A 144,179-nucleotide genomic window follows, 5' to 3' on the forward strand; every position below is an offset into this window, starting at 1 on the left:
ATCTTTCCACACATTCAAACACCTAGTGGGACATGGATAAGTGATGTGAAACAATGTCAGGTCCCTTTAGTGCTTCATCCTCCTTTTCATTTTTCTGAGTAGCACATAGTTTTAACTATATTCCAGCTCCTGCCAGGCATATTGTCTTACTTTCCTCTGGAATGATGCTCTGGGATACAAACAGGACCATGGTACTTATGCCTACTTCATGCACTTCACCCATTATTATACAGAATGTTGAAGGAAGGCATTGCCCCATCACTGTACTGTGGATTTCACTTATTATTCCCTCCAATTCAATGTCAACTTCTGCCACAAGAAGCCTTTCTGTATTCTATTCTGTTTGGGTACTTTGTAAAATACTATTTATTTGAACACAACCAGCTACATTCAAAGGGTAGCAGTAAATAAAAAGATTGACTTTAGTATGGGCTACTTTTAACTCAATCTTAACAGAAATAAAACCCAACATCATTCAAGGAAATCTGAGTGCATTCCGACAAAGAGGATTTTGCTGCTTGGATGTGTTTGTCTAGAAGCTACATGCACTTAGCAGGGTTTTAAAGGCACAACTTCCATAATCTCCTAAGAGTCCCTTACACCCCTCCACCCCCCCCCCCCCCAATGTGTTTCGCTACTTGTAGTGGGGCTGCCACACATTAAATTGGAATAAAAGGCGATCAAGAAAGCTGAAAACTCTCATGCCAGTGTCAAAGAAATGGAATCTCTCATTTCCATTCCACACTTTTGGTCACTCCCTTCACTGAATCCACAAAACTCAAGTTCCACACCCCAATCCAGTATTAGTGTTTCTCTAAGTCTTTGATAATCAGTTATGTTGGTGTGCTGACCAGGATTTGTTATAAAACTCCTCTTAGAGAACAACCAGTGATTAACCAAGTTTGAATGCAACTTCTTTGATTTGTACCCTTGGCCCCTATTTGCAAAGCCAAGAATTAACCATGTTTTTTTTTCGTAATAGTGCTCTCAACCAGTTTTAACTTCTTCAAACATTTGTGTTCATGCTCCCTTGCTCTACCTGTTGTTTCACCCCCTCAAATGAAAATCTTTGGTAGATTGTGCCAGACCTAAGGAATTCTCAATAAATTTCAGAGTCAACTTTATGGTATCTTAGGAGTAGCCTGACATAAAGAGTAAGAGCAGTAATAAATATATTATTACAATATCTTACTCTTTTCATTAAAGTTTTAGCTGCTGTGCTTTATACATAGATATCAAAATCGAACCATACACATTGGGTTGGACTGTGCTCGCCAGAGACAGATGCTTCCTTAGAGAATAGTTGTGTATCTGCCCCACACACTCCTGCTCAACACAGGACTCCAACAGTGAGGCAATGACATTCTGAGCTAGGAGTCAGGATGAATTTTGTACATTTCCTGTCAACTTTGTGCCAAACATAAAGAAACATGGACCCATTAATTTGCATTGTGTCTTTGACCTTGAGCAAAAGGATAAGTGCAGTGAAGTGATTTATTTATATTTATTTATTTAACTTTATCTCATTGATTTTTTTGGGTGCTTAATGACCATGTAGTCTCCTTCATAACTCTCCATCTTCTTCTTCTTTGGAAATCTCGTGAGGTTGAGGATGACTTGCTTCTATTCCAGTTTTGAGGATTGCAAGGCATCCTTGTGCTTAAACATGAAGAGGCTATTTGCAAGCTAGCTATCACATGGCTGGGTGAAGCAAGTTCTTTGTCCAATTTGAGAAGGTTCAAGATGAACACAGACAGTGCTCTGCTGCACAGACTTAGTGCATGAACACACATGATCACATCCACTTGCACTCTGAACCCCTGTCTACACACACACATATGCATGCACAAACATATGTGCATCCACATATATACACACACACACACTTACAAATTTGTCCAAAACCAGCTGCTTCTTGCATACTCTTATCTTGATGGCCCATTCCCTCAATCTCCCCATCACATCTCCTCTTTCTCAGCCCCCCCATTTCTCTGTTCCTCTCTCTCTCAGCTTTCCCCTTCTGTCTTGATTTCTGTTTTCCAATTCCCTACTCCCTACTTTTTAGGGCTTTAGAAAAGGTAGATTAAGAAATGAGGCAGAATACAAAGAAAAATACAGAGAATGTATTTATATTCTAACAGCTTAGAGTAGAGGAGTGAGAATTTGACTATGGAGCAAGTGGAGCTAATATCACCAGTTTAGCTGCAGTCTTAGCACTGACAAATTCTAACAGGGAGATGGATTTTTTGACCCAACGATTTCTCCATACAAGTATTTTAGTCAAAATGAGTGAGCTTTTGAGGATGAGTTTAATATTGCTTATTTATTTCAATGAGATTTCCTACAGCCTTCTGATACAGGCTGGACAAATTTAAGACACGGTCATCATTCCCTAATTTCCATTCCATCCTTCGTTCAAAAATGATCCCCTGATCAACATGCTTATTACAAAAACACAGAAATGATAATCTTTAGTTAAATCAAGCCTGTAGAACATTTTTGTAGAGATGCAATAATGGAAAAGGAAGCAATTACAAAATCACAAATAAATGATTAAAGATTAAGCATATATGTAAGTTGCTATTTTAAAAGTTCAGAGGTAATTATGGAATTGAGCAGGACTGTATGCTAACCTATTGTATTACAATGTCCTCAAACTCTTCTCCACTTTGTTAGTAAGCAAAAGACTGCAAGTGCAATTCAGTTCTGATGAAGGAAACACAAACTCTTTTTCTCCTTCCATGGACGCTGCTTGTACTTTCAGCATTTTAGGCTTGGCTTTTTTTAATTACATTTATTTCAATTAAGGGGCACATATACCTTATTAGAATAAACACAGTATAACACAGAACATACATCAAGATTAGGAGAGTTATAAACATTGTTGTACTTTCCAGCTTATATCAAATTCTATCTCAGAATAAACATTTAGGTAATTAATTCCTGTGCACCAATGTCGAGTTCCGTTCAAAAGTTTCTTTGCTGTGTTTCCTTTCTAGATCATTGTTCAAGGTCACTTTCACATTGATATGATGCAAAACAAATGAGCAGCTTCTCATAACCAGTTCGATTCTGCCTCTATCTACAAACACAGGCATATTGAAAGTTTTCAGTTAAATAGTGAATAAGTTGCAATTGACCTTAGATACTAAGACCATTTTGCACTGGTAATTTGAATTTCTTGCTCCAGTTCTAGATTAATCTTCCAAATTCATTTTGGTAATCATGTTTCCTTTACTAGTATGTTAATTATGCATTTTGTAATCAGGTGACAGTATTTGTGATGGCAAGAAGTTGTCCATAAATTTGAATGGCAGAACTGAAGATACACAAAGGTGAAATTGTGACAACAGACAATTGGGTCCATTTCATTGCTTTTCCAGAGTAGAGTGCCAGAGAACAACTAATGCCGAGCATGGCTTCTCAGCCTATAGAGGGGTTTAGACATTATTAATAAGTTCATTTGTGGCTTTGATATAACTGAACCAAAAGTTACATTTTCAACTTTTACCTTATTTGTCGATGTAAAATGAAGGCTGGGCGGACACCCATGTCAATATTAGGAGTTCTGCCATGGAAACATCTCACTTATTCAATAGAGGAGACTAAGGACTTAAATTTTGAAATTCTCTCTCTTAATTGAAGAATAGGGGGAAGTTTAGTATACAAGGTTAGTTAAGGTGTTACAAGCAAAATATCCCCTCAATCCATATTGCAACCATCCAAAAAAAATTTTTTTTGAAGAAATTGCCTTTATTTTGTCATGTATTAATGCATTAGGAACTACCTGTCCTAATCTGGTCCTGTAAATGTTAACTCTCTTACTCGGGAGAGTTGCCACAGTTTTTTGGAAGAATCTGTACAATTGTTAAAACATAGATTTGTGTTGTGCACACTGCCCAATACCTTCAAACCATTTTTTTAATCACCACTTAAGGGTTCCATTCCCATAATGGTAAAGGAACTCTTCTTCTACAAATAGGTAGATGGATAGAATATTCAGTCTGTATAGACCCAAGTTAGTGAGAGCTTTCGGCTATCTCCCTGAACTCAGGCTCTGGAAAGGAAAGTGAGAATAGCCTAATCCTTTGCTTTGGTCACAATTGCCCAGATATTTATTGAGCAATGAGTGATGAAATTTCCAACAGGAAACAAGATTGTCAAACTATCACATTCTGCTTCTCAGTCCAAGAAGAAATTCCTCATAAGTAAATTCTTCTTCCTATGTCCATCCATCAAAGTCACAAATCTTTCCATGGATGGGTACAATCCCATGGAGTTGGCCTCAGCAAGATCCCAAACTGTGTATGAGCCATCCTCAGGTAGTGGGAGGACCTAGATTTTCTACTCACCACAGTGGCAGCTACCTAAATAACCTGGATCAACACTTCGACGTGACTTGGAGCCTTGCATGCTTCAAGGACGCAACAGGTGATGCTACCTCAGGACTGCCCAAGTTGGAATGGCTGTTGTTGAGATTGATCCAACCCCAGATCCTGAATGGATAGCCTTGCGTCTGCCCCTCCTGGACCATGTCCTACAAAACAACAGTGGCAGATAGGTGGTGCTATCCTAGCAAAGATGCAAATGCTGTCAAGATTCTTTGGGTGAGACAGCCTGTGATAAATCCACAGCTATTGTTCCACGCTGGGTCTCTATATACAGACAGAATGTTCAAACTCCACACAAGCATAATTAGCGCTGTAATAACTTAATGCAAGTGCAGAGTAACTCATTGCATGGCTGTCCCTCATTTTGCGTTTGCAACCTCCTAGATGACGCTAATTTAGACACTGACTTTACTTCTCATTTTCCCAATAAGGTGCACGTAAGGAAATATGCAATTCGGGCTTCCCTGAGATAAACTGCAGTGAGTTCTAGTTGAGGTTTTGAATCTTATTTGTATTGAAATTGTGCAGGTGGTACAAGTAAGCTTTGATGTATTTGCATTTCTTTTGAGTTGACGAAAAGCAGTCAGCCTTATTGCAGCTGTCATAATATGCTCACTTTGGACAAAGTACTGCTGTCATCAGGCCTTGGCACTGATCGTTTTTTGTGAGTTAGGACAGATTAGTATATCATTTATGCAGAGGTCGAAGAATAGGGGTAATAATACATTTCCTTGGGGAAGACAGCACTGGGCTACTGTAAGATGCCAAATAGTTGCTAAATTAATCAGGGATGACTTGAAATTTTCATTGTCTTCCTGCTGTAATCAGCACTGAGGGAGCCAAGTGTGCAGATATTGGTCCGTTATCAGGTGGGTAAAGTTCATTAATCTTCCACATGTCTGACAAACTTTAGCAAAGTCAGGTGAGTACACAGTGTTCTTCTGGGTGTGATATAGAGAAGTCAAGAAGCCAGGTGCTGCTGTTTGTTTTGTCCCCTGCTTGCTCTCTTCAATTCAGATTCACTGGTGTAATGTGCCACCATGATGGAGGGAATCTTACTCACAGAAAGAATGTGAAACCTTGACCACCACATCCAAACTTCCTTGGCTTTATAAAGAAGCAACAAACGTTGATGTGTTTTGCTTTCAACATCAGGCTCTTGATATTGTTGAAGTCTTTTTGGTGCCAGGGCTCAAAAAATCCTCTTGCATCATCATAGTTCAAGCTTAATCATCATTCACCCATACAAGTGTATACAGCTAAATGAAATATCATTCCTCTGAGGTCAAGGTGTAAAACACAGTACATACAGTCTCACACAGCACATGTAATTATGATCCAGTGCATACAGTCTCAAAATAATATTTGCACAAGTCTTAATGTAAGGAGGCATGGGATCCAAGGAGACCTTGCTTTGTGGATCCAGAATTGGCTTGCCCACAGAAAGCAAAGGGAGGTTGCAGATGGCTCATATTCTGCATGGAGGTCGGTGACCAGTGGTGTTCTGCAGGGATCGGTTCTCGGATCCCTCCTCTTTGTGATTTTTATATGTGACCTGGATGAAGTAGAAGGGTGGGTTAGTAAGATTGCCGATGACACAAAGATTGTGTGTATTGTGGATAGTTTGGAGGGTTGGCAGTGGTTACAGTGGGACATTGATAGGATGCAGAGCTGGGTTGAGAAATGGCAGATGGAGTTAAACCCAGATAAGTGTGAAGTGGTTCATTATGGAAGGCCAAATTTGAAGGTAGAATATAATATTAATGGTAAGACTTGGCAGTGAGGAGGATCAGAGAGATCTTGGAGTCCCTGTCTATAGGACACTCAAAGCTGCTGTGCAGGTTGACAGTGTTGTTAAGAAGGTGTATAGTGTATTGAATTAATCAACTATGGGGTAGAGTTCAAGAGTCGTCAGGTAATGTTACAGTTATATAAGACCTTGGTTAGACCCCAATTGGAATACTGTGTTCAGTTCTAGTCACCTCATTACAGGAGTGATGTAGATACTATAGAAAGAGTGCAGAGGAGATTTACAACGGTGTTCCCTGGATTGGAGAGAGTGCTTTATGAAAATAGGTTGAGGGAACTTGGCCTTTTCTCCTTGGAGCGATGGGGGATGAGAGGTGACCTGATAGAGGTGTATAAAATGATGAGAGGCATTGATCGTGTTGAGGCTTTTCCCAGGGCTGGAATGGCTAACATGAGGGGGCATAGTTTTAAAGTGATTGGAAGTAACAGAGGGGATGTCAGGGATAAGCTTGTCCACACAGAGTGGTGAGTGCCTGGAATGCACTGCCAGTGAAGGTGGTAGAGGTGGATACAATAGGGTCTTTTAAGAGACTCTTAGATAGGCACTTGGAGCTCAGAAAAATAGAGGGCTATGCAGTAGGGAAATTCTAGGCAGTTTCTAGAATAGGTTACATGATCAGCACAACATTGTGGGCTGAAGGGCCTGAAATGTGCTGTAGATTTCTATGTTCTATGTTTCTAAGTTGCTATGGCATGGACTGAAAATTGATGGTGCATGGGATGTTGTCATTGAGCCACTTTTCTGCAAGAACAAGCTGCAGCAGTTCCTCATCCTGCACTGGGTCAACCACAGATGAAGGAAACACACACAAAATGCTGGAGGAACTCAGCAGGCCAGGCAGCATTAATGGAAAAGAGTATAGTCGACGTTTCAGCCCAAAACATCAACTGTACTCTTTTCCATTAATGATGTCTTGCTTGCTGAGTTCCTCCAGCATTCTGTGTGTGTGGCTCCGATTTCCAGCATCTGTAGATTTTCTCTTGTTTGTCACAGATGAAGGCAACCCAACTTGTCTTCCAGGGAGTGAACACTGGAGAGCAGCACTGACAGGAGAGCCAGCTGCAGTGGCCGTCCCCCAACCGTGCACGGATTCCAGTGTGCCTGCCACAGCTCTGTTCTCTCCCACACCATCTCCAGTGCTACCTCCCTGGGTGACTGCAACAGGAAATGCCATGACATGAAGGCCTGGTCTCCGCAGCAACCTGAGGCCACAGCTCGTCTGCCATTAATCTCACCAAATAACTAATGGACGGGACTTACAGTATTTTGTATTGCCAATATCCAACAGTGTCCTCCCAGGAGTACCATGGAGCAGTACAGACACCAAGTTCTTATCTCTTGGACTCTGCACCACACTTCCTGTGGCCATCACTATGCTGGTGCTTTGTGGCATCAGCCGGGGTATGAGAGATGAGATGAGAGAGTGAAGTTTCCAGTTCCCCACGAGACAGCCATCAGTAGAATGTAGCAGCTGAAATGCGCCAGGCAATGCAGACTGCCTGAGGATTAATGAGTCATTGCAAATTCCCTGGAACTTGACTTCCCTGCTTGTGCCTGTGATGTTACTGGATCAAAAAATTCCTGACCTAATTTCACCTGGGAATGCTGCAAACAAGTGATAATTGATTTCACCAATGTCCTGCATATGGTAACACATAAATATATCAGTTGCATTTCTGCAGATTGTACTAATTTTATAGCTTGACTAGGTTTGGGTGATTTATGTCCACATAAAAATGTTGTATGATTCGATGGATTTACCTATTCCCTGTTTCTTAAGATGTGGAACAGTCAGTGCCAGGAGCAGTGATGTATCTAATTATGGCAGGTATGGCATGTGCCCTGGGCACCACTTGAAGGGGGGCGCTATTAAGCTGTTTCTATTAAAGTCAGACAGGCCATCCTCGAATAGTGAAAAAAGAATTTTCTTCGGATCTATGATCTGTCTTTGATTATCGTGGGTGAGAAGCACTAGGGTGGCCTTATTTCAGAGCATTGTGTAAGAAGATCATGAAACGTTTCTCCACGAAGAAGAAGGAAAGTGGAGCTGAAGGATGGAAGAGATGGAAGTTGGAGGTGGAGGAAGACAAGAAGTCAAGCAATTTCTTAATGCCCGTCTTTGAAAAGCCCAGAACATGAAGTTTGACATGTTCCATGGAGTCGCCTGCACCTGCTACAAGTTTGTTAGAATCCGAAGGTGGATCAAGTAGAAATGTATCACAAGCCGAGGAGGAAATCAAGTCAGATAAATCCGAGTATGACGAGATTAAGAAAGAGGCTGCCACGAAGAACGTGGACATGACAGGAGGGGAAGACTATGGTGTGGTGGTGATATTGAGTTTATTGACGAGATTGAACCTGACGAAACTGAACCTAGTGAACTGGATGGTGTCAAAGAGCCTCGAACTGTCATACCAGAAATGATTGAACAGCATGACATTGGACTTCTGAAGTTCAATAACCACTCAATGAACAAAATTTGGTTCAAGAGGAAATTAGGAAATGGTCCTGGTGACGAAGTGAGTTGCTAATGGCTGGTCTACTCCCCTTCTAAAAAGTCTGCTTTTTGTATTTGTTTTCTTCTCTATTCCCAGTCAGACCATCAATCCTCATTGGAGCAGAAAAGTGGATTCAACCAGTAGAAAGCACCTGAAAGGATTAGTGTTCATGAAAATGCCAAGAATCATCAGGAATGCATCACACAGTGGAAAAAAATGGAAAGAAATTTATCTGGAAATAGAGGAGTTACTGACACAGTATTTCAGTCACAGATTAAGAAGGAAAAGCAGAAGTGGCATGATATCTTGACGAGAATCCTTCACTGCATAAAATTCCTTGCAACTCAGAACCTGGCTTTGTGAGGACACAGGGAGTCACTTCAGCTAGACAGTGACTCCAATGTGGGGAATTTCCTTGGCTTACTGAAACTACTGGCCCTACTACTGCTACTACCATTACTACTACTACTACTACTACTACTACTGCTACTACCATTACTACTACTACTACTACTACTGCTACTAGTAGTACTACTACTGAAATTACTGACCCTGTCATAAGAGAACACCTCACTCATTTGGAAGGTCATCCTGGATCCACGTCTTATCTTTCACCAGATGTCCAGAACGAATTCATCCACATGATGGCATCCAATGTTCACCAGAGTTCACTGAGAAGCATTCATAAAGCCAAGTACTATGGTCTCATGTTTGACTCAACTACTGATCAGGCACACAGTGAGCAGATATCAGAAGTAGTGAGGTATGTGGAAGTTGATTTTGAGAGGAAAACTGTCTGTGTTAGAAAACCCTTCCTTGGTTTTATCCAGATAAGCCAGAAGGATACTGAGAGCTTGGTTGAAGCTCTCAGCTAGAGAAGGACGAAATGGAGCTACAAGATGGTTGATCACAGTGCTATGACAACGGTGCTGTGATGGCTGGACACAGATATTCATCAAAGAATTAATGAGAAAAACAACCTGGCAGTGTTTGTGAATTGCGACAATCATTCACTCAACTTGGTGGGTGTACATGCAGCCAAGCAGGATACAATGATTGTCACTTTTTTTTGAACCTTCAAAGCTCTCTCGTTCAACACAGAACTGGGAAAAACTCAAAAACGCCGTGCCTGTGCTTGTTAAGTCGGAGTCCAAAACCAGGTGGAGTGCAAGGACAGAAACAGTGAAACCCATCAACAAGTACCTTGAGGAGATACTTCAAGTTCTCCAGGACATGATAGACAATGAAAACGAGACCAGTGAAACAAGAAGTGATGCACAACAGCTGTACAACCACACGTTGAGTTACAATTTTCAGATTTTGCTAGGATTTTGGAACAAAGTACTCATTCACATTGACCATATTCAACAGAAGCTGCATTATCCTAGCATGAACTTCCATGATGCTGCCCTGGATTTGAAAGCCCTCCAAGATCATTTTTATGATGAAAGAGAGGTGTTGATCAGTGAGTCACTCGAAGAAGGAGTCGGTGTCTGTCAAGAATGGAATATTGAAGTTGAAAGACGTCAGAGACGAAAGAAACAAATGGCTGATGAGAACTCAAGAGACACTGGGTTAACAGCTAAGGAGGAAATGGAAAGAGTCATGAAGGGAACACTCGACCGCCTTCACAGAGAAATGGATGAAAGGTTTACTCGTTTGCACGACACCGACGCCAAGTTTGGGTTCCTTCTCAATGTCGAGGGACTGTGTTACGGCGCTGACAGTAACGACCTAAAGAAGAAGTGCGAAAATTTGGGCAAATTGTACAGCTCTGATGTTGATGGACAGCAGCTATATGAAGAAAATTTGGATTGCAGAATGTTGCTATCAAGGTGGATCAACATGAAAATATCAAGACCTGAAGAGCTTCTTGAATTTATTGTTCAATATGGAGATGAGAGCATTTGCTCCAATTTTCGCATTGCTATTCAAGTAATGCTAACCATCGCAGTTTCCATCGCCAGCTCTGAGAGATCATTCAGCAAATTGAAAACTAATACTTTTGTATCTGAGCACCTCCATGGGTCAAGGCAGATTGTGATCTTGCTCTGCTGAGAGTAGAAAGAGAAGAAACTGAAAAAAACAGACTTCGATCATGTCATAGACAAATTTGCATCAGTGAAAGCAAGGAAGGTAGAGTTATAATTTTCATGTAGTGCCATAATTTGTTAATTGAAAGATTTACGACCTTGACTTGTATTTTTGAGCTGATGTTATGGTAAAGTTATCTAAAAGATGGGTATCAGATGTTTGGATGGGCACAATTTCAGTGCTTGCCATAGGTGCTATTTTCTATTATATGCCCCTGGCCAAGTGGGAGAGGAGGAGGAGAATTTATAGCAAGTTGAGGAGAGTCAGGTGGCATATTTCAGCCAATGCATTTGATGGATGATAGAGGGTACTAATAGCTACAAGTTCCGAGAGTCCCGGTCTAGCGAACATTCTTGTAATTCCACTATATTTTATCAAGATGGAAACTCTTTGCTTTGATCCATTTTTAAAATAAAACATTAATACATCAGGTTAGCATGCATCGCTCAAAGTCAGTTTCTGGTCTTTCCAGGTGATAACTGAAGGAATATTTCTCCAGGCCAGAATTTGTGGGTCAAGAAGTATTTTTATACAGCTGCAAACAATGGAAACCTAACACTCTGACATTGAGTAAACACTTATGTGCATACTCTTAGGTAATTCCCAATATGTTCTCTTCCTTTCTTCTTAAAATCCTACATGGTGAAATCTCAGTGGCATCAGCAAAGACAAGGGCAGATCACTGTTCAAACAGCTGAGATGCTCTTGACCTACATCTTATGCCTTTTGAAGCCCATGAGACCCCTTCACCTGTGCCAGAGTAATCCATGCATTAGACGGGATGTCAGGATTTAACTGAATGAAGGGCAGTGTGTGAGGAGGACAGTGGTGATATCATTCCTGCTGTCAATATGCTGCTCAGCAGTTTGCTGCTGGTCAGCTAGACGCTGGAGTTAGATATTTGTCTTTCTATATTACGACCATAAGATCATAAGATACAGGAGCAGAATTACACCATTTGGCCCATCAAGTCTGCTCCACCATTTCATCATGGCTGATCCATTTTTCCTCTCAGCAAACTCCTACCTTCCCCATTCCGCCCCCCACCACTGTATCCCTTCATGCTGTTACCAGTCAAGAATCTTTCAACTGCTGCCTTATATATACGTGCAGATTTGGCCTCCACAGCTGCCTGTGGTAATGAAATCCACATATTCACCACTCTCTGGCTAGGGAAATTCCTCCTCATCTCCATTCTAAAAGGACACCATTCTATTCCAAGGCTGTGTCCTCTGGAATAGACTCTTCCTCCATAGGAAACATCCTCTCCATTTCCACTCCATCAAGACCTTTTACTATTCAATAGGTTCAATGAGGAAACCCTTCATTCTTCTAAATTCCAGTGAATACAGGCCCAGAGCCATCAGGCGCTCCTTAAATGACAAGCCATTCAAATCTGGAATTGTTTTTGTGAACCTCCTTTGAATCCTCTTCAGGTTCAGCACATCCTTTCTAAGATAAGGGGCCCAGAGCTGCTCATAATACTCCAAGTGAGGCCTGACCTGTGCATTATAGAGTCTCAGCATTACAGCCTTGCCTTTATTTTCTAATCCTCTGAAAATGAATATTAACATTGCCTTTACCTTCCTCATCATGGACTCACCTGCAAATTAATCTTTAGGGAGTCCTGCACATGGATTCCCAAGTCCCTTTATGCTTTAGGTTTTTCTATTTTCTCTCCTTTTAGAAAATAGTCAGCTCTATTATTTCTTCTACCAAAATGCAGTGACCATACACTTCCTGATACTGCATTCAATCAGCCACTTCTTTGCCCATTCCCCTAGTCTGTCTAAGTCCTTCTGTAGCCTCTCTACTTCCTCGAAAATACCTGCACCTCAAAACCATACTGTCTACGGGCTATTTTATCATGTAGCTCCAAGTACCCCGAAACCACATCCTTAACAATCGACTCCAACATCTTCCCAACCACCGAGGTCAGACTAACTGGCCTATAGTTTCCTTCCTTCTGCCTCTCTTCCTTCTCCAAGAGTGGAGTGACGTTTGAAATTTTCCAGTTCTTAGGAACCATTCCAAAATCTAGTGCTCCTTGAAAGATCATTACTAACGCCTTCATAATCTCTTCAGCCACCACATTCAAAAGCCTAGGGTGTATACCATCTGATCCAAGTGACATCTCTTTTCAGACCTTTCAGTTTCCTAAGAACCTTCTCTCGAGTAATAGTAACTTCACACATGTTGTGACTCCCGACACCTGGCACTTCCACCATGCTGCTAGAGTCTTCCTCAGTGAAGTCTGATGCAAAATACTTCCTCAATCCATCCACCATTTCCTTGTTCCCCATTGCTACCTCTCCAGCATCGTTTTCTCACAGTCCATTATCCACTCTCACCTCTCTTTTATACTTTATGCATTTGGAGAAACTTTTAATATGCTTTTTAATATTATTAGCTAGCTTACTTTCATATTCCATCTTTATCTTCTTAATGACTTCTTTTAGTTACCTTCTGTTTGTTATTAAAAGCTTCCCAATTCTCTAACATCCCACTGATTTTTGCTCAATTATATGCCCTCTCTTTGGCTTTTATGCTGGCTTTGACTTCTCTTGTTTAGAATACTTCTTCCTCTTTAGGATGTATGTATCCTGTGCCTTCCAAATGGCTTCCAGAAATTCCAGCATTGCTGCTCTGTCATCATCCCTGCCGGTGCTCTTTTCCAATCATTTCCGGCCAACTCCTCTCTCATGCCTCTGTGATTCACTTTACTCCACTGTAATACTGATACATCTGGCTTTAGCTTTTCCTCCTCAAATTTCAGGGTTAATTCGATCATATTATGATCACTTTTCCCTCAGGGTTCTTTTACCTTAAGCTCCTAATCAATTGAGTTTCATTGCACAATTCCCAATCCAGAGTAGCTGAACCCCTAGTCAGCTCAAACGTGAGCTGCTCTAAAAAGCCATCTCATAGGCATTCTAGAAATTCCCCTTCCGGGAATCTAGCGCCAACCTGATTTACCTGCATAAATGGCATGCACTTGTATTTTCTGTCCATTTAGAAAATAGTCAACCCTCTCATTGCTTCTGCCAAAGTGCATGACCATACAGTTCTGAACACTGTATTCCATCTGATTGTTGTGTTGCTGCCTCTGTTTCTATGGATGAAGAATTCATTATAAATGACTGTGACACCCCGCCAGGCTCTGATGTCTGACAGCAACTTGCAAATTCCTTGCTTCTCTTTACAAACAACCCAGGAGTGGGACAGGGTGTGACACTTGCCTCCAGCCAAGCATACATTGGTAGGGTCTGTGGATGAGTCAGTGTCACCATCCCTCTGCATGTTTTGTGCAATTGTAAATGCCCTGGAGTTGAATTAAGATCAATGGGTGGCAGAAGTCTTATTACATTCCTGTTATTCTGTGTTCCCAAGACTGTGGATGGGGAATTAAGATCAGATGAAACAACGGTAAAAAAAAGTCATCTGTGATCCATTTCAGTCAGAAGTATACACAGTGGATCCCAATTAATTGGGACACATTGGTGCCAGTACATTTTGGCTCAATTATGCAGCTGCCCCAATTTGCTGAAATTTCATGGGAACAGTTAAAAAGGTATAAAAAAGACAAATTAACATTAAACTGAGTAACACAATTTGTATTTTAATGAAATACATATTAAATTGGAAAACTACCAAAACTAAAACAGTTCTATAAAGCTTTGTATTTGTTTCTAATAGTTATTGACAGGAATCTTCATTTAGTGTATGCTGATGTGTTCTTTCGATTGACTGTAAATGAACAAAATGAGCACAGACACCTAGTGGACTCCCTTCAAACAGTGCTTTCAATAACTGCAACCTCCAAATTTTCATTTTAATTGTAACTTTCAAGATTATGTGTCCCTTTAAATTCATCATAGTTCCTATCTTGTTGAAGTAGTGGAATAGATTCATTTTCTTTCCTGGCCGTTTCTATTATCTCCAAGTCTGGATGCTTGAAACTGCATTGAGCAAAGCAGTTCTGAATTGTCTAACTGTTTATTTCTTGCCAGTTATCAATGACAAAAATCATTGCTTTTTAAACACAAGCACATGAAACAAGCACTATTTAAAAACTGTTCGATCTAAACATGCTGTAGCTTCTAATGGCCACACAAGTGCACATGACTGAGACTACTTAGAACACTTTTGCAGCAATCTCCTACCCCAATTAAGTGGCATGGCGCCCCCAACAAACTAAGGGAATCCCCAGCAATTTTATCAATTACTTCTTAGTTCTTTAAGAGTTGTCCCAAATAAGCATCTGCCCTGATTAACCAGTGGCCCAATTAACTGGAATCCATTGTATTTTTGAAATTACTTTTGATACCATTGCCCACAGCTTCTCCCATCATAGGTAGTTTATGTTTGTTAGAGCTAAGTTATTTGTGCAGTGGCAATCATAGTTTTACATTCTCTTGGCTAAAGCAGAAAATGAAAGACCAATCATTCCATTGCTCTAACAGATCATACATTACATTGCACTCAAATATGCCAGAAACTATTATTACTCTACTTTAGGATTTTATATGGCTGCAAGTTACAAATTCTACAATGTTCTTCCAGTATCTTTGTGTGTGGGCTACTTTTTCATTGCAGTGACTAGGAATTCAAACCCAAGATTATTATGCCTGCAAGTTTCAGTCATATTTTAAATGTTCTGCATTTTTCTGTCAACTGAGTGCAGATTGAGTTTACGAATAAGGATGAACATCTCAATTGGATTGATGTTTATCCGAGGGAATTGAGAAACTAATTCATTAAAATTAAAATAAACTGCTGGAAGAATTCAGGAGGTCAAGCAGCATCTGTGGTGACAAAAAAGATGTGTTGACATTTTGGGTCAAGTCAATTTTGGCATCAGAAATCTCTTGTATCTCCTTAAAACATAACCATGAAACACATTAAACACAAGAATTGTTCCTTTCTGGAGGATGCATTACATGCGTTGACAATATCAGAATTTTCCATATTTTATCCAATGTGTAATAAAATCAGATCTTTTTGTTCTAATGGCATGTATTCCAGAATGTAGACCACAGCAAAATATTGCGGATTATCTCAGTCTTTTCCATGTGTCTCACTTGAGTTCCAGAGAACCACTCCATTGTTGTGAAGTTTAAAGGTATATTTATTTCACTCGCTTTATAATTATAAATTATAATCTTTGTAATAAAGTATAAATAAGTTATAATTACTTCATAACTGAATATTACTGAATTCAATGAGCTTCTGTAGTCACAGCTACTAAACAGTCTCGATGCTGATGAAAAATCTGGATTATTAATTCATTATAGTGCTGATCAGCATAGATAGTTTGGTCAGATATTCATCACTACACAGGATACTTTCCATGCTCATTGATCAGAAGAAGATAGCAACAGCAAACTATGTGACCAAAGGTGATGCTCTTCAGGCAGTTCACAAAGCTACTTCTTTAATTTCTTCTTTCAAAGATAATTCTGCTACTATTGAAAGATGTGATTTACATTTTGATGGTGTGCTTTTGGGCTGATTGAGTGATCAGTCTCTTTGATGTCTCCGAGAGAGATCGATGAGGTTTTGAGTGGAGTGATCAATTCCATTTCTTGTAGATCTCACTGATTAAAACATTGAGCAAATTTGAAATCAATCAGGATGAGAGTGGAAGGCGAGCGAGCAGGTGTTCAGCACCGTCTCCCTCCATTTGACTAGTCTTGATTGCTGCTGCTGGAGGAAGGTGCCTGCATTTGATAGGTCTCTCTCCCTCTCCTTTGATGCTGCCAGGGGTTGGTACCCGAGTCTTAGTTCTTGGGCAAGGTTAAATTGACACTGTTTGCACACTGGAATCTGTAGATTATGATATGATGTCTTTCTAGTTTCTGGTTACTGCTTTTTAATTGCTATTCTGTAAAATTTTGATTGGGGTGGACTAGCTCTGTAGTCAGCAGTAAATTGAACTAAAAGGGATATTCCTAGACTGAATGACTCTGTAGTCTGATGTTTTATATTCTGTATTTTTCACTTATTTTTTGCTGTTTGCGCAATTTGTTCTTTTTTGTGCATTGGGTGCTTGATGTTTTCTTTGAACAGGTTCTATGTTTTTTTTGTTTTGTGGCTGTCTGTGAGAAGACAAATCTCAGAGTTGTATACTGCATACATACTTTGATAATAAATGTACTTTGAACCTTGAACCTTGGACTAATTGTGGATTGGCCATATAACATTGGTAATGGAAGAGTATACTGCGTGATAAGGGAAATATGTATATAAATATTTCAGAAAACGTTAGTTGAAATTTAAGGATTGTTTGCTATTTAGGCTTAAGTCCACATTTAAATGAAATTGTCGGATTCAGAGTGAACAATGCTATAACCTATCTTCAGCAAGTGCTGGAAGATAGGGATAATAAAGATAGGTGATCACACATTCTTCCAGAAGATTGTGTGTAGCGCCAGATTCCAGCATTTCCAGTCCCTTGCATCTCTGGTACAGATGGCCACTATTGACTCAGTCAGTCAAAGAGTCTGTTTCCTTGCTGTATTACTCTAATATTTGTAAAAACAGAACAGCTGGACTGTGTTTGCAACCCCTCGATGTTTTACCAATACTCTGCGCCATTCTTAACTTAGCATCACATTGCGAATATTTCTGCAGACCCAAGATACAAATAAACAAAGGAATTTACCAGGAATACAAAATAATAGAGCACCAATAAGTTCCTCATTGATATTAAACTGAAAAATTGTCAGTGCTATTTTCTCTTGAAAGTATCATTTTAGGTCTTACTAAAATTTTTGAATAAGTTTTAAAAAAACATTGTGTATTGCTTAAATAACAGTGTTGTCAGGACCGCTCCTGCTGTTTCAGAAATAGATAGCATCACTAAAATTCTCTAGTTGAATTTCCCACAGTTGCTGGCATGTAGTGACGTAGCTGTAGTAATCCATCAGCTACTAAAGGCATGTATGCACCACTCTAGGTCCCACCTCCCAGATACTTCTATTTCCTATATAATTGCTTCAGCTGTGGACAGGAAATGCTATCCCAGGTTTACTGACAGGGATCCCCCGAGGCTTGTGCATTATATCCACTGCAGCTGGGAAATGTTATGCACAGATGTCATGCAAACCCACCAGAGCTACGTGCAGGTGATAATAGCAGAAGTAGCGAAGCAGCAACACACACTATACCGTTGACCAAGTATGACAAAAATAATCCTCACAGTTTAAGACTTCTCCATTCCATTTTCAGCTCTCATCCTTGTAGCTATTCAGACACAGTCCACAACTTCCCTTACTATACAATCAGTTTAAAACAGTTTGCTTTTACCTCCTTTCTCGCCTCTCTTATCCTTTTCCTGTTTCTCTCCCTTGCTGTGTCCATGCTGCTCAGTCTGTCTCTATCTGCTCTTCTCCCTAACCCTACTGCTCTGCTTGTGCCTTTTCTCCTTTCTCACTTTGTCTGTCTGTCTGTCTCTCTCTTCCTTTCTCTGTCTCTCTGCCTCTCTCCCCTTATGCCCTCCTTGCATTCTTCACTACTTTGACTCTCTCTCCTGGTACAACACACTCACTCCTGCATTCTTCAGTAGCTGTCACTTCAGTCATTCCTCTACTTCCACACTCCCTTGACGAAGCCACAAAATGACCAAGAAAGATGCAATGTTAATATTAATTAGCCAGCTTCCACAATTGTTATCTATTAGAGGTTAATAAGAGGCCTAGATCGAATGGATAACCAAAGATTTTTCTCCCAGGGCAGAAATTACTAATATGAGGGAGCATAAATTAAGGTGAATGGAGGAAAATAAAGGGGGAATGTCAGGGGTAAGTTTTTTTTCCCCACAGAGAATGGTGAGTGCATGGACACACTGCTGAGAGTGGTGGTAGTGGCAGATACATTAGGAGCATTTAAAAACTCTTAGGCACAGGAATGAAAGAGAAATGGAGGGCTTTGGGCAGGGTTAGATCAGGGGTTCCCAATCTTTTTATACCATGGACCCTTACCATTAACTGAGGGGTCTATAGACCCCAGGTTGGGAACCCCTGGGTTAGACTTACCTTACAGTAAGTTAAAAGGTCAGCCCAAATCGTAGGCCAAAGCCTACCATTACATTATACTGTGCTGTAATGGTCCATGTTCTTTGGCACTCCAAACTGGAGGTAGTTCACCTCATCTCTGTAGAGGAGAAGATCTGGACCTAATGAAAGTTGAACAAGTAACCACTACGTTAAGCACAGTTTACCCAAGATTAACAGGGTATGATTTAATTTTACCTAAGCATAACTTCACTAATTGTTGTTGGGGCTTTCACTTAAGACCATAAGATATAGGAGCAGAAGCAGGCCATTCGGCCCATCGAGTCTATTCTGCCATTCAATCATGAGCAGATCCAACTCTTCCAGTCATCCCCACTGCCCTGCCTTCTCCTCATACCCTTTGATGCCCTGGCTAATCAAGAACCTATCTATCTCTGCCTTAAATCCACCCAATGACTTGGCCTCCACAGCCACTCGTGACAACAAATTCCACAGATTTACCACCCTCTGACTAAAGTAATGTTTCCGCATCTCTGTCTTAAATGGACGTCCTTGAATCCTGAAGTCATGCCCTCTTGTCCTAGAATCTCCTACCATGGGAAATAACTTTGCCATATCTAATCTGTTCAGGCCTTTTAACATTAAGAATGTTTCAATGAGGTCCCCCTACATTCTCCTGAACACTAGGGATCACAGCTCACGAGCTGCCAGATGTTCCTCATACAGTAACCCTTTCATTACTGGGATAATTCTCGTGAATCTTCTCTGAACCCTCTCCATTGTCAGTATATTCTATCGAAAATAAGGAGCCCAAAACTGCACACAATATTCCAAGTGCTGTCTCATAAGTGCTTTATAGAACCTCAACATCACAGCCCTGCTGTTATACTCTATACCTCTAGAAATGAATGCCAAAATTGCATTCGCTTTCTTCACCACCGACTCAACCTGGAGGTTAACCTTTACGGTATCCTGCACGAGGACTGCCAAGTCCCTTTGCACCTCTGCATTTTGAATTCTCTCCCCATCTAAATAATAGTCTGCCCATTTATTTCTTCCACCAAAGTGCATGACCATACACTTTCCAACATTTCATTTAATTTGTCACTTCTTTGCCTATTCCCCTAAACTATCTAAGTCTCTCTGCAAGCTCTCTGTTTCCTCAACACTACCCTCTCCTCCACCTATCTTTTTTAGCTATCAAATTTAGCCACAAATCCATGAATCCCAAAGTCCAAATCATTGACATACATCATAAAAAAGCAGTGGTCCCAACACCGACCCCTGTGGAACTCCACTGGTAACTGGCAGCCAGCCAAGATAGGATCCCTTTAATCCCATTCTCTGTTTCTGCCGATCAGCCAATGCTCACCCATACTAGAAACACCCCTGTAATTCCATGGGCTCTTATCTTGCAAAGCAGCCTCATGTGCGGTACCTTGTCAAAGGCCTTCTGAAAATCCAAGTACGCCACGTCTACGGCATCTCCTTTGTCCACCCTGCTTGTAATTTCCTCAAAAAACTGCAGTAGGTTAGTCAGGCAGGATTTTCCTTTGGCCTTTCTTGTCATGTGCCTCCAGATATTCTGTATTCTGTAATCTCATCCCTAACAATCGATTCCAACAACTTCCCAACCACTGATGTTAGACTAACAGGTCTATAGTTTCCTTTCTGCTGCCTCCCACCCTTCTTAAATAGTGGAGTAACATTTGCAATTTTCCCGTCATCTGGTACAATGACAGAATCTATTGGTTCTTGAAGGATCATTTTTAATGCCTCCACAATCTTTACCCACCTTCAGACTATTAAGCTTCCTGAGCACCTTCTCAGTTGTAATTTTCACTGCACATACTTAACTTCCCTGACACTCTTGCATGTCCAGTACACTACAGATATCTTCCACTGTGAAAGCTGATGCAAGATACGCATTCAATTCCTCTGCCATCTCTGGGTCTCTCATTACAATATCTCCAGCATGATTTTCTATTGGTCCTATATCTACCCTTAATTCTCTTTTACCCTTTATATACATAGAAAAAAGCTTTTAGTATCTTCTTTGATATCAATTGCCAGCTTCCTTTCATAATTCATCTCTTCCTTCTTAATGATCTTTTTAGTTTTCTTCAGCAAGTTTTTAAAAAGCTTCCCAATCCTCTATCTTCCCACTAACATTGGCTTCCTTGTATGCCCTCTCTTTTGTTTTTACTTTGGCTCTGACTTCACTTGTCAGCCACGGTAATGCCCTTCTTCTATTTGAAAATTTCTTCTTATTCAGAATATATCTGCTTTCACTTGCTTCATTTTTCACAGAAACTCCAGCCATTGTTGCTCTGCTGTCCTTCCTGCTTGTGTCCCTTTCCATTCAACCTTGGCCGGTTCCCCTCTCATACCACTGGAATTTCCTTTGTTCCACTGAAATACCAACACATTGGAATTTAGTTTCTTCTTCTCAAATTTCAAAGTGAACTCGATCATATTGTGATCATTGTTCCCTGAGGGTTCCTTAACCTTAAGCTCTCTTATCAATTCTGGAGCATTGCACAACACCCAATCCAGCACAGCCGATCTCCTACTGGGCTCAACAACAAGCTGTTCTAAAAAGCCATCCCTGAGACATTCTACAAATTCTCTCTCTTGTGGTTCAGTACAGGCCTGGTTTTCCTGATCCACTTTCATGTTAAAATCCCCAACGATTATCATGACATTGCCCTTCTGATATGCTTTTTCTATCTCCTGCTGTAATTTGTAATCCACATCCTGGCTTCTGTTTGGAGGCCTGTATACAACTGCCATTAGGGTCCTTTCATCCTTGTCATTTCTTAACTCAACCCATAGAAACTCTACACCTTCCAATCCTGGGTAATCCCTTTCTAATGATTTAATATTATTTCTTATATACAGGGCCACACCACCCGCTCTGCCTACTAACCTATCTTTCCGATACACTGTATATCCTTCCAGGGACTGCACCTACAGCAAAAAGGATTCATTTCTAATAATTCTCAATTAATGGTGACTTGTTGCATCCACTTTCAATTATGTCAGACAATTCTGAGAAACTGCCCTCTGCATGGGAGCAGCAATAAAATTTACAAATGGCTTCAAATTTTGCCTAAAAGGTAGGTCACATAAACTTACACTTGCCAAAATTTAGCTTCAGAATGGAGTTTACAGGTGTGTGTTTGGGGTGGTGGTGGTTAAGTAGAAGGTGAAGAATTAGGGAATTGAAGAGGGAACATTGAGAAGGAAGGAGAAGATAGAATGGAATGGAGCATGTTGTTAGGGGTTGCCTGAGCAGGATGGAAAGGGCAGCACAGAGCAGCGAAAGGAAATTAATTAAAGGAGGCACAAGTATTTAGGAGAATCTAAAGTACAGAAGAGGTAATGAGTTAGGCAGATTCAGATGAAACATGATAGCCTCCAACTTTCTCCATGACCGTCTTTCAAATAATCAACAACTCAATAACGTCCCCAGCCACCTCAGCTTGTACTCCCATTTCCATTCCTTGTACTCTCATTTGCTTTCCAGAACTGGTTCTGAAAATGTCTTCTGTTTATCTGACTATGGATGACCTGGGATATCAGAAAGATCCAGGAGGAACAGAGTATGTGTGGAGATTGAATGAGATGTTATGAGAATATGACTTGCATGGAGTACAAGGGATGTCCGTAAGGTAAGATTGAGTGGAGTTTGGTAATTCTGGGCAACATCCCTTCATGCAGTCGTTCCAAAATTCCCATGACACTCTCAACTGAGATCTTTTCCATGTGCTGTGATCCCCAACTCTTTCAAGATGGCAGGGCCAAGCTCTTGCATACTAAGGAAAGCATCATTCATGGCCACATTCAGCAAGTAAAGCTAGTCTCCTGCCAATCTGATTCACTCAATGTTATGCCAACAACTGACTGCAGGTACTGGATTCAACAGAGGCTCTGTGATCAGGCAACATCCCAGCTGTCTTACTGAAGACCTATGTTCCAGAACTAGCTAGGCCTCTCGCCAAGCTCTTCAGTTCAGTTGCAACACTGGCATCTACATGGCAATGTGGAAGCTTGCCCAAGTATGTTCTGTTTACAAGAGCAGGACAAATCCAATGTGGATAATCACCGTCTAATTAGGCTACTCTCAGTCATCACAATGTGATGGAATGTGTTGTTGACTGTGTTTGCTGGCAGCACTTAGCTCACCAAGAACTTGCTTGCTGATGACTGCCCTTTGCACCTCAGCAGTGTTTGACTAAGTGTGGCATCGGAAATTAACTGGAGTGAATGGCCATCAAATGTTAAACTCCCTGGCACTTGGAATAAGTCTTTTCACAAAGGTTGAAAACCGTTGTGGTTGTCAGAGGTCAATTATCTCAACCCTGGGATATCACTGCAGGAGTTCTTTGGGACAGAGTCATAGGTGGGACCATCTTTAGCTGCTGTGACCACCTGGTCAGATGTGGGATGTTCATTATTCCACTCCACATGCAACTCTTCAGTAAATGAGGCAATGCATGCCTGCTTCCATTAGGACCTAGACAATATTCAAGCATGGGCTAGTAAGTGGCAAAAGTGTCAGGCAATCATCATCTCCTAAGAGACAGAGTTGAAAATCAGTGGTATTACCAATGCCAATTTCCTCAGAGGTCACCAGATACCCAACCAGACCAGCATATAAATCCTGCTGCTGTAAGTTAGAAGCTGGGTGTCCAGTGATTCAACATCTGATATCCTCTGGCCCTCTCACCATTTACAAGGCACTAGTATGTTGGAATATTCTCCATTTACCTGAAAGTGTGGCATGGCAAAAACTTTTAAGTTGCCCAATGCCATCCAAAATATTCATTGGCATCTCCTCAACCACCCTAAATATTCATTCCCTTCACCATGACTGCTGAAATGAACTCTTCTGGCCTGCATGGGGGGCCAGAGAGCATTTGGAGCCAAGGTATTTAGAACAGTTGAATTGGTTAATTGTTGTTTAATGAGAATTGTTAATTGTTAGAGTGTCTTGTGTTTTTTTCAAGTGACTTGCACTTTGTAATGTGGTCTCTAGGTGCTTTCTGTTTAAACTTGTTAAGTTTATTTTAATAGGTTTGGGGATTCCATGTTACTTGTATTATTTAAGTAGATGCCCAATTAGTGCTAATCGCAGGGTCCTAGTTCTGAGAGTATGAAGTCCCGCAGTGTTGTTCATTCTGTTGGAAAGTACAGCTCATGGTCAAGCAGCATGGGTCACCTGACCTGTATATTATGCCGATATCTTCTCTCTCTTAAAGCTCCAATATCCCAGTACTGTTACTCTTAAGAACTTCAGTAAGGTCCTTATTCAGATCCCACACATAAAATCATCTCCATTCCCTATTCCAGCTCAGTCCTCTCATTTGTAACCGTTACCCAGTAATCTATTCCAAACATATCCTGTTCACTATCCCTTGACCTCCAAAGGTCAGATCCTTGTGTGCTGAAACATATGTCTTTCTTGTCTCAATTTCTCTAAAATTCCTACACAATCTGAAAAATACACACACATTTCCACTCACAATTTTCTCAGACTTATTTTCACTTATATTTTACTTCACCCCTTCTTCTGCCCACTTCTCTTCCATCAGCACTCACCATCAAAATTCCAATAGCTTCTGTCTGATCACTGGTGACTCAGCATGACCATTTGCTGATCTGTTGCTTAATGTAAATGCTCCAGTTATTGATTATCCCATAACCTTTTTCTTCCTAAATGACCCAGACCCTCTCTAATTTTTTCTTTGAAATTCTTTTCATAAATATTTTGAAGGTCCCTGTCATTTAATTTGAATGTTCCTTCTCTTCACTGATTATACATAAAAACTGGCAGCACCATTTTTAACTTCTCCGTTCTTTTGGGTTACTTCTTCCACAAACATTATTTCTTAATTTTATCACTTAATGACACTCATAATTTCAACTTCCTGTCATTGAAGAAACATACCACATTCCTGATTTGTTTTAAATACAGTTGTATATGATGCTAAGCTGCCGTGGACTTTCAACAATTGAGAAAAAAAAGCATTGATGAAATATAGAAGGATGAGAATGGACAGCTGGACAGACATGTAGCAGGTAATATTTTATGTGAAGAAACACAAAGCACTAAGATTGCTGAGGATAATAAACAGATAAGAGAGATCATTGGGCAAGGAAAAAGAACAGGTGAGAGATGTGGGCAAATTGTTTGAAGAAACAACAATGTAAATATGTTCTAGGGTGGATATACAGATAGCTGTCCAATTCAGCATGTTATTCTAAGGATAAAGTCCTGGTTTATAGAGCAATTAATTTATTGTTATTATATGATGATAAAGAATCGCAGTGCGAGGTTACAATGAAGGATTACTAACTCGGCTAATCTGGGAAGCAATGTCACAGCAGCTGAACAAGAAAGCTCACCAGCATATATCGTGAAAGTTGTTAACTTCGTGCTAGCAGTATAATGCAAAACATGATAAATATAGAAAAGAATCAAATCAATTAAATATATATATATATACACACACATACACGTATATATATCAAATATTTAAATTCAAAATAGTGCAAAAACAGAAAAAAAGGTGAGGTAGTGTTCATGGGTTCAATGTCCATGTAGAAATCAGATGGCAAAGGGGAAGAAGCTGTTCCTGAATCACTGTGAAGAGATCCTTTTGAAGTTTTCAAGACCTAAAAGGACATAGTCAAAACAAACTTTAGTGTGAATCAAGGGCACTTCTCAATTTCTTATAAACTACTTTCTAACTCTTTGGAACCTGTGCCTCATCTAACCAAAGCACCTCCTCCCTCCAATAGTGTAATTTATAACTCAATGCAATCTGTCACGTGTAAAGTTTTCCAATGAAATCTCAAACTTATTAATATTTTGAATGAAAATGGGTAGAGGGTCAACATATTGACAAAAGTGCTGAAATTTACATCCTTACATTTTTACTCAAGCAAGCCCTGTTTTTAGCATGGAAAGGCAGGAGTACATTATTTCTCATAACAAGGAATTGTTGCACTCTTCTGATGGAGATAGTATTAGCATTGTGCTTCCTATTTCAGGACAGAATGTCCCTGGAAAGTACACTGTTGTCAGCTTGAAGGCTGCCAACACCGTTTGTATGTAGAATCTACTTGAGGAACAAGTGTTCAGTTTGTGATATGTAGAAATAGTGGTCTTATCTTGGTTTTCAGGTCAGAGGTCAAAACTGGCCATGTGTCATCTATTGCCATGCCTAAGTGATATCAGATGTTCTTACAGCAGTCACCAAGAGTGAATGAGAAGATCTGTGCACAGAATGCACCTGCTGACTCCTGCATCCTAGCTCCTTGCCTAAACCATACTGTGTCTCCTATGTCCCACCAGGGTGGATCCATTAGTAAGAATCCTCAAAGTGCACAATACCACTCAACTGCAGCTCAGTCAGTTTTTACATTCTGAATTCAGGAACCATGTGGTTAAATTGGAAAACTGGGCTTTTTACTCTGCTCTTCACCTGAGAAAGGTGAACAGAATTATAGAGCATTTCGCCTTGCATGTGCTGTTGAGAAATTACTAGAATGTGTAATTAAACACTGTGACTGAACACCTTGAAATTTTTCAAGAGTAGCTCATGTCTGACAAATCTGAATTATTTGGAAAGGTGATTAAACTATAAGAGTGCACAAATGTCTATGGATGTTATTTACAAGGACTTTCAGAAGCTTGATAATATCTCTGGAAAAAAAACTATCAGCTAAGGTTGGAGTTCATGAAATTGAAGACAAAATATTGACCTGGCTAGGAAATTCATTCACAGCTTGAGACAGTGAGTACAGATAATGGGCAAGTGCTCAAATTGGCAGGAGGTGACTGGTGCTGTCCTACAAGGAATGATACTGGGACCACGTCCATTCATCATATTTATGAATAACTTAGATGACAAGATATCTATGTATTCAATTGTGCCACTGATATAAAGATAGATGGGATTGTAAGCAGGGTAAATGAGAGCATTACATTACAAATGACTATCAATAGAACAAACAAATAGAAGTTTTAATCCCTGGAATTTAGAAGATTAAAGAGAACAGGCTCAGAAACTAAACGTCTTTCTATTTTCCTCTGAATTAAATCTGTTTGTTTATATATTTTTTCTGCTAAAATGTTTACATAGAAACATAGAAAACCCACAGCACAATACAGGCCCTTCGGCCCACAAAGTTGTGTCGAACATGTTCGTAACTTAGAAATTACTAGACTTCCCCATAGCCCTCTACTTTCTTTTTTCAATATTAATTCTTGTTCATTTTAAAGCATTTATAAGTCCTTCCTTCTGATTATTCTAATAAACCCCAGTCTACAAACAATGATTCTATTGTTCTACATAAATAGTCTGCTTAAACCTTTAAGTTAGTGATATGAGAGAAATATTTTTCAATAAGTACATTTAATATCAGAAATGTATGCAATATTCATCCTAAAATTCTTTGTCTTCGCAAACATCCACAAAAACAGAGGAGTGCCCCAAAGAATGAATGACATTTAAATGTTAGAACCCCAAAGCTCCTCCCCAGCTCCTCCCTCCCATGTACAAGCAGCAGCAAAGCAATGACCCCCCCACCAGCAAAAAAACATCATCACCCTCCATCAAGCACTCATGCGTGCAGCAAAGCATCAATAAAGACTCAGACTTGCAGTACCCCAAAGACTACTTGTTCACCCGATAATTTGACACACCACAGGCTCGCTCTCTCCCTAATAAGGGAAAAGGAGGTGTCCCCGTTTCACAGTGAGAGGGGAGACATAACAAACATCGCTGATTTCCGATGTTAAAAGTCTGCTGTGTTGCTTTTTCCGAGCTTTGCGCCCAGAGAGTCAGCCACAGACAGGCGCAGATCTCTGGAAACACAATGCATGGCGGCTAATCTGCTGCTTCCAATTCTCCATGTTCTCCTGCGACGCCTCAGTTAGTAGCACCAGCCCAGAATCAGCATGTCTCCAGAGCTATGTAAATCGGGCACCCTGAAGGAACGCTAGCCTTCCAGGCTACGTCCTTGGGATATCAAAAAGCGGCCGGTTGTGAGGCCCTGAGAGCGGGTCCCATTCCCGCTAAGAACCAAACTCAGAGTGTAACTCCAGGTCAGGGTCTTCAAAAGAACCTTGAAATGGAAAAATGGAGATATCAAAGGTAGAAATAGAACTGTCTGTGAAGATGCAAGCAAAGAAGTCACTGTTTAGTTATCTATTTTCATTGTTTATTTAATCAAAATTATTTTGAGCAATACTTTCAGAAATTATTTCAACATATTATTGTGAAACTACCTCAGTTCTAGGAGTATTGAATACAAAAAAAATTTAGTGAAATATTTAAATCCTAAATTTAGTTGAACATGAGCCGACAATAGATTTATGCAAGAAACTCCTACCTCATGATAAATCAACCATGATGTAATGGTAGAGCAGACTTGATGGGCCAAATAGCCTAGTTCTACTCCTATGTGTACTGGTCTTATGCTCTGCCACCAGCAGTGATGTTCCATTGGGTTTGGCAAGGGATGGAATCCCCCTTCTGTGTGAAAGCACACGCACCAAGGTGCTCACTCAATTTCCTCCACCGCTGCAGTGCTAGCACAGGAATTTAGGCTGCATCAGTTTTCAGCTGGACCGAGTGGCTCAGTGGTGGAACTAGTACAGCTGCTGCTTCACAGCTGGAGTGACCCAGGTTCCATTCTGACTTCTAATGCTTTTGGTGTGGAGTTTGCATGTTCTCTTTCTGGCCATGTGAATTATCTCTGGATGCTCTAGTTTCCTCCACATCCCAAAGATAAGTGTGTGGGTAAGTTAATTGGCTACTGGGATTGACCCAAGTGTATAGTTAAGTACTAGAATCTGGAGGAAGTCAATTGAAATATGGGGAGAATAGTTTACAGTGACATTAGTGGGGCAGGGGGCACATGGGATTGCTCCGTGGCCTTTATGGGCTTGAGGCCTGAAATAGCCTCCATCTAAGCCATAAGAGAATGTGAAAGTGCATTGAGGGAAATCTTTGGGTGGACAGGGCCTACCATAGGAAGATGAAATGGAGAGGCAGCATCAAGGGAAAAGGCAGCATCAGTGTAAACTGTGTTCAGGGAAGGGAAGAAGAAAGCAAAAACATTGAGATACCTTGAAATGAGGTCAGAAGGCATAGGAGCAGAATGAGGCAACTCGGCTCACCAAGTGTGTTCCATCATTCCATCATTATTATACCTCTCAACCCCTTTCTTCTGCTTTCTCCCCAGAACCTTTGATGCCCTTAGTAATCAAGAATCTTAGTAATCTTCTTTAATTATACCCAGCTGTCTGCGGGAATGAATTCAAAGTTCAAAGTTCATTTATTATCATAGTATGCAACCTTGAGATTCGTCTCCTTGCAGGCAGCCACAAAACAAAGAAACCCAACTGAACCCATAAAAGAAAGAAGGCTATCAAATATCTAACGTGCAGAGAGAGAAAAAGAAACAGATTGTGGAAACAATAAAATTAAGCAAATAGACTTCAGAACAAAATAGAGTTAATAGACATGAAGCCCTGAGCAGGCCACAGCCTCAGTTCAGTACACAGCCAAGCAACAACCACAGAGCAGCCCAACCCTCACCTCTTGTCCTGACACTTTGCCTTTCAATTCATCTGGCCTGGGTTTAAATCATCCAAACATCGGGTCGTTCCTTTCACTAGACTAGGATCCAGGCCCTATTGCATCATTACGCTCTGGGCCTGGACCCTGCTGTCACGTTTTGGCCTGTACCCAATCTTTCCAAATTGGCCTGGTGCTTAGATTGGTCTAAGTTTGCTCTGAGTTTGGGTGGATGGGCCTTGAATCTGCCTCTCCACCGCTGGAACTTTGCTCCGTTCCACTCACCCTGACTTTGTCTTGAACATGCCTCAACCTTACCTCAACTTTGCCTCGCACCCACACACTTCAACCCTCGACTCAGCCTTACCTTCATTCACCTCTCCATTGTTTGTGGTGATCTTTTACCACAATTTACAAGAAAAACTGTTATTATTAAAATATTTTGTTGTATTCTTTATTTTGTTTGCTGTCGGTAAGTAGTTGCTGAGAATTCCACTGCTTCACCATGCTCTGGTGAACCTCCTTTGAACTTTCTCCAATGTAAGCACATGCTTTCATAGATACAGGGCCCAAAACTGCTCACAGTACTCTCAATGCAGTCTGATTAATGCCCTATAAAACCTCAAAATTACATCCTTGCTTTTATATTCTAGGCCTTTTCAAAGTAAATATATTATCAAAATACATATATGTCACTATATACAACCCTGAGATTCATTTTCTTGTGGGAATACTCAAGAAAATTTTCTCCCTGTTTAGAAAATAATCTATGCTTTTATTCCTTCTACCAAAGTTTATGACTGTACACTTCCCTATACTGTTTTCTATCTGCCATAACTTTGTCCATTCTCCAAATCTGTCGAAGTCCTTCTAAACACTGCCTGCCCCTCCACCTATCTTTGTATTATTTACAAACTTGGTGACGAAGCCATCCGATCGATCATCCAGATCATATAATGCAAAAAGAAGCATTCCCACTGTGGAACAGCACTAGTCACCAGAAAAAAAGACAAAGGATTGGTTGATAGCTGGAAGGATATTGGATGGTGGGACCTCAAGAGATGGGGCATAGGGTGGTCAAACACATGATAATGCTGGGATAAATAAGATTTTTTAAATCATAACTGAGGATCCGAATTACCTTGGTACAGCAGAGAAATGCAAAAAAATGGGGATTTTAAAAGGGGATATTATTCATGGAAAATTGATGCTCCAAATTCTCCAGCAGCAGACTGGGTAAGCCTTTCTCCTTTTTGTCTCAATTCTACATCCAGCCTTAGATACATAAATGCATGTTGGCAAGTCATGTTGATGTTACTTTGCACATCCAATGGCCTCTGCGCAGTATACTCATGGAGAACCCAGGACAAATCTTAAAGAGTCAATAACAGTGCACAAAAGACCAAATCTCATTTGATACTATTTTATTTAGATCCCATTGCTCACATAACCCAGAAACTACCTTCATTATACAGAACAGTCTGTCAACCTTGCCACTCTTACTAAAGTAAAGTGTGTAATTGAAAGTGTAACAACCAGGATCTTTCTTTAATGTTAACACTGTGGCAAATCTGCTTTTCTTTATTGTGCAGCAAAACAATCAAGAATACTAGAGCAAACAGTTATCTGGAGATTACAGTTCAAACTTGCTTACAGGTCCACAGGCTGCTCTCTGAAACCCACTGATGGAATTGATCTTGATTGAGTGATGTTAGGACACTCAGCCTACAGTTAACATTAAATATTCCAGTGAAGTTTAATATACTCCCAGTATATTAAAGAGCAAATGTGCCTTGAAGTGACAATTAATATAAAACAATCATTCTAACCTTCAAACTTAAAAATTGTGGAATTGAAGCCCAACCAGGAGCCCGGGCTGAACGCTGAGGGGCACTCCCTGCTAAAAGCTCGGAACGCTGCCTTCATGTCCATGAAAGAACAGCTCTCAGAGCAACCAGGCGAAATCTCATCTGGGGCATCAAGAGGGCAAAGACCACTTATGCACAAAAAAATTCAGGAACACCTGTCTGATAACGATCCCTGGCATTTGTGGCTGGGCCAGACAACATACCAGGGGATGTGCACACCAGCTCACTGACGTCTTCACGAGCATCTTCAACACTTCACTCATCCAGGTTGATGTCCCCACACACTTCAAATCGGTCACCATCATTCCTGTACCAATGAACTCTACCCCTTCAGCACTAAATGACGACCAACTGGTGGCGCCGACGCTGATCACCATGAAGTGCTTTGAACAGCTGATAATGGCACAGATCAAAAACTCCATTCTTGGCAAATTGGACACTCACTAATATGCTTACGGACAGAACTATTCTACGACAGATGCCATGGTATCTGTCATGTACCTGGCCCTGGTGCCAGGCAAACAACCTCTTCCTTAATGTTAACAAGACAAAGGAAATGGTTTTTCACTTCAGGAGAAATCACACCACTCACATCCCCTCCCTTTACATCAGCAGCACAGAAGTGGAAACTGCAAGCAGTTTCAAACTCCTGGAAGCGCAGATCACACACGACCTCCCATTGTCATGGTCTGGTCCGTGAAGTCCGCATTCTGGGTCACGGTCCGGTCTGTGGACTCCAGCCTCCGGGTCTTCCGGCGTTCCCTTGTCTCATGTGGGCTTAATCGTAGGCACCTGATTCTCATCTTGGGGCCGGGAATATAAGTGGCCCTGGGTTCAAGGCTAGTGGCTGGTTCATCTTGTCAGTATCATGTCCTTGCCTCTATGTGGGTTTGTCCCTTTGGTATCCTGTCCTTGCCTCCATGGGCTAAGTCAGGCCATCCTTGCTATTACCCTATGGTTGGATCTTGTCCCTCCTGGTCCTTGCCTCTGTTGGGTAAGTCAGGCCGTCATTGCTGTTAACCTGAGGCTGAACTGTTCCCTTCCTTCCCTCTGCAACCTACGCCTGGAGCCCTGCCCTGCCCCGCCTTGCCTCCACCTGGAGCCTCGCCCCGTCTTGCCTCTGCCTGGAGTCTCGCCCTGTTTGAAACTGCCTCTCCATGTCTGTGCCTTCGCTAGGTAGGTCTGGTTGTTTTGCCGCTACCGAGCGTTGGGAACTGTCTCGTCGTGTTCAAGTGTTCTGTGTGATGAGTCCCGGCCCTACGTCCTGTACCCAAGAGGGGTCTCGGCTCGGTTTTCCATGTTCCTGTCTCTCCCTTGACTCTGTGTTCTGTGTTCCCGTTCTCTCTTGACCAGGGCTCTGTGTTCTCATCTTGTCAATGTGCCTCGCCCAGCCCAGGAGTACCTTGCCCAGCCTGGTGCTGGGGTTCCCTCATCCTGTGCTGGGGTTGCCTTGTCCTGTCCAGGAGACTCACGTCCAGTCCTGTGCCTCTCCTCATCCTGTAGCCACGTCTTGTCCTCGCCTGGTTCTGGAGTCCGAGCCCGAGACAAGACCCAGGTTCTGGGTCCTCGTCCAGTCTCTGGCTCGGAGTCCAAGCCCAGGCTCCTAGTTCCCAGTTCCATGTCCTGGTTCTGCTCAGCAAGTCCTAGCTCAGGCCCAAAATCCTTGTCTTGTCCAGGACCTTGTCATGTCCAGTGTCCTTTCTCCCTCGTTTCCCTTGCTTCCTTCTCTTGCCTAGTCTGGTTCCTGGTAGTTCAGTGTCTGTGTCTTGCATTGCCATCCATATGACACTCATGGTCCCAGAACACATCTTAAACTGTCAAGAAAGCTCACCAGCACCTCTACTTTCCGAGAAGGCTGAAGGGAGCTGGACTTTGCACATGCATATTCACATCATTCTGAAAATGTGCAGTAGAGAGCATTCTAACAAGCTGTGTCACTGCTTAGTGTTTCAACTGCACTGCAGCAGGCATGAAGGCTGTACAGAAAGGCTCAAAACTAGACACCATATCACTGGCAAGGGCATCTATACAGAAAGGTGCCGGAAAAGGGCCAGTAATATCATGAAGGATCCCACCCACCCTGCTTATGGACAGCCTGCCCCACTCTCATCAGGGAGGAGGCTATGTAGCATCCAGTACAGGACCACCAGACTCAAAAACTTTTGCCAAGCAGTGAGGCTGATCAGCACTAACTCCACCCCTACTTTATTATTTCCCATCAGTCACTTAGTGTCACTTTATGGACATACAATCAATCTATGTATACCAGATATCTTATATATTTATATTGTGTATTTTATTATTATTTGTTCTCTATTGTTGGTGTTTTTTTGGTTCTACATCAGATCTTTCGTATCAACTATTTTGTTCTCCTTACACTTGTGTACAGGAAATTACATTAAACAATTTTGAATCTTGAATGTATTTCTTCAAACAGTAAATTGTGTTGGATATTTCCACTTTGACACAGGTTTGGTAGTTTAGTGACTGTTTAGGAACAATGGATATGCCTGTAAAGCTCAGCATAGCCTGTGGGACAACCAAAGCTACTTCACAACCAGATATCATTCACCACTTCAGGCGTCCTTAACAGATCTGAAGGTACGGTTTAATAACCAGCATCTAGAAAGATGGGGATCATATCCAGGGGAGACCCGATCTGGAGCATTCAGGCTGATGAATATGGGGAGAGGGAAGAGACTGGCCCAGACAAATGAGCAGAAACAACAGACCCTTTCTGACATAGATAACTGTGATGCCCTCAACATTGCATGCTTCACCTGGACTTTTTGTCCACATATCTGAAATATAACTATAACTATAACTATAAATATAACTAAATATAAATCTGCTTGTCCCCATGGCATTCTTGTCAATAAATCAAGAAAGTTGTCTGGAAACAGCATGCCTTGCAATCAGTTTTCTGTGTCCTTCCACATATCTTGATTACACAAAGTTAAAGGACCTTGACAGACATTAGCTACAAGTCTACAAGAAAGTGTTGCCAGCAAATAACATTTGACCCTAATTACAATTAGTGTAACTTAACACTCTAACATTGCGATTCCTTGCACAAAAACAAATCTGCTCTTTCTTCCTTAATCTCCCATAACTTCAGCAAAGTCAGAGCGTTTTGCTCAGATATGAGTTCTGACACTGAGGTGACTTTATTCATGAAAGCCCCCTCAGATTTTTTTGCTGAGTGGAGGCTCATTAACAAATTGCTACCCAGCAGAATTTTAAGATCTAATTCAGTCCAGCCTTTGATTCATGAAAGCACACTAATCAGAACGGAGTTGCCATTCTTTTAATTGTGAATAGATCACTCATTCTATTTTTTGCCACAAACATAATTATCTCAACCTGGATAGGCAGCTCTTTGTTAATTAATATAGTCAAACCGAGGTATTTTGGGAAACATATTTCTCCTTAAATAAGCAAGCAAGAAATCTAAAGTAAAGACAACTTTTGTACTGTTGGCAAATCTTTTATATTAATTACTTTTGGACTAACATAACATTCCATCAGCACCACTAACTGATGGTAAAACAAGCCTTTCGACTATGACTGAGGATGAGGAAACCTGTTCTCTCGGTAGCTGATGTCTGTGCACGTTTTCAAAGTGGAACTGCAGTGCAGTGGTCTGGGATAAAATTTAGTTCCCCCTCTCCACCCCACATAGGGTGAGGCCTGCGCGGTCTTTGTCCTGTGCCATACACTAGGTGGTGCAGTTACCAAGAGAGCACTCGGGGAACTCAAATCCTGGCATTTTCGTCTGTGGTTCATTACAAAAACATATGGGATATTTTGTTTTAAAAAGGATAGAAACTATAACTGAAATAGTTTGCCGTAGTGAAGTGACAAGGTTAACTTTCTTTCACAAAAAGTGACAATTCATAGTTAAGTATACCCGTTCAGGGCAGCAACCGAAGCGAAAGAACAATGACACTGAATCGGAATCGCAAAGCGTAGGTATTTGTCTCGTGGAGAGAACGCTACATACCTCAACGTCTACTTTCTTTAAAGCAAAGAGATATATCAGTTACCTGTTAATATTTTACAGGTGTAGTTAGGAATTAGTAACTTATCAATAAATGTTTCAGTAATGTCATGGTGTTGATGTTGAGACGGTGTAAGAGTTGTTATAGATAACGTTAAACGACAGCATAAAACGCCTGTGAAAAGCAGCAATAAAAAAAAAACAGGTGTAATTTGGGAGAGTCCAGATATTGAGATAAAGGGATTGTTTTTATTCTACCAGTTTTCATATGCATACAGAATTTTATTGATTAAGGTGAGATTGAAAGAAAACTTCCCGGGAGCAAATGACTGAATTCTCACATTTCCTCAGAAACTGAAGAGACGTTTTAAACCCACGTCTCTGAACTGGAGATAAGCGCCAGAGACAATTGTGGTAAACTGCCGCCTGGCACAGTCCCCTACATTGTACACGCTGACCACGTTCCCACGGAGCGAGGTCTCGATTTCTCCGCTCTGCTGAAGTAATGGGGGCCGATGAAATCTTCTTTGTGAGCTCCCCCCCCCCCCAACAGCACATACACACACACACACACGCACACTTATCGTGATCTGACGCGTTACTGTAATTCGTGCAGTAGTCTAAACAGTTAATTTGGAAATACAGTTAAGACAACCTAACGAGATGGGAAGATTTTGATTTACAGGAAAGGCAGCCATGGAAAGGGGCACAAGTCAGCCTGGAGTTTGACATTATAAACAAAGTGGAGGGGATGTGGAGCTGAGTCCTCGTCGGCAGTGTCACTCATATGGACGAGTGCAGCCAGTGAGGGTGAGGGTGAGGTTGAGGGTGTGCTCTGGTGAATTGGGGACGGGGAAAGGTTTCTCTCCCGCCTGGAGTCCGACGTGATTCTTCCTCGTTGTTGAGGAACGTCAACTTCACGTCATCGCAGGGGATGGTGAGGGGCTGAGCTATTTTAAATGCTGTGATTGTAGAGTCCCTGCCCATCTGTCTGTGTCTATGTGGGAGAGAGAGAGGGAGCGGAGGTGCGGAGCCGGGCTGCGAGATTTAACAGGCGGGGGCTGATCAGGGAAATGCGAGGTGGTCCGCTGGCTGATCAGAAAAAGACTCGACTTGGCCCTAGTCGTTCCTGAGGAGGGAGGAGATCGCCCCCGACCCAAGATGACTCTTGTACCGGAGGAAAACATCGACGAGTCGGTGGCGTTGGCCGCGCTTTCTCAGGGTAACTGCGACCCTGAGCTGTTGGGGCAAGAATGCTGCGAGAGGGCGCTCATCAACATCTCAGGGCTGAGGTTTGAGACGCAGCTACGGACCCTCGCCCAGTTCCCCGACACCTTGCTGGGCGACCCGCGAAAGAGGATGCGCTACTTCGACCCTCTTCGAAATGAATATTTCTTCGACAGGAATCGCCCCAGCTTCGACGCCATCCTCTACTTCTACCAGTCGGGAGGGAGGCTGAGAAGACCCGCTAACGTGCCCGTCGACATTTTCATGGAGGAGATTAAATTCTACGAGATGGGTGAGGAGGCCATCGAAAATTTCCGAGAGGAGGAAGGTTTTATCAAAGAAGAAGAACGCATTTTGCCCACCAACGAGTATCAGCGGCAAGTTTGGCTTCTGTTCGAATACCCGGAGAGTTCGGGGTCCGCCAAGGGGATTGCCATAGTCTCCGTCCTTGTCATTCTCATCTCCATCATTATTTTCTGCCTGGAGACCCTGCCTGAATTCCGAGAAGATGCCCGCCTGGAACCGAGGAGAATCGTTGTCAATGGTACTGACACCTTGGGGGCGAACATGTTCACCGACCCTTTCTTCATCATCGAGACTCTCTGCATTGTTTGGTTTTCTTTCGAACTGTTGGTGAGATTTTTCTCTTGCCCCAGTAAATCCACCTTCTCCAAGAATATCATGAACATTATTGACATTGTAGCTATCATCCCGTACTTCATCACCCTGTTTACCGAGTTAGTATATCATCAAAGCAACGGGCAACAGACGATGTCCTTGGCAATCCTCAGGGTCATCCGCCTGGTTCGAGTGTTCCGAATCTTCAAGCTGTCTAGGCACTCCAAGGGGCTTCAGATTTTGGGGAAAACCCTGCAAGCCAGTCTGAGGGAGCTGGGTCTGCTCATGTTCTTCCTCTTCATCGGGGTCATCCTCTTCTCCAGCGCCGTCTACTTCGCCGAGACGGACGACCCGGACTCCAGCTTCTCCAGCATCCCGGACGCGTTCTGGTGGGCAGTAGTTACCATGACGACGGTGGGTTATGGAGACATGCATCCCGTCACCATCGGAGGCAAGATTGTGGGATCCCTGTGCGCCATCGCCGGCGTGCTGACCATCGCGCTGCCCGTGCCCGTCATTGTGTCCAACTTCAACTACTTCTACCACCGGGAGAACGAGCACGAAGACCAGGCTGAGTACATGCACATTAGCAGCGGGCAGCAGGCACATTCCCTCGGCCAACTCAAGGTCAGCAACCAGTCCCTCAACAAAAGCGAGGCGGAGGATAACGTGGACGCACTGATCATGGACCATCAGTACCAGGACTACACTCCTATCAAACAGAGACCGTCAGACAATCAAACCAGGAAAATATTCACTGATGTATGATCAAAGGCAGGAGACAGCGGGGGGAACGGGGGCTAAATACTTACTGAGAAACTCTCCATCCAGTGCTTTAAGTCACGTTAAAAAGAAACATTTTCTGACGTTCAGTCTCAACAACACATGGAAGACTGAAAAAATGTACAAATACATTTGTGGCAGAATTAGATCTAGGAGGAGGGACGCATCAGATTGCTCAACAGATTTTTTTTAGCTTTGCAATCAAAATGTTAAATTTTCGACATTTTCTGCAGTTTAGTCAACGAGACCACCATTTGTTTTGCTTTTGTTTTGATAATTCCGTCATTCTAGTTTACAGTTTAGTCTTCAAAGCACACTAGTTAAATTAAAGAAAAGAAACAAGTATGTGTATATGTATATATATGTGTGTGTATATACATATATGTGTATATATACATTTTTAATCAGTCCAGCATTTCGTGGGTTTGGGGATCCAGACAGGGACTGTGTATTTCCATGGAGATGGGAATTCAGATCCCACGCCCTCCCTCCACCACCTCAGCGGGAAAATGTCTGACCTGAATGGGGAGAAAACAAAGCTACAGGATTTTCAAATCAGTAAGAAAATGTTTGCACAGAAAGCGGAGTGGGCGGAAGGGAGGAATTAACCAGCAATCAAACATCGAGAGAGTGTGAGAGAGAGAGAGTGAGAGGAGAGAGAGAGGAACAAAATAATGCGAAGATTGCAAATCGAAGAACAGCTGTTGCTGTAATGCCAGAAATGAATATCCAAACAGTATCGACTCTACCATAAAACTGACACTAATTATTCTGCTGTTCGGTCAAAGCAATTTCCGATATGATACACTGGATATATTTGATGTGCCATTGTCCTGCTTCTCTCGAGGTGGGGGAGGATTAAGCAAAAACCCTTTCCTCAATCATCGACGTAGTGTATTATTTTTAATATCATTTGTGATGAGAGGGCGGTCGATACCTTAAACAATTACGGCTGTTGATTGCATTCGTGCCATTATTTTGTTCCACTTTATGATTCCAGTTGCTACCCAGCCCTACCCCTCCTAACGTGAACATCTTGAAGTGCCTGCTTGAGAAAGAGACAAAACAAGGGACACGTGTGAGAGCAGGCTGAGGCGGTCTGGCTGCAGCAACGCGCTGCTGACGGCGGCGATGCGCCGACGAACCAGCACCTCCCCGTGGGACAATCTCGTCAGCGTCGTCGGTTGTCACGGCAACATTCTGGCCCGCTCTCTCGCCCGACGGCCGGAGGTGACACGCCTCGCTCAAAAAGTAAAGCATCTTTATAGAATGACTTAATTACTGCTTTATTTGCATCGACATTCTACAAAGCCCCCCAAACTCGCTGCCTTGTGGAGATATTGTTTCGCTGCAAACATTAGATCTAATTCTCTGTACCAGTGCCCGGCTCAGCCGTGCTACAATTTACCCCAACTCCATGGAATTTGTTTTTACCAGCAGAAATGTGGGTTGAAGTGGCCAAAGCAAACGTGAGTGACTAGTCACCATTTTCAGCTGTAAAGTGTCCTGTACAGTTGTTAGAGATGATTTTCAATTTTGACTTTAAACCCAGATCAGGATCCTTATTCCCAAATTCTTCCCCCACGACAGCGAACAGCCGCACGACCTGGAACTGTGGCCAGCGGATTTCAGTCAAACTCCTGATCGAAGGATTAATGTGAAATTGAGTGAAGTCAGCCTGGTGCTTGGAGTTAGGTCGCTTCCTGGTCTTTGAGATGCCGCTCTCGTCGCATGGAAATCCCAAATCAAAAAGAGTGCAAATTCTCACTGGAGTTAGTAACTCAAGTCCCTCGGGTAAAGGACGAATGACTTTTCTTCGGTTATTTGAAGACTTGTGCACACACAATGGGGAACTTGAAGCAATTGCCGAAATTCCTTTGCGGGACTCTCACTGATCACCGGACATGACCCAGTGGGACACTTGACCCGCTTGGAATTGCCAAGTCCGTTATGCAGGCCTCGCGGGTCCGAAGGCGAGGACTAACGTAGCCAAATCTCCTTGCAGGCCACACAGAGAACATGCAAGGTTTACCACCAAGATTCACAAAATAGACAGGAATGTTTACGACATCAAAATTGCCAGTTTGTGACGGCACGGTGTGAAAGGTGAGTGTTATCGTTAATGGTTATAATTACAATGGAAGTATCACTTGTTTCTTTACACATCGAGATTTATATAATTATAGATCATCAACCTCACTCAGTATGCAATTTCGCCACAAGGAAATATATTTGGCATTTCTGCGTGCTGTTACATTACGAGATTTTGTTGGCACAGCGTAGCGTTTGTTTAAATTTTGCTTATATATTTTTCTACAATTTTTTTTGAAAGGTAGCGTTTCTAAACGTTCCAAATCCTTGAAATGTGACCAAACCGAGATTTTTCTCTTACCAATGCGAGATGGAATCAGGGCAACGAGCAACACCCGACTGTGGTTGTAAATTTTGGAGTGCTTTTATAGGGGATGATGGATAACCTTTTGTCCTTTGAGGGATGTAAATGTCAAGCATTCCCCGCCTGCAGTTATGCCCGCTGACAACATTGCTAACAATACCCGATCTATGTATATATGTGACTGCTCAAATAGATGGAGAAGATTCCATTGCACGATGAGAAGAAAAACTGGGAGTCCTCCTATCCTTCGCATCATTCCTTAACCAACCCACGCACACAAAAAAGATCAGTATCCTGTTCTACATAATTGCCATGAGGAATTCAGCAAGCCAGGCAGCATCTGTGGAGAGGAATTAAGTTTACTCCCCTCCATAGATGCTGCCTGACACACTGAGTTCCTAGCATTTTTCTGTGTCACTGGAGATTCCAGCATCTGTGGAATCTCCTGTGTCTACATAATTGCCAGCCAATTTGCCCATGTAAAGGGTGTATAGATTTTTGCAAGAAATCCATTGATTTTGAAACATAGTGAATTCTGAGGATGTGAATATGTGCTATACTATATATGTGCAATTTATTTTCTTGTCATACTTTTTGGTAACTTCAATATGTAGGCATTGCAGTTACAGTTGCTCAGATATCACTGCCCTGATAGGTGGAGCATATTCTAATATTTGGATGAAGGCTTTACAGAATCATTGCAGTGTCGAAAGGGATCATTCAACCCATCAATTCTGTTTTTCACTTGCCAGTGAACTTTATTTTTTTCTCCCTGTTTCTTATCCAATTTATTTTTAAAAGTAGCAATCGAGAATGATGCCATAACTCTTCTGTAATTCTGAATGCTAATGTTAATATATGCAGACAGCTCAACGAGGCTATTATATAAGCAGGTTAACCATTCTGGTAACTTGGAACTTGTGAGAGATGAGTGGAGGCTTTAAAAACTTCTGACACAGAGTCTATCATTGAAATCCTAGAAAATTAGTTGAATGTGTAGCATTAATTTTCTACCTGGTTTATGTTTTGAAAATGCTGGAATTAGTTAATCAAATGATAGACTAAGCATGTTCTCAAGGTTTAAACTCTTGTTACATCCTGTGCAAAGGAGCAATTATTTAGGTTAAAATGTCACCCTTGCAGACATTTTAGAAGTACAGGAGAACAGTAGAATTAGGGCATTATGTTGTATTATTGCTGGTTCACCTAGAGGAGTCAGTATAAGCAAGGAATTTGATGTTGCTGCTGTTTTACAGGTAAAATGGGATCTCTGTGGCTGAATAAGTTGCGGTAACATATTTTTGCATTGTTTTTGCATTTAAATGAGAAAAAAGGAATGATCTCTCTGAATGGTGAAAGGATTCAATTTAAGTATAAAAGCATAAAGCAAAATTGTCAAATTTCTCATCCATCTTTAGAACAGCATTTGCAGATTACAAGAATGCTATTTTGGAAAATAAATTCTTATTATAAGAACTGTCATTCGCAGAATATGTATTTGGGGTAGCAAGATGCCATTGGTACGGTGAGGCCAGGAGTACTTAATATTGACAGTGACAGAGAGTTCCTATGTGTATTATGTGTTAGGAATTCATAAGGACTAAAAATATAATCAATTTTAATAGGCATAGTCTACACATAGCTTATTAGCAAACTGCTTCACTATGCATGTCATAATATGGCCTTCTTTATGGTTGGTGTAAAAGTATCTGGTGAAAAACAGCTTTGGTTTCTAGTCAATCAAATTTTCTCTCATCCTGTCTCTTAAGAACAGGTGCACTTTGAGCACCTTGCCATGAAACATTGTGGATCAGCCAGTAAAACATGCATTCGTGGGCATTATTTTGAAGGAGAAAGTTCCAGATTTCCACCAAATTTTATGTAATTAAAGATTTCCTCACATTACTTCAAATTATTGCCCGTTGTTCAGATATCTTCCCGCCAGTGGTGATAGTTGTCTCCATCTCCCTTGTGAACTCCATTAATCATCTCAAGCACTTTAATTCATTTTTCAAAAATCAAGGGAATATAGTGAGAAATGTAATAATAATTCAACAGAGTAAAATTAATTCACTATCTCTTGCCCGAAGGATTTCTTTTCAGAGTTTACTTTCAATGATTTTGGTAATTATTTAAGATGCTGGGCAGCGCAAATATTTCACGTGCTGTCAGAGTCAGGGAGTTTAGTGTGATGCAACATTTCATCTCTTCTTTGATTTGGAATAGTATTTTCTGTTAAAGAAACTCATTCACAAAAACCTCACAAAATTTAAGGTAAAAGCTTCTGAAATCAGTCATAGATGTCCTTCAATATTGATGCATAAATCACAAATGAATATATTAATGTAGTGTACCAAAATTAACCATAGAAATGAGTTTAGATCTTGTATATTGAAAGTATAAGTTGTTAAAATACAATTGTGGTGCAATTAGAATAAATATTTCTAGTTCATTATATCTTAGAATGATACAGAGTAGAAAGAGTCTTTTAATTCACTCATATACTGGCTAGTTCTTTTGGTAAATGTTTTGATTAATCCAACTTTTCTTGGGCAAGCAATTAGGTAAATTCATCATTGGGTAATGCCTCTATTCCCTTTTGAAAGGACTGTTGAACCAGCTTCTACCTCCCATTCAAGCAACACATTTCATATTGCAAATAAATGTTTTGTAATGCAACCATTGGATCTTTTGCCAGTCATTTAAAATCTGTATCTTCTGATCACTAACATTTCCACCATTAGGATAGTTTCTCCTAATTTTATCCACTAAAATCATACAAAGTTTTGAATGCCATAGTGCAATTTTCTTTTGACCTGATGAGAAACTCAAGTTCTCTCGTCAATTCACAAAAATGAAGGTCTCCATCATTGATGTCATTTTCGCATGCCCTGCTGCCTCTCCAAAGCCTGTCAGCATTCCAATTTTGTGTTTATGAGCACAACTGAAGACAATATTCAAAAGGAGCCTAACCAAGGTTTTACAAACCCTTCCATAGTTTCCTTGTTTTTTTATGTAGTACTTCCATTCATCAAGCCTCTCTCAAATGCACTTGTAGATTTAGAGTCTTGTATGCATTCAATCTCAGGAGTTTCTTTTCCAACAACTTTAAAACTGTCTTTCAGTCTTTTAGATAGAACACACTGTAGCCACAATGCACCAATAGCAAGGGAACTAATCATGCAGATTATCATCCAAAGTATTATACGGAGGCAATTCAGTAATTATTGCGGAGTTGTATAATGGCATTTTCTTGCGTCTTCCAGTATTGCAATGGAGGACTGACTGAAATAATATGTGCACCATGAAGACAGGCTTTTCAAGATCTTTGCTGACATTATGGTAACTGACTAGAAGTACCATAAGCAGTTTATGATAAATAAAGAACCTGTTAAGTTTCAGTACAGTCAGAGGAAATTCAAAAATAACAACAGGATGTGCTGAATGATCAAAGCAGGTCAAGTAGCTAATGTTGAACAGAAACAAGAGTTAATGTTTCAGGCCAAGGACCTTTCTCTCTCTAGAGAATTAGATTTTTAGATCTCCTTCCTCTAATCCCACTTATCTATCCTGTAAATTTTCTTTAGATAGGATATCTAAAGAATCTAACTGGTAAAATATACCAGTTACAAAATTCTACTGCAGTGCTTATTATTTGAATGCTGAGGCTGCTGAGCTGAGGGGTTGGGGGGTGGGGGGGGGGAAACAGATCCAATGTGGTGAACTTAACCTGCATGTGGATATTTACAAATTGCACCAGCTGTGATATTGATAAATGTGTCAAAATGCAGACAGCTCATAGTGGCTGCAAGTGTGCAGGGAAGAATGATCATGACTCCAAGCAGTAGACAATGTTGATCTGAAATCAGTTGTGCCAAATTCAATCTCAATGGTTTGATCAAAACCCTCTTTAACATTGCGCAGGAGGAACACACATTCAATATCCAAATTCCATTCCTGGTGGTACTTAACAGGATCATCATTGACATCCAATTTAATTGCAAATTGAGTTCATTTGGTTAGTTCTATATTCTACTTGAGTTTTGAAGTTTTCTACGGATCTTTAAAGTTTCCAAATCTATGGAGAAAAATGTGCTGTAGATTTGGAATATTTCTTAGAATAAAGTCTACCGCAAAGTGTACAGTATGTTGTTTTCTGTAGATGTTGTTCCGGGAAATGAATGCTTCTGGAAGCATTCTCCTCAAAGTACACCATAACTGGCAGAGTAGACAGTAGACATGAAGAACAGAACAAATTGCAAGAAGAGGAGCGAAAAAGGATGGAAAGATACAGATTAAGAAAGTATAGCCATGCAGCAAAGTGTGTGACACCTTTGTAATTCATTCGGGGCATACGTATATACCCTTACTTCAGGCACAACTAAATTCAGATCAGTGAGGATCTCATTCCCGATAGCCATCAAGCTTAATCTGTTCACGATGTTTTATGGATTTGGATTCTTCCAAGTTGAACATTGAGATACTGCAGTGTCTCATAATTTGCCATCAATTGTTAGAAAATGGAGGTCACTGATCCTTTCTGTTGAAGGAAAGTGAAATACACTATCTTTAATTTCTTCTTGCCTGAGAGTATTGGGCAGAAGGAGCACGTGGCTCTGTGAGAATTGCAGACTTCTTCATTGTGTGGGATACTCTTAGCTGCATGCATAGATTTTTGTGAGTCTTGCATTTAAACCCTAAGATGTATTTCAGCTGGAGGGGGTTACATTCCAGAATGTACCTCTGATGTTTGACCGTAAATCCACATTGTGCTCAGTATTCTGGCAGCAGCCATGAAATGCCTTCCACTGATCCATCTTCAGTAAGGGCTGGGAGGAGGATGCAGAGATACTTGAAGGGATGCCTACTGTTTACCTGAATGGCATATGGAATTTAATGGAGACAAATGTGAAGTTGTCCACTTTGGTATAAAGAAAGACAATAGTGATTTTTAAATGGAGGATGATTGAAAGGTTCAGAGAGACTTGTATGTCCTTAAATGCAAAGCACTGAAAATTGCTATGCAAGGACAGCAAGCAATTTGGAAAATTAAATATAAGTTGTTCTTTATTGTAAGGGGATTTGAATACAGGAGTAAAGGTGTCTTACTGCAACTGTATAGAACCCTGGTGAGATCACATCTGGAACATTGTGTACATATCTGGTCTCTGTACCTAAAGATGGAGGTATTTGCAATACAGAGTGCAATGAAGCTTCATCAGATTAATTCCCAGGAAAATGAGCTTATCATTTGAAGACATGGTAAGTAGATATATTTTCTGGATCTTAGAAAAGTGAAGTATAATCTTACTAAAATGTACAATATTCTTACAGGTTTGATAGGGTGGAAGTGGAGATAATGTTTCCCTTTGAAAGGGTTTCTGGAGCCAAGGGATTAATCTCAAAATAATGGGTCACCCATTCAGAATTGCAGGAGAAGAGGTTTTTCTTCCAAAGGGTAAGCAATTTCTTTGGAATTCTCCACTAAAGGTTGCTTTGGAGGCTGAGTTACCAAGCTTAATGAAGGCAGAGATTAATAGATATTTGACAGATGGGCTAACAAAGGATATAGAGGTGGTGCAAAAGAGTGATTCCGAGGTAGAAGGTCAGCCATAATCTTACCGAACAGTAGAGCTGGTTTCAGGGGGTGAAAGCCCCTCTTCTTATGAGCTACCACTACAAACTATATATAGGTTGCTGTGTGGTGATAAGGACAGTTTTATGATAATATGGTTCCTCACTGTATTAAGAATGGTGTAGACAGATTAACCCACTGCTTATCTGCTGGAGAGCATGGGCTCTAAGACTTGTAAGGGACCTGCAACATGCTGAGTTTCTGACAGGCTTGTCAATGCACTAAAAATTACAGTATGCGCACTGATCAGTCACCTTTTGAAGGATGCCACATTGAATCTTTATGAGTGCTTTGCAGCAGCAATATTCTGCGACCTTTTCTTCTGGGGAGCTGGCACCCCACTGTTCACAATGGCTGCATGTGCCTCAGGCCTGATAACTCTTCATGTGTAGGTCCCATGTCTAATAAATAAATATGGTGTTGGTCGGGCCTAGTTTTGTATAAGATATTGGTGAGGCCTAATTTGGAGTATTATGTGCATTTCTGGTCACCTACCTACTAGAAAGATATCACTAAGATTGGAAGAATACTGATAAAATTTAACAAGAATGTTGCCAGGACTTGAAGACCTGAGTTATAGGGAAAGATCGAATAAGTTACAACTTTATTCCCCAGAGCGTAGGAGAATGAGGGGAGATTTGATAGAGGTATAGATAGTGTATACATAAGGGTATAGATGGAGTAAATACAAGCAGTCTTTTTTAACTGATTTTGGGTGAGGCTAGAACTAGAGGTCATTGGCTAAGGGTGAAAGCTGAAATGTTAAAGCGCAACATGAGAGGAAATGTGTTCTTTCAGAGGGTGGTGAGAGTGTGAAATGAACTGCCATTGGAAATGGGGGATGTGGGTTCGATTTCAACATTTAAGAGAACCTCTGATAAGTACATGGAAGGGAGGGGTTATAGAGGGCAATGGTCCGGGTGCAGGTGAATTGGACAAGGCAGAATGAACTAGATGTGCTGTAGAGCTCTATGGCATTACACAGTATTCAAGGTCTCAGGCTCTGGGCTGGGGAGGTGGGAGAGTAAAATTGAATGATTGTAGGTCTTCTTTACTCTCCTCTAGCTCTTGTTCCACTGCCCAATCAGCTGCAGTTCCAAGGTATAAGAATTAGAACAGCAACATTGGAAGTGTGGCAATATGTAGCTTCCAGATGATAAGAGACTGTGGAATGAAAGGAGGATAGGGATGTGAGAAAATAATAGTAATCACAGTTTCTCTGGTTTCAGCTGCACTCTTGACAATAATGTCTGTTCATTTTCGGTCATTACTGTCTTTTTCTACAACACCATGCAAATAGCTTAGGCACACACATATACATATGTGTATATATATATATATATATATACACACACACACACACACACATATACATATGTATATATGTATATGGCTAGGTAGCTATATATAGCTAGGGTGTCTCAGACTTTTACCTAGTACTTTTTTGTATTGCACTGTTCTGCTGCCTCAGAAATACAAATTTCATGACATACGTGAGTGATGATAAACCTCATTCTGATATGGGTCTCTATTGTGGTCTACAGGGAGAGGGGAGTCATGGTTGGGAAAAGGGGAAACGGAGGGGAGGGGGTGGTGTGGGAAGCACCAGAGAGCCATTCTGTTGTGATCAATAAAACAATTGTTTGGAATCAAATGACCTTGTCTCAGGGTTGGGCATGTCTGCACCACTGCCACTTCCCACTCCTGGCACTCTTTCTCTGCCACCGGCCCCACACCCCTCCCATGGTGATCCGCCCTTGCCATTCCCAACATCCTTTACTCCCACCAGATTTATAAATTTGCTCTCTGCTCCACATTGACAAATACAGTACTGCACAAAAGTCTTAGGCACCTTATCTATCTATCCATATATACACCCAAGACTTTGGCACAATACTGTATAGGAATAAGCTGATGTATTCTTCCCTGTCCTCTGTTGGCTAGCTACTGCTGCATGTGATAATGCACCACCTGTCATGCAAGAGGGAGGTAAGAGTGTGATTATGAACTATGTGTGTATACAGGTAATTTGCCCATCATGGTTAATAGTTGGTGTTATGTATACTGTAAATTTTAGTATAAGCTAAGGATGGCTATCTAGCGGCACTGTCAAGTTCAATGAAGGTCTGGTGAAGTAGCTGTATGATATGTTTGTAACCTGGTAAATAATGGTTGTCAGTAGGTGAGTGAGCAGAGTGCAGTGTTTGGGACTAATGATGTTGAAGGGATACCGCAGTTGAGAATTCATACTCAGTGATCTTGACCACATGTATAATGATGGAGAACCTTTTGAGGTCCTGTATCTGGGCCCTTGTAGTTTAGATGCTACAGCTATCTATATATACTTTTCTATTTAATGCTTAAACATAGAAAGTAGAACAGTACAGCACAAGAACCTTTGTCTGCACTGACCATGATGCCAATTTACCTAATCCCATCTGCCTACACACAGCTCCTCTACTGCTTATACATTCACATATCGACTGAATTGTCTCTTAAACGTTGCTATCAAACCTGCTTTTACCGACCACCACCCTCAGCCCTGGCAGTGCATTCCAGGCACCTATCACTCTCTGTGTAAATCAAAAACTTGCCTCGTATATTTTCTTTAAACTTTCCTCTTAAATTAAACCTACCTTCTCTAGTACTTGACATTTCCATCCTGAGATAAATTCTTAATTATCTAAATTATACATACCTCTCAATAGTTCTGTAAACTTGAGTCAGGTTACCACCCCCCCCCCCCCCCCACCCCCGCTCTCACCCTCCAATGCTGCAGAGAAAGCAGAACAAGCTCGTTCTACCTCGATTTATAAGTAATTCACTCCAGTGCAGGCAGCATCCTGGTGGACTTCTACAAGAAAGCCTTCATATGCTTCCTATTGTGTGGAAACCAGAACTGCCTAGAGCACTCCAAATCAAAATTCAACACAGAAGCAGCATTATATTTGGCATTATATATTCAATACCCCAAATGATGAAGGAAGGTACTCTTTCTTTACCTCTCTATCCACTTGGCTTGAAACTTTCAGGAAGTTCTGGGCTTTTACCCCAGGATCGTTTTGTATATCAGTGGTCATATAGGTCCTGCCATTTACTGTATACTTGCCTCTTGCTTTTCACCTCCCCAAAAGCATCATCTCACACTTTCTGACATTAAACTCCATCTGCTGTTTCTTCAGCCAAATTTCCAAAAGGTATACATCGTGCCCTTTAACAAGCCTCCGCACTATCCACAACTCCAGTAATTTTTATATCGTCTGCAAACTTGCTAGTGAGAACACCTACATTTCATGTTTGGAGGATCCTTCTGGAGAAACAGAATTGGTCTCCTGTACCAAACCTTCAGAATACTTGCTTGCTATTTTTAGCCATTCCTGAAAGTCTCGCAGGTCAGAATGAGTTCAAGAATGCCTTTCTCATCCTGTGAAGTTACATTGTACATCCTTTTATAAACTGCAGGCTGAAAATAATGTAGTGCAAGCCTCTCTTGAAATTGGGCCCACTCTCTGGCGAGAATTGAATGAACACCGTGGTTAGTGTTGACAGAAGGCAGCAATCATATATACAAGCAGACAGCACAGAGCAAGTTTGCTACCAGCATCAGAAATGAGGCACAGATTATTCACTCATAATGATCTCTCTGGCTGTTTTGATGCCACACTTCTTAGCCCCCATGACACTGTGATGACCATCTGGATGATAGAATCATACTTTAGTTTTTCTTGTTATTGCAAAGCTGTTCGTAATCTATAATCAGAAAGTATGCTTGAATAAAGTAGAGGGAAATTATTGAGTGACGGGACACTACCATTTTAAAACATATTTATGTTAAGTTTCAAATATAACAAAAACACTGATGCAACAGTTTGAAATATGGATGTAATGTGCTCAAAAAACAGACAACCATTACCGCCATCACTAACTTCAATTCCCGCCACTGCCTGTAGGAATTTGTACGTTCTCCCGTGACAGTGAGGGTTTCCTCTGGGTGCTCCAGTTTCCTCCCACAGTCCAGAAACGTATCGCTTGGTAGGTTAATTGGTGACTGCAACATGTCCCTTGATTAGGCTAGGGTTCAATTGGAGAGACGCTGGGCTGCATGGCTTGAAAGGCTGGTAGGGCCTTCTCTGCACTGTATTTCAATAAATTAATGAATCTACCAAACACCTCTCAAACATGCCCTTAATAAACTTCAACCTCTAGGCTTATACCAACCTATAACTGATCAAATACCAGCTAACAACTATCTCAGGCTGTACTCCAATACCAGCTGACAGCAATGGCAGGCCTTGCTCTAATTCCACGTGCCATCTATCTTACACCATTTTCTACTGCCAGTCACCACCAACACCAATTAAAATCCATCTCTCACTACCATTACAAAAAATGTATTCTATATTGAATGGTGAAATGAAAGACAGATTTTGCATTTTGTTATTTGTTCCTAGTTAGATAATGAAGAAAAGACAATAGCTGCACGGATATAACTATTGTACCATAAAATTTGTGTGAACTATTTTGTAATTTGTAACAATAATGTGTATTCTTACATGTTAGAGTTTAAATTATTTTGTTGGGTATAATTAAATAATAAAGTTAGTAATTTGAGTAAAAGATTGTATTTATGGCAGTAAGACAGAATTAGATCACTGCAAATGAAAGACTGCTTAATTGTTCTTTCTTAGCTCAGATACCCGGTCTATTCATAATTAATCTATACAGGTATAATGTATTTAAATACTGTTTCTATGGAGTGCTTTATTCCTGTGACACCAGCGCTGAATGCTGAGTGAAAGCAAATCTTCATGAAAGCTGAATGCAGCCGTTCTACTTGAAGAGGGCAGCACTGGTCCAGGGACAAGTCCTTAGATGCTTCTCCCTCAGGCTTCTTTATATAATGAACCCATTCAGTCTCCAGTGTCTGTATTGATTCCAGTATAATAGTGATGTATACCAAACCTCTTACTGCTCAGCCTATGTAAACACTTTCTGCACAAACTTGAAAATGTTTGAATTGTAGGTACTCAAGCTGTGAGGTAGTTAGGCCTGGTTAAGGTGAAGACTGTGCAGATATTTTCACATAGCTATGAGATATGACTTCGCATTAATTTGAGCATTCTTAAAGCATGAAATGAATTCTTGTGGAATTAAGCCAATTTCATAAATTAATTTCATAAAGTAACAATAAATATTAACAAATGACAATATTACTTTCGTAGACAAGACATAGATACTTATAATAAAGAAATTAGATTATAAGATGACTGAACTTTACTGCTACAATAACAGATTTATGAAGTGGACTGTGAACTGAGAAGGTGCAGGAAGGTGCAAATGAGATGGCTGAAAGCTCTCCCAGGGTAATTGCAATATTGGATGGAAGGGGTGGCTATACATACTGGTCCATATTTGATAGATCAGAAGGCAGGACTGTGACAAAGAACTGGAATTTGTTAAGAAGCCAAGGGAGAATTTGCCAATTCAAGGAAGATTTTAAATTCATTGTGCAAGGATAGTGGGGAAAGCATGATGTTGATCAACTCTGCCATGGAAGGTCCCAAGCCTGGTTGCAAAAGGAGGTGGCTTGGGTATGGGGAAAGCAACCTCATCCCGTAAAAACCCAGAACTACAGAAACACCAACAGAAGCTCCAAGGACCTCTTGCCTGGGAGAGGATGGATCTTCAAAGATAGACTGCACCTGGGGACAACTTGAAGGACTGGCCCTGAACAGAGGACTCTGGCAAGCTGCTGTCAGTGGCCAGTGTCCCAATAGAGGTAATCAGCTTAAGAAGAAGAATGATGTTGAACAGTGAAATCAAGGGTGATGGATAAGCAACATGCAGGTGGGAAAGAGATGCATATAGCAGCACCTTGAGTCAGAACCAAAGTAGATTTATCATCAAAGTATGTATATGTTGCCTTATGTTATACTACCTTGAGATTCATTTTCATGCAGACATTTACAGCAAAATAAAAACAACACAATTTATGAAAAGCTATATATAAACAAAGTCTGACAATATACAAAAGATGACAAATGGTGAAAATAAAAATCATAAATAATGCTGAAAATGTGAGTTATAGAGTCCTTGAAAGTGAGTCAGAATGTTGCAGAATCAGTTCAGAGTTGAGTTGAGTGAAGCAGTCCATACCAGTTCAGGATCCTGATGGTCATAGGGTAATAACTGTTCCTGAGCATGATGGCATGGGACCTGAAGCTCTTATACCTCCTACTCAGTGGTTGTAGTGAAAAGAGAACATGGCCTGGATGGTGGAGGTCTTTGATGTTGATACTGCTTTCTTGTGGTAGTGCTCCTTGTAAATGTGCTCAATGGTAGAGGTTTGCCTCTGATAGACTGGCCTGTATTTACCACATTCTGTAGACTTTTTTCTTTTTGACCAATGGTGCTTCCAATGTTTGTGTATGGCTAGAGCAGTTTGGAAAACTGAGTCTGAAATTAATGGTTAAAGAATTAGATTTAGAAGTAAAACAGAAATGCTTTTACATTAAATTATGCAGGATTTCCTGTAATCAAATTACCTGAGACAGTGCATGCACAAAAAATTAGAGGATGTGCAATCTCTATTTGTAATTTTGTTTGCATTTCTTTCTTAAGCCTCAAATTATTATATGGCTAGTATAATAATAGTGAAGTCTTTCTATAAAACTGAATGTAGTTCATAGTAATTAGCTTAAATAATATTCTATTTTTTAGAATTTGTGCCCTCTGGCCCTAGACTCCCCCATGATAGGAAGCATCCTCTTCATGTTCACTCTATCATGCCATTTAATATTCAATAAGTTTCAATGAGATTCCCTCCCCCCCCCCCCCCCACATTCTTCTAAACCCCAGTGAGTACAGATCTGGAGCTCAATTGCTGTTCATATGTTAAAACTTACATTCTTGGGATCACTCCTGTGAACTTCCTCTGGATCTTCTCCAATGCCAGTACATTCTTTCTTAGATAAAGAGCCCCAAATTTGCAATAAAACCTCAGCATTATATCCTTGTTTTTGTATTCTAGTCCTTTTGAATAGAATGCGAACGTGCATTTGCTTTCCTCAACACTGACTCAACCTGAAAGGTAATCTTTAGAAAATCCTGCATGAGGACTCCCAAGTCTCTTTACATCTCTGATTTCTGAATTTTCTCTTTTCAGAAAATAGTCCTTACAACAAAGTGCATAACCATACACTTCCCTACACTATATTGCATCTGCCACTTTGTTGCCCATCCACCTCATCTAAGTCTTTCTGCAAACTTCCTGCTCCCTCAAAACTACCTGCCTGTCCAACTACCTTTGTATCATCTGTAAACTTGGTGTACTAGGTATGATCTGTGCATCTAATACTGAAGGTATTAGAAAGGAAAAGGTTGTCAGGGGTTGGAGAAAGAAATTGAAAATAGCCGTGCATCTACAAGTAATGAGCTTGTGTTACAAGGTCATTAGAAATAGGAACAGGAATAGACCTATTGATCCCTTTCTGTCATTCTGTAAGATCATGGTTGCTTTGTTTTTAGCCTTAACAACACTTCCCTACTGCCTTTTTATGCTCAATGTCCTTGGAATTCAAGTGTCTGTCAGTCTCCATTGGATATGTTAAGTAACTCTACAACCACTACCCTCAGGAAAGGAGTATTCTAAAGGGTCAAAGGGAAGAAATTCCCTCTTGGTTCCCCCTAATACTAGGTTTTCACTCAGCAAGATAATTATTTCAGCCTCTACAATATCAATCTCCCTCAGAATCTCAAATGTTCTAATGATCATCTCTCCTCCCTCTAAACTCCATTTAGTATAGAACCAACCTGTACAATATCATTTGTCAAGCTAACTCTAGTTGATTTCTCTGCGCAGCTTCCAATAAGAGATGACCTTCATTTTCTATGAAATAATGAAATTTGTCAGGATGCTGGAGCAGGGATCCAATCACAGACCCAGTACCATCCACACTGTGATATTAATTAAGTAACAAATCTTGAGGTACAAACAAAGTCAGCACCAAAGTTCAGGCAGAGATAAAAACATCCAGAGAAATCCGAAAACCACAATCAGGAAACAGGTAAAATCAATATTCAGACAGACAGAGTACAGATACAAATGCTGGAAAAACTCAGACCAGCACCGTCTGTCAACAAACAGGTGAAAACACAGGACTAAAATACACTGAGCAATAAACAGAGAGGCAGATGAGAGGTGGAGCACAATGAGATGCAGATGGCAGCAATACAGGTAATAATGAGAAACAGATGAGTGATGGAGTACTCAGTAATACAGGGGCTGGAGTAGAGCAGGAGCAGGAACAAGAGCACATGGGAATACAAAACCACAGACTGACGGCTAGGGAGAAAACACACAAAAAGACAAAGTTCAACTGGAGGTACTGACAGAAATTTTAACTGTATTTACTGTGTGTCTCACCAGTACCCTGTACCCTCGTTCATCCTCCATACCTCTTGCATTAATGTCTGATATTCCATTAGCCTTCCTCGTTACTTGCTGTACTGGAATGTTAACTTCTTGTATATCATGCTAGGATCACCACAACCCTTTGCACTGCAACATTTTGTTTCTCATTCTGTCTTCCAAAGTGGATAATAATCTAATTTCCCCACATTACACTCTATTTGTCAAGTTCCGCCACATTCCATTTACCATTATTCTCTTGCATCCCATTATGCCTCCCTCATAGCTTGCTAATCTGTCGATCTCTGAATCATCAGTAAATTTATTTGTAGAACTGTTGGTGCCTTCATCGTTTCTACATTGTTATTGATCACTATACATAGTGACTTATATATCCAGATTCTATGTTTTATTTTGGTCAGTTTAACCTTCATCCATGTAAATACAGTCAATGGCCACTTCACCAGGTATAGGAGGAACTTAATAAAGTTCCCACTGAGTGTATTTCTGTACATTCATGGTCCTCTGCTGCTGTAGCTGATCCACTTCAAGGGTTGGCATGTTGTGGATTTGAAGGTGTTTTTCTGCATACCACTGTTATTACACGTGATTCTTTGAGTTACTGTCACCTTCTTGTCAGCTTGAACCATTCTCCTCTGACCTCTCTCATTAACAATGCATTTTCACCCACAGAACTGCTGCTCACTGGATGTTTTCTTTTTTTTTGCACCATTCTCTGTAAAACACTAGAGACAGTTGTGTGTGAAAATCCCAGGAGATCAGCAGTTTCTGAGATACTCAATCCACCCCATCTGGCATCAACAATGATTCCATGGTCAAAGTCTCTTAGATCATATTTCTTCCCCATCCTGAAGTTTGGTTTGAACAACAACTGAACCTTTTGACCATGTCTGCATGCTTTGAGTTGCTGCCACATTGTTGGCTGATTAGATATTTGCATTAACAAGCGGGTGTACAGATGTACCTAATAGAGTGGCCCCTAAGTGCGCTTTATGACCTTTCCACCTCTGCTCATACCTTTCATAGAGACTACTTAACTTTGTGCATCCTGTTTGTTGCATTCACAAAGAACGCTAACAAATACGTCTAATGCAATTCCCCTTTCATAGAACCATGTTGACTCTACCTGATTCTCTTGTGGTTTTCTAAATGTCCTGCTGCTACTTCCTTAATAATGGATTTCGATATTTTCCCTATGATTGATGTTTGGCTAACTTCCCTACAATTTCCTTGAATAGTGATGTTACTTTTTTATTTTTTTAGTGCTTCTGGGACCTCTTCAGAATCCAGGGAATTCTGGTAGATTATAATCAAAGCTTCCTCTACCTTGGCAGCCATTTCCTTTCTGACGTTAGGATACAGGCTGTTAGTTTCCTGGATCATTAACCTTTAGCATCATTACTTTGCCTACTGCTGTGTCTAGTGAAAGAGAATGATCCAGCTTTGTATAACCATTATATTATCTATTAATTATGACATGATTTTAGTGTCTTTTACCACAAAGCCCAATTCAAAATCATTACTTAAGCTTTATGACATTTCACTATTTTCCTTTAATCATTTCTCAGTCTCCAAGAGATCTGTGTTTAAGATAGCTACTCTTATTCTTTTGATATACATGTAGAAGCTCTAAGTACCTGTTTTATCTGCTAGTATACTGTATGCTCAGAGTCTGTCTTCTCTATAGTTCTTTTAGGTGTCCTTTGTTGCTCCTCAAATTTCTTAGTTCTCTGCCTAACCACTAAATGTCACAACATTGTATATCGTTCAATTTCATTGCTGTCCTAACTTTCTTAGCCAGCAAAAGTTAGTGCATCCTTCCTATAAAGCCTTTTGTTCACGCTGGAAGGTTCCTCTGCTAAGATTGATGAAATACATAAATATCTGCCAGTGTTGATCTGCCATATTACCCTTTACTTCATCTTCCCAGCCAATGTTTGGCAACACCATCTTTGTACCACTGTAATTCTCTTTAATTAATTTTATGATACCTAAGTGTTTGCTCTCTACTCAATTTGAAGTTCAGCCAAGCTATGATTACTCTTTCCTTGGAAATCCTTTACTGTAAGATCATTAATTCTTCCTGTCTCATGACACAATGCCATGTCTAAACTAGTCAGGTCTCTGATTGTTCCCTCAAAGTATTGCTCCGAGGAATCATGTGGAATCATTACCATCATTATTATGTGCTGTGTTGTATGACATGGGCGATCATGGTTAACCATCTGTCCCTAATCTGCAAGGATCGCTGCCTGTGGGGCAGACCCCTCCCATGCTGCTTGTCCCAATCCTTTCTCTATCCATGACCAAGTTTATTCTTGTCATCTACAATACCTTCTGCAAACATATCCTGAAGGCAACACTTGGTAATTTACTTTGTTCAATCTATGATGATCATTTTTACTGCAGTGTCTTCTTATAAGCTCATTGTTCCTCAAGACTTATAGAATCAGAAAGTTGAATTCTTGTTCTCCTAATCTGCCCAATTGTAGCCCTTGCATTTTATTGTTTACTTTCATTGCATTTTCCCTGTAGCTACTCCTAAATTGTGCACTTTACTTTCTGTTTTCTTTTTACTACCTCAGTGTGCTTATGTATGGTGTGATCTGCTGAGATAGCACACACACTGAAGTTTTTCAAAGTATTTTGGTAATAAACCAATGTTAGCAATGTCACTACAGGATAACAGCATTACACAGCATGGGAACAAGCCCTTCAGACCACCGTGTCCATGCCAAAGATCGAAACCTACAGTACCTTGCAAAAGGCTTAGGCCAGGGGTGGGCAAACTTTTTGACTCAAGGGCCACAAAGGGTTCTAAAATTTGACAGGGGGGCCGGACCAGGAGCAGATGGATGGAGTGTTTTGGTAATACACCTCATAAGAGAAAATAAAATATCATGGGATATGTAGAAAACATGTGCTTTAATTTCAATTGAAAATGAACAAATGCATTACAACAAAATATCTGTCTTTGAAGTCCCATGGTATTTAGCTATTTATTGAAATGACTTTTAAAACACTGAAAATTAAATGAATAAAATACAGCTTTTTTAATAGTAACAGTTATTATTTTAAAGCACTGAAAATTCGGTTATCCTTCAAGACATCATCACTCTCCTCCTGACTGTCTTTATTTCAAAAACGGTAGGAGATGCAGGTCTACTTGTCCTGCTCCTTCTTATTCAATTGTCCCCTGTTCCAAAACTCAACAACGACCAGCACAAGGATAGAACAGTGACAGCGTGCCAGTATGCGGAGCGCGTTATTTGATCTGGAGCGCATTTTTTATTTTGAGAACGTACTTACACCTGCGCACTACTCATGTCCATCACTTAACAGAAATGACATGTAACATGTAAGGCTTATTGAAAAAAATATTTTCAAATGCATTTTTTACATAACACAATGAAGAAACTTAAATTTTTAATTTCAGTGGGAACAGTGTTGTTGGTCTCCCTTTTTAGCTAGCGCATCAAAGTCTGGATTTAGTTTTGTTGTGGCGATTCTCAGGATGGATCTGAGGTGTTGGTCAATTAACTTGGATCTGTGGCTGGCTTTGTTGATGTTCATGACGCTGAACGCCTGTTCACACAAATAGGTTGAGCCGAACAAAGAGTAAAGTGCAAATGTGGAGTAATATGCTGCACCTCAACAAAGGTCAATGTATATAGAGTGTGTCATCTATTGGGAAAACGCCAGAATTGCGGGGAAAAATGTTAACAAGGTTTATTAATATAATTTCATCAAGTTCTGCGGGCCAGATTAAAAAGCTTAACGGGCCGCATATGGTCCCGGGCCGTAGTTTGCCCATGCCTGGCTTAGGCACATATATACAGCTATACAGTGGAGAATGAGTTTGTAAATCCAGTGGGAGCAAATCTGTTGGGAATGGTGAGGGTGGAGTGCCACAGGATGGGTATGGGACAGGTGGTAGAGATGGAGCGCTAGAGGTGTGTGGAATGGGTGCAGAGACACCAGGCAAGGTCATTTGATTCCAAACAATTGGTTTATTGATCATTATAGAATGTCTTTCTGCTCCTTCCCCTATTCTCAACCATGGTTCCCCACTCCCCGTCCCCTTCCCATTCTCCGGCTACAATAGAGGTCAATATCAGAGTCAGGTTTATCTACACTCTGGTATGTCATGAAATTTGTTTTTTATTGCTGCAGTGGTACAGAGCAATATATAAAATTGCCACAGCACTGTGTAAAGGTCTTAGGGACCACAGCTATATAAATGTGCCTAAGACTTTTACACAGTATTGTATCTATACTAATTTAATTTCCCAGGCACTTAGTCTGTAGCCCAATATGCCCTGGCAATTCTACTGCTCATTCAGATGTTTCTCAAATTTTCAGAGTTACCTGCTTCCATCAGCTTCTCAGTCAGAGCTTTCCCGATTTCAGTAATTTTCTCTGGGTGAAAAAAAAATCCCTTTAATCCCCTCTAATCCTTTTGCCTTTTGCAGCTATGGAAAGAAGTTTCTTGCCATCTATCCTTTCTCATCATTCCCTTGGAGGCTCCTCTGTTCCAGGGAAAGCAAACCTAGCCTTTCTATTCTTTCCTCATAACTGAAACCAGAATCTAGAATCACTTCTGCTCTTTCTCCAATGCCTATGATATGGTGACTATTGCTGCACATAACATTTCTGTTGTACCAACACTTCCTTGTCCTTGCAAATGAAGGCAAGTATGTTGTATACTTTCTTCACCACGCAATTTGTTCTGTAAATTTAAGCAATATTTGGGGCATTGTACCGCGGTGCTTAAAAAAACCCCAAGCTGCTGGAGAAACTTGGCAGGCTAGGTAACATCTAGGGAGGCAAAGGGATAGTCAGCATTTTGGGTTGAGATCCTGCATCAAGACTGAGAGTGTGAATAACCAGTACAAATAGGTGAGAATGGAGGGCTGAGGTGGGAGCTGGCAAGCAATGGGTAGATCTTGGTGGTGAGAGCTTGATGGACAGATGGAAGCAGCTGGGTGGGGGGAGCACTGGAGATAGTGATGGAGGATGGAGGGTAATCAGTCCAGACAACAAAGGGTTGAAGATCATGGAATCTGAGAAAGAAGGAATGTCATAAGTGGTGGGAAAATAGGAACAGATGGGAGTGGAATAGAAGACTAAAAGAGTTGAGCATGTGGGTCAAAGGCCAATGGAACTTGTTTGAGAAAGGGAAAGAAATTGGCTACCTGGGAATCAGTTACCAGGGATGAATTCCAATCTCCCGTATAACAAAGTCAGGAGTTAGCCATCTCAGCAGAACCTCCAAGTAACTTGTCACGGATTAACTGGACTCTGAAAACTCAACTCACACTTTATCTACATGTGCAGAAAGAGAACTTTGTGGACCCTGTCACCAAACTATTTTGAAGTTTGAACAAAGAATAGCCATTTTATACAGAATTGACTAAGAGTTACGGGTATTGACCAATTAGGAATCTTGAGTATGTTCAAGTCATTTATTTGCATGATCAATCACTATTGAAAATACGGGTGTTACAAGTCAAAAGAAACTCCAAGTTAACAACTGATAATACGTTGAAGTTAGTAAAGCAATTGTTCCCAATTGGTGTGTGCCTCGCATCGTTCAATTACATCCTTATCTTTTCTCAGTAAGCCAAATGGCTCCAGTCTCCTGTTGGACAAAAGGGAATCTGCACTCAGACCTTCTTTGCATGGTTGACTGTACACTGTTTGTAAATGAAGTGGACATTTACTTGACCATTGGCTTGCTGCAACTTTCTCACCAGCAGGGGTACAGTGCTGCCGGAGCTCACCGGAGTGCCGCTCCAGCACCTCTGTGAAAAAAAAAGTCAAAATAAACAAGCAGGGAATTTAACATATTAAATAGAGGGAATTTTATGGAAGCGGGAGTTGGGCAGAGGGGGTGGTGGCTGGTGGGGAAAAACATTAGGATATTTGATAATTTTTGGTAAAATCCTGGAGCTGTGACTGTTTTGCAAAATTCCTCCTTGCTCGACCCGTTGTCCCAGCATACCGCCATTTCACAGATCCTCAGTCTCTCTCCAGCACTCGTTGTTTGAGCATTGTTCGATGAGAAAATAAAAATCTTAGATCTTTTGAAAAGTGGCATGCCGATGTGGGCCGTGAGGTTGGTAAGAATGAGTCGAGCATTCGCACAAAAAAATCCAAAAGAAGCTGAAATTTATGGAAATGTTAGTGCTACCCTTACAATGGTAAAAATGGTCTCTCTGGTTCGTTATAAAGTGCTTGCAAAGACTGAGAAAGCATTAAGTGTGTGGCTAGAGGACATGTCACAGAAGCATATCCCTGTTGATGGAAAAATTATACGTGAAAAAGCACTTAGACTCTCTGAGCACCACTGTGACGGGGTTGAGGAGAGTGAGAGGAAGGAGTTTAAGCCTAGTAAGGGATGGCTGGCTGGCTATGTAAAGCGCTATAGCCTCAAGAACTTAAAGATCACGGGAGAATCGGCACGGCAGATGTACCAAGTATCCTATTATGGAGCTGATCGAAGTACTGTACACGCTTGAAGTCTCTCAGAAAAAAATTGTTGATAACAAACTATCAAAAGCTCACGCTGCTGCTCTAAATGTTGAAAATATAGCTAGTGAAGACGCTCTTGGAAAGTTATGTGACACCATGAATGCTTGGCATCTAAAGGCAACTTGTTCAATTTTTCATTCTGCATATTATTTAGCTCAGAATGGCAGACCATACTCTGATCACTTTGGCTTATTGAAACTTAAAAAAAAATGGTATTGACATTGGACTGGGACTGCATTCCTGCACCAGTGCTACAGAGATAATTAATCACATAGCCATTAATATGAAAAAGAACATTTGTCAGCATATCAGGCAGATAAATGGCATATTTTTCTGTTCTCATTGATGAATCAACAAGCCTGAGCATTAAGACTGCCCTAATAGTTTATTTGAAATGTGACAGTGATAAGGAAGGTGATGCCCATTTTATGAACTGCCTGATCAGAAAGCTGCAACTATTGCTGAGCATCTATTGAACTGTCTCAATAACCATGGGTTTGATGACTTTACTTGAAACAGAACCTTGTAGCATTTGCTGGTGATGGGGCGAGCGTGATGCTTGGTGTCAAATCTGGTGTTGCTACAATTCTCAAGGAACATTACCCTATTGTGATAATTTGCATTGTCTTAATCACAGATTAGAACTTGCAGTAGGTGATTCGGTGAGAGAAGTTCATGGAATAAATCATTGTCAATCATTTATGGACAAATTGTACAGTTTACAGTAGATCATCTCTAAATCAAAAGGAACTGTCTGAATGTGCCTCTCAACTAGAACAACAAATTTGTAAAATAGGCTGTATTCCGGGCACCAGGTGGGTAGCTAGCTCGTTTCAAACAGTTTCAGCATTGTGGCAAAATTATGAAGCATTGTGTTTTCATTTTGAAAAAGCAATGAAGGATGAGTTCTGGAAGTGACAGAAGAGCCTATGAAGGTCTGTTGAAAAGACTCTCTTCAGAACAGTTTCTATTGGACTCAGCTCTAATTTATGACACATTACATGAACTTGGTTTACTGTCAGTGTTTACAGAAACGCACTACTATGATTGTTTATCCAGATGAAAAGATCCAACGGAACATAAGATCACTGCATGGTCTGAAAGAGCAACCTGGTACACAAACTCTAGAGGCTCAAGAGGCAGTTAAAAAGGGGAAGTTTGGAAAAATTACCTTAACAAGCAATAACAAATTATCTCCATTAATTATCTACAGTTTCTTGCTAGTCTTATAAATAATTTGCAGCACCGTATGTTCATGGCAACATCCTTGAACATACTCAAACTTCTAACCTCAAAGTATGCATAAATCCCTGCTAAATGAAATGTGTGTCCTTGATAAAGATAACTGGCCTATTGAAATACAGCCTAATTAAGGAGAAGCTGCAAGAGGTTTAAGCTTTCTTCTTCCTCTGTAATAAATGTCTTCAGAGATTATGTGGAGGATCGTGGACGCCTCATCCCCCAAGCCCATTACTGAGCTGTTCACAAGTTATTCCTATTAGTACTGCTGAGTGTGAGAGAGGATTCAGTCTCATGAACTAGATAATAACAACAAAACGCTCAAAAATTCTCATAAATCATGTAGCGTCACTTATGTTTGTTAAACCACACGGACCTCCTCTAGTTCAGTGGAATCCTGAGCCATATGTCACGTCATGGCTGTGGTACCACAGATCATCAGATGACACCAGGACAAGAGTTACTTCAAACCTCCGAACACATATTACGCCTGACCCTTTGTGAAAATTATTGTGAAACTTCTCATTGGTGGCATTTGGTAAGTAGGTAATTACTTTTAAATTAGTAAAATACATGATTACTGTCTTTTGCTTTACTTGCTTGATAATTATATTTTATGATAATTAGTGAGTACAACTGTGCAACACTTTGTCATATTATTAAATTAAGTATTATATGTTTTATTGTACCAGTTATACACTGAAATGTAGTGATAGGCTATAATCTTGTTAATGTCTTAGCTGTCACTATACGAGGGGTGATTGATAAGTTTGTGGCCTAAGCAAGAAGGAGTCAATTTTAGAAAACCTAGCACATTTATTTTTCAACATAGTCCCCTCCTACACTTAGTCCAGCATTCGTGGAGCATACAGATCTTGGACCTCCAGAAAGTGTCCACAGATGGCTGATTATAAATTCGTAGCCTAAGGTAGAAGGAGATGAGTTATACAGCTCTTGTTACATGCACATGCAGTTCAACTCTGAGTGATTATGCAGGACGTTTGAAGTTAATAACTCATCAGTTAATAATGCTTCAGTGATTGATAAGTTCATGGCCTAAGGTAGAAGGAGATGAGTTATTAATTCAAACTTTGCATAATCACTCAAAGAGTTGAACTGCACGTGCATGTAACAAGAACCGTATAATTAATTTCCTTCTACCTTAGGGACTTATCAATCAGCCATCTGTGGACACTCTCTGGAGGTCCAAGATCCGTATGCTCCATGACTGCTGGACTAAGTGTGTATATGTAGGAGGGGACTATGTTGAAAAATAAATGTGCTAGGTTTTCTAAAATTGACTCCTTCTACCTTAGGCCACAAATTTACCAATCACCCCTCGTATGTATAGAGAGGATATAGGAAATGGCAAGCATTTTGTCAGCTCAGGCACCTAAAAAAATTAGCACTGCACCCCTGCTCACCAGGATCCACCTTTTGCACCCCAGCTCCTGTGTCACCCCTCCCCTTCACCTCATTATACTCCTCTTTATACATGGTTCTGATGCAGGGTTTGATTCAAAGCATCAGCTGTCCCTTTACCTTCTTAGGTGCTACCTGACCTGCTGAGATCTTCCAATATCTTGTATTTTAGCTTCAGATCCCAGTATTTGCAATCTCTTGTCTCTGTGTGTAATGTACATTCTGTAATGGGGCAATCTATTATTCCCACCAGTGACTTTTCACCTTGATGATTTCTTATCCCTGCCTAATTCCCCCATCCCAGTTATAATCACGGCCTTGAATAATAGGGCCACCCACCTCCTTTCTGCCTAAACCCAAGAGATTCTGCGGATGCTGGAAATCCTGAGTAACCCACACAAAATGCTGAAGAAACTCAGCAGGTCAGGTTGTGTGTCTTTACTCCTAAACATTCAGTTTGAGGCTTGGCCACCTAACAACTACATAATAGTTATGAGATAATATTTATTTATTTTTATTAGTATCATCAGCTCACATACCTTCTTATAAATATTAGCTGCATTCAGATATAGAGCTTTAATTTTATCTTATCATTTCTGCTTCCTCTGAATCTACCTTCTTGTGCACTCTTCCACTTGTCACTCTGTCCCATCCTTGGGCACTGTTACTGTTGATATAGTGGCTTGCACTGTTGCCTTTTCCTTTCCTTTTCCCTTCACCTGAATTCCTAACTTGTATTTCCAGATCAGCATTTCTCCTTTTTGATTCTACCTTCAGTTTCTATGCTTCTGAAGAGATGGTTTACAAAAGAAAACTGTCCAAGTATTGGTGAACATTCCCACTAAGGTGCAACTTCTCTGACCTGCAGAGGTCCTGCCTCCCCCAGAAATGCACATTCTTTGCAAAAGGCAGTGAACTCATAGGATAGTGTACAGAAATACACATAATATAGAAAGTTTTAATCAAAAATTAGTTCATTGTGAAGGAATTGGGAATAAATTGCTTATGTAGAGAAGATAAACTGTGAGAATGTTTTGTTGTTGTGTATTACCGTAAGAGTTGCATATTTCTACCGATGTACCATGGAGAGCATTCTAACTCGCTGCTTCATCATCTGGTAAGGGGGCGGTTGCTACTGCACAGGATTGAAGTAAGCTGTGGATTGTTGTAAAATTAGTCAGCTCCAACATGGGCACAAGCCTCTGTAGTATGCAAAACATCCAAGTCATCTTCAAATGTGGTGCCTTAAAAGGTGGTGTCCATCTTTAAGGACTCACACCACCTTAGATATGCCCTCTTTTTGTTACCCTCAGGAAAGAGGTGTAGAAGCCTGACGGCGCACACTCAATGATTCAGGAACAGCTTCTTCCCTTCTGTCATCCGATTCCTAAATGGGCATTGAACCCATGAACACTACCTCACTACTTCTTTATTTCTGTTTTGCAGAACTTATTTAATTTAACTATTTAATATATATTTGGTATAATTCATTTTTTCTATATTATCATATATTGCACTGTACTGCTGCCGCAAAGTTAACAAATTTCATGATATATGCTGGTGATGTTAAACCTGATTCTGATTCTGAACACACACAAAATGCTGGAGGAACTCTGCAGCTCAGACAGGATTTATAGAGAGCAATAGGCATCGGAAGGGGCACTGGGTTCTGATGCTGTTAGAGATGCTATCGAAATTCTGAGACTTATGGATAGGAGTGCAGTTCAAACTAACTTTAGCTCATAATGGCCTCTTTCAGTTGTTTTTCTTCATGTTCTCATCCATTTTATCTTGTTGTCCATTGGCAGGGTGAGGTCTTGGGGGATCTGTTATTTTTTGTGCAAAAGAGGGGTTGGGGGTGTTTGTGAGTTTTTGCTTCTTTTTCTTTTAGTTTTCATATGGGGGAGATTGATGACTTTATTTCAACTACTGTATTCTATGACTATCTAGAGAAGACAAATCTCAGAGTTGTATTCTGCCTACACACTTTGATAATAAAATGAACCTTTGAACCTTTAATAAACCGTCAGTGTTTTGGTCAAGTCCCTTCATCATCAGCTGCAGAATCTTGCATTTATGTATCACTGAAGTTTGTTTGTACTTAATTTAAAGGATGTAAGTGAAATTGGCAAAACCAACTTTTATTGGCCATTCCTAATTGGTCTTGCGAATTGTTGAAAAGCTGCCTACTTGAAACAATGCAGTCCTTTGGATGTAATTTCACACTGCAGTTGGGCAGGGACCTTCAGGATTCGTGCTGTGCAACAGTGAAGCAATTTAGAGAATAGTTTGTGATCTGTTTGACAAACTGCAAGTATTAGTGCTACCAAGTGATTGCTCCATGTGTATGTATTTCTTACTGATGCTGTCAGAATATCTTGGTGTGTAACATTATTTTATGACTGTTCACATTGCAGCTTTAGTGTAGCTGTGACAAACAGTGTAAGTGCTTAGGATGATGGATTTGAAGAGGGTTTAGACTTTTGATTCATCCAGTTTATCCATGAGGAACCAAACTTATCTTGAGAATAAACTAGTTAGCAGATAGTGATAAATTGTGAATTAGTTAATTATTATCAGATGTACTAAGGTACAGTGAAAAACTTTCTTCTGCATTCTATCTAGACAGGTCATTTCAATGCAACAATGCATTGAGTTAGTATGAGGGAAAACAATAACAGAATGTAGAATAGAGTGTTACATATACAGAGGAAATGCAATGCAGGCAGACGATATGGTGCAAGTCCAAAATGAGGTACATTGTGAGGTGAAGAGTCCAAATCATTGCATTAGAGGATCACTCAAACGTCTTATAACAGTGTCCTTGAGTCTGGTGGAACATGCTTTCACAATATGATGAAGCCTTAATGTGAAAATGATAATTTGTTCTTTAAGTACAATGTAATTCCTACCTTTACTGCTGTGCACAGACAGGAAACAGGAGAAGATGAAGTTAAACAGATTTAGAGCTTGTTTTCATTTTCTCGCCATCTCTTCCAACCCTTGGCAACAATGCCCATCAGGATGTGGCTGGTTGGTTGGTGAGGTTACTGTGCAATTCTTGGCTGGTAAAGTTCCCCTTCAGGCAGACTACTAATTCATAAATTGAAATGGTATAAGTGAAGTTACAGGAAGCATCCAAACTCATGTTTGACTCAATGCCCTGAGATGCCATGGTGCCTGAAGTCAATATTAAGGACTCTGAGGACCATTCATTCCTGCCTAAATACCACTGTCTGCAATCTTCAGTGCAGCTGTTCTGTCAGAAAGGACATATGGTATGAGAGTTTGGACAACTAACTGGAAGATATAATGTTAATGAATGTAACTCTTGTTGGGCTTTTGCTTGACTAGTCAGCCTTCCCAATTTAGCCGTAAGATCAAGAGGGCTATAAGCATCATTGCTATGTCCAAATCTGGTGCCTAGACTGATGACAGATGGTCTAGTTTTATGCTTACTGAATACAACTGCATGGTTTGCTAGGCCACCTCAAGGCAGTTCAGGGTTAACAGCATTACTGTGAGTTTGAGTTACATATTGACTTGATTCCTTCCCCGAAAGAACATTAATGAATCAAGTAAATTGTTTTGCAGCAATTTAATACTGATTTGCAGCTTTAATACTGATTTACAGTTTTAATTTCATCTTATTTAACTAAGCAGATTTAAATTTCTTAGCTGCTGTGGTTTGAGTTGAACCAGACCTCTGGGTTATGAATCCAGCAATTTGGCCACTATGTTGCCACTCCCACAAAATTGAAGTGACCATTAAAAGAAAGTTGGCTTTATATGAATAAACACCATTCAGGTCACAAACAGTTGTAAACATGAAAATAATGTGCTGCCCACATGCTTAAAAAAGTTTGTTCTTAACAATCTGTTTATATAGAAACTGAAAATATGAAAACAGACTTCTGTCCATTCAGTCCATGCAATCACTCATCCTCTGCAAGAAAAATTTGTTATAATCAAATTTATTGGGCCTATCCAAAATACATCTTGAACTTTCACCAAACTTCTTATGAGATCATGGTTCTTTGGCATTTCCTATTGATAGATTTACTCTTAACTGTTGACACTGGAATTAAATTTTACAACCTCTTTTTCAAATAAAGAACTTTTTCTTGTTTACTCCTGTAGATCTCTCGCATTTTATAAGTGCTCTTCTATTCTTGACTCCCTGTCTACTGGTGTCAATCTGATTCTGCCTTTGTACCCTGTTAGAGGATGTTAACGTCATTTTCATTCAGCAAAAGAAAGTTTTATTTTCCTATTTGTATTTTTCATAAAAAATAGGATTCCTAATTTGTGTTATGTACTGTTTAGAGCTTCAATAATATTCTTGTGACGTGGAAATCAATTATGCATTTTGTGATCTAACCTAGGGTTGAATTAGAATTTCACATTAACTCATGTACAACCACTTTCCCTTTCTCCACAAATCCTTAACTCTGTTTCGTTATCCATAGCTTTCTCACGCTTAGAAGGTGCACGTAACCTCCCAATTTATACCTTATTTTCTGTGGATCACATCCATTTCGGAGCATAAGTACTGCAGTTACGCTTTAAGAAATTACATCACAACATTTTGTTCCTTCACCTTATCAATCGATCACTGACCGGACATGTTAACTATTTATCTGTTCAAAGAAGGTACCAGCAGCTTGCTTGTTTGTTTGTTTGTTTGTTTGTTTGTTTATTTATTTATTTATTTGTAGAATACAGTGTGGAATAGGCCCTTCCAGCACTTTGAACCATGCCGCCCAGCAATAACAGACTTTAATCCTAGCCTGATCATAGGACAATTTTACAAAGACCAATTAATCTCCTAACTGGAAATCAGAGCTGCTGGAGGAAACCCACGCAGTGGAATTGAACCTGTGTCTCCTGAACTTGCCTTTGCTGAGTTGCAAAAAAAATGTTTCAATTGCAAGTTTCAGCACCAACTTGTCCATATCACATGATAAATAAAAATCAACACAGTGCACAGAACTGAATGTGAAAGATGACCACTACTCATTTCCAACCGCAGCACGGCTATAACCCCTGCTGTTTTATTCTGATGTAAATTTTAATTTATTGTCAATTTTATTCTAGTTTGTTGTTTCTCTCTTACCATCATATCACTAAAGCTTTATTAATAATACTCTGTATTGCATGTGATCAAAGGCTTCTTCAAAAGTCTTTTACAATACATTTGCTCATCAGAGAATGTGATGAAGTTGTTTGCAGACTCTGGGTGGTGGGGTGGAGATACATCTCCACCAAAGGAGGTGTGAGGCACTTCTTCTCTCTGCTACCCTGCAGGTCAACCTTGGGCAAAGTGGATCACCTGCTGAGACCCCCAATCAGGGTCATGTGAAGCCATGGAAGCAGGCAGTGGTTGGTCTCATGATCAGCTGCTGCATATCACAAGTCCTGGTTACGTGACCACTGATGCCAGCCAGATAATCTCTGAAGAGTATTGATAATGGCTGGGATCGCCTGTCTTGTAAAAACACCGCCAGAAGAAGGCAATGGCAAATCAGTTCTGGAAAAAAATTGCCAAAAACAGTCATGGTCACAGAAAGACCATGATCACTCACATCATACGAGACAGCACATAATGATGATGATTAGCAGATTCTTAACAACATTATAGCTTCTGAGCAAATACATTTATTAACAAAATTAAGTAAATACTTTATAATTTGATAGACCAGAAGATGAAAGATCAATAATACATTGGATTAGCTTGTCTCTCTGTGTGCACCAAATTGAATGGGAAATCTCACAATTAATTAACAACCCATTGGCATACTGTATAAAGCCATACACATGTGTAACAAAGCTCTTGTACTAGCTATATGAATAAAAGTGTTCAATAGATATTTAGTATTTGAAGAATGGAGAGTGTGACCTTCATGAAAGGGGTAAGGCTGTAATTATTTTTTTTAAGGAACTTTTGGCTCTGGGAGAAGACTGAATGAATGAAGGAAAACCTCAAATTTGAAAAAGGCTGATTGGATTTAATTAATTCAAATTAATCTTTTTCTAAAGTTAGTAGAGAAAGTTGATGAATTTTTCATAAGGCATTTGACAATGTTCTACATAAATGCAATTCTACACAATTGAAGCTCATGGAATAATAGGTCTGTGGCAGCTTAGATATCACATATGGAAGGAGATATGAGGAGATTTATGGCAAATGGTTGTTTCGCAGCATGTCTTGACACAAAACTCAGAAGAGTGGTGTACAATACGATGGATAGAGATCAACTATGAGTTTATATCAGCAGACTGACAGAATGTCAGACAAATGGCAAGTGAAATTTAATATAGAGACATATGAATTGACATATGTACTTCTGCAGGAAAAGCAAGCAGAGACAATACAGATTATGGAGTAGAGAGAGGGCAGGAACAGAGAATATGCATGCTTTGAAAATGAAAGGGTGTGTATTGCTGCAATGCACATTACTTGGATTGAATTACATTTTCTTTGCTGTGGTAATTTTAAATTACAGGATTTTTTAGTAAAGCAAATGGGACCCCTGCCTTTACATATCGAGGGATGAAGTACAGTAAAATTATTTTGAATATTTATAAAGCACTGGATAGTTCATAATTGGAGTATACTACTCAATTCTAGTCACTACATTTTAGATGGGAGGAAAGGACACAGGGAAAAATTCTGGCCTGGATGAAAAATTTTGACTAAACATTAGACTGCAGACTTGGGATTGATCCTCATGCAACAAAGAAGCTGAAAGAAGAAATGACAGAGGTGCAAAACCTTCTCTTGTTTAGATGAGCCCTACTCCAACCAACCTGAAAAGTACGATGCTATCTGAGTGATCTTCCATTTACCACCATAAATATAGAATCCCTCAATATTTATAGTGGTAGATGAGATGCCAATCAAAATAGCATTCTATGACATGTTATTCTGATTGAAACTCTCAGCAGATCTGGTAGCATCTATGGAAAAAGAATAGAGTAAAAACTGTAGAAAGGAAAGCAAGCATGTCAATTTTAAGTTACTGAAGGGTGAAAGAGGGACAGATAGGACAAAGGGAATAGTTCTCTTTTGGCAAAGTCAGAGTTGCCATTGCAATAAAAGTTTTGATAACCTACCTATTTGATTGATAGCTTAATGAGGGCAATCAAAGAAAAATAATAAAATTAATAGAGAAACTTAAAAGGCTTGAGAGGAAGACATTCAGAGAGAAGACACAAAGCAAAGTAAAAGGGGTAACATACCTGACTTGCTGAGTGCAGATCCAGTAATTGACTCCCTTGATTACTGGCATTTTGCAGAAGCTGGTGTTTGATTGACAGCTCCTCCCAAACCAATGAACTCGATTACCTGGAAGGACAAAGGGAACAGGCTCAAGGGAGCACCACCATCTGTGCTTGTTTCTTTGAATCAGAATCTCAGAATTCCCTTCCTAATAAATCTGTGGAGATAGCTTAACTTCATTGGTTTAAAATGACAATTAATGCACCAGTCCCTCGAGCAATAAGCAACTGCAAAAACTGTTTTTGTTGCTAGAGCAGCCAACATTTTACTTATCAAACAACATTGGTATCTATAGGCAACACGAGTGAATCTGCAGATGCTGGAAATAAATAAAAAACACAAAATGCTGGCAGAACTCAGCAGGCCAGATAGCATCTATGGGAGGTTATAACGATGTTTTGGGCCAAAACCCTTCATCAGGAGTGAAGTAACATGGGATGGTCGAGGGGGGATAAGTGGGGGGAGGGATAAAGTAGTGAGCTGGAAAGTGATAGGCTGGAGGGAAATGGGCTGGGGGGGAAGGTGGAGAATTATGGGAAATAAAAGAGAAAGAAAGGTAGGGGTGGGGGGAGAGATTATAGTGAGGGGGGAAAGAGAGAGAAAGAGAACGAGACTAAAATAATAGATAGGGATGGGGGTAAGGGTGCGAGGCAGGGGTATCAACGGAGGTCAGTGAGTTGGATGTTGGATGGCGGGATCTCCCTGTGGCCACACACTTCAATTCCACAGACCACTCCCACTCCGACATGTCTGTCCATGGCCTCCTCTACCGTCAAGATGAGGCCACACGCAGGTCGATGGAGCAATACCTTATCTCCTGCCTAGATAGCCTCCTTCCTGCCGGCATGAACATCCAACTCACTGATCTCCGTTGATACCCCTGCCCCCCCATCCTTTCCCCCATCCCTTATTATTTTAGTCTGGTTCTCTTTCTCTCTCTTTTTCCCCCCTCACTATAATCTCTCCCCCCAGCCCTACCTTTCTTTCTCTTTTATTTCCCATAATTCTCCACCTTCCCCCCCAAACCCATTTCCCTCCAGCCTATCACTTCCCAGCTCTCTACTTTAACCCTCCCCCCCCCACTTCTTATCCCCCCTCGACCATCCCATGTTACTTTACTCCTGATGAAGAGTTTTGGCCCAAAATGTCATTATTACCTCCTCCCATAGATGCTGTCTGGCCTGCTGAGTTCTGCCAGCATTTTGTGTTTTTTATTGGTATCTATTGGTAGTGAAAGAAATCAGTTGTGTTTTTCCCAAATTACCTCACAAATTCCAGTAAAGGAAAATTTTCCAATTACAGACAACTCCCAAATTGCAAGGAGTCGGGGAGCGAAATGCATTCCATAAAAAGATTCATATTGCAATGTTTGTGTAACATGAAGCTGCATCATTTGCACATGCATCAAGAATCTTGAGTTCAACTTGTGAATATTTAACTATGAGTTCTGTGAAAGTGTATTTTATTATGTACCTAAAAATTTTGGGGTGGTTATTTACAAATTCGGTTAAGACAAATTTCTATTTTTCAAGTGGCCATTAAGTGGTGGTGGGGGGGTGGTGGTTGCCTGTACATCAGTTTGGAGACAAATATTGATTATATTTTAATTATTTAAAAAATATTTTAATTAGTAATGATGAATTGTTTCTGATCATCATTTATTAACGGATCAAAGTACCCAGGAAATATTTCTCATTGTTAATTTGACATGAGGATTTATCCATTCATGCAGTTTTGAATTTTAGTGGAAGTAAAGGACATTGCCTTTAAGTTCTGAATCACTTTTTGCCCTGTTAAATGTGACAGCTGTGAGCCTCTAAGTAAGTATAAAAGTATTAAGATCAAATCATCTGTGATTTTTCCTGCACAGCCATATTTGTAGAGACTGTCCTATGTACAACTTAAACATGATGGGGTGTAGCACCAAGGTATCAGGCACAATAGCATTCATTTTGTGTGCTATAGCAGTTTATCTCACATGCATGTGCCACACTGAAGAGAGTGCTGGTACACCCACATAGAAGAGCCACAGAGTGGAAAAAAAATAACAAGGTGTTCTCTTTTGGCTTTTACTTGCTTTTGTTCATTCTGTAACAGGTCTTCCTGTGATTTCTAGCTTCGGTCTTCATCATACAGCACAGTTCTATTCACTCTTGTCCATTTCCCCCACTTCTTACAATCCTAGCTATTTATGTCAATATGGAACAAAGAACAAAGATATTACAGCAAAATACGGGCACTTCGGCCTACAGTACTGTGTCGACCATTTAAGCTGTGCTAAGATCGATCTTACCCTTCCCTCCTAAATAGCCCACCATTTTTCTGTCATCCCTATGCCTATCTAAAAGTTTCTTAAATATCTAATGTATCTGCCTCTACTCCCAGCAGGGTATTCTCAACATCCACCAATGTCTATGTAAAATACTTACCTCTGATTTCAATATACTGGGGACCATTCTCATTTGACATCGTTGATTTGTCGAAAGAAGTGAACATGATGTAGAAATTTAAAATTAGAATTGATGTTCCTAAAATATGATACCCACTGCATGCACACACACTACTGATAATAATAACTTTATTTATATAGCACCTTTCATACATTAAGATGCAGGCTCAAAGAGCTTTACATAGATTGTAAAGATCAATGGATAGAGTCATAAAAACATGAGACAAAATTAAAAATCATAGGTAAAGATAAACATATTAAAAATTTCAAAATAATTTATTACCAAAGTACAAATATATCTTCATATACAAACCTGAGATTCATTTTCTTGTGGGAATACTCAATAAATTCATGGAATAATAATAACCATAAAGAATCGATGAAAGATCACACCAACTCAGGGGTCAACCAGTATGCAAAAGACAACAAACTGTGCAAATGCAAAAAGAAAGAAATAATAGTAATAAGTAAATAAGCAACAAATATCAGGAATATGAGACGATGAGTCCTTGAAGGTGAGTCCATAGGTTGAGGGAACATTTCAATCATGTGACAAGTGAAGTTATCCCCTTTGGTTCAAGAGCCTGATGGATGAGGGGTAATAACTGTTCTTGATGGTAATGTAAGTCTTGAGGCTCCTTTACCTTCTTCCTGATGGCAGCAGTGAGAAGAGAGCATGGCCTGGGTGATAAGGTTCCTGATGATGAATGCTACTTCCCTGTGACAGCGATTTGTAATAGATGTGCTCAATGATGGGGAGGGTTTTTCCCATGATGTACCGGGCTATATCCACTACTTTTTGAAGTAAATAAAATGTAATTGGATGTACCAAATTATACAAATATAATCAACATCAACAGGCATTAAATAATCCTATTAGCAGGCCAAATTAAAAAAAGTAGGTTTTTAGAAGAAAAGTATTTGCAGTGTTTGTTGGTGGGTACCTTAGCAAATCTGACAGATATACGTAGGTTGAAACAATGTTGTCAATCAGAATACAACATGGATTTGATGCCAATACTGTCCAATTGGAACTCAGCATCCTGGGTACTGCTCTCTCTGAACCTTGCATGGCTGAGTGTTCATTTAGGAACAGGAATGAACTTAATTCTAATCAATGCACTTCAAAGGAATCACCACCTTAGAACTTAGTTCCTGACTGATTTATCCTGGCTGCTAATAAAATTATTTAAGTGTCGACACTTTCTGTAGTTGTTTCAAGTGTAATATATTGAGGGAGTGTTGTGCCAGCTCTGAATGATTTTTTTTTCAGTGACTTCAGTGTTTCTGCACTAAACAGCTGCAGTCAGACATGATTACATTAAGAAGCATTTGATTTGGAATGTAGAATGATTGGCAGACAGAGTAGAGGCCACACAGAACATAGCTAGCCATGTGAAATAGGAGATATGGTGGGCAGGCGAGGGGTTTAGGGAGGTGGTAGGGCTCAGCTAGGAAAATGCTCCTGAAGTGTTTGCCTATGGTGTTAGGGAGGCAATTCTATCTGAAGTTCAGTGAGAGACAATGTGGAACATGTCTTCTCTTCAATACGGTCACACTGACTGATATCTCCCAGCTGCAGCAGTTACAGCTGTAATCTTGGAAATGAATAAGGACAAAATTGCCATTGGCTCTCGTGGTGAGCGGGTATTTGCATGAGGAGGAAATGAGATGAAGCAACCTAGATAGTAAATTTTTGCCTGTGTTCTTCAGGAATAGCTCGACTGAGTCAATGATCATTGCAATATCAGGTCCCCATTCACTAATATTCCCATGCCTTACCTGACCTTTCTCATTAATAATCACAAGATCTACACAGCTATAGTAGAAATCAAGTAATTGGAAAGTAATTATTTTGATATAAATTTATGAAGGAAGTGCTGCAATATCATAATTTCTTTTTCTAATCAATATTGTGTATTCTCATGGCATTTATCTTCTGCCTTTGCCTCAAACTTTTTGTGTAGTGACTTCAGTATCACTGTGAGAGAGGTCCTGATCTACAGTGGAAATAGCAGAAGTCCTTATGAGGGAAGGAGCTACATGGGAATACCATTTCTCCACTCACAGTCTTCTACATGATTTTTTTTCTCCAGTCACGTTCAAATTTATATTTGTTTTTTATTGCTGCTCTGTCAAATTACAGAAATGCCTTTTCCATATCCAAAGCAGCACACGCACGCAAAATGCTGGAGGAACTCAGCAGGTCAAGCAGTTTCTATGGAAATGAATAAACAGTCAACATTTCAGTCTAAGATCCTTCTTCAGGACTGGAAAGGAAATGGGAAGACAGCAGAATAAAATGGTGGGGGAAGAGGAAAGAGGATAGCTAGAAGGGGATAGGTGAAGCTAGGTGGTTAGGAAAGACAAAGGGCTGGAGAGAAAGGAATGTGATACAAAAGGAGAGTGGACCGTAGAAGAAGAGGAAGGAGGAATGATCCAAGGGGTGATATGCAAGGGAGAAGAGGTAAGTTGCCAGAGTGGGGAATAGAAGAGAGGAGGGGCAGAGACATTTTTTTTTACTGGAAGGAGTCATTGGTATTCATTTAATCAGGTTGGAGGCTACCCAAGTGGGATATACCCTCCTCCACGCTGAGGGTAGCCTCATCGTGGCATAAGAGGAGGCCATGAACTGACATTTTGGAATGTGAATGGAAATTGGAATTAAAATGTTTGGGTCTTGGAATTTCCACTTTTGGTGGTTGGAGCAGAGGTGCTTGATGAGGTGGTTCCCCCAATTTATCCAGCCGCGTTTTGCTAATACCTTGGCCAATTGACTGATGTGGTTCAGGACCAAATTCACAAAGACATTTGGGGCTGGGTGATAAATTCTGGTCAATGCACACAAATACTTTCCATGAATAAATACAATTAATTTCTTCATGTATGATAGAATACACTCTAGGGAAATTAAATAATGGCAAGAAAAGATGAAGTAACATGAGTAATCCAAGATTTTAATTTCTGAATGTCCCATTAAGCGGCTAGATGTTCAGTATCAGACATGAAGGCAGACTGTTTGATATCATTTCAAAATTTTCAAGGTTAAATTTGAGTTGAGATAAAATATACCATTTTTCCCACATGGAGTTTACCAGGTCATTAATTTCTCCAAGGGCCTTTAAACATAGTCTGCTTTATTATGGGTTTCAGTTACTTTTTTAAACTCTGCTTAAAATATCACTTCGACAAAGGCAAGAGGAAGAAGTGACCCATGCAAATGTTTAGTATTCTATTTTAAAATTAGTGACCAAAATTACTGCCTTAATTTTTTTTCTCAGTTGAAACCCACTGAAATAAATTTGTCAGGAATTTAACTTTAGTGATATGTGGAAGGATCCAGAACCCTGCATTCCCAGAGGAAACGACAGTTCTCTTAACCATGTTCTTATTAAAACAGAATTTGGTTAGCAGTCTGAGGTCACAAATTAGCTCCAAAGCCAACATTTATTAATGAAAAGGGAATTCAGGTAATAAAGGTAAAAAGCTGTGTATTTTAAAAAAACGGACAGCATTTTTCCAAAATTTAAAGCAATTCTGCAAGAGGGACCCTGCTTCCAGCTACCCATTGCTTTAATTTTCCTTCCACTCCCATATTCAGTGTTCTCACTTTGGCTTCCTACACTGTTCCCATTGAAATCAATTGTCAGGTCAAGAACAACAGTATATCTTACAACTTGGCATCTTATAAATCACAGGCCCAATCATTTATTTCAACAGTTTTGTACTGGCTAGTTCTGATATAAACTCATCAGCCTGTAATATTAACTCAATTTTTCTCTCTAAGCAAATGGTATCTGGCTCACTGAATAGTTCCAACATTTCCAGTATTTATCCCAGATTTCCTGTGTCTGTACCCCACCTTCTTGTTCTGGCTTCTGCCTCCTTCCTTTCCAGTCCTGATAAAAGGTTTCAGCTAGGCAAAGTCGACTGTTTATTCCCTTCCATAGATGCTGCCTGAACTGCTGATTTCTCTTGCATTTGGTATGTGTTGCTCACTGTTCTTGCATTGCTTTTTGTTCTCTTTTGTGAAAACAAACCCATCTAAAACTTTGACAACAGACAGACAGACATACTTTATCGATCCCAAGTGAAACTGGGGTTTCCCTCTAACTTCTATAGATGCATAGTGGAGAGTATATTGACTGGTTGCATCACAGCGTAGTATGGAAATACTAATACCCTTGAATGGAAAACCCTGCAAAAAGAAGTGGATGCAGCCTAGTCCATCACATGTAGATCATTTCCCACTACAAAGCACACGTACTGTTGCAGGAAAGCAGCATCCATCATCCAGATGGATCTGTTCTTGCTTGTGCCATAAGGAAAAAGGTATGGGAGCCTCATGTTCCACACCACCAGGTTCAGGAACAGTTATTATCCCTCAACGATCATGCTCTTGAACCAAAATGGGTAAGTTCACTCACCCCAATGCTGAAACTGATTCTACAGCCTATGGATTTACTTTCAGGGACTCAATAACTTATGTTCTCAAAATTATCTATCCATCTATCTTTTGATTTTTTTATTTGCACGATTTGTTGTCTTTTGCACATGGCTGTTTGTTCATCTGTTTGTGTGTAGTTTTTAATCAATTCTTTTGTGTTTCTATTTTGTATGCCCACAAGAAAATGAATCTCAGGACAGTATATGGTGACATTTACAGTTCTGTACAAAGGTCTTAGGTTTGTGTATATATATTGCCTGGTATCTCAGGGCTGGGTGTGTCTGCTCCTACAACAACCCCATCACCCATGGCATTCCTTCTCTGCCACCTGCCCCACACCCCTCCTGAGGCACCCACTCTCGTTATACCCAACATCCTTGGCTTTTGCCAGATTTGCAAAACTCATTCTCCACTCCAGGTTGACAAATACAGTACTGTGCAAAAGTCTTTGGCACCCTAGCTATAGATATATGTCTGAGACATTTGCACAGTACTATATGTACTTTGATAATAATTTTACTTTGAACTTTGATTCTGATTCTATTTTCATTACTGTAGACCAGAGGTTCCCAGCCTGGGGTCCACAGACTCCTTGCTTAATGGTATTGTTTCATGACATAAGAACAGTTGGGAACCCCAGCCCTACTCAGACCAGTGATGATCTAACATTCCACAGCTTTTCTTACACTGAACACCAATGGCATCTTTCAAACTCTGTTGGTCCTTATGGATGGTACTTCTATCTCAGCCTTCTCTACAACTTAAAACAACTTAGATTTTCTTAGTTCTGATGAAATGTCATTGACTTGATATGTTACCTCTTCGTTATCCACAGTTGATGTCTGACCTATTCAGTATTTTTAGCATTTCCTATTTTTACCAGTAAATATGCTCTGAAATATGGTTAACCTTACAACTCAATAATAGACTAAACTGTGCAAAATGAATCATTGTAAAAATTTTGTCTTTAACTATTACACATTGCTCCTTAACTTTGTTGAGGTAAAAAAGAATTGGTGGATTAAGTATTATTTATTAACTGGGCTAAGATCATCTTCAAAATTTAAAATAAAATAGGTTATCACTAAAACTGGTAGAACAGTGTTGAGAGCAAACTTGTGTTATTTTACCGGAGGTAATAATGCTTCTCCATAATCCTTTACAGAATAGGGTTAGATATACTGACGGGTGACTCTGGAGTAAAATACACCCTGAGAATGGCTGAAGTCAGGCAAAGTGCATTTATTTGATGTAAAGTATATAAACTTCATTGGAAACCAGAGAAAGAATTAAAGGTGTTTTGCTCTTAAAAACTACAACATAGTTATGAAGATCTGACATACAGGGAAAACAATTCCTGGGACAGCAAATCAGTTTATATCCACGCACACAAATTCCAAAAAAGTCACACTAGCTACTGCATTAGTAAGAATTAATGAGTGGGCTGGAAAACCTTGATGGACAGATGAGAGGAGATATCAGCAGAATGCAAGCTAATTTGATGCCAATGCTGCCTATTTGGAACACATCATTCCAGTTATAACTTAATGATGCACAGCTGAACATGGATTCAGTGGTGGGAAAGCATCTCTCACTCCCCTCTCCCTCTTCCCACATTTCCTGTGAATTTTAAAGAGATTATTAATTACTTGCACATTTGTTGGTGACTCATTTCTACTGGCTGTCGCAACTGTTTTGTGAAGAATTGATGCTTTCTAAATTGTGCTAGAGTTGCTGAAATCAGCATGGGCCATTTTAGCAACAGGGCTCCACGGTAATGACTTTCGACCGGGCTTTGGTGGACAAGTCAGTTGTTAGAGTGAGAAAATAAACAAGAGGGAATTCAGAACAGAACATGTTGCTTGCTCTAAGAGGGCAGGGAGAATGGGAAGCAGGGGGTTTAAATGGAGATAATATCCAGCTAATGCAATTCCTTTACCTGAAATATCATAAAGCAACTGTGTTCAAAACAGACCCTTATGTATATAGTGAAACACCCTGGTTGGTTTCCTTGGCTGCATAAGTCTAGGGAAGACAACCTCGCACCCCACCAAACTCATGAGACTGAGGCATGCTTGATCCCATCCCAAACCCCGATTTGCATGAATGCTGTGTCATTTGCTACTCTGTTATAAGCTAATGCCATGAACTAACAGACAGTACACTGCATATGATTAAAGGAATTATATTAATGAATCTTAACTAAAGGGTTAGTAAAGAATAACAAAAAGAAAAGGGCCTATTCTAATTAAACAGTCAAATGTGCACTCATTGGAGTTCATCTGGAACTCCTCTGTCACTCACGCTGGGCCCTCATTAGCGTGAACACCCACACCACCTTCCAAATGTTGCTCGCAATCCATCTCAAGCAAATGGGACTCCCACCGGATCGTAAGCTACGACTGGTTCTCCCCAGCATTTTCTCTCTTCATCTCCTGTCAAACAAAAGCCTCAAGCCCAGCCTTAGTGTCCCTCAATAGAGAAACCTCCCCTTCAAATTGACCATCCTAATTGAATGGCACACATTTCTCCTCATCTCTTACCTTCAACAATAACCCAAACTTAAGTTGAGAACAAACAGCTCTCACAAAACAGCACAAAATGAAATACATAGAGCATAACAGTAAAAATATGAACCAGAGCATTACAATAGTAAATGAAGTCTATCCCCACATACACTCATGTCTTCAGTCCCAGAGCTGGGTGAAATCACGTTGAACAATACATAACTGGAATTGTGGCCTTTGGTGTATCATGATTCTTTAGGCTGGAATTTGTAATACTGACAACATTTAACAGTGGGCTCTCCACTGCTGAACACAGGAGGTCACAGATACCATAAGACCATAAGATATTGGAGCAGAATTAGGCCATTTTACCCAATGAGTCTGCTCCACCATTTCATCATGTCTGATCCAATTTTCCTCTCAGCCCCAATCTCCTACCTTCCTCTCCGTCATTTCATCATGTCTGATCCAATTTTCCTCTCAGCCCCAATCTCCTACCCTCCTCTCCGTCATTTCATCATGTCTGATCCAATTTTCCTCTCAGCCCCAATCTCCTGCCTTCCTCTCTGCCATTTCATCATGTCTGATCCAATTTTCCTCTCAGCCCCAATCTCATGCCTTCCTCTCCGCCATTTCATCATGTCTGATCCAATTTTCCTCTCAGCCCCAATCTCATGCCTTCCTCTCCGCCATTTCATCATGTCTGATCCAATTTTCCTCTCAGCCCAAATCCACTGCCTTCTTCTCTGTATCTCTTCATGCCCTGACCAATCAAGAATTTATTAACCTTTGCCTTAAATATACAGAAAGATTTGGCCTCCGCAGCTGCATGTGGCAAAGAATTCCACAGATTCACCATTCTCTGATGAAAGAAATTCCTCCTCATCTTCATTCTAAAAGGATGCCCCTCTATTATAAGGTTATGTCCTCTGGTCTTAGACTCTCCCACCATAGGGAACATACCCTCTACATCCACTCTATCAAGGACTTTCACATTCACTAAGTTTCAATTCTTCCGAATTCTAGTGAATATAGGCCTAGAGCTATCAAAAGCTCTTCCTATGATAAGCCATTCAATCCTGGAATCATTTTTGTGAACTTCCCTTAAACCCTCTTCAATTTCACCACATCCTTTCTAAGATAAGGGGCTCAAAACTGCTCATAACCACCAAAGTGAAGCCTCATCAGTGCTTTATAATGTCTCAAGATTACATCCTTGTTTTTATGTTCTAGTCCTCTTGAAATGAATGCTATCATTGCATTTGCCTTCCTCACCATAGACTCAACAAGCAAATTAAACTTTAGGGAATCCTGCACCAAGCCTACCAAGATTCCCAAGTCCCTTTGTGCCTTGATTTTTTTTTTGTATTTCCTCTCCATTTAGAAAATAGTCTACCCTTTTATTACTCCTACCAAGGTACATTACCATACAGTTCCCAACACTGTATTCTATCTGCCACTCCTTTGCCCATTCTCCTAATCATTCTAAGTTTTTCTGTAACCCTTCTGCTTCCTTAAAACTATCTGCTCCTCCATCTGTCTTCATATTATCTGCAAATTTTGCAAGAAAGCCATCAATTCCATCATCCAAATCATTGACATATAATGGAAAAAGAAAAAAATCCCAACACAAATCCCTATGGAACACCACTAGTTTCTGGCAACCAACCAGAAAAGGCTCCCTTTCTTCCCACTCTTTGCCTCCTGCCAATCAGCCTCTGCTTAATCCATGCTAGAATCTTTCCTGCACTTTTTCAAAGGCTTTCTAAAAATCCAAGTACATAATGTCAACTGATTCTTCCTCGTCTCTCCTGCTTGTTAATTCTTTAAAGAATTTCAACAGATTTGTCAGGCAAGATTTTCCCTTGAGGAAACCGTACTGCCTTTGGCCTATTTTATCATGTGCCTCCAAGTACTCTGAGACCTCATACTTAATAATCAACTCCAACATCTTCCCAGCCACTGTGGTCAGACTAACTGGCCTACAGTTTCCTTTCTTCTGCCTCCCTCTCTTCTTGAAGAGCGGAGTGACATTTGCAATTTTCTATTCTTCCAGAACCACTACAGAATCTAGTGACTCTTGAAAGATCATTATTAGGGCCTCCATGATCTCTCAACCACCTCTTTCAGAACATCTTGTCTAGGTGACTTATCTAGTTTCCCAAGAACCTTCTCTCTAGTTATGGTAACTTCACACACTTCATAACCCCTGTCATCTGGAATTTCCATCATATTGTTAGTGTCTTCCACAGTGAAGACTGATGCAAAATAGTTATACAGTTTGTCGCCATTTCCTTGTCCCCCATTACTACCTCTCCAGCAATATTTTCCAGTGGAGTATCCACTCTTGCCTCTCTTTTACACTTTATGTACCTGAAGAAATGTTTGGTATCCTCTTTAATATTATTGGCTAGCATATTTTCATATTCCATCTTTACCTTCTTAATGACTTTTTTAGTTGCCTTCTGTTGGTTTTTAAAAGCTTCTCATTCCTCCAATTTTTGCTCTATTGTGTGCCCTCTGTTTGGCTTTTATGTTGGCTTTGAGTTCTCTTGTTAGCCACATACTTCTTCCTCATTGGGATGTATCTTGCTTTTAGAATACTTCTTCCTCTTTGGGATGTATCTTGCCTTTAGAATACTTCCTCCTCTTTAGCTGTTTCTTGCTTTAGAGTACTTCTTACTCTTTGGGATGTATTTTTCCTTTAGAATACTTCTTCCTTTTTTTTGGATGTACCTACTGTTCAAAGATACTTTCTGTTCAAAGACAGCCCATGTATTTTCTACTACCAGAAAGTGATCAATGGGCTTTGTGAGGATTGCAGGCCTTCATGTTGTACGGGGTCATATTGACACTCTGTATATAATTTGTAGGAAATGTATGCCCAATTTGAGGTACACTGCAAATGAAGGATATTCAGGTCTGTCAGTGCCAGCTGGTGAGTGATAGTATACAGTCCATCATTCAAATTAATGCTTAGAATCTCAACAACAATAATGATGCATTTGGTATGGACAGTATATACATGCCGTGGGGGAGTTCCGTGGTACCCACACTGGTTTTCAAGGATCATGGTGGAGGATGAAGGAAAGTAGACTAAAGCCAAGGATGAGAAATGGGGAGGAGGAAGAAGTTAACACATCCTTGAAATATAGTGTTCAGTTTTGATTACCTCATTATTGGAAGGATGATGGAGCTTCATAGAGGGTGCAGTGGAGGCCTCATATGGAGCCAGTGATCATTAATGGAGAATGTGTGGAGCAGGTTAAGACCTACATGTATCTGGGAGTGCAGTTAGACGAGAAGCTAGACTGGACTGCCAACACAGATGCCCTGTGCAGGAAAGCACAGAGTCGACTGTACTTCCTCAGAAGGCTGGCGTCATTCAATGTTTGTAGTGAAATGCTGAAGATGTTCTATCGGTCATTTGTGGAGAGCGCCCTCTTCTTTGTGGTGGCGTGCTGGGGAGGCAGCATTAAGAAGAGGGATGCTTCATGTCTTAATAAGCTGGTAAGGAAGGCGGGCTCTGTCGTGGGCACAGAACTGGAGAGTATGACTTCGGTGGCAGAGCGAAGGGTGCTGAGTAGGCTACGGTCAATCATGGAAAACCCTGAACATCCTCTGCACAGCACCATCCAGAGACGGAGAAGCAGCTTCAGTGGCAGGTTGCTGTCAATGCAATGCTCCTCAGACAGGATGAAGAGATCATTACTCCCCAATGCCATTCGGCTCTACAATTCAACCACCAGGGGCAAGACATGATAAAGTGCCGGGGTTAGGACTGAGCTTAAGTTACCATTCAATGCACTTTAGTAAACTATTTAAGAACTTTTTAAAAGCTATTTATTAATGCTTTTTGGGAGGGTGATTTTAGATGCATATCATATTTATACTGAGTTAAATACTGTATGTAATTAGTTTTGCTTCAAATAAGTGTATGGGACACTGGAAAAATGTTGAATTTCCCCTTGGGGATGAATAAAGTATCTATCTATCTATCTATCTATCTATCTATCTATCATTTACCAGGATGCTGCCTGGATTAGAGGACGTCTTATGAGGATAGGCTGAGTGAGCTAGGTCTTTTCTCTCTGGAGCAAAGGAAGATGAGAGGTGACTTGATACAGGTATACAGAATGATAAGAGGCCTAGATCGAGTGGATAGCCAGAGTTTTTCCCAGAGCGGAAATGGCTGATACAAGGAGGCATCAATTTAAGATGATTGGAGGAATTTATGGGGTAAGCTGTGATGAAAAAAAGGAAGAAGTGCAAGGTGTGACTTTATTCCTCCACAAGATAAAGGAAGATGGGATCTTAGCAAAGCGATTGATATGAGTGTAGTTTCATTTTCTGTGATTTTGGTCCTGCATCAAGCCATGGACTTGATATCTATCACCCACTGTATTTACATTAGCACTTTCTACTCCATTGGGATAAAGTGTAACTGTCGTATTTGTCCTTTTCTATTTACCCGCTGTTTAGGTTGAATCATGCACCACTTTATTTTGCAAAGAGAAGAAAGGGGGTGGGGGTTGAAGAGCACCATGCAAATACTGTGTTTGTAATGGCTGAAGAGCTGGCATAGTATGCAAGTTGTCAACTGAATGGCAGGCCCACACTAGTCCTATGTGAGACATTTTGATAATAGACAAGTTCTGCAAGATATAGTCAGTGAAAGCATTTTGCTGTATTGTGCAGTTTGCCAGTGATATAGTTTCCAAAATTCTGAAAACAAATTTTCTGACCTTGATCACGTGTGTGTGTAAATCATTAAATATCTTGAAGCTTGACCGCCGCTGTTGATTGTGACAGGTATCTCCTCTGCCACTGGTGGAATCAGTGGAGTTTAACAATACTTTGCCACCTGGATTCGCAAAGTTGTGCTGGAGCCAGTTGCTCATTGCTAGATGGTGCTGCCTGTGTCACGTGCCTCCTTTGCAAATGCACCTCAGATTGATTGGGGCTTTGGAAAACTGGTCTTCAAGATCCATGTGCAACCCCTGGTTAAAATGAACAAAGTGAATCACAGTAATCGGTACTGTAATTGTGGAAATCAACAGATCAAATAAAGCCTGTGTTACCAGGATAAAAGAAATTTGCAAGTTTTGTGCACATCTTATTTCCTTCATCTGTTCAGACATTGAGAGTTTAGCCACTGGAGTGCTTTACCTAAGAGATGTTTATAATATTACAACATTGCTGACTGTTCTCCCAATATACCCAATACATATAACTACAGGTGGGGAGCTTTCTCTATTAGACTGTCCTTATGTTGTGAGGGATTGCAATTCAAACTTTTTATGTTGTTTTTCTTCTCCCACTTCTACTTTAGTGGAAGTAATAATTCATTTGAAACGAGTGCTTTGACAGACATTCTAAATGACATCTCTTTGAACATGATGGGTTCATTTCATGGATTTAACTGTTTTTGTGTTGAACTGAACTTCCGCACACTATTCTATTTCAGGGAGACTTTTCTGCTTGAATGTTCCAAATGTCAGTGAAGCTGCTTATAAATTATTATGGTTGTATTTCTTTGTATTGGCTTTTTCTGTTGTGTTATGTACTGTTGAAGCGATTTCAGTACCATCGAGTCTATTCCTAAAGAATAAAAATAAATTGAATTTCGAAGGATTTGTTTAATCTGAATCAGTTGGGACCCTGTAGATGTAGAAATCAAATCCATAGCACATTTTCCAACACCTGGAAATTGGATCATGTTGTGCCAAAATATACCATTTTAATTTTACCGGGAGTAAACTATGTTTATAATAATTCCCAGGTGAAATTGTGCCACTCATGAAATTAGACAAGACAAGACACTCCACATGAGCTGCCTGACATTTTCCTAGTGTGCACCCATTTCTGCTCACACCGACACCCATATCTGCTCTCACTGATACCCATCTCTGACCACACCAACACCCATCTATGCCCACACCGAAACCCATCTTTGACCACAGTGACACCCATCTCTGCCCACACAGGCACCCATTTCTGCCCTTACCAACATCCACTTCTGCCCACACTGACATCCATTTTTGCCCACAGTGACACCCATCTTTTCTCACACTGACACTCATCTGTGCCCATACCCACACCCATTTCTGCTCACATCAATACCCACTTCTACCCACATGGACATCCATTTCTGCTCACACCCGTACCCATTTCTGCCAATACCAACACAAACCAGACTACAAATCTCTAGATAACCACCGCAGAACAGTGTCAGTACAACTATGACCGCATCTTAGCATTTAGTATTTCAATAACTAAAGGAATTTAGTGACAAGAAGAGATTTGAATGGATAGCTGACTGCAGACTGCTCAAATAGTTTCCAAAGTTCACAAAGCATGCTTAAGCTGTTAAGGATAGCTTGTCGCAAAACTTAGCTACTGAGATGGTTCAGTGGGTGTTTCTGTGGTGTCATTTTCTGAGACTATCTGGTTGCAAGATGTAAGTGTAAGCATGGCAAGTAAGCTGGGGGGTGGGTGAGAGTGGGTTTGGGGGTCCCGAGGCAGACGTGGATATTTATTTTCAAGGAACCTACTCCCAGAGTCATCAGAGACACCACATTGTAGGTGGAACTATTTGAGCAGCAGACCTTCACCAGCTCTGATTTTCAAAGTCAGTTTCATCTGCTGTCTGAGAAGACAATAAGGGATTCCCTCTGGAAAACAGCTTCTCTTAAGGATGCACAAAATCACAGTTCTGATTGCAAACCAGGTGAATCACCACTTTAATCATTACCACCACCATTCTACATTACAAGTCAACTAGGAGAGCCCAGGAAAACTAATTTATTTGATCCCATGTGATGCAGAGCACACATATTGCTTTACAAATCTACCTGCACTATTAATAACACATCAACAAAGAAGTCCCTGTTCCAACTACCTAAATGGGTTTTCAATAACATGTACTCCCTGGTCAGTGGGACTTCTGCACAAAATATACTATTCTTAGAAGATCTCCACTCTGCTGTAGAGCTTAAACCGATGAGGCTTCGCCACACAATAACAGATGGGGTGAAGTTCTGCTCCTCTATTCATGAGGAGGTACATGATCGCTTGCAACCTGTTGAGAAGATGCATTTGATAGTGACTTCTCCCATGTAGGTGACCTTCCTTAAATTTGTTGCTGTTCTAGGCTAAATGGAGGAGATGAGGGTGATCTTTGCATTACGTTCTGTATGGAGATGACTGGGTGTGTGGAGGAGTAGAATTTCAGTGGTGGATGTTACAGTTGATATGTATATGTTGTGAATTACGTGTGCATTTGTATCTATCTGCTTGCATCTGCACGGCAGCAATATTTCTAAAGCCCATCTTGACATATCTTGTGAGGACTTGATGACACTTGTGATGTTGTTGCATTAAGTGTGGATTCTTACTTCTGGAGGGGTCAATTTAGGTCTTTTCTTAACCTGACCATTGCAGGTTTCCCAGATCATGCACATATCTCAGTTATGAGCAATTCCACATACCTTTTTGTGAATTATGGAGGCTCTCTCCCCATTTCATGCAGTCCCTCTCTCTCTCTTCATGGAAGCTACAGTGCCTGTTGCTGATGTCTGACAGTCACAGTGATTGGTATCTTTCTCTGAACGCAGTGTGGCAAAGTGTAACTAACTGTTTTGAATGTACATCATTCTAGGTGTAAGAAACACTCCCGTGTTCTGCGTACTTGATTTTGACAACATTTGCAATTTAGGCCCTGACCTGGTGTTACTGTAGCATGCCCAAAAATAAGTGCCCAGTCCTAACCCTGGGCAATAATTTCTTCCTGTTTTTGATCATTTTGAAACTTATAAGCAAATGTTAGAATACCATTTCTCTTATTTGAGCTATAAACATCAATGAACCACTGGTATTAACAAGGCTCCAAGATCTATGAAGTAGGCATAGTGTGAGTAGGTTTGTTAATCTCTTGGTTCATGGTGGGTCAACAAACATTTTGTCTGAAGGCCAATTGCCAGGAAATTCAGTACCACAAAAAGGCCAAGACATGCTGCATTAACCATCTAACTTTTCACAGAGTCTTAGTTTTGGGTGCTCCACTTACATTGAGTGGCTGAAGGAATGTGGGTTGTTCTGGGGTGAAGTCTGGCCTGAAGTCATGGAGAAAAAGGGCATGGGGGTTAAGTCCATAAATGGAGGAGTCAGAATAAAAGTTAGCAGCTGGTCAGCTTTAGGTAAAATGATGTGAGCTTTGTCTGACAGGATCACTGGAAAGGAGAGATCTTTTTGAAGTAGTTATAGGGGGAAGTGGATGAATTGATGATCATTGTTGACAGTTTGGAATGGGGTTGATAGTCAGGGATGTACTAGTATTCTATACATTGGATAATCTTATTATTTTGGGGTAGTGGAAGAAGGCAACAAGCTATCCTTGATAGCGAAGGGAACAGCTATGGTTGGAAGTTGTAGGGAGTGACCAGGTGAGAGCTGGGTAAATACTTCACTTGAAGACTTCCTACCAGAGTCAGGACTCCAATGGCAGTCTAGGTTCTAACCAGGAATGATACATTTTGGGAAGTGCCTTGTTAAATTTCCAGAGTAACAGCAAGTCCCCTGCAAAAAGTTCATTTTAAGTTGTATAATACTCAAATTGCTTCACAATTGAAATTCTTGGCCTCAGTATGCAGTTCAGAAACACAAGTTCTAGTGTGTAATGTATAGGAATAATCTGTGAATTCTTTTTTGTATCATGACACTAAAACTCTGCTTATTAATAAGGAGGGGAATGAAAGAGAAGATATTACTTTTGTAATGTTGTCAATTCTGACTACTCCTTGAAAGGTGTATTTAGTCAATCAGCCACTCAGTTATGTTAGCGCAGCCATGAGGTGAAGATATAGATGAACAATTAAGTAGGTCAAAACTGAGTGTGTGTGTGTGTGTGTGTGTGTTTGTTTATTCGGGGGTCGGGGATGTGTGCAGAGGTTGGTGATATTTGTGGTATAAACTAGGTTGGAGAAAAATTACTAAAAATAAATATGGTCTGGTGGTCAGAGGTTAAATATGTGCCATCGCCAGCTAGTGGCGATTAGTTTGTTGTATTGATTAGTTTGTTGTATTGATGATGTCAACATTTAGCACAAGAGATGGCCAGGTTTCATTACAAGTAGATCTGAAGGGAGGAGAGTGCTGGCAGCAAATAAATGAATGAGTGTGAAGTGTGAAGTGGGAGGGGTACAAAAAGCCAAGTTTTACTCAAATAGGGAAGGGGGGGTGGGAGGTTCGGGATTGTTGGTAGTTTTTGTTTATGTATTTCCAGAATAGGTATTAGTTAGAGACAGAAGGTACTGTAACTCTGAGAATGAGTTCTGGGAAGGGTTGAGTGGATGACTATCAAGGTAACTTTTGGGCATCTGGACTACATTTAGAACTTGGATTTAAGTTCTTTTACTACTAAAATTTAATTTTTTAAGAATAAAAATACATTTTTGAATGTAATGTGTTTAATATTTCTGGTCTGGTTTGCATCTCCTAGAAATGTATCACTGTTTAGCTAATGGACTTCTCTCAGTGTTTGGAATTAGTATGTGCAGATTCATCTTGGAAAGAGTGTCATAACTTTGATGGGAGTATGTGCAAAACAGAGGATAAAGTTACAACTTTGGAATAAATCTTAAGATTCAATTTTGAAAGCAACAGCATAATATTTTAGCAACACGCAGAAAATGCTGGAGGAACTCAGCAGGTCAGGCAGCATCTATGGAAAAGAGTACAGTCGAGATTTCAGTCCTGCTGAAGGGTCTCAGCCCGAAATGTTGACTGTACTTTTTTTCATAGATGCTGCCTGTCCTACTGAGTTCCGCCAGCATTTTGTGTGTTGCTTGGATTTCCAGTATCTGCAGATTTTCTCTTGTTTGTGATAGCACAATGTTTTAACTTTGAAAGCAATCTATGTAATGTTGACTCCAGAAACAGTATGTAGAAAAATTGCTTTGGTTGTAATCAGTGTGTATTTAACCAGAAAGGCAATCCATGTTGTTTGTAAGGTGTACAGTTTCATTGCCAGGAGGAAAAATGCAAAGTTTAACTTTGGAGAGAATGGGTTCATGTTAATCTTGGAAGGAGTGATTAGATAATTAGCTTTGGACAAAGTGCATTCTGTTTCAGCCACGAGAAAGCTAATAATTGCAGCAGCAAGAATGTTCAGGGGGCTGCAGTTCATAAAAGGAGGCCATAAAACTGATTTTTAACTTAATTCTCTGTTTGGAACATATGCACACTGGGAGGGTAGCATCGATGAATTTAATCTAAAAACAAAATAATTAATTTCCAGCAATAAATTCCCGCTGAGTTCCTCCAGCAGATTATTTGTTGCTCCAGATTCCAGCATCTGTAGTACCTTGTGTCTGTATAATTAATTTGCAATTGACCAGCTGGAAAATTGATGAAAAATAATGTCACTGTCTCATGTTCCAATATTATTTCAAACATACTGAAAAATGCATCAGAGATTTACAAAAATCTAAATGTTCAAAGTTCAAAATAAATTAATTATCAAAGTGCATATGCCATATGCAATCCTAAGATTCAGTTTTATGTGTGCATATGTGTTGGTGTGTGTGATGGGTGGGGTTTGTGAGCACTTGTACACGCGATCATGTGATCAAAACATCAATGTGAAAGCTAAGTAAAACACAAAATGCTGGAGGAGCTCAGCAGGCCAGGCAGCATCTATGGAAAAGAGTAGAGTAGAGGCTTCAGGCTGAGACCCTTCATCAGGACTGGGGAAAAGAGATGAGAAGTCAGAGTAAAAAGGTGAGGGGAGAGGAGGAAGATGTACGAGGTAGTAGATGATAAGAGAAACCGGGAGATTGTTGAAAGAGATAAAGGGCTGGAGAAGGGGGAATCTGATAGGAGAGGACAAAAGGCTATGGAAGAAAGGGAAGGGGGAGGAGCACCTGAGGGAGATGATGAGCAGGTAAAGAGATAAGGTGAGAGAGAAAAATGGGAATGGGGAATGGTAAAGGAGAAGGGGGGTCGGCAATTACTGCAAGTTGGAGAAATCGGTGTGCCTGCCATCAGGTGTTGCTCCTCTAATCTGAGTGTGGCCTTATTGAAGCAGTACAGGAGGCCGTGGACTGATGTGAAAGCTAAAGTGCTGGGGACACACTACTGCCAGCATCCTGAGAATTCACCCAGACACTGAAGAAAAACATTTACGAGCTGTAAATGCTATGTACTCATCTTTACAACTCACTAAATAAAATTCATGAATGGGAGAATGAACAAATAAAATGTACCCCATCTGGATCAGACTGAATTCCTATGAGTGAGGGGTCACTGGCTGTAATTTACCTGACCTTGCTGAAGACACTGAGTTTTTCTCGCAAGTTCATGCACAAGTTATGCAGAGGTCAGTCCACGTGACTCCACGTTGACCTCGTTATGAAGAGCTTATTTTATCCTTATAATTTGTACTATGTGAATCATGATTATGCATGTGCTCTACATCACAAATTAAACAATTAGGAGAATAAATTGAACATTTTTATCTAATTTATTATTTTAGTTCTGAAGTAGTTTGCTGATATGAAGCATTCTGTGGCCCAATCCTGATTTGACTCTTTTTTTTAAGAGTGTCCAATGACATTTCTCTGTGAAATACTGTTAGAAGATCTCCAGGGAGTATGTCATGTGGCATGACACAAAAATACAACATCTATAAATGACTGGCACTGCACTTTTAATTTTGTTCCATATATAAAATCTCTTCCTGTGCAGATTTGTTTTGGTAAGGAAAAGATCTTTGCCAAAAATAATTGTTTATATACAGTACAGTTGCTTAGGACTGGTACACATTGTTAGTATGGTGCATTTTAGTAAAGAATCTAAAAGGCACAGTATAACTAGTGGTAAGAGAAGGTTAAATTATCCTGTTCTACATTTCTGTGCACGTATTTTAATGCGTATGTTAATGTCCATGTAAGAAAATGTCTTTATACTGATATGGTGATACTTTGCAATAATTTTTACTATTAATACCTGCACAGTGTTTCAGCACTTACACTGAGCACCTCGCTCAGTATTAATGTTTCATCAGAAGAGCAGCCTTTGAGGCATTTCCCTATTCTGGATGAACTCAGGGCCAACATTTAGAGAAACAAACATAAGCAAAGTTTAGCAGATGCTGTAAATCTGAAATAAAAGGGAAATGAAAAAAATATCAGCAGTTTGAGAAAAGAGGAAGTGGGACAAGATAGATTTCTTGAATCACTGTCATTGTTCTAGAGAAGGCGCACCCACAGACCAAAAAAAAGAAATCAGTCAGTTTAGAGGGGAAAAGGTAATTAGAACTCTAGGGGCTGATTTCCTGCAACTGAGCATGATAAATGCAGGAGGATTAAGGAGTGATGAACCCCTCCTACTTGGTTTTCTAATCATTTAAATGTTTTTCTGTTAATTATATTTTGCATAATATAATATAATTTTGTTCATCATATGAATTTTATCTCCTTACCGCAGTCACATTTCCTCCTCCTTTCTTCATGCACTTCTTTTCCTTCAAATATACAGATATATTCACTTAGCGTTAAGATGCTGAATCTGTGTTTTCGCTTGATGGGATGATTCTATTCCGCATGGATAGGAATTCCTTGTCGGATTGCTTATGACAATAAACAATCTTGAATCTTGAAATGATGACTGATTCAGCCTACTTTATTGTTTTTGATCAGTCATTCATTTCCTTATAAACTTCTGCTGGTGAAATTTAGACTATTTCCTTTATGAAATTTGGCTAATACAATGGATTCTGGTTTATTGGGACACATCGGAACCAGCATATTTTGGCCCAATTAGCCAAAGTTTCATGGAAATAGTAAATAGGTATAAAAAAAGAAAAACTACCATTTAACTGAGAAGCAAATTATGTATTTAAATACAATACAATACAGAACAAATTAGAACACTACCAATGCCATTACAGCACTATAAAACTGTGCATTAGTTCCTAATAGTTATCGATAGAAGAATATCATCCATGTTCTTTTGATTCTCTGTAAATGAACAAAATCAGTGCTGACACCTGGTACAGATAATGAACTGTTGCCATCCTTTCAACGACTGCATCTCCCAAGTCTTTATTTATATTGTAACATTCAAAATGATTGGCGATGCCTTCAAATTCTTCATAGTTTCTAACTTGTTGAAGCAGTGAAATTGTTTCATTTTTACTCCTGTCATTTCTGGTGTCTCCATGCCTGAATGCTTGAAACCACGATAAGCAAAACAGTTCTAAATTATCTTACTGCTTATTTCTCGCCAACTATCAGTGACCAAAAAATTCACTGCTTTTTGAACATAAGCACATGCAACTGGCGCTATTTGAAAACTGTTCACTTTAAGCATGGTGTAGTCTCTAACAGGCACACAAGTGCACAGGACTGATGCTAGTTAGAAACAGTTTGGCAACAAACCCCTGCCCTAATTAAGCAGCATAGTATCCCAAATAAACAAAGGAAGTCAAAGCTATTTTCTTTCATTTTTATTATTTAAATGTTGTCCCAAATAAGCATCTGACCTGATTAACTGATGGATCAATTAACCAGAATCCACTGTATTCCCATATTCCTGGTTACTAACTTGCTGAACAGTGATCATTTTTTTCTGAATTACCTTATGAAGGCCTCTCATAAATCTGGATATTTTTATCATGTGACTTGATTTCATATTCTTCTAACTGTAAGTGTCCCATGTTCTCCAAATTGCCGCTTAACTAAAGGCTAATGTCTTTAGAATCATTTGGTTTTCCTCTGATTCCAGTTTAACCAGGGCTTCTTGATGCCACACTCAGTCAAACGCTGCCTTGTTGACTCTCATTTCATCTCTGGCATTCATCTCTTTTGTCTATGCTTGGACCAAAGCTGGAATGAAATCAAGAGCTGAGTGACTTTGGCAAAACCAAAATTGAACGTTTGCAAGCTGGTTGTCGATAAGAAAGTTTGTTTGATTGCATTGTTGAGTATCCCTTCTTTCACTTTGCTGCTGACCAAGAGTAATGAGGTGGCAATTTGCCAGGTTGGGCTTGTCCTGCTTTTTGTGGAAGGGATAGATGTGGGCAATTTAACACATTACTACACAGAAGCCAGTGATGGATCTGTACTGCAACAGCTTGCCCAAGTGTAACTCTCACTTCACCCAGTGGCTTAATATAGGACCTGGCCAAACTTAAGAAATCTTGTTTGGGTGGATGCTGCGCAATGTGTCCCCTGTTACAAATCAGTACCCCAAAATAACAAACAGTACACAATATGCGATTAAATGATTAAGCTTTATAACTCTTACTTTGACTATATGGCTAGTAGAGAAATGAAATAAAGGAAAAAAAAGGCCCAATCTTATTAAGCAGTCTGTGCACAAAGATGGAGCTCACTCATAGGCTGATCGTTCACCATCGACCTCCTCTGATCATCGCTGCCCTTCAGACCCTCGCTCCGAGTCCACCCCGTCTGGCGGTCTACCAAATCTCTCCATTCGCATCTTCTCACTTCACCTCTCTCTTTCTCTGGCAAGAGCCCGTGAAATCAACTGATTCCAGATTCACAAGACTGGGCAACAAAATCCTGATTGGCTAACATGCATATCACAGTCCTGTTATCTCCAGCCCTAACCCCAAACATTGCTGCTACAGAGGAACTGTTACTTCAGCAGTGAACATTACAGAGAAGCCATTTCATTAGCCTTAGCAGTGAAACATTACAGAGAAGCCATTACAGCGTGTTACACAAGAGTATGGCAAGTTGAGGAGCACATCTTCAATACTATTGCTAGAATGATGTCAGAGCATCAGAGCATGTGAGCAGCTTTGAGCCGTATATCTAAGAAAGGATGTGCTGGCATTGGAGAGGGCCTAAAGGAGGCTTACAATAATAATCTTTGGAATTAAAGGGTTAATGTATTTGGCTGTGGAGGTCTAGTCATTGGGAACATTTAAAGCAGAATTTGATAGTTTCTTGATTAGTTAGGGCATCAAAGGTTTCAGGGAAAAGGCAAGAAAATTGGGTTAAGAGGGAAAATAAATCCCTCATTGTTCAATAGTGGAGCAGACTTGATGGGATAAATGGTATAATTCTTCTCTTGTGCCTGATTGTCTTATTAGCCAGAAGAGGGGAGAGTGAGGGCAGCAAATAGTAATCATTAGGAGGCTTCTTTAGCCAGGTCTAACTGAATGCCATGAGATTTTGGAGTCAATGTTGAAGACTCCCAGGACAGTTCCCTCTCGACTGTACACCACTGTGTTACTGGTTCTGCTGTAAGGAAAGGATTTACCGAAGATGTCCTAGAACATTTCTATTATCTGCAGTTCCTTGGTTTCTCTTTGCAGATTTTACTATCTAGGAACTGTGAGGCTAATTATCCAAGCTGTTAAGTAGGCATAAATTGCATAGCAACTCAAACTAGAAATATGCATGGTTAAACACAAAATGTGCCAATTGTTCAATATGTTGTACCATGCCAATAAATTCTCTATTTAAACTCCCCAGCTCACCACTGCAATTGTATATCAATTATCTGAAATTTCTATATTTGTATAATACGTATAAACTAAACTTACCAAAATTAAGGCTTGTTCATTTCAGCCTGAGAAATCCTCTTTCACATGACTCGAACAGTAACGCTACCAAACAAGCACCCTGGAAATAAAAATAAACTATGGTTAAAAAAAAACTTTTTCTCTTTCTTTCCTGTTTTTCTCTCTTAACTTTGACATTCAGTGGCATTACCAACACTGATTCGCTGTCATCAACACCCAAGGCTCCACTGTACCAGCCAAATAAACATTATGGCTATAAAAGAAGATCTGAGGTTGGGTATTCTGTGGTAAATGACTCACCTCCTTAGATTGCAAAGCCTTTCCACCACCTGCAAGACACAAATTAGGGAATGTCAAGGATTATTTATTTTATTTTTTATTTAGTGATACTGTGCGGAGTAGGGCCTTCGATCCCTTTGAGCCACACAGCCCCAGCAACCCCACAACCCCAATTTTGCCCAAACCTAATGATGGGGATAATTTACAATGAACAATTGACCTGCCCAGTACATCTTTGGACCATGGAAAGAAACAGGAGTACCCAGGGAACACCAATCCATTCCATGGGGTGGGCCTACGGAGCCTCCTTAAAGAATGGTGCCAGAATTGAACTCTGAACTCTGGAATGCACTGAGCTGTGAAAGTCTCACGCTAATTGCTATACTACTGTTGGCCCTCCATTTGCCTAAGTACATGCCACTCTATTTTCCATTTGCCTAAATATGTTTCAATTCTCAAGGAACATAAGTCCAGAACAAAGCAACCCACTTGACTGGCACCCCATCATCTTTTTCCACAAAGATGCATGGTGGCCTTAGTGGAAGCCGCATACAAGATGTACATCAGTAGCTTGCTTAGACTACAAGGAAAATGCTTCCTAAATTTGTAAACCCCACCGCCAAGTGGGACAGAATTTTCGGTACAGGGAAAACCACCACTGGCAGATTTCTCTCCAAGTTGCAAATGTATTGATTTCAAAGCTCAAAGCTCAAAGTGAATCCATTGTCAAAGTACACCATATATAACCTTGAGATTCATTTTGAAATATATTGCCATTTCTTCATCATCAATGGGTGTAGGCCCCATACCTACAGCATTGTGGGAGTTATTTTACCAGAAGGGGTTGATAAAACAATTCACCATCCCTTTTTCAAGGACAACTAGAAATGGTCAATAAACGTTGGACTTGCCACCAGTGTACAGTTTCCCAGAAAATGAACGATTTAAAAAAAATCTTGTTTTTTTCCATCCTCATTTCTTTCTTTAATGGATTTGACAATGAACTTGCTCTAGCCAAGGATTACTTAGATTACATGAGGAAAATAGTCACTGAGTGAGTACTGTGATAATGAGAAGTGTAATTTAAAGTCTAGTTTAAATTCTCAAATACACAGAAAATGCTGGAGGAATGCTGAAAGCCAGGCAGTATGGACAGAAGGGAATAAACAGTCTGTGTTTTGGGTCAAAACTTTTCATCACGACTCACGTACCCCGCTATAGATGCTGCCTGACTTGCTGCGTTCCTCCAGCATTTTGTGTGCATAGCTCAAGATTTCCAGCATCTTCAGAATTCTCATTTAGCCTGGAAGTGCTAAAACAGCACTGAGGGATTACCAAACTCTGAATCAAAAGTAATTTTTGCAGAGCAGTCTATGTAATGTCCACTCATGTGGTTGTGGTGGGTGCTGTCTGAAATGATAGGTCCTTCAGGATAGCTCAGAGATTGAAGGAAAAGCAGATATTTCTTGCACATGGCATTGGAATACCTTTTGGGTGGAGGTGTACAAGATGAGGGATGTCCTCTACTTAGAGTATGTAATGTGTTCCTGTGGTCTTCCCATCTCATCTTGTTGTGGTATTGCCTGCCTTATCATGTACTCATTCTTCCTGCAGATTAAATAAACCTATAGATCACACAGAGGCAACAGCTCAGGAACAGGCCATTTGGCCCATCCAATCTGTGATGACCAAGAAACCACATTTACACTAATCCTATTATATTATCCCCAATTTCCATCATCTCTCCCACCTACCCCCAGTTTCAACCACTAGGGGCAATTTATGGTGGCCAATAAACCTCCTAACCTACCCTTAATTTGGTAATTTATGTTAGGAACAGGTGTTAGCACGCATGTCCTCCAACAAAGTGCACTAAATTTATTTAGTTTATGTAGCCGATTTCGCTCGCTGTCCATGACGTCCACTCCTCTCTCAGGGTGCTGGAGCCTTTTGCTGTTCTGTTGTTGTTCAATTTAAACATCGGTCCAGAGAGACTGAAAAGTCAGAGTGTTGGTGTCCGAGGTGAGGGCCAATTTTGCTTGCTCTCTGCGATGGTCACTCCTCTCTCCATGGTGCTAAGGCTATGAAGACTGCCTGGCTGCTGTGCTCTGTGCCCGCTACTATGATGAACTGATAAGCAAGGCTTTGGGCCTACTCTGGTGTTCGGATCTGAGGAGTCAGTTTGGTTCAGAATGTTGCGGTTTGCTTCAATTGGTTGCATGATTTGTATTTTTTCCCCTTTCACTTGCACATCGGGTGTTGGTCTTTTATTTTTTTTCTTTGATTGAGTTCTTGCAGGCTTCTTTCTTTGTGGCTACCCGTTGGCAAGCCAGTTTCAAGGTTATATAATTTATACATTCTTTGATAATAAATATACTTCGAACCTTTGAATGCTAGTGGGTAATAGCCCTTTAAAATCTGCTGAGCTGCCATTCCTAGCACATGTATCCTTTGGTGATAAGTGCAGGTTAAACCAATGCTTCAAATGTAATTATGACTTGGACATATTGAAGGCTCTCTAGCACACAAAGTATCAGGAGGAAATGTCCTCCTCCACAAAGGCTGTGTAGAGCTTATTAACAGATCATCAACCCAATTGAAACCAGTCACTTGCCTTTTTCAGATAGATCTCAGGCTACGTCCACACTAGACTGGATAATTTTGAAAACCCTGGTTTTGCATAAAAACGATAGGCATTCACACTATGTGTTTTTAAAAATATCTCTATCCACATTGAAATGGAGGTTTCGGCGAATCTCCTCCTACTGGGCATGCGCAGGACACATCTACCGAAAACAAGCGACATGTTTGGTGTCGAATCTCACCATAAAAGTGTGTGTTTGTATAGTTACAGACTAGAAAAACTTAAAAGGATGGACAGCTGTTGGCTTTCACGCAGGAGAACTTAAAAGTGAAAAAAAATTATTGGAGTGTACGGAGGCAACTGACAGGGAGTTCACGGACAGGTTGACCCGGCTGACGACGAACATTGAAAAACTAACTGACTCTGTTGCATTAATAAAGCACCTTGTTACATGTATAAAACATGTCTGCATCAGTGTTATTTTGTATTTCAATACAATGTTACATTAGACTGTAACACATCTATTGTCAGAGAAGTACTTGCATAAATAGGTAAACCACCTTCATACGGGCAAGGACAGAAAACAGGGCAAAGTGAGTACACTTATTTATTCAGTAAGCTATGGGTCAAAGTACTTGGTGAGTACATTTCTAACTCTTTTGGCGTCAGTTTCGTTGCCGTCTGTTCTGAAATTGTTAGGTTGCAAGAAAACAATAAAATAGTGCGCTGCTGTCTGACAGCATTTTTAGATTTCTCCGGTTGCCCCGTCCACACTGATCCGGCCAATCCGACGTTTTCAAAATACACACTTTGGAGAACGTTTCTGAAAAGCTCCGGTTTCGGGGGACGAAAACGCCATTTTAGTGTGGACGAAGGGTAAAAATGAAGAGAAAAAGCTTCAGTTACAGATTTATTTGGTGTAGTGTGGATGTAGCCTCAGATACTCTGTGGAGAGCACCACACTTGCTCTGTTTTACATTTTCACCAACACCCATTATCTACCTCACCATTTTGCCCTCTCCTTGCACTACTCATTTATATTTTTACACTTCTTATTGTAATTTACAGTATTTTTTATGTATGGTACTTTACTGCTGCCACAAAACAATACATTTCACAACATAATAAACCTGATTCTGATTCATTACCAGGTCCCAGGTCTTACCAACTAGGTGTATTCTAGCCAATTAACTTCATTGTGGGACTGCAGATACAGCTGGTATTGAGATGCACACTTGCCATTATTTATTTATAGATTTACCAAATGTTCATTGTCTACCCTACAAGTTGAAAGAAATGTAACACAGATTCTGCAGGTGTTGGCTGACTAACTTGCAAAGTCAATCATTTTGTGTTTGTTGTGTTTGTTTTTCACATTCACTATCAGATCTTCATGAAGCTAGTTGAGAGGATGAAATGGTTTTCTCACAGAAGGAAATAGATCTTGGATAAAACTGCTGTAGCCATATGGGTATAAATTGAGCATAATTCTTTTGCAGTCAACACAAAGTGATAGTCTTCTTTGTTACATGGGTAAAATAAGATTCAAACAAAAAGACATACAGGACACATGAGTGAGTTAATTTTATGGGAGCGGCTTGCTTGGCAACATCCATGAGGGGATTTTACAGGCTTTTAACATGCACAGCAACTTTATGTAGCTGATCCTGGATGGTACATTATGTGAAGCTCAAACTTATTTTTGGAAGTTAAGGGTCTTTTACCGAAATAAATACTGCCAGTGGCATTTAAAGCCCATTTGACAGAGTAGTACATAAAGCATTGTACTCACTCAGAATGATACCTGGCAAAAGACACAGTCAGCACTGGAGGAGGTGACTTTCATTTCCATTGCTGCCGCTGCCAGTACTCTTCAGAGAGTCTGGATTCTTATTCAGACACAAGCTCCTGGCCTTTCAGCTTCTGATGCTCTTGTGAAAGGCACTCCATAGTTTTTTTATGAGTTTTTTTAGCCAAGGTCTCTCCGCATAATTAAACACTTGTGTAATTTCTCCAGAGTTGGAAACATATTGAGTTTGATTGCTGCATGAGGGTAGGGCTTGACTATCAGTGGAGTACAATGGAGTGACCACCCTCAAGGCAGTATGCCGCTTGAATTCAGTCACTGTTTCAGGTGTTGATGCAAGACTCACACAGAGTGATCCCAGCACTGTCACGACTGTCAGCCCTCTACTGGGAGGAAGTTGATAAAGAAAACACTGCAGATGCTGGAAATCTCAAAAAAATTCCTGAAATGCTGCACCTACATAGCTTGTCATGTAGTATCCCAAAAGTCCAAGTTTATTGTCATTCAACCATACACAGAATACAGCTAAACAAAACAATGTTCCTCAAGCTCCAAGCTGCAAAACACAGTATACATATCACATTCAGCACACAAGATAATACTAACACTTTAAAAAAAGCATTCCAAAGATGTACAAGTGGACAGAAAGATGATAGAGAGTTAAATATACAGAAGTATTACTGCTACTGCTGCTGCCATAAATAATGTGTACTGGGTGGTAGCAGCGTGTTCAGAGGTCTCACATGCTGGGGTAAGAGGCTGTTACCCATCTTGTTCTCGTACTGTTGTACCTTCTGCCTGACGGTAGGAAGTCAGAGATTGTGGGATGGAAAAGGAGGGTCCTTGACAATGTCGAGGGCTCTATGAATTATGGTATATGTCCTAGATTGTGGGGAGAAAGATTCTGATGAGTCTCTCAGTAATCCTCACAATCCGTTCTGGGGTCTTGTGGTCAGTTGCCTTGCAATTCCCATACCAGACAATGATATGGCTAGTCAAGACACTCTCGATAGTTTCTGGTAGAATGTGGTTCGAATGGGTGTGTTGAGCCTCATCACCTCAATCTCCTTAGGAAATGAAGGCACTGCTGTGTTTTCTTGACTAAAGAGGTGGTGTTGAGGGATCAGGTGAAATCATCCATGATTTGCAGTCCAAGAAGCTTGGTTCTCCTAACTCTCTCTAGGAAGGAGCCATTGATGTGCAGTAGGGAGTGTTCAGACTGCAATGTCCTGAAGTCTGCAATCATCTCTTTAGCTTTGTCCATGTTGAGGCTCAGTTTGTTGTGTTCACACTAGTCCACAGGCTGCTTTATCTCCTCTCTGTAAGCTGACTCATCATTGTTGCTGATGTGGTATCATCAGTGTACTTGATGATGTGATCAAAGCAGGATCTAGCAGTACAGTCGTTCGTCAGCAGTGTGAAGAGCAGTGGGCTGAGCGTGAAGCCCTGGGGTGTAGGGGAGGTGCCATTGCTCGGTGTGATGGAGTTAGAGGTGTTGCTGCAAACATGGACTGTCTGAGGTCTCTCTATCAAAAAGTTCGAGATCCAGTTGCCGCTGGAGGTGTTGAGAACAGACAAGGACAGTTACCCACATCATCTGAGAGGTGATTTATTGAATACTGAACTGAAGTCAATGAACACCATTCTGATATAGGAGACACCGTTCTCAAGATGGGACAGGACTGAGTAGAGGGCAGCTGCTACTGTTATCATCAGTGGACTGATTCCGGCAATATGCAAACTGATAGGGCTCCAACGTAGTGTGAAGTTCAAAGTAATTTTTTTTTATCAGAGTACATACATGTCACCACATACAACACTGAGATTCTTTTTCTGCAGGCATACTTAGCAAATCTATTAGAACAGTAACTGTAAACAGGATCAATTGACAACAAACTGGGCAGATGCAAATATAAATTAATAGCAGTAAATAACAAGCATGAAATCACAAGATAAAGTGTCCTTAAAGTGAGACCATTGGTTGTGGGAACACCAGAAATAGAATGAGTGTATTTATCCTCTTTTGTTCAAGAGACTGATGGTTGAGGGGTTTTAACTGTTCTTGAACCGGGTGGTGCGAGTCCTGAGACACTTGTACCTTCTACCTGATGGCAGCAGCGAGAAGAGAACATGACTGGGTTGTGAGGATCTTTGATGATGGATGCTGTTTTCTACAGCAATGTTTCATGTAAATGTGATCAATGGTTGGGAGGGTTTTACCTGTGATGTACTGGGCTGAATCCATTGCCTCTGTAAGATTTTCCATTCAAAGGCATTGGTTTTCCCATACCAGGCTGTAATGCAGCCAGTCAGCACACTTTCCACCACACATCTATAGAAGTTTGCCAAGGTTTTTGATGACATGATGCATCTCTGCAGACTCCTGACGAAGTAGAGGCGCTGTTGTGTTTTCTTTGCAACTATATTTATATGATGCATCCAGAACAGGTCCTCTGAGATAGTGGCACTCAGAAATTTATAGTTACTGACCCTCTCCATTTCTGATCCTCTGATGATTACTGGCTCTTGAACCTCTGGTTTCCCTCTCCTGAAGTCTACAATCAGTTCCTTGGTCTTATTGACATTGACTGAAAAGTTGCTGTTATTATACCGCTCAGTCAAATTTTCAGTCTCCCTCCTGTAAGCTGATTCACTACCACCTTTGATACAGCCCCACAACAGTGTTGTCATCAGCAAACTTGTGTATGGTGTTCAAGCTGTACAAGGCAGGGTTTAGTGCAGTTCATGATCAGCATTCAAAGCAATTCATAATTATTTAGGTCAGTGCCATTGAGTTTGTCATTAAAGCAGGTTACCATTGGCCTCTTGGGCACTAGGATGATGGTGGCAGCCTGTAGGGGCGGTGGACTATTTCAGAGAAAAGTTAAAGATGCCGGTGAGAATGTCTGCTAGCTTGACTTACTAAAGAGAAAGACTTTCAATGTTTCAGGTTAATGACCTTCCATCAGAACAAGAAGAAGTGAGAAATCCATCATGTTTAACACTGCAGCGAAGGGGCAGGAGTGAAGAGAGCAAAGGGAATGTCCATCAGAGCATGAGGGAAGCACTGGTAGAGGTGGGCTGGTTGAAATGCCAGACATAATGGAGCATATAAAAGTCAATGCAGAGTGGACATTGACAACAAAGATAAAAAACTTCAGAGTTCAAGATTAAAGATTGTTTAATGACATTTCCAGTACACAAGTGTAAAGGAGAAAGAAATAATTATTACTCTGGATCTGATACAGCACAAAAAAACCCTGCACCCAATAAGATAAAGAACACAATACTAAAGAAAATACAATATTGTACATATAAAGACACAAGATTGTTTATATACATATAGAGTGACACTAGGCACTGGAGAGTCTGTACATAAGGAGACTGGCAGAACATGATAAAGTAGTGGTGGGGGTTTTGGGTGGAGGGATGGGTTAGTGGGTGGAGGTATTGATCAACCTATTGGCTTGGGAAAAGTAACTGCAAGAGGCAGCAGTAATCAGACACGTGCCCCTTTTGATCTTAATATGTTTATTTGACATAATCTTTAAGAATACTTTTATATACTAAAATGTTCAGAAAGTATAGGCAGTTGGAGATCCTCTGATCTTTTATGTATTAGATGCAAAATTTGCAATATGAAGCAGTGATAATCACAAGGAAAGGAAAGATTAATAAATTTTGTGGGAAGGAGAAAACACCACAACTTTACGTGTATAATAAACAGTATTCCAAGTGTTGAAAACATTGGATACCACTAATTTGTAATTCCCATAATAAAATGAAAATTGTTCATTTCCATTAGAGTGTGTGGTCTGAAGGCCTTTGGCTTCAGCCTAGTGCTGAAGTTCCCAATAATTGATGCAGTGATTGTAACAATACAGCTTTAAGCACACTGCTGATCTGTTTCTTTGAATTTTTGAAGTCTATTTTTTTCCGTTATATTGTGATTTTATTTTTATTGCCATTGTATTTTCAGCAAATGGGTTGTCCTGTGATGGCCTATCAGACCTTTGCATTGGAAAATATTGATCAATTAACTTGATCCAAAGTGATTTGTGCTACTCCAACCTTTTCCTTCGCACATGCTTATTTTCCTTGTGTTATGTCTTGGTAAGTTGACTGAATGATAGGATTGGTGTATTTTGGCCAGAGTACTCTGTTGTATTGCGGTATAACATGAAATTGATGTATTCTCTTCTGGTTTATAGGAAGAAAATGATTTGATACATTATCACTTCTGTACACCTGCTGCTAGACCCAGGATGAAATAACTAATTCTGAATCAATGTGTCTGAACATGTTGAGTAGAGCCTGAACCACAAGAGTAGAATTGGAAGAAAAAGAAACAGGTACATAAACACGTCAGAAAAAATGGATCCCACACATTCTGTATCTGCTACTGTGTTAAGAGAGAACCCCAATCCTGTTCTGTAACTAACGTTCATGCACCATTTTGAAATGTACATGTTCAGATTTTGACTATTGTATTTTTCTTCTCACCTTTTAAATCCTGTTTCTTTTGGTTTTAATTTAATCTTACACAAAATGTGGAGAACTTGTACATTACAAGGAAATTAATTCAATTTATATAGATGTTCTTACTATCCCAATCACTCAATATACCTTTTACATATCATTTCAACCGTTAAAAATCTGAGAGCTTTTATTTGGGCTGCAGTTATCCAAACTAAAATTTAATTTGTGGGGTCTATTATCCATTGTGGACAGTAAATACTGTTCTGATACTGTGGGTTTAATCTTGTGGGTGAATTGTTCAAATATCTATTTTTGTATATATTATATATGTTTTATATCAAATGATTGAGTTTACTAGTGATATATTAATTATAAAAATATAGGGTTTAGTTAAATAGATTTCAATTTCCTTGGAAGACCTGTTCAGGGTGACAGTGTAGTAAATGTTTCAGTGAGAAATTCAGTTGCATTTTTACATGCTATGATTTGTTAGTAAAGAACTAATGCATCTTGTTTGCAAATTATTAATGCACTTTTGTCAGATCATTGTATCACTGTAATTAAAGACATCTACCTCAGTTTGATGTATTCACTCATTTTTCTTTTATTTATGTGCCAATACATTTTTGACATTATTATATGTTTCTGTTTGGTGAAGGACTTTGGAAACCTCTACAAATACCTCAACATCTTTGCCTCAGCCAGAGGTTACTGTGAAATGACCAACAACACCTTGGTTATAAAATACAAATCAAAGAAGAGAGGTTATCATACCAATATAGGTACTGGGCATATAAAACAAAATGAGGGATTAGGAGAAACCTTGCAATGTTACCAGAATATTGAGTGCCTTGCACATGTGATGGCCAATGCTTATTTGATTGTATTATTCAAAGTCATGCAGGATTAATTACCTCAAGATTTCTCAAGTTTCTCTGTGCAGAGAAACTATTGTCCAAAATTAGCAAGAAAAGGGGGACCTAAATTGGAACTTAAAAGAAGAGCCTTTCTCTCAAAATTTCTGTTTTTATATTAAGGAATAGTAGCACTATTTCCCCCATTGCATTCACTATCTTTCTTGTCACTGATTGTCTTGAAAAACATACAATGCAAACAGCTAATCTGAATCTTCTTCGAAGTACTCAACTTTAAATTCTTATATCTGCAATACTAATATCCACATATCACAATTGTATTTGTGATTGTAATCAGCTAACTGTTGTATCTTCAAGTGAACAACCTATGTTTTAAGTAGGCTATTTGGAAACTGATGAAAGCTAAATAAGATCCCAGGTTGTGGATATTCTCTTTAATCTGAGTAGATTTTACATGACCGTCATGTTGGCAGGCCTCATCCATTCAAATGACTAGGTTTCATTAGCATTGAGCTAGAGGGCTATAGGCAAAAACTGAAATCACAGTCTCTGTCACCTGTAGATCTATTGTGGGTAAACCCTAGATGAGAAACAAGTTATTCCTTCCAGCCTCACAGCACTACAGAAAAATGTATCCTTTGGCCCCGCTGATTTGGTTTGGAGTTTGCATGTTATACATTCCATTCTATTTATCCCTAAAATGGGTTTAAGGTTAGAATGACATCAATAGAACCTGGTATAAATGGAGCCAACAGAATGCCAGTGAGTGTGGAATGGTAAACATTTTAACCCCATTTTAGGGGGACACAGGTCTACTTAAAAAAATGATATGAGGTCTCCAAATTCAGCCCACAAAGTTTTTTCTTACAGATAAAAACAATATACATGTCAGCCAATTCTCATCCCTCTATATCAGGTGTTTCCAACCTTTTTTTATGACACGGATTACCATGGTTTGTGGGGTCCATGGACTCATAAATCGGGTACCTCTGGTCTATATCAATATGGGGTAATAATTAAAGATGGTAATTGTGTTTTGGGACAGACCTTTGACTGAGTTTGTTGACTCGTGTTAAGTAACAGGCAATGAATAATTATTGAATACCTCTCCATTTTCATGCTTTGAATATGGGTCTCAATTTCCCAGTTGCCACTCACCTTATCCTAGTGGTCATTATTCTTCCTTTGGATGAGTCAGTGATAGGGTACCATGCTATTTAATATCCATCTCTGCCCTCAGGCTGTTTACATAAACTTCACTTAAAGCACTGCTGGACAAGATTCAGACCACAGCTAATGTCCTCTATGTCAAACCCAGCATGCATATGGTGAATCTTTGTACTATATATACTACGTACAGGATATTCAAAATTAAACTGAACCAGTTTAACAATGAAACTTTTGATTTGAGGATATTATGGGTAGTATCTTAAAAGGAAACTAGGTCTTGGTTAGATTTCAATTTTTAAAGGATTCGACTTTCCTGGTCTTTTTAATTTGGTTCCAATCTTGGCTAACCCAGCAATAGAAAGAGATCTAATTTGATTTGTGTTACAATTTAAGTGTGAACATCATGCATCTCATTTAACCATTCATTAAATCCCTACTGAGAGTTAAAATAGATTCCTAACCCTCAAAAAGGGAGAAGCACAGCAATCTTTTAAAGATACTGAAGCACACAAATTCTTTTGAAATGTAGGATTATCTAGTCTCTTTTTCTCAATAATAATAACAGTAAATAAAAATACTATTTTGAGAGAAATGAAAATAATATTTAACTATATGAATATATTTTTGCAAGATTTGATTGTGTAAATCTGTTCTCTATTTAATTAAAATAGAATAATATTCCAATCATTATTGTATGTTTTATCACAACTTATAAAAATCTGTGTTTTTTAGTATATCTTAATTCTTCATTTACTTGTCTATTCCCTAAGCTTATGTTCAGTAGACAATGAACATTTTTGAGATCATACAAAAGCAGCAGAGCGAGTAGATGAACAAGATATGTCTAATTTTCCTTAAGATTTCCTTTTTCCCTTGGTGTGATTGCCTCGCTTCCCAGAACCTCCTTGACCCTGACAGTTCATTCTGCTTGAATCTGAGATTTTTAACTGTGTGTTACCCATTTTGTTTTTATGATATTTTTATTTTCATTTGAGGAATTTATGAAAGAATGAATGCAACGAATTCAGATTTTAAATAGAATGCTGTAAGATCTATGAAAGACACTTTTGCTCTTTAGATGCAGTTTTCCAGTCAATGGGTAAGGGGATATTTCTGATGTTCAGGATTTCTTTTGTAATCTGGATTAGTTTAATACATGTCATTGTCAGAGAATAACCACAAACAAGTGAAATTGTGTTATGATTTCTGTACTGAAGTGGTTAATTGAACATATTCTATTGACCACCCTTCAGACTTATTAAGTGAGCTCCCTACTATGGAGAGCACAGTAATCTGTGATCAGATCCCTACCATCTCATCCTTCATCTTCATTTGGTATGTTACTAGAATACCGTCCCTCATCAGCAGTTGGTATACTATAGTATTCCGGGGCACCACGGTAGTGTGACTAGTGTGATGCTAATACGGGCGTCAGAGTTTAGGCTTCAAATCTGATGTCACCTGGAAGGAATTTGTACATTCTTCCTATGAACGTATGGGTTTTCCCCAGGTGCTCCTCTCACATTTCAAAGACTTATCGGTTAGCAGGTTAACTGGTCGTTGCAAATTGTCCTGTGATTCTGGTCGGGTTAAATAGGTAGGTTGCTGTACAGTATGGCAATTCAGGCTAGAAGGGCCTGTTCTGCACTGTATCTCTAAATAAACAAACAAATAAATAAATAAAAGTATTAAGTTGTTAATGAAGCAAATATAATTGAAAAGTAATAGTTATAGGTAAATACTTAAAAAAGAATTAAAAGGTGGTCAGTAAATATTTCTAAAAGTTAGGTCATGCTTAACCAGTTGCATGGTTTACAAATAAATGGTTTAGATTAATAAAAAAAAAGCAGTGCGTAACAAAAATTTGACTTGCTCCAGCCTGGTAAGTATCAAGCTTAATACATAATTTAAACGAGGTTGGTAAATTGTAAACATTTGCTAGGTGTTCTCCGACAAGGAATTATGGGTTGGTGTGATGCCAGCAACATTTAAAGGGAAATGAGATCAGGAGTGGACTCCAGAGAAAGAGTGGGTGATCAGTAGTTGTGTTGAAATTGTACAAGACTGAAGAAACTGTTGGACCTGGGGCATATAATGGTGGGAAATATAAAAGGAATAAATAAAACTGATTTTCAGAAAATTGCAAAGAATATGTTGTTGCAGTTGAAAAAAAAGTGGAGGATAGGTCTGAAAAATGTCTGATTAATAGTAGAGATGTTCTAATTTATCTATGTTAATGACAAGGTTATATCTATAAATCGGCCTTGTGTAATGGGAAAATATGTGCTTATATTAATAAGGATAATTCAAGGGGAGTGTCATAGTGAGAAATTCTTGACCAGTTGAACTTCATGAGCTAAATTTGATAATCCTGAAAAAAACAGCCACAGGTGTTGTGATAAAAAAGATAAGAAATTGGAGCAGGAGTAGGCCATTCAGGAACTAGGCCTGATTTTCCAACTCTGTACCTAAATTCCTCTAATATCTAAAAAAAAATCAGCTATTGAGCCTCTGGGGTGGTGAATTCCAAAGATCCATCACCATCCAGGTGGAAACATTTCTTCTCCTTTCAGTCTTAAATGGCCAGAACGTTATTTGCAGACCATGACTCCTAGTCCTAGATTCATTAACTATGGGAAAAGTCCTTCCTGTACTTATCCCTTTAAACCTTGAAGAACTTTGTATGTTTCACTGTCACCTCTCATTCTTCCAAACTCCTGAGAATGAAGACCTCAACTCGACTACTCCAACACTCACCATGTGACAAGGCATTGAGTTTAGTGGTTGGGATATTATGTTGCAGTTCTATAAGTTGTGGGTCAGGCTGCCCTTGGAGTACTCTGTACTGTTTTAGTCACTCTGTTATAGGAAAGATATGGTTAAACTGGAAAGAATGCAGAAAAGATTTTCAAGAATGTTGACATGTTTAGAGGCCCAGAGTTGTAGGAAGAAGTTGGCTGCACTAGATTTTATTCCATGGAACATAGGAGAATGAGGAGCAACCTTATAGAAATGTTTTAAAATACAAGAGACACAGATAAGGTGAATGGTAATGGTCTTTTCCACAGGCCAGAGGAGTCAAGAACTAAAGAGCACAGATTTAGGATGTCGGGGAAAATTTAAAAGGAACTTAACTGAAATATTTACATGCAGAGTGAGGTGAGAACATGGAATGAGCTGCCAGAAGATGTGGTTGAGGTAGGTACAACAGGGTCATTTAAGAAGCAATTGGGTAGGTACATGGAGAGGTGGGGCTTAGAGAGATATGGGCCGAACACGGGAAATTGGGACTAGCTGGGTGAGCACAGTGGTTGGCATGGATTTGTTGGGCAGAAGGGCCTGTACCCATGCTGTATTGCTCTATGACTCTGACACACTCACCAAACCAGGTATCAATCGGCCGAATGATCACTCCTTCATAGCAAATATGTACTTCTTAGGTAAAACCACTACACAACACTCCAGAATGAATTGTAACAAGACTCCATATATTTTGCGTAAGAGATCTTTACTGTTGTAGTCAAGCCTTGAGATAAAGATTCATCTGCTGTACTTACATGTTGGTTTTCAGCGGCTTATCTAAAAACACTCGGGCTCCTTTGAACACATTTTGGAGGGATATGGATGATATACAGGATGAGAGCATTTGATGTGAATTGGCATTGAGATTGGCACAACATTGTGGGCTGAATGGCCTGTCTAGTGCTGTATTGTTCTATGTATCCACATCTCCCAACCTTTCATCAATTGAAACAATACTCCAAATCCCTGCTTTTACCACAAAATGGGTGACCTTGCATTGTTCTGCATTGTACTCCATTTGCCCTTTTGCCACCTGCTTGCCTGAATCCCTTTTTTAGGCTTGTTTGTCTTCACTACTTGCATTTCCAATCAAAATGCCGATGATACTAAGGTAGGAGGTGTTGTGGATAATGAGGTGGATTTTCAAAGCTTGCAGGGAGATTTATGCCAGTTAGAAGAATGGGCTGAACGTTGGCAGATGGAGTTTAATGCTGAGAAGTGTGAGGTTCTACATTTTGGCAGGAATAATCCAAATAGAACATACAGGGTAAATGGTAGGGCATTGAGGAATGCAGTGGAACAGAGAGATCTAGGAATAACAGTGCATAGTTCCCTGAAGGTGGAGTCTCATGTAGATAGGGTGGTGAAGGCAGCTTTTGGAACGCTGGCCTTTATAAATCAGAGCATTGAGTACAGAAATTGGGATGTAATGTTAAAATTGTACAAGGCATTGGTAAGGCCAAATTTGGAATATTCTGTACAGTTCTGGTCACCGAATTATAGGAAAGATATCAATAAATTAGAGAGAGTGCAGAGATGATTTACTAGGATGTTACCTGGGTTTCAGCACTTAAGTTACAGAGAAAGGTTGAACAAGTTAGGTCTCTATTCATTGGAGCGTAGAAGGTTGAGGGGGGATTTGATCGAGGTATTTAAAATTTTGAGAGGGATAGATAGAGTTGACGTGAATAGGCTGTTTCCATTGAGAGTAGGGGAAATTCAAACAAGAGGACATGATTTGAGAGTTAGGGGGCAAAAGTTTAAGGGAAACACGAGGGGGTATTTCTTTACTCAGAGAGTGATAGCTGTGTGGAATGAGCTTCCTGTAGAAGTAGTAGAGGCCAGTTCAGTTGTGTCATTTAAGGTAAAATTGGATCGGTATATGGACAGGAAAGGAGTGGAGGGTTATGGGCTGAGTGCGGGTAGGTGGGACTAGGTGAGATTAAGAGTTCGGCACGGACTAGGAGGGCCGAGATGGCCTGTTTCCGTGCTGTGATTGTTATATGGTTATATGGTTAAGTGTTACATTTAGTTCCCTCAACAAAACTATTGTAAGTAGTTGGGTCCCCAAATACTGTTACCTGTAGTAATCTACTAGCCCAGATTATCAATCTGATTAGGACTATTCTTTTTTTTCCATCTGCTAATTGACTCCCAGTCCATTCAAGTATATTGTCCCTACCTTCATGTGCTCTAACTTTGATTGGAAACCTGGGTGTGATCTATTGTCAGGCTAGTTCCCTGTTATCCAGCTCCACTTTCTTAAATAGTGATGTCACATTTCCTCCCCTCCAATCTAAAACATCCATTTTAGAGGATGTGGAATTTAGGAAGATGATGATGAGAGCATCCACTATGTCCATAACTATCAGTTTCCAGACAGAGATGTAGATCATTACATCTGTGGAATGATCAACTTTCAGATTCATTAAGATGACAAAGACACAAGAGACTGCAGATGCTGGGGCCAGAAGCAAAAAGATAAACAGGTGGAGGAACTCAGAAGGTCACAAAACACCCATGGAGGAAACAGACAGTCAATATTTCAGGCCCAGACGAAAGGTCTCAACCCGAAACTTCAACTGCCCATTTCCTCCACTGTCTCCAGCCATGCTGAGTTTTGCCAGCAACTTCATTTTTTTTTACTTTGGAGTCATTACCATTTCCAGTAGATTTTTTTCTCTCTACTAATACTAATTTCTTTTTTATTTGTATTTGCACCAGACCTTAGGCCCATTTTTGGGAGGTTATCTTCCATTCAGATAGACAAAGTTTTTGTTTAATCTACAGCCAATTCCTAATTCCTGTTGGATTTCCTCAATCTCTCAACTCACATTTACCTTTCTACATTCTTGTAGAAAGTTTTACAGACTGCTTTTATGTTTATCACTACTTTACACTCATATTCTGTTTCTCTTTATCATTTCTTGATGATCCTTTGCTGAATTCTAAACATTGCAATTTATTGGGTTTGCTACTTTTTCTTTAGATTTAATACTATCCTTAATTTCTCCAGCAATTCATGTCATGCTCTGTGTATGAGAGCAATGCATATTTGTTGCAAATTATTTATTTAAATGCTAGCCATTGTCTGTCTATTACCATGCCCTTTTTTAGAATTTCACAATCTACTTTAGCCAATGTTTCCTTGTTTTGACTGTAATCTCTGATTTAGATTGAGCTACATGCCATCAATACAAGAGATTAGAAACATAGAAAACCTACAGCACAATACAGGCCCTTCAGCCCACAAGGTTGTGCTGAACATGTCCCTACCCTAGAAATGACTAGGCTTACCTTTAGCCCTCTATTTTTCTAAGGTCCATGTACTTATCCAGAAGTCTCTTAAAAGACCCTATCACATCCGCCTCCACCACCTTTGCTGGCAGCCCATTCCACGCACTCACCACTCTCTGAGTAAAAAACTTACCCCTGACATCTCCTCTGAACCTACTCCCCAGCACCTTAAACCTGTGTCCTCTTGTGGCAACCATTTCAGCCCTGGGAAAAAGCTTCTGACTATCCACATGATCAATGCCTCTCATCATCTTGTACATCTCTATCAGGTCACCTCTCATCTTCCATCACTCTAAGCCGAGTTCACTCAACCTATTCTCATAAGACAAGCTCCCCAATCCAGGCAACATCCTTGTAAATCTCCTCTGCACTTTCTACGGCTTCCACATCCTTCCTGTAGTGAGGCGACCAAACCTGAGCACAGATTCTGCAGATGCTGGACATCCAGAGCAACACACACAAATGCTGAAGGAACTCAGCAGGTCTGACAGCATCTATGGAGGGAATAGTCCTGATAGGCAGGACTTTTCAGTCCTAATAAAAGGTCTCGGCCTGACATGTTGACTGCTTGTTCCCCTCTACAGATGCAGCCTGATCTGTTGAGTCCCTTCAATATTCTGTGTGCATTAAGCTACATACCTTTCAGACTTATAAAGTTTAATTATATTATGTAAATCTTTCTTAAAGGCTGCTACAACATGATTATTAATTAACCCCTCCTGTTGCAGTGTATTAGACCTAAAATAGCCTGTTAACTAATCAGTTTGTCATTACATTAATGTAGAAATGCATCCCTTGTAGATTTGCCTACAGAGTTCATCCTCAAAAATGTTAGCACTGATTCGATTTGAGCAGTTGAGCTGTAAAATTAAATCACCCATGATTACTGTTTTATTAGTTACACACACATGTAATCTCCTTATTCCTTCCATGCTGTACGTCACTAACATCTTCAGAAAGTATAAAATCCCACCAATGTTGCCTGCTCCCTGCTGCTTCTTAGATTCTATTTCTATACCAGGATTTGCTGAGCCAGGTTCCCTTCTAACTATTGTAGTGATCCCATTTCCATGTTAATACTATCACCCATTTCCTTTATACATGCCTTTCCTGGGTGTTGAATACTCAAGTACATTTAGCTCCTAGCTTTGTTCACCCTGCAGCTACAACTCTGCAATGGGAATTTAATTACGTCATGAATTCATCCACCTTCTTTGTGCCGCAGCATACATTTGAATATAGGGTCTCTGGGTGCGTAATCAAGCTCGGTGCATTATTCCAATGTAGGCTGCACACCAGAGGGAAGCCCATCCTCTCCGAACAGGAAGCAGTGAACAACTCCATTGGCAAACTTATGGATTCAACCATAATTTAGTATCTAACGGCTGATTCCATGGAAGTTTAAGCAGAAGCTACCCAGAATCTGTAGTACATTAGAAAATCTTGCCATACAATGCAAGTTTGAATTGCAGCATTATATGGGCTGTGTTCAAAGGAGCTTCAGTGGCTACCACTGCAGAACACAAGGATTTCTAAGGCATTGCTGCAGGGAGTGCCTGTGATGCTATGGCATATAAACCTGTTGTCTTCACTCCGGATGGATTTGTTACACTCAGGCTGCACTGCTGTGGCCTGCAAACCAGCCATCTTAGAAGTCTGGCGTTCATATGGAGAAAGTCCAGTCTGAACCTAAGCTTGCCAGATCTGATGTTGAAATTGTTTTCCGAGGCTATTTGCATTCTCCTTTGCTTAGAGATGGTCACCTCCCACTTGCCATGTTGCGGCTACTAGGGTTTCTGATAGCATCAGGCCGAGTAAAGACACTCAGAAGACAGACATCAAAGGAATACCCAGGTATGTATCTGATGTTTCTGTGCAGCTTATCATCTTTCAATAGTTGAATTGTTTGAATCATTTACACTGATTTCGCTCTCATTTTGGTTTCATGCTGTGATCTGTGATGGTGGACAACAGAGGGAAGGTAAGACAGGGGACCATTAGTGACAGGAATTTGAGGTTGCAGTTACTAGAATCAGCAGAAAAATTATTTGAGGTCATTATGGTCTGAACAGGTTCGCTAAGTTGTCTTCTCTCATAGACTCATGGAATATAGAACAAATCAGCTCAGAACCAGGCCATTGGCATAAAATGCCCTGCCAAATTAATTAAACTAGTAATTAAATGCCTAACAAAACTAACTTCTTCTGCTTGCACATACTCCAAATCCCTCCATTCTCTGCACATTCATGTACCTAACTTAAGAGCTTTTTAAACTCCTCAGTTGTATCTGCTTCCTTCATTGCCCCTGGTTGTGCATTCCAGGCACTCCCTCTGCTATCAGTGTAAAAACTTATCCTGCACATCTCCTTTGAGCCTACCACTCTCAGTTTAAATGCATGCCCTCTGACATTAGAGATTTTGACCCTGGGAAAAAGGGTTCTCCTGCTCTTCACACTCCCCCCCACCCCACTTCTCTACAGCTGCTTGGTGTAAGGCTGATTGTTGACAACGAACCATCATTCTGGCCATCTGGGAAACACGAAATAGACCATCTCATGTTCTGCTTCTCATAGGGTTTCAGGTAATAGAACAACTCCTGAACACCCTTGGCAGCTAAGATCTGAGAGCTCGTCTTCCTTCATTCAAGTTTTCTTCTCAGCCCTTTCACTCCAACAATTCTCCAAGCGGTGTGGGTAAATGCACTAGTCACATACTGCTAATCAGCAAAGAGCTCATAGCAACCCCATGATTCAAATGCAGTCACAGAATAAAGCCATTACGAGTGCTGCCACAGTAGAAGATACAGCCTGCATGTTGCACTGTAATGATCAAATACCAACAGGACATTAACTAAGTGGGATCCCTTTCTTTTGTGGTAAAGTTGACATGCAGCACCTGTAGAGTAACACTGGTCATCAAGCACAATCTGACTTTAAGCAGACCAGCAGCCCTCGTAAAGTTATTTCTGTACTTTGTCTGCAAGGGTGAATGAAATATATTGGGCTGCCTTTGAAAGGGGAGTCTGATTAATTTCCTACATGCAAAACTAAATGGGATACTTCACCAGGTGTCTTATTGTGTTTCAAGAAGATCTATGGAATGTTAACATCTGATCAGACGTGACCTTCTTCATTTCTCTCATTTATTCTTCTAATAGATTGTTCTTTCCATTGTCCCCTCCAAATTTTCTTCTTGCCACTTTGTATTTAAGGATACATCTACTAATGCACCAATGTCAAGAAACAACTGGATAGTTTCAGCAGCAAAAGGACACCATCATCTGTATATTTCAGTCAACTTTGAAATAGTTTAGGTAGGACCAAACAGTTGTAGAATCATACCTTCAGTCAACAGCATTCAGTCACCTATTACCCGAGAAGCAGTTGATATTTTTACATGGAACTGTAGGGGGTCTTTTATGCTACTGAATAAAAACTGAAGAGCGTACAGTTTTGGGAGGGTGCTGGCTGGAGATGTGAGGTACAGTGTGGCAGTGCTGGCATCAATTCAACATTCTAGGCTAATTGTCAATGTCCCCCGTCCCCCCATCTACTTCATATCACATCTTAGACTGGAAGTGATTTGGTGCCCACAGCACTAACAAAACGAACTACAGAATTAATCATTCTGTGTTTCAAAGATAATTCAATCACTGCAAGACAAAGAGGAGAAGTATATGTTGGAAAATGATTGGGAAAGTTCTCAGCGCAAGAGGTGAAAAATATACTTTTTGATAGTTTGAATAGTCCATTTTGATTCCAGTATACCATGTTGCAGATCTAATGTTGATTTAAAGAAAAGGATATGGCCATTACTGGCAAGACTAGAATTTATTAACCATTCTTATTTTTTTCTTGAGAAGTTGAGGTGAGCCATTTTGAACCTCTGTGTTCAGTGTGATAAATGTTATGTCTTCACTATGGTTCCATATGCATTTTCATGTTTGTGACCTGGGCAGGGTAAATGGGACAAGTTGACAATAAGTGTAATCTTGTCAGGATGACTGGAATAATGAGAAATTAATGAATGCTAAGACACCATGAGCAACTTAAAGGTCATTAAATCATCTCAGGGGGGAAAGTACTGTGCAATTGAGTTTAGTAAGTGAAGAGTGAAAGCTGAGATACACAAGAGATTCTGCAGATGCTGGAAATCTTGAGCAATGCATACAAAATACTGGAGAAACTCAGCAGATCAGGTAGCTATGGAGAGAAATAAAGTTGATGTTTTGGGCTGTGACCTTTCATCACCATAGATGCTGCCTGACTTCCTGAGTTCCTCCAGCATTTTGTGTCCATTGAACATGAAACCTGTTGGATTGTTATTAAAAAAAAAACATTATCCTTTCCAAGCCTATACAAGCCTATACAAAACTCCAGTCCCATGTTATGCAGTTGAAAAGGACATGCAAGTTATTTAGCTCCAAACAGGGTAATTACTGTTGAACAATGTAAACATCCCACACCTTGAAAATAAATAAAGCATAAAAATTAATGCAAAATATCAAACTAGGCATAAACCTAATTAACATGGCACTAAAAATTGTACAATATGATTTTGCTGAGAAATTGGAAGCCTGATTTATCAATTTCAAATTTCATAATTCAGCATATATGACAATGGTCTACATGAAATAATTAATAATGGTAAACGTATGCATTTATGTGGTCATTCATATTGGGTATTTATACTTCCACTTTCAAATTAAAATGAAAAATGCACACATTTCTTTGAAACAAAGTGATGAACTACTGTGATATCACATTCATATATTGTATCTTGGTCGTGGCTTCTATCATCAAAAGCAGCATAGTATTTACAAGCAAGCCATTTTGATTGAGGTACTGCTAGCTCTGCAACTCAAGCTCCAGTTCCCACTTCTGTGCTTGCTGTTCTGTTGTTTTCTTCTCATTTAAAATAATGAAAAGATGATAAGAATGTGGCAAACACTCAACCACCGATTCTAATGCAAACATTGTTTTTCATACTTGATATTCAAATATAAAATACTTAAATAACACAATATCTGTCTCAATTATCATTGAACATTGAGTGTTTTGCTCACCACCAATATTTTGTGTAATTCCGTGTGAAAATAACTTCTAGTCTTCTAACCATGTTACCAATTCACCTACCTGCAAATGCAATTTTTCATGTTCACTAATTCTTAAGTTTTTCAGAGTTTTGAAAATGTATTGGTCTCTGTCTTAACATTTTTCATTTAGTGAAAACAAAACTGTTTTTCCTGCGTTCTTCATAGTGATATGGTCTCATTTTTGTCCTCATTCTGTGAATTTTGACTTCATTATTTTACCCTTTCTATAACAGGTTTCCAGATCTATGTGCAATGTTCCAGTACTCCAAGCTGTATTCATCAGGGTATAGGGGCTTTGTAAGACAATAATTTAATATTGCATGTAATTAATAGTTCAGTGAAGTGCAAACTCATGTAATTGAAGTAAAGCATTGAATGGAAACCCACCAATGAACAGTGAAATGAAAGATCCTGTAAGCTTTTTTTAAACTGGAGCATCAACCATTGATCCCCCCCCCCCCCCAAAAAAAAAGTAATAGAATGGAGGACTCAAAAGGAAAAATGGAAGTAAATTTTAAAAAAATCATTCCAAATGAATGATCAAAAAGAAAATGCATTTAACTGATTGAGCATAACTTTGCAACTCATACTTCTAGCATCCCATTCTATTAGCTTTGTTAATAGGCTTCAATGAATTTTAATTAAGAGTTGCCACTTTGGGAATGTGGGCCTGAACTGTAACAAGTGGTGTTTTTTAATGCCTTTGCAACTGAGCAGAATGCCCCAAGCTGTTAAGAAAGGAAGGGTGCAAGAAGCAAGTATTTGTATAATGTTCTTTACTTCTTCAAGATGTCCAGAAATACTTTTGAAATTCAGTTATTGCTGAGTTTTTGGAAACATAACAGCTATTTGGTGCAGAGGAAACTCCCAAAGCAGCAGCAAGATAACATTCAGATAATCATTTTTGAAGAGAATACATTTCAGTCAAGGCACTGTATACTTCGTTGGGTATGCAATCTGCTATTTTCACTTGAGAGGGCAAATAGAACCTCAATCAGATGCCTCACAAAAGGACGATGAAAGTGCTAATGATTCTATGTAATGAGATATCAAACTCGTTCCCAAAAGTAATTTTGTCATTAAAAAGGGAGTTGTAAAATCTATTGATAGAACTCTACATTTAGGAAGGTCAAATAGTGCCACAAAAGATCAATCCCATATCCCACTGTCCTGTTTATGAATTTATAATATCAAAGGGTTTCTGTAGCTGAGATACCACACTATGGAGTTAATTTTTTTCATAAAGGAAAGAAACTTGTTATAAGAAACAAACTGTAGCACGGGGTAGTGCTGATCTATGATGTATCAGCCTTAATCAGTTGTTATTGTAAACAGTATCAAAGTATACAGGAATTGACTTTTGTATATGTGATGCTTAATAACTAGAATAGCTAGTAATCAAATAGCTGGTTGAAAGGTGTACAGCAACTCTAACCTGTTCCAATATATAGTAACAGATTATAGTAAACCATATTATCTATGGTATACAATAAAGGATTGTGATTTTCAGTGACAAATCATGATAGACCATAACACACCCATATACAATGGCAGTTATGGATATACGACCACAGACTGACATATGGTTAGACAGTGATGTATAATAACAAACCATTCATATTAAGACATTATAGTGTTCAGTAAAATATTGTGATCTTCATAATAGACTCCAATAAGAAACTGTTGTTTACAACAACATAATATCATATAGAGCTACAGGCTGCAATATATAGTAACATGCAGTGGCATACTGTAATAGACTGCAATATACCGTCATTAACTGTGGTATACAGTAAGAGCTGCTATATTGTGTAAAGTCTTTCTTTAAAGTAATGAAAGGAGGTCAGGTTTAATTATTGTAACATAATATTATGTCCACTCTTCCAAGATAGAATTTCTACTGGATCCTTTCTCTTTAATTTGATTATGAATGTAAATGTGTTATTACACATGTTTCAGCGCAATCTGTATCAGATCAGTGTTTGACTGGGCCCAAGTGAACCTTCGTCTGACATCCATAAATACATGCAGATAATTATACTGATGGAAAATTCTTGTTTGTAAGTTGTGTGTTAATTTGTAAGCCATTCTGTACTGTACCTAAATATGCAAATATTCTATATTACAATGTACGTAATACATGGATAAATATCAATACTATGACAAATATTATCATACAACATCTTTTTCAAACTGCAATGTATTATGCAAAATCAATCTAAATGATAAAGGCTGAGATACTCACATATGATCAAAGGTAAAACAACTATTGATTCAATGGCAATGTATAAAATTTGTATCTTGCAGATTAGGAGTAAAACGTGTAAGCTCATCTCTGTATGTGCTGTGCCGTACGTTGGCTTTCTGGTACCACCAATAAATTCTTGTACACTGATAGAAAATATATTATTTCGGTCGTAAGCAGTATTACTAGTTAATAAAAAAAAGTTAACCTGAAAAACAGCAAGCGTTAGAGTGTTTTTTTTTATTCAGTAGTTTGTACTGTAGCTGCATTAGTTTATACTTATTCGTTCCTTGGGTTTAGCTTGATAGATAAAATACAGCGGTGGCTTTTATGGTGAGTATCAGCATTGAAGTGTAGGTGTGGGTGTGGGTGGGAGAAGAAGTTTCCCTGCCAGCTGGACACAAGCAAAGTCGAGCAAAGGACAGAAATCAGATGAGTGTGCAGCTTTGTTTTCCAACGAGCTTATGAGTAGTTACTATTAACAAAGAGGTCCTCCCTGCTCATTAATTTTCATTTATTCATTTTTCAGGAACAGGAAATGGCTGGGAAGACCGACATTTTATTGCCCATTCCTTATTGCCCTTGCACAGAATGGCTTGATTGGCTAGTTCAGAGTCAAGCACATTGATAGGTGTGGAGCCTCACCTAGACCAGGAAGGGTAAGAATTTTCTTCCCCAAAAGCATTACTGAACCAGATAAGGTTTTTTCTTAGCAATAACCTAGTAGTTTTGTGGTTTTCATTAATAATAGCTAGCTGTTTGAAAAATCCAGATTTTATCAGTTATGTGGGATTTGAAATCAGATCTCTAGTTAACTTGATGGAGCCTCTGGTCTGGTGCTGTGCTACCATTATACTTTACCATGCAAAGTAATTTTGATGTGGAAAGTCATCACCAGGGAAACCAAACAAATCTCAGAAATAATTGATTTGAAATGTTCAAATAAACATTCTTTTGAAGTAGAATCATAACAATTCTTAGCTAATCTTAATGTTTGCTGTTCCTTAATGATCTTCGTCTGCATTCTTAAAGCCAATAATATGTGGAAAGAGTGAATTGGCTGAAGATGATTGATAGGTTGGTCTGAAAGATTTTCTGGGTCATATATTTAAAAGAAACATTAAAATAATTTTGGCAAATGCACGTTTAATTGAGAATAGGACTCCATGAATAAAAGTGAACATCCTGACTTAGAATGTTACTGATGGTGTAATGAGGGCCAAGATTCTGGCTATGAAGTTTGTCTGAGCTGAATTCCACAAGTTTCCAGATCCAGGTATTCATGCTGATTATGCAAATGTCTGACAACAGTGATATTAACAGCATTCAAAAATCAGCTCATCAATATCAGATTCTCAAAGTAATAGTTCTGCATTTCATAATCACAATGAAAAATAACTCATTAAGCTTAAAACAAGGATTACTCCCGGAAACAAGTGACATCTATTCATCTGTGCTTGATCACCTCACTCTAAGAATCGAGGAAAGAAACTCTTTGTCCAAGTTCTTCATGGTCTTGTCAATTGCCCTGGATAAAATTCCAGCCGGGTCCATTCAATAAAGAAAGCACATTTATTCTGACTATATTTCTTTCCATTGACCATATACTAAGAAGATTCTTTTCATTTCCCTGGACCTCTTCAGCTACCAATTGTATTTTGGGCTAAGAATCACTAATAAACATTAAAGTAAAATTGCATGCCAGCTTAACTTCCTTGAATTTTAACAAACAAGGTAAAAAGGAGATCACAAATTGATAATTTGATATCTGTATGAATAGTTAGTTCCAATATTAGTCTTTCTGGCATTGATTTATTCTGATAAAATTAGACCAATGGATGAGATTGTGTACGTTGGCTCCAGATGGATGCACTTCTTCATGATAATAAGCAAGAACATCATAACTGGACTCTCAAACCAGTTACTCAATCAACTTACAAACATCAATATTGCAGTGCTGTTAGAATGGGGTGTTCTTGGTTTTCATGCACTGCATTTCCAGTCATTGTCTGAATGACCTGAATCTTCCATCTTGCATTTTCTCAGTACTTGTAAATTGTTCTGATGTTAACATGTCCTAGCAGCATGTTCCTGCTCACTAGATAGATAACAAGAAATTATCTTCTCTATTCTTCACCTCAGCTACTGATATCTCTGCTATCGCTGTCACAGTTAGATCCAATCTCATCTCTTACAATAGGCTTTTATCACTTTTCCTGTTCTGCCTGTCCCTGGTGCAGGCTATGGGTTTAGATTTAGTACTGAGGGATTCATTGAGTGCTATAAGACGTAATTTGCAAATGGTGCCATCACACTAAGGGAGTTATTTCTCAGGAATTCCTCTGATTTCCGCTGTTACTCAAGGGGAGCTTTGTTATTCATTACTCAAATGCTGATTCTCGAGATGAGCACTGATGTCTAGGCCGACCATCCAGTGGTGTACAGAGGATCTAGTATTACCCTGAGGCAGCTCGCTATTCAATGCCGTTCTGATGAACAGTGGGCATACCTCTACTCAACATTTCTAAAACAGATTCCCTGGTTATTATCACTATTGCTGTTTGTGGGCACTTGCTGAATACAAATTAGCTGTCCAATGTTTTACGTTACAGGAATGAGAATCAGAATCAGGTTTAACATCACTGGCATATGTCATGAAATTTGTTGCTTTGCAGCAGCAGCACATTACAATACATGATAATAAAAACTATAAATTATAATAAGCATATATAAAAAATAAACTAAATAAGTCATGCAAAAAGAAAGGAAAAATACCGAGGTAGTGTTTGTAGCTTTGTTGTCCATTGAGAAACCTGATGATGGAAAGAAGTTATTCTGAAATGTGAAGTGTGTCTTCAACGGCTGCACTTCACAAACATTGAAGTGGTTGCACAGTGCTTGAAGAAGTCGTGATGTATAAAATATGTTATATAGGTAATAGCCTTCTTTCTTTACTTAACTATAACTCTGCTATAACTCTACAGGAAGACTGGTTTCTGCTAAAGTTGAAGTGGTCAATTGGAAGAAGCTCCAATTTCCACTGAAGTTATTTGAGATGTAGGCAAAATTGGTAGCCAGTTCTTTTTTGGTATTAGTAACCCACAAACAGCAATAAGAGGAATGGCTAACCATTCATGTTGTTTGTGTTAATTGTATAATTGTGTGCATTTAGTGAGGTTTTGATGATATAATGGCAGAACAGCCAACCGTTGCCCACCCATCCCCAGAAAATCACCTCAGGATCTTTAGTGACACAACTCTAGGAGAGAAACATAGAAAAGTAGAAAATAGGTGCAGGAGTAGGCCATTTGGCCCTTCAAGCCTGCACCGCCATTCAGTCCAACTCAGAACCCTGTACCTGCTTTCTCTCCATACCCCCTGATCCCTTTAGCCACAAGGGCCATATCTAACTTCCTCTTAAATATAGCCAATGAACCGGCCTCAACTGTTTCCTGTGGCAGAGAATTCTATAGATTCACCACTCTCTGTGTGAAGAAGTTTTTCCTCATCTCGGTCCTAAAAAGGCTTCCCCTTTATCCTTAAACTGTGACCCCTTGTTCTGGACTTCCCCAACATCGGAAACAATCTTCCTGCATCTAGCCTGTCCAATCCCTTTAGAATTTTATACGTTTCAATAAGATCCCCCCTCAATCTTCTAAATTCCAGTGAGTATAAGCCTAGTCGATCCAGTCTTTCTTCATATGAAAGTCCTGCCATTCCAGGAATCAATCTGGTGAACCTTCTTTGTACTCCCTCTATGGCAAGAATGTCTTTCCTCAGATTAGGGGACCAAAACTGCTCACAATATTCTAGGTGCAGTCTCACCAAGGCCTTGTACAACTGCCGTAGAACCTCCCTGCTCCTGTACTCAAATCCTTTTGCTATGAATGCCAACATACCATTTGCCTTTTTCACCGCCTGCTGTACCTGCATGCCCACCTTCAATGACTGATGTACAATGACACTCAGGTCTCATTGCATCTCCCCTTTTCCTAATCGGCCACCGTTCAGATAATAATCTGTTTTCCTGTTCTTGCAACCAAAGTGGATAGCCTCACATTTATCCACATTAAATTGCATCTGCCATGAATTTGTCCACTCACCTAACCTATCCAAGTCACCCTGCATCCTCTTAGCATCCTCCTCACAGCTAACACCGCCGCCCAGCTTCGTGTCATCCGCAAACTTGGAGATGCTGCATTTAATTCCCTCGTCTAAATCATTAATATATATTGTAAACAACTGGGGTCCCAGCACTGAGCTTTGCGGTACCCCACTAGTCACTGCCTGCCATTCTGAAAAGGTCCCGTTTACTCTCACTCTTTGCTTCCTGTCTGCCAACCAATTCTCTATCCACATCAATACCAGACCCCCAATACTGTGCGCTTTAAGTTTGCAAACTCGACTCCCGAGTGGGACCTTGTCAAAAACCTTTTGAAAATCTAAATATACCACATCCACTGGCTCTCCCCTATCCACTCTACTAGTTACATCTTCAAAAAATTCTATAAGATTCGTCAGACATGATTTTCCTTTCACAAATCCATGCTGACTTTATCTGATGATTTCACCTCTTTCCAAATGTGCTGTTATCACATCTCTGATAACTGACTCTAGCATTTTCCCCACCACCAATGTCAGACTAACCGGTCTATAATACCCCAGTTTCTCTCTCCCTCCTTTTTTAAAAAGTGGGGTTACATTAGCCACCCTCCAATCCTCAGGAACTAATCCAGAATCTAAGGAGTTTTGAAAAATTATCACTAATGCATCCACTATTTCTTGGGCTTCTTCCTTAAGCACTCTGGGATGCAGACCATCTGGCCCTGGGGATTTATCTGCCTTTAATCCCTTCAATTTACCTAACACCACTTCCCTACTAACATGTACTTCCCTCTGTTCCTCCATCTCTCTAGACCCTCGGTCCCTTACTATTTCCGGAAGATTATTTATGTCCTCCTTAGTGAAGACAGAACCAAAGTAGTTATTCAATTGGTCTGCCATGTCTTTGTTCCCTATGATCAATTCACCTGTTTCTGACTGTAAAGGACCTACATTTGTCTTGACCAATCTTTTTTTCACGCATCTATAAAAGCTTTTACAGTCAGTTTTTATGTTCCCTGCCAGCTTTCTCTCATGATCTTTTTTCCCTTTCCTAATTAAGCCCTTTGTCCTCCTCTGCTGGTCTCTGAATTTCTCCCAGTCCTCAGGTGCGCTGCTTTTTTTGCTAATTTATATGTTTCTTCTTTGGACTTGATACTATCGCTAATTTCCCTTGTCAGCCATGGGTGCACTACCTTCCCTGGTCTATTCTTTTGCCAAACTGGGCTGAACAATTGTTGTAGTTCATCCATGCGATCTTTAAATGCTTGCCATTGCATGTCCACCGTCAACCCTTTAAGTATCATTTGCCAGTCTATCTCAACTAATTCACGTCTCATACCTTCAAAGTTACCCTTCTTTAAGTTCAGAACCTTTGTTTCTGAGTTACTTTGTTACAAAGTTTCTGAGTTCTGAGTTTCACTCTCCATCTTAATGAAGAATTCCACCATATTATGGTCACTCTTACCCAAGGGGCCTTGCACGACAAGATCGCTAACTAACCCTTCCTCATTGCTCAATACCCAATCTAGAATGGCCTGCTCTCTAGTTGGTTCCTCAATATGTTGGTTCAGAAAACCATCCCGCATACATTCCAAGAAATCCTCTTCCTCAGCACCCTTACCAATTTGGTTCACCCATTCTATAGGTAGATTGAAGTCACCCATTATAACTACCCTTCCTTTATTGCACGCATTTCTAATTTCCTGTTTAATGCCATCCCCAGCCTCACTACTACTGTTAGGTGGCCTGTACACAACTCCCACCAGCGTTTTCTGCCCCTTAGTTTATGCAGCTCTACCCATATCGATTCCACATCCTCCAGGATGATGTCCTTCCTTTCTATTGCATTAATCTCCTCTCTAACCAGCAATGCTACCCCACCTCCTTTTCTTTCCTGTCTATCCCTCCTGAATATTGAATATCCCTGGATGTCGAGCTCCCATCTTTGGTCACCCTGGAGCCATGTCTCTGTGATCCCAACTATATCATATTCATTAATAACTATCTGCACATTCAATTCATCCACCTTGTTACGAATGCTCCTTGCATTGACACACAAAGCCTTCAGACTTGTTTTTACAACACTCTTAGCCCTTATACAATTATGTTGAAAAGTGGCTCTTTTTTGCTTTTTGCCCTGGATTTGCCTGCCTGCCACTTTTACTTTTCACCTTACTACTTTTTGCTTCTCCCCTCATTTTACACCCCTCTGTCTCTCTGCACTTGTTCCCATCCCCCTGCCATATTACCGTAATTTAAAGACTCCTGAACAGCAGTAGCAAACACTCCCCCTAGGACATTGGTTCCAGTCCAGCCCAGGTGCAGACTGTCCTGTTTATACCGGTCCCACCTCCCCCAGAACTGGTTCCAATGCCCCAGAAATTTGAATCCCTACCCCTTGCACCATTTTTCAAGCTACGTATTCATCTGAAATATCCTCCTATTTCTACCCTGATTAGCACATGGCACTGGTAGTAATCCAGAGATTATTACCTTTGTGGTCCTACTTTTTAGTTTATCTCCTAACTCCCTAAATGCACCTTGCAGGACCTCATCCCGTTTTTTACCTATATCGTTGGTACCTATGTGCACCACGACCACTGGCTGTTCACCCTCTCATTCCAGAATGTCCTGCAGCTGCTCAGAGACATTCTTGACCCTTGCACCAGGGAGGCAACATACCATCCTGGAGTCTCATTTGTGGCCTCAGAAACACCTATCCATTCCCCTTACAATCGAATTCCCTATCACTATAGCTCTCCCACTCCTTTTCCTTCCCTCCTGTGCCGCAGAGCCACCCATGGTGCAATGAACTTGGCTGCTGCTGCCTTCCCCTGATGAGACATCTCCCCCAACAGTATATCTGTTTAGGAGGGAGATGACCTCAGGGGACTCCTGCACTACCTGCCTACTGCTACGCTGCCTAGTGGACACCCCTTCCCTTTCTGCCTGTGTAGCCTTTACCTGCGGTGTGGCCAACTCACTGAACGTGCTATTCACAACTTTCTCAGCATCACGGATGCTTCAATATGAATCCAATCACAGCTCCAGACGCTCAATGCGGTCTGCCAGAAGCTGCAGTTGGACACACTTCCTGCACACATAGTCGTCAGGGACACTGGAAGTATCCCTGATTTCCCACATACTGCAGGATGAACAAACCACAGGGCCGATTTCAGCTGCCATGACCTACCCAATACTTGCCTCAACTTTTGAAACTTTCTCCTTTGAAAGGAACTTACCCGGCCTTACCTCACTTGGAGTGAAGCTCGTCCTCAGCCTCTTCTTGTCGAAGCCTCTCGAGTCAAAGCCTCAAATCTCCACTCCTTCACTGGCCCGCTCACTCACTGGCCACTTTGCTTGAGGTAACCCTCTATTTATTTGTTTGAGCTTTTCAAACTGCATGGTCACCTGACCTCGATTGCCCAATCAGCTGCTTTCTGCTGAGTCTGAGCTATTCAAATCTTGATTGTCTAATCAACAGCTTTCTGCTGAGCTATTCAAATCTTGATTGATTTGATTGCACAGTCCAACTGCCAAAGCTGCCAGAATCTCTTGAGTCAAAGCCTCAAATCTCCACTCCTTCACTGGCCCACTCACTCACGAGCCGCTCCACTTGAGGTATTTGTTTGAGCTTTTCAAACTGCATGGTCACCTGACCTCGATTGCCCAATCAGCTGCTTTCTGCTGAGTCTGAGCTATTGAAAGAGGGTTTGAATTCAGAGTGATCTGGCCCATGATGTAGAAAGTGGACACCACCAACAGAAAAACCATATTTCTGAGTTTACAAACTTACCTCAGTTTGCAATTTAGCTTTTCTTCTTCAGTTTTCATGTCAAATGAACCCAATAAAAAAACCTATGCTATGCTATCCAGGGTAATTTTACTGAGCATTCATCACAGAGTATAATCTGTTACCCTTGGGTAAAGAAGCAATTCAGTAATTAGCATTACTGCACAATGTCCAAGTAATACTTGCAGAGTTTTAATTGAATAGCAGAAGCTGATTTGACTATTAATTATGACAAGCATCGGGGCATGAGTATCTCTTTGACTAAAACAAACTGATCTCTTGTCATTAAATATGATGAGTTTTTTTTAAGTTGTACTGGTAACATGATTTATTAATTATATTCATTTACACCATTCCTTATATTTGACCTTGAAATTCCCCACAGTTCCTTTTTAATACCAATATTACATATTTTATTAATTGATGGTTTAGAGCAGTTGGTCATTTAATAAGCCTTTCATTTACATATCTAATAAAGTAAATAACATGGTAAAACATGTGAAGAACATCAGAATAGGCAAAGATTAACATGCATCTTTAGAAAGCTGGTGAGGCTCAAGATTGTTGTAAGCAGCGCTTATCTTAGGGACTGAACTGCTAGATACCAATGAGATTGACGTCAGTTTTAATCTTTGAAGAGACCAAAGATTAAAGGCCTGATTGAGTCACCTTGTCAGTCACTGGCAACATGGTTATCATCCTGTGCTTATGACAGACTTATGGCTGGAGCAGTTGGAATAGTTATGAGTAGAGAACCTGACTGAGGCACACCCATTCCTAAGGTTCAGGTAGTAGAACTGATCCCCGAGGATTGCTAAACCCCAATAAAACCTCTCCTCCACCCCACCCTGGTTTGACTGAGCACTGGTGATCATCTTTGCAGTTTCCTGCCATCTGAAGTCATACCCCCATCCATCAACCTCTCTGTTACAGAGGTACAACTGTTCAGATTCAATAGGAATCTGTACCTGGTCATTCTAGGTGTTCATTTACCTTGAGGCCCTGATGACTTCAAGCCTACAACAGTGTCTGTACTATCTGCATTTGAGACACTAGTCAGTGAGGAACAAGGGCTATTCAGTGATTGTACAGTTCTTGAAACTGGCGCACAACCCAAGCTCACAGCAGCAATGTTTAGACAATGAATGCCTATGAAAAGGATGAAGAAGATTAATGGTATGTGAAACAATGTTTCAATTAGCTGGACCATTCTGTAAAAGTCGTGCAGGATTCGCCATTTCAGCACTCACGATTTGTGATGCTGTGTTCGCTCTACCACCTTGCCAAATTTCATGGAAGTATTCCAGCTGCCTCCCCATTCCTGGCTCTAAGTGAGCTGGAGCCTTGAGTGTTGGGTTTGCAAATGGCTTTTGCAGTGTTGAAGAACTCAAGCAAGCCATCGTCATCCATGAGATGCTGAGCCTCCTGCACCTTTTCTATCTTTCATCGTACCTTTAGATCATGGGTTTCCTGCTGGATCTCTGCCTTCTTCTCCATTGAGAAAAGTTGGATTCCAATCCAGGAATGCTTTATGTTTGTGGCTAATTAGCTCCTTAATGTCCTGGTAATTCTTATCAAGCTTGACCCAGGTTCTTCTTGAAAGAGAATCTAAAATCTGTTTGTAGGTGCCAAATATCGGTGACTTTATGACAGTGCAGAAACTCTGGATGCTTTGCAGTTCCTGTAGATTGGAAGTTGATCAGTTGTTTACACGTCATTGTGTAGTCCTTGAGAACTTTGATATTGGTCTCCTTGGGCTGGTGTTTCTGTTGACACTGATATTTTGAGATCAGGTTGATGAAGATGATAGAGTGGATTAGGTCACACCAGCTGTCATTTTGAATGTGAGTAGGACGTTTTTGGGTCCCTTGCTCGGGCAACAATCTAATCTTACAGGTGTCATTTGTACCAGAGGTGGGATCATCAAGTCTTGCAATCATCATTCTGATGAAATTGGGCGTTTGTTATGGTGAGTCGATGTTCCAAGGAGTTAGTAATCAGAAGGGTCTCTTTGCATTTGTCTTCCCTATTCCTTCCTTGCTGATCACACCACATGGGCATCTCCCTTCCTGCCTCAGAATCGAATTTGTATAGTAGGATCAATCTGTCTCCATTTTACATCCGAGGTTGGAGTAAAAGTTCTTAACCTCATTTAAAACTTCCATGATTGGAGTGAATGAACTGACATTGTCATTTCCATGTTGGTCTGAGCCAACATGTCATAAGGTGTTTGCTGGTGCACACAGTAAATCATGGAGACATCAGACTAGCTCATTCTTGACTCATCTCAATGAAGACATTGTTCTTCTCAGGTTTGCCTGGACCATTTTAGATGAAGATTTTACCCCATACTGGAGCCTGGTGTTAGAAAATACCCTCTTATTAAGTGCCAGATCCATCCACCTCAAGGTATCGATCTTGTTGCATAGGCTAACCATATTTCTCATCATCTACTCTTCTCTTAATGGTCACTTTGCAATCTGCACAGAACTGAATTGCTATTAGCCTTGGGAAATCCCATTGCTCTTTTCCTATCTACTTAATTTGAAGAAGTTAAAACTTATTCATTCTTAATATGCCTATCAGAGCTATGCATCTGTTCTCTATCTACATTGTATTCTGTGTTGCATGTTTATTGTGGTAGCTAGTCACATGGTTGGGGCATGGTACAGCGAAAGGTTAGTTATGTATTCATGCTTTCTTCTGGGCAGTTTAGAGCTGGAGACCATCAGGTGTCTAATCTTCTGCTGAATGCTTAATTACATTTGAAGTCACTTAGGTCTACGTAAGTATGTTTTATATCATATAACAATTACAGCACGGAAACAGGCCATCTTGGCCCTTCTAGTCCATGCCGAACACTTACTCTCACCTAGTCCCACCTACCTGCACTGCCCGGTTTTCGCTACTTTTCGTTCCATAAGTTGCATTGCTTCAAGATTGTATGTTTTGTTAGTTGCTAATAAAGGATCAAATACATTTCATTGACTTTTTGAACATTACTATTGGGTTGGTCTGTCATACAGGATAATTCCCTGTGCTTGGTTCTAACAGAAATATTAGCTTGTTTGAGTTGCAGCTACAATGCCCTCCTTGGATAAAGAATGAATCTGGTTTCACAAAATTCTTATTCCTTGCACAAGGGTAAAGCAATGTTGGCAGCTACACAGTTTATTCAAATAAACTAGAGGGTTAATTTGAAACAGCCCATCTGTGTTTCAGATTTCTTGTGCAGTTGCAGCCTGCCTGATAGCCCATATCATGATAAATCAAATAACTTAGCCTTTCTCCTGGAATGTCTCACTAATTTTAGTTATCCTCTTATTTCCGGTTGCTTTTTTCCAAAAGGAGAAAAAGACTTTGCTCTAGCAATGAGAAACATTTTTCAGATGATCAAATGAAAACGGCATTTGTCCAGCTGCAAGATAAAAGTTTGACTTGGACATATTTGCTGTTTATTACGAAAGTTTATTTATGTCAATGGCCAGAATTTTGAAACTGGAGAACAGAGAAACCATCAGCATTAACTGTTGTTATGGCCATCACACAGTGAAGCTGAAAGAAACTTAAGCATTTCCCCACATATATATTGAATACGGAAATCCCAATGTTGTCATTCATAAATTAGTGCTCCTCCACAAGCTGAGAAAACCAGACCTTTAAAAGCTACTTTTACCACGCAACTCTATAAAGTTGTAGTGTTTTAATGCATGAGGCATAATAACATTTTAATTGCACATAAAATCATAAAAATTGCTCAGCAAACTCACTGCCCCCTCAGAAAATAATGGATGTGAATTCGTAATTCTTCAAAGTACAGGGGATTCTAATGTTTGCTTAGGATAATTCACCTGCCACCATAATCTTATAAGCATTGCCTGATCTCTACTTCACTTTCCATATTATTTAAGAACTGCGCACCCAGAAATTTATCCTTCTTCAATTAAGTTAAACACATGATATTGTCAAGTCAATGAATCGTATTCTTGTCTCTGAAATTCGTTCTATTAACTCCATGGAATTAATTTCAGAGACAATGTAACCAACAACCAGTGATGAATTTTGAGGCAACACACACAAAATGCTGGTGGAACACAGCAGGCCAGGCAGCATCTATAGGGAGAAGTGCTGTTGACGTATCGGGAAGAGACCCTTTGTCAGGATTTTGAGGCAGTGCTTCTCCTTTCTTGTTTTTGATAAGTCTTCAAAGTTATTGGCTGTTTGACCTGCTTGATAACATCTTAACTACTGGAATGATGGAAGAATGAGGGGTGACCTAATTGGATGGTAAAAGGTCCTGATAGGGTGAATATGGAGAAGCTGTTTCCTATGGTGGGAGAGTCTAAGACCAGAGGACACAGCCTCAGAATAGAGGGGCATCCCTTTAGAATGGAGATGAGGAGGAATTTCTTTAGCGAGACGGTGGTGAATCTGTGGAATTCATTGCTACAGGCAGCTGTGGAGGCCAAGTCTTTATGTATATTTAAGGCAGAGGTTGATAGATTGTTGATTAGTCAGGACATGAAGGGACATAGGGGCAAGGCAGGAGATCAGGGCTGAGAGAAAAAATGGATCAACCATGATGAAATGGTGGAGCAGACTTGATGCACCAAATAGCCTAATTCTGTTCCCAAATCTTATGGTCTAATACCATGAATCTCTGAGAACATCTGCTGTTGGAAAAGTAAAAACCTGTGCCAAAGAGCTCGGTGAACAACTTTCTTCAAGGTCAGCAGTATATATAATTGAGTTGTCGCTGTCTGAGAAACTCTGATTAGTTGATACTTGACTCAAATTAATTGCTACAACAGTTATAAATTAATAAATTGTTTACTAGATTTTTGGTGCATCAGCAACAGCGGCTAATTACCCATTTTAAAATCTTAACTTACAATGTCTTCATAAAGCTAAACATGCCGTAGATGAACTGAACAGTTATTCTCCTTTAAACTGCCTTTACACTTAGAATATCAGTTCACACTGACATGTGCTAATTCCATCTGACTTGACTGATTTAAAGTGATCTGCAGACACTGCAGTGTCATGACATTTGTAAGATGACATCATCGTGCTTGAATGCATTTACTAAGTTCAGATCTGTAGTAATACTGAAGAGATTGGCCAGACGCCAGAAAGGCAGCAGCTCCTGGGAACTTGTGCATACTCTGAATAAAGCATCTGTTAGGAGCAAGTGGGAGGGACTGGAGCAAAAAAGATCTGATCTCATCAAGTCACGGTTTAATCAATCACTGCCACTTACTCCTTCATGTTTGCTTTTAGACATTCAGAGTGCAGAAAGCATGACAGCTCTGGGATCTGCTCTCTGGGTGTCTTACCAGCAGCTGCAGGGTTGGAAGTCCATGTTTTGAGAGTGGTGATGTCACAGGAACTAGCTTCTTTTTAACACGGTGTGAACTATCCCATAATACTTGATTGAGAAAAGATATGTGAGAAGCTCTATGGAAGTGCAGTGGCCCTTGAAGGGGAGTAATGACCCCAAAATTTCTTTATTCATCATTGGCACTGCAGGTTGCAGATGACCCACTGAAGATTCACCCATGGTAGCTGCAACAGTATTGAGTTTAGCTGCTCTCAGTTACTTATTGTCCTATTAAACTTTGTGATTTGCCACACTCAGGTTAAGTATATCCCCTTTGTCTGCTGCTATAACCACTTGGTGAGTGTTCAAAATGTACCAGCCACCCACTGGCAGGAGGCCAGGCACAAGCGTAAGACATAAACAGCATTCTTCAACCTACTCATAAAGCAACAATATGCCACTTCATGTTGCATGTTTGGGCATCCAAAATGTCATGTATTAACAATGTATTGTTACTCTTTAGTGCAGAACAGGGAGGATTTCTGGGATCATGACCAACATTCTGTTTTGGTTTAGATGCACCACAAAGCTGTACTTGATCATGCAACATTTGTGTGTGTTTTTGTAGGATTTTACAGTGTAACTAACTGGAAGATTTACCCACATGACATTCACAGCAATTATAAAACTATAACACAGAGAAACAGTGAGTAGAGCTCACAGCTCAAATGACATCGGTTCAGTCCTGACCTCTTGCATCGTCTCTGTGAAGCTCAGCCGCTCTTCTTGTGATCACAGGCATTTACTTTGGGTGCTTGGGCTTTTTTTCTCCCAGATCCCAAAGATGACACATTAATTTATTGCTGTAAAGTGTCTGTAGTGTGCAGGTGAGAGTTAGATTCTGAGAGAGTTGATGGGAATATAGAGAGAATAGATGGGGATTAGTGTCGGTATGTGCAAATATGTTCTAGATGGAACAGACTCAATGGGCCAAAGGGTCTTTTTCCATGCAGTAGAAAGCCATGACTCAGATTAAACACAAGGTCTTTCTTTCTAGATCCTGCTCTTTCTTCAGCCATTCTTGATTGTTTCTTGAGAGAATTTACACTCCAGGGCTCTAAAGCGGACCTTCCATGCTCCCGACTGGACAGCCAAACTTCCGCTAGTTTAGGCAAGCACAGGTGACAAATAACTCTACTAAATTTTTCATTCAAGCACATTAAAATATTGTTAAGGTTTAAGGCCATAAATGAATACAAGATTGGCTCAGGGAAAATTCTAGTCCCTGTGGAAATATGTGAAAACAACTTGAGATTGGCAACAGAAGACAAATAATTGAGGGAGATCTCTTGAGACAGCCTTATATAAGGAGTTCCAAAGGGCAGTTATTGAAGGCTGCCAAAATAGCTCTTAAAGGGATAGGTTGATTCCCTCTTTGAAGGAAAAAATACATTTTAAAGGTATAAAATGAATAATACAAAATATTTTGACTCCTCTTATTACTTTGCCTTCACTTTTTTGAGTGACCTTGCTTAAGGCCTTATGGATTATTTCTCAATTTACAGATTTCTGATGACCTAACTAACTTTCAATCACTTGTTCTCCTGATGAACCACTCTTCCCATTTTCTGTCAGTGGAAAATAATCATGTAAAAATTAAATTGTGTCCAACACATTCTCATAACCTATGCCATTAAATTGTGAATACAGTCTTTCGACTGTATACTTCTAACAGTGCAGCAGGTGCCACTAGTATGAGAACTTCCAGAGAACACAATGATAAAAATCAATACCAGAAGCAAACATGCATTTGTCCTCTATCCTGCATCTTTTTACCACATATTTTGAAATGAAGCAATGCTCCTGGATCATTTCTACTAGTTCTGTCATGAATTACTCTTTCATAATCCATTTTGTTTCTCAGCCCATTACCCATCACCACCCTGTGATCCTACTAAATTCCTTCCTCTGCAATGCTCTGGCCATCCTCCACACATCTAAATCACTCAGTATCTCCCCTGCCTGCCTTCTCCTACACCAAACTCAGCTTTCTGCATTTTAGTCTGGGAGCAGAAAATCCAAATGTGAAACCATCTGATTATTCACCAGCTGATGCAAACTCTTGTTGATCAATTTCTTCTAATTTTCCAAACCCAGCCAAGAATGCAATCACAAAGCTCTTTTTGTCCACAAAGGCAATCATGTAAAATCTTTATTCCTTATCTCCCCACTGACTACAGCATTTTACGAGCTCATGCTCCTTTTATGTGTTTGGTACTATGTCCATCCAAAGAGTGTCTCTTCTCCTTCGCGACCTGCACTGGGAAAATCGGATCCCATTTGTGGAGGAACAGCAGACTCCAATGTAGAGACGATGACAAGAGTTTATTCATAGTAATTCCAAAAGAACATTGGTGGCTTGGCCAAGTGACACCACAAGATGTAACATCCTCAAACCTAGGACCCCGTGATTAGCGCCAGTTGGGCAACTGCTTGAATAATACAAGTAACATGGAATCCGCGAGCCTATAAAAATAAACTTAACAAGTTTAAACACAAAGCTCCAGGAGACTGTATTGCAAAGAATGAGTCGCTTGAGAAAAACACAAGAAACTGTAAATGATTAATGACTCTCATTAAACAACAATTAACCAATTCAGGTACTTTAAGAACTTCGACACCCAACTCTGTCTGATGCCTCAAACAGGCCCAAAGAGTTCATTACACACTTATTCTATCTTTCCTCCCAGATTCTCTCCAGTCTCATTTCCATTCCTGGTCCCTGTACTCAATCATTTTACTTGCATCTGCCTCTCTCTTTTTGTCAGCACATCTCCGACTCTTTCCTGTGTTCCTTCTCCACTAAAATCATGTACTTTTCAATTATGCTTAAGATGGTTAACAAGAACAGAAACTGCTGGAAACACTCCGCAAGTCAGGCAGCATCTTGGAGAAAGAGGAAGAGAATGGTTCAGGTCAAAAAAACCTTCAATAGAACTAAGAAGCTGAGAAAGTAAGTTAGTTTTGAGTTGTAGAGAGTGTGGGAAATGGATGGATAGGACATTTTGAATACACTTAATAAGATGTGGTTAGTTTGTCATGATAAAAAGTTATCTGGTTACTATTTTAATTAGGAAGGTTAGCTAGAGGGAAATCAAACAAAGGGATAGCAAAAAAAGCTATGAAATTCAGAGAGGGAAGGAAATGGCCTGCAGATCAGACCACGTTAGTGGAAAAACAAAGTGAGTTTGTATCTTCAGTGGGTCTTCTCTGCTGTTCTGCTAATGCTGTCCTTTTCACAGGCTTCCTTCCACAAAGCCTTCTTTATGAAAAAAAATCTCCTTGTGTTAACAATTGTTTTCAGGTATCTCTCCATTTCATTACTAAGACATTGAATGGCTGGGCATTCCAAGCATTATAGAGAGCCAAAAGAGGACTTAAACAATTTAAAGTAGCACCACTGTGGGAACAGCCAAGTTGAGTATATCACCCAAAAAGTCCTTTGTAAGCAAAAGTCCTCTATAAACTCTTGAATTTGGTGCAGCAATGCTCAAGATAAACATGGGAAGAATAAGTAGATAAATAAATAATGTGCTCAATTGCAATAAATAGATAATAAAGAAATAAATGTCCTTCATATACTGCAGTTGTGTAAATAATTAATTAGAATTACTGCTTACATATTTTGCATTATATCCACTTATGGCACATTTTGCATTTTGGGAAATTCAATCAATCAGCTCAAGAAATATATGCACTGTTCTAAAATATGCCATATCAGAAAATTAGGATCATATCAAAAAATATACAGTAAAGATGGAGATGTTCAGTCTTTTGTGCACTTCAGGAATGGCTTTTCATTTGATTAATCAAAAAAATTCACAACATATACAGGTGACACTAAACCCGATTCTGATTTTGATCTCTTTTTGTTCATGTTTTTATTTCTAAAATATTTATCTAAATCAATTTTCAAAAGATATTGTGCTTTCTACTCTACAAAACAGGTTAAATATAAGGCCTCAGGATGTACAATTGCATTAAATAATTGCTTAAAGATGGAAGAAGGTGCAATGCCAAATAGTTTGCAGTCGAAGTATACTTGCCACTGTCTCGACCTGGTGCATCAACCATGCATTTACCTTCATTGATACTTCCTGATTCACTGAGTTCCTTGAGTAGTCCTTCTTCACTCCTGATCCCAGCATATACCCTCTCTTGTTGGGATCAAGAACAAGAAACAAAGTTGGACTGCGTTTGTCAATAGTGGGGCAGATTATGTGAAAATCAAGATAGTTAAAGTTAACAACAGTTTATAATGTGATGCAGGAAAGACAGATTATCTAACAAGTTAAAAAAAAGTAAAATGGTAATGTCTGGCAAGAGAAGACTCAGGTTTATATAGAACAGAAAGCACAGGAAATGACCATTGGGCCCAACTAATCTGTGATAAAGTTTATGTTCTCAGTTTAGCTTTTCAGTGCATCCTTTATCCTTTATTCCCTTGGGGATTAATATTAATATCCTCTTGAAAGCATATAAGCTCTTTGTTTCAACAGCTTCCATATTCTAAACACACTCCCAGAAAAGGAAATTAAAAACAGAAGTTGCTGGAAATAGTCGGCAGGTCAGGGAGCATCAGTGAGAAAGAAACCAGAGATGTCAGGTCAATAACCTTTCACCAGAGTTGCTGTAGAATTGAGTTCTGACCAACATCTTATCAAATGCAAGTAGAGCAATAGAAGTTAATAAACACAAACTAGATAGAAGAGACAATAAAAGGGATTTCCTTGCAGAGAGGAGCAAGGGTGGCTCTTCCTGGAGGCGAAGTGGAGAAGTTAATAATAATCCCAAAACAAAATCTGAAATAAAACCAGAAAATAATGGACATACTCAGCAGATCAGCAGTGCCAGTGGAGAGGGTAGTTTGAATTAATATTTCACATTGATAACCTTTCACCAGAAGACCAGGTCAATGCTGGGTCTGGAGCTAAGAAATGGGAACAGAAGCTGAGATAACTGCAAAGATTGGGTGGAAAGAGGAGATTTACAAAGATGTTACCTGGATTGGGGAGCATGCCTTATGAGAATAGGTTGAGTGAACTCCACCTTTCCTCCTTGGAGCGACAGTGGATGAGAGGTGACCTGATAGATGTGTACAAGGTAATGAGAGGCATTGATCGTGTGGATAGTCAGAGACTTTTCCCTAGGGCCGAAGTGGTTAGCACGAGAGGGCACAGTCTTAAGGTGCTTGGAAGCAGGTACAGAGGAGATGTCAGGGGTAAGTTTTTTACGCAGATGGGATGGGCTACTGGCAGTGGAGGTGGAGTTTTTTACGCAGATGGGATGGGCTACTGGCAGTGGAGGTGGAGGCAGAAACAATAGGGTCTTTTAAGAGACTCCTGGATGGCTACAAGTAGCTTAGAAAAATAGTGGGCTATGGGTAAAGCCTAGGTAGTTCTAAATTAGGGACATGTTCGGCACAGCTTTGTGGGCAGAAGGGCCTATACTGTGCTGAATGTTTTCTATGTTTCTATGGGAAGCAAGTTTTGTGAAAAAAAAATACACTTTAGATTAGAGCAGATTTAGGCAAGTTTGGGATTAGGATTTGAGACAGTTTCTACAGTCAGTACCGAGTGATAACTGAGGGCAAAATTAAATATATTTGGGATGTAAAATAATTTAACTAAGGTGTAGGGTTGATTATCAGTATGGCTGAAACCTGAAATTGTTGCTTCAAGCATTTCTCAAGCATTAACTTTTGGGATCTGATTTGATTTGTAAATACATGAATAGAAATTGATGAGCAATGCTACAATACAAAATCACTATATTATAATAATGTGGCTGCCTGTGAAGCAGAAAAATCTTAAGGTGTATGATTTAAGCATTTGTTGATAATAAATATGGTTTGAATCTGTGAAAATCTTGAGTCTTTGAAAATTCATATTGTAACAAGTTTTAGTGCATCTTTTTCAGATGGCAGACGTGTATGATACTTACAAATAATTAACTCCTTGGAGTCACTGTATTTGAAAAATTACTAAGTGTAGCTTGAATCCTTATGATTTTTATTTAAATTCTCTCCAAACTGTGTCAAAAGATAGAAATTGCTGTGTTTTTAACTGTACAAACACACACACACACTCACTCACTCACTCACTCACTCACTCACTCACTCACTCACTCACTCACTCACTCACTCACTCACAAACAAACTTTGGGGCAGAGATTTGTCTTAGCCTTCAACATGCAAGGCTATCAGCTGATCGGTTCACGTCCCTTACATTCAGTTCTGATGATCAATGGATCTCAATGTTTAGGGGTTTGGTACTTTAAAATGCTTTGAAACTTCATTTAGTTTACCATTCTGGTGATGAGCGTACTAATACTTCAGGATACAAAGACACATCCATTCACATAAATTTTGATTTTAGGAAAATATGCATTTTTAGAAGTTTAACTCAATGGTATACAATGGAAATGTGGTGATATTTCAAACACAAATTACTTTCCCTGACAAATAAACAAGTTATACTGTGCAACAGCTTGTCTAGAGCACTGCAGATTCATTATCTTAGCAAGACCTCTGATTCTCCTCTTTCAGTGAAGATAGGAGTACAAGCTAGAAACAGGGAGGATGACCAGTTACTTAAACAAGGAAATACATTCCAAAATAACATTTGTTTAAGGGTGTATGATGGTTTAGATTTATTTCTAAACTTAATGACAGTAAATATCTGCAGGAAAACTGATGGAGGGTGGTAGAATTTACTTACTTACTTACTGCCTCAATGCTGGTGATGTTTAGGGTGGCAACGAAGATCATCCATCTCCAGCGGTGTTCACGGCTTCCTTCATTATCTCAGTAACTTCCTCTCGGTTTACACTACTGTCAGTCATACAAGTCCCAGCTGGAGATTCAGGAATACCATTTCACTCAGATGTAGAAGGATTCTTCACTGCTGTTTCCATTACAATTTTGACCATTCAGGGTTGTTAGCCCTGAGCTGAACCCCTGAACCTGGAGGACCGGTGGACCACTCTTAGACTGACCTCTACCCTTTGACCTGATTGGCATGGGTGACCCTACCAAGAGCCAAAGCATAAAGCCCAGACACCAGCCAACATAGCTCTCTGGGTCATTGAGGCATGCAATCCTCCAAACACCACAACAAAGTTGTGGTCCTCTTGGAGGGAATGTGGTAGAATGCATAGAACTTATTCTGATTTTGTAAATGACAAAAGACCATGGATGTGAGAAATATTCATTATTTGATTTGCAACACAAAGACAAATTATCATTATCTAAAAGTGATTCCAATCATTAAATATTTCTTGTAATTTTAAGTGGAGAAAAATACCAAATAATTGGTTGGTTTGCCTTTGAAAAAACTGAAATGAATGAAAGACACAAAAATCTATCTCAGCTCACAAGGGGATGCTATTGTTACATCCACGGGTAACATAGAAGTAGATATGCTCCATCTATATCTAAACCCTGAGAAATAAAATATCCTGACTAATTATAGAACTGATGTGTGCCACTGAACCGAGATGATCTCTAATTCATCCCTGAATTTGAAACAAAACCATTAATTTAAACATTCATATTTCATAAATGCAGACTGCTTCTGGTAGTGATTGCTGAGGGATGAAATAACACACACGTTCACCTAGCAAGCTACTATGATGCATCTGTGCATACACAACCGTGGATAGTCAATGCTGGGATTGGAAAGAAGGCTGGACAATATCAAACGTGAGGACAATGTGTACAACAGAGAGCATGACTGAGCAATAGATGCTGGAAACATGAAACTTTAAAAAAACAGTGCAGCATGTCAAGCAGGAACAGAGTTAATATTTCCGATCAGGAAGCTTTCATCAGAACTGGTAAAAAGACAAGACAAAGCTGTTTTCAGCTGACGAGAGAGTCGGGGGTGGGGGGTGGGTGCGGGGTGGTGGGGTGAGTATGAACAGGACAAAGAAAATGCCTCTTATAGGATGAGGCCTGGGTTACCTTGGTGATAACGTGTTAACTACGTTATCTGGTCAATATGTTAATGAGGGAAGTTCGGGAGAAAAAGATACTGGGGCATATGTAAAAACTGTGAAATGCAGATCATGGATGTTGGAAATGTCTGGGGGATCAGGTAGTGCTAGTGCAAAGAGAAAAATATTGCTACATCAGAAATGGCCAATTATGAAAGACTGTTACATGTAACTGCAGATTTTTACATTGAGTCCATAAGGTTTTAATATGCTCAGAATGATGGGGTATTTTTCCACAAGCATTCATTAGGCCTCATTAGCACAGTGCATGGTCAGATGGCTCAGAATGTCAGGTAACTGGTAGCTCAGGATCACTCATGCAAAATGAGCACTGGTGCTTGAGAAAATGGTCACCCAATCTCCAATTGGTTTCCCCAATGTTGAAGGAGACCATGTTGTGAACAACAAATGCAGTTCACTAGATTGAAAGAAGTGCAAGTAAATCATTGCTTCATTGGGAAGAACAGTGTGGTTCCTGGATGGTGAAAAGAGGTGAGTTAAAAGTCTAGGTGTTGCATCTCCTGTAGTTGCACAGTAAAGTGCTGTGAGAAGGGGAGTGGTTAGAATAGTGGACTGGAGAGTCACAAATGAAAGCTCCCTTTGGAATGCTGTAAATGGAAGAGCAGGGATGGTATGTCTGGTAGTGGAATCTCAAAATTCAAAGTAAATTTTATTATCTAAGTAAATATACAGTATGTCACCATATCCAACTCTGAGATTCATTTTCCTGTGGGCAGACTTAGCAAATCTATAGAATAGTAACTAAAACAGGACCAATGCAGAACACAACAAACTATTTAAAAGCAAATATAATTAAATAGCAATAGATAATGAGATAAAGAGTACTTCAAATGAGATAATTGGTTGTGGGAACATCTCAATGGGTGGGCAAGTGAGTATAGTTATCCCCTTTTATTCAAGAGGCTGATGGTTGAGGGGTAGTAACTGCTCTTGAACTTGGTGGTGTGAGTCCTGAGGGCCTTGCACCATTTGCCTGATGGCAGCAGCGAGAAGCGAGCATGGCCTGAGTGGTGGGGATCTCTGCTGGGATCCTGCTTTCTTACGACAGTGTTTCACGTAATTGCACTCAATGGTTGTGTGGTGAACGAAATATGCCTGTCTGGACACGCCCCCTGCTGACTGCTCCTGTGGCATTCTCCCTCTCCACCTGTCCATTTCCCGGCACCCGCAGGCGTCTCAGAGTGAGTTATTGATGGTGCATCAATTTTATTGACTGGAAGTTTTAAAACATGGAAACCGTTTTACGTCCGGAAAGATTGGATTTGGACCCCCAAGACCCTGAAGCAGCTCTTGCTTTTGAACTCTGGCTTGCATGCTTCCAATCATACTTGGAGGAGGTTCGTGCGACTGACCCTGCCGTTATGCATAGAATTCTCCTCTCGAGAGTCGCCCCAAAAGTTTATTCATTTATCAGAGACCTCCCGACCGTATGCGCCCCCTGTTAGAACTCCCTCTTCCCACCGCACTCAAAGCCCTCAGACAGTGCCTGGGTTTTTTTTCCTATTACGCCCAATGGGTCCCTCATTACACAGACAAGGCCCGCCCCCTGGTCAGGTCTACCACTTTTCCCCTCTCTGCTGAGGCCTGCGCGGCCTTCAGCTGCATTAAAGGGGACATTGCCAAAGCTACGATGCATGCAGTGGACGAGACCGCTCCCTTCCAAGTAGAGTGTGACGCCTCCGATTTCGCTCTGGCTGCTACCCTCAATCAGGACAGCAGGCCAGTAGCATTCTTTTCTCGTACCCTTCAAGGGTCTGAAATTCGGCACTCCGCGGTGGAGAAAGAAGCCCAGGCCATAGTGGAGGCTATTAGGCACTGGAGGCACTATCTCGCTGGCAAAAGGTTCACCTTGCTGACCGACCAGCACTCGGTTACGTTCATGTTCAGCAACCAACAGCGGGGCAAAATCAAAAATGATAAGATTTTGCGGTGGAGAATAGAACTCTCCACCTACAACTATGATATTCTGTACCGGCCTGGCAGACTCAATGAGCCCCCGATGCCCTATCCCGGGGAACGTGTGCTAATGCACAGCTCAACCAGCTATACACCCTTCATGCACATCTTTGCCATCTGGGGGTCACCCGATTTTATCATTTCGTGAAAGCCCGGAACCTGCCGTACTCCCTGGAGGGCATCAGGACGACGACCAGGGACTGCCAAATCTGCGCTGAGTGCAAACCGCACTTCTACCGTCCTGACACGGCGCAACTTGTCAAGGCCACCCACCCTTTTGAGCGACTGAGTGTTGACTTTAAGGGCCCCCTTCCTTCCACCAACCGCAATGTCTATTTTCTCAATGTTATCGACGAGTACTCGCGGTTCCCCTTTGCCATTCCCTGCCCCGACACCACTACCATGTCCGTCATAAAAGCCCTGCGCCAGCTCTTCACTCTGTTCGGGTATCCCTGCTACATCCACAGTGAGAGAGGGTCCTCCTTTATGAGTGACGAGCTG

At 40.1% G+C, this 144,179-nt stretch overlaps 1 protein-coding gene across 4 annotated transcripts; it reads left to right on the plus strand.

Annotated features, from left to right (window-relative positions):
- The first annotated feature begins 36,280 nt into the window (after positions 1–36,280).
- Positions 36,281–105,514, plus strand: LOC132403838 (potassium voltage-gated channel subfamily A member 3-like). Of its 4 annotated transcripts, none has more exons than XM_059987569.1 (4): positions 36,281–40,005; positions 45,629–45,752; positions 62,519–62,671; positions 104,678–105,514. In XM_059987569.1, the coding sequence occupies exon 1, from the start codon at positions 36,433–36,435 to the stop codon at positions 37,882–37,884; it is 1,452 nt and encodes a 483-aa protein (XP_059843552.1). In that variant the 5' UTR covers positions 36,281–36,432; the 3' UTR covers positions 37,885–40,005; positions 45,629–45,752; positions 62,519–62,671; positions 104,678–105,514. The 4 variants fall into 4 exon arrangements, with proteins under 4 accessions (XP_059843552.1, XP_059843551.1, XP_059843549.1 ...); XM_059987568.1 differs by lacking the exon at positions 62,519–62,671 and adding an exon at positions 104,446–104,579; XM_059987566.1 differs by lacking the exon at positions 62,519–62,671.
- The last annotated feature ends 38,665 nt before the right edge of the window (positions 105,515–144,179 follow it).

Source organism: Hypanus sabinus, chromosome 13 (assembly GCF_030144855.1).
Source record: "Hypanus sabinus isolate sHypSab1 chromosome 13, sHypSab1.hap1, whole genome shotgun sequence".
Lineage (NCBI taxonomy): Eukaryota > Metazoa > Chordata > Chondrichthyes > Myliobatiformes > Dasyatidae > Hypanus > Hypanus sabinus.

Coding starts and splice junctions, on each gene's coding strand:
- LOC132403838 (XM_059987569.1), top strand. CDS start 36,433: ATGACTCTTGTACCGGAGGAAAACATCGACGAGTCGGTGGCGTTGGCC.